The following is a 144,179-nucleotide window of genomic DNA, read 5'->3' on the forward strand; positions in this document are numbered from 1 at the left end:
CCTCTAGAAATGCAGGCAGATGAGCCACTATTCAGTTCTCACAAGCTTTTCGGAGGAAGCCATGCACAACCAGCTCTGCTGCATCACCAATGACCGCTTACAATCAACACTTTATCCACCAGCTACCGATTCCACTGTTGAATCCTCTAATTTTTCATTCCTTTCACTTTCATCTCCTTGCTTGTAAGGACTTTCAATCACCTGTATATCTGCCAAACTCCTTCACCTTCAAAATGTGACCTCCTCCCTTGTTTAGTCCTTGCTGAGCCGGGATGAATGGCTGGTTGAGAAACATAACATTTATTGACCGCTTGATACGTGCAACCATGTATCTACAATCTCCCTTGATCCTCAACAGCTCTGAGAGCACGATATTATTACCCCCACTTTACCAATGAAGAAACAGGATCAAGGGGTTAGGTAACCCCATGGTAACACAGCTCCTGGTCTTAAGACAGTCTTTCTGCCCCTCTTCCCATCTACTGTTCCTGTTCTGGTGTAGACCACCTAGAACCAGCCATGCACCAGCCGCACCCAGGGCCAGATGGTCTCAGGGAATGGTGAAGTCCCATAGAAACTTCTTCGTTGCCTGTATTCAGATATATTGATATTCAAAAGCATTTAATGCCGTCCCTGGGGGAAGACTTACGACCCTGCCCCATTGGCAGCAGCCTTGACAGTGCCACTTGATTTTGCCAGAGAAACACGAGCAAAGGAGATGTGTTCCACTCCCAAGCAGAGACTTTAAGAGCCAGCTGAGAGTTCGCCATATTCTGTTTTTCTTTCACTACAAGCAACACGACTTTCAAGGTAAAGGTTGTTCCATCAGTCTGCGTCATGGACTGCAGCCACCCACAATGGACACGGAGCACGAGTGCAAGATAAACCATTGGTTTGTAGGTCACTGAGATGGTATCATTTGTCACTGCAGCATGCATTAGCCTATTCAGGGCTCTGAAACTCCAAGGGGCAGATCCACTGCCCAACGTGTGTTAGCTTTTTAAATGTATGATAAATAGTCGAGTGGGCCATGGGTCTACACTCAGAGCGAGTTGGGTTTCAATCCTGACTTGCCATTTACAACCTAGCCATGTGCCCTCTTGGTCAGTTGCTTAACCTTTCTGAGCCTTCATTTCCTCACCTGTAAAACTGAGAATAATGGGGACTTCCCTGGCGGTCCAGCAGTTAAGACTCCATGCTTCCACTGCAGAGGGCACAGGTTCGATCCCTGGTTGGGGAACTAAGATCCCACATGCCACGCGGCGCAGCCAAAATATAAAAAAACAATGAGAATAATGCCTGCCACATACACATTTGGAGTGAAATCTAAGAAGTAACAAACATAGAGATCCTCACTCTGCTTCTGGTGCTCTATAAACATCCCTCCAGCCTTCCTCCATCTCTAAGTGCTGCCGCAACACAAAAACCGATGTGTACACATATGCCCAGCACACCTCTGCCAAGTCCTCATTGCATTTCCCCATGGCCTGTGAGCTCTTTCTTCCTGTCCTGTCCCCATGACCAGTGTTCAGACCATCCCCTGCCGTCCCCTACACTTCTGGACTTTCTCTCCTGTTCCCCTTCCCTCTCCCCTGCACCCACACCCAGACACTCATCTTCCTTCTGACACCTTCCCTCCCTCTCTCCCTCCTCCAATAACAACTGTCTTAACTTGAGAGCCTCAACCTCCTTCCCTGCATCTGTAGTCATCACTGAAATGCTGAGCACAGCTTGATTTTCAAAGCCAATGGTTAACTGCAGGGAGCTAAGGGTGACCCAATGGCAGTTTCAAGTATTTAGAGTGTGAAGCAATGAAGATGCTGGTAAGCAGGCAGCCCGAAAATCAGCGTACAATCCCCCTGAATGGTTTCCAAGGGTTCTGATGAAAGTGCCTCTCCCCGGCTGGTGAGGCTTGTGCTTGAGCTGGGACGCAGACAAGAGCCAAAGACCACCCCAGGGAGATGCACGGCGGGGAGGGTGCATCCTCAGACCTACAGGAGGATTTTGATAACTTCCCCAGTTACCATAGCAGCTGGGCTCAGAAAGGATTACACAGGAACTAAGCAGCAAAATCTTTAATGGGGTGATGACCTTGAGGGCCTAAGTCTCCCCTCACCAGACATAGTGGTCCCCTCCACCCCATCACCATTAATGAGTGACCCCATTAACACCCCTCACACAAAGAACAGGCCTACCCTCCCCCATGGATGAAGAGGGAACCTGATCAAATATGTCATATCCCAGCTGAGAGTTCTGAAAACCTTGAGAACAGTCAGTCTGTGCCCCTATCATAACCTTCTTTGCTTAGTCCACAAATATTCAGACCACAATGGGTAGATAATACCCAAGGAGTATTACCATATTACTCAATGGGCCATAGTATGGTCGTATGGGTTTATCCGAATGGAGGGAAGTTTCCTGAAGAGTCTTCCACTTTTAAAATGCAGCAGTTTTTTAAGTATTTACTCTACGTCAGCTCTGGGAACAAAGCAATGAAAAACGTAAGGCCCCTGCACTCAAGGAGTTTATCATCCAAGGAGGAGAAACAGAAACAAACAAGCAATTTTAACAGAGAGGTAGGCCCAGGAAGTGTGGGGAGTGGGGAATGAAGAAAAGTGCTTAACTTGTGACAAGTGTCTGAGAAAAGATTTAATGTGAATGAATTTTTTAACTGTGGAAATAATCAATAACTGGAACAACACACTAGGTACCTTCCTACGACAGGGCATTTGCACCTTCTGTTCCTCTGTTGGCAATACTCTTCCCCCAGTGACTACTGTATGAGTTTCCTGTTGCTGCTGTAACAAACTTCTATAGACTTAGCAGCTTAACACAACATAAATGCATTCTCTTACCATTCTGGTGGCTGGAAATCTAAAATAAAGGAATCAGCGCAGCTTCATTCCTTCTGGAAGATTCAGAAGCGAATCTGTCTCCTTATCTTTACCAGCTCCTAAAGGTCACCTGCATTCCTTCACTCCTGGTACTTCCTCACATCACTCCAACTTCTTAGTTTGGTTGTCATATCTCCTATGACTGACTGTGACCTTTTTGCTTCCCTTTTATAAAAATCCTTGTGATGACCTTGGGTCCACCAAAAAAACTCAAGATAATCTCCCCCATCTCAAATCATTAATGACATCTGCAAAGTCCCTTCCACCAGGTAAGGCAGCATAGTCCCAGGTTCTGGGGATTAGGGTGTGAATATAATTGGGGGGCCATTATTCAGCTTTCTGAAACCCTCATGATTCCTGTTCTTCTTTTTCTGGGGTACGCGGGCCTCTCACTGTTGTGGCCTCTCCCGTTGTGGAGCACAGGCTCCGGACGCGCAGGCTCAGCGGCCATGGCTCACGGACCCAGCCGCTCTGCAGCATGTGGGATCTTCCCGGACCGGGGCACGAACCCGTGTCCCCTGCATCGGCAGGCGGACTCTCAACCACTGCGCCACCAGGGAAGCCCCAAGACTCCTGTTCTTAACTTCTCTGCTTAGACACTACTTATTTCTGAGGTTTTCTTGGCCAATCTAGCATCAAATCAACATACTACCTGTACCTACAGCACTCCCTGTCTTCCTTACCCTGATTGATTTTTCCCCTTTATTTATTCCCATCTGAAATACTATGTCTTTACTCACTTATTATGTATTGCTCCCCCCTGCCAATAGAATGTAAGCTGCATGAAGACAGGAACCTTGTTGATTCTGATGTCACCAGAGCCTAGAACAGTGCCTAGTACTTAATAAATATGTGTCAAATTAATGAAAACCTATAAGCTATAGAGGAGATGGCACTGATGGTGAGAACTTGGCCAGGCAAAGGGCTAGCAAAGAGAAAATGGGGGTAGGGAAAGTTCCAGGCAAAGCGAAATCATGAACAAGGCAAGAAACATCATTAGTTCCAGAAGCATAAAGAGATTAAATATCACTCTAAGGTGGACACTGTTGGTTGCCCAACAGTAATCCATTCTCCCATTTCTCTTCAAATGGAACCCCAGTTCTGAGCGTAAACCCACTACTCATGTACAACACCGCACATACAATGACCTGATGCTTTGTCCTGTATCACACAGCCCCTGGCCCCAATGGGCTGCACTTCCCAGGTTCCCACATCAGCCACTGACTTGGCCCATGGAGGTGCTGGTAGGAGATAGGAAATGTAAACAACTATATTATGTCCCCTCAAAATTCATATGTTAAACCCTTACTCCCAATGTGACTGTACTTGGAGGTGGGGCCTTTAAGGAGGTAATTATGGTGAAATGAGATCGAAAGGGTAGGACCCTAATCTGATAGGACTGGAGTCCTCATAAGAAGGGGAAGGGACACCAGAGCGTGCTCTCTCTCTCTGCACACACAGAGGAAAGACCATGTGAACACACTGCAGGAAGGCAGCAGTTTGCAGGCCAGAAAGAGAGGCCTTGGGCTTCCCTGGTGGCGCAGTAGTTGAGAATCTGCCTGCCAATGCAGGGGACACGGGTTCGAGCCCCGGTCCGGGAAGATCCCACATGCCACAGAGCAACTAGGCCCGTGAGCCACAACTACTGAGCCTGCGCGTCTGGAGCCTGTGCTCCACAACAAGAGAGGCCGCGATAGTGACAGGCCCGCGCACCGCGATGAAGAGTGGCCCCTGCTTGCCACAACTAGAGAAAGCCCTTGCACAGAAATGAAGACCCAACACAGCAAAAATTAATTAATTAATTAATAAAACTCCTACCCCCGACATCTTAAAAAAAAAAAAAAAAAGAGAGGCCTCATCAGGAACCAACCCTGACAGCAGCACCTTGCTCTTGGACTTTCAGCCTCCAGGACTGTGAAAATAAATGTCTGTTGTTTCAGCCACCCAGGCTGTGGTATTTCCATTACGGCAGCCTGAGCAGACTAAGATAGGAAGGAAAGAGAAAGAAAAAGCCAGGATATTTCTCTCCCTTCTTCCCTGACTCAGACAGCTCTGTCCCATCCGTGGCTCCTGCTGGACAGGCCCACGTGGTCCCTGCTTCTGCCAGGTGCCCGAAGCCCCATCTGTGGCCTTTGTCCCTACACCTATGACTCTCTGCTGCCTAATCTCTGGGTGGCCACATCATCCCTTGATGGCTTCTCAGCCCTTTTGTGCCTGTCTGATCAATTCCCTGCATTCAGTCCCCTCTGTTTCAAGAATTCACAAGGGTTCCTCTTTTCCTGGTGGGACCTTGCTTGACATCTCTTATGGCACATAAGGTGTGTGCAAAGGAAGCTGCACCAGAGGATGCTAGAGGGTATTGCGGGGGCTGGTTCACCGAACTCCTGGCCCATCAAATTGCCGGCGGCAACATCAGAGCTCAAGGTGGGGTGTATCCAGGAAGGAATAAAGGCCAACACAGAAGCATTTGTAGCAGGGGGAGGACCATTTTCAGGGCTCCCTTTTAGAAAGATCAGGTCACAAAAGTCATCTACCTGCAGCACCTGGAGGATTATTATTCTCTGGGGCTTACATTTTCCACATGGTTTCTCGAATGCTATATAGACACTACCTAAGATTTCTCTCCCAAAAGGAATGATAGTGGGAAGGAGAGGAGAGACAACACAACGATTAGAAGGCGAGAGCTGGCCCTCCCACTGTCTCTGGACCTAGGCATTCTGACTCATAAATCGTGTCTAACTCCTAAATCTTGACTAAACCACAGCTGACATGGTTGGGCATGCAATGGAAACAACAGTGTCCCCATATCCACGCTTCCTTCCTTTACAAACCCCGAATTCTTGTGCTTAAAAGCCAAGAACAGTAGGGGCTGAAAAATGCGAGCAAGAAAATCCCTGATCAGCACTTTGAATACAGGATTTATCGGTTCCAAGTAAGGGTGTCATATGGGTGATGCAGCAAATACCAGCTGGTAGCTGTAACTCAAAGGGCCAACATTTTGATCTGTACAATCAATCATATGAAGCAAGTAGAGGCCTATTGGTTCTTTGTCATCCTTCAGCAAAAGTTCTCCACTTGATACACTTTTCTCCCTCTTTCCTCAGCTCCTTCTTTCTCATTCTTTTCGTTTGTTTGTTTTTTTAATATTCTTGGAAACGCTTTTCTGCCAATCACTGTCAGCAGCTACTCAGGCCTTGGTAAAGCAACAGCAGATGCACGAGATATACAGACTTGGAAATGAGCTACGGAGGGTGCGTGGGAGGGAGTCTTCCCCACAAAAAAGAGCAGATAAAACACTAGAGGCTAATACAGCCTAAGACAAATTCTAATCTAGTAAGAAACATTCTTCAGGTGCACAGACGGGCAGAAAACGGAATTGAACGCTTCATCATGCAGAACTGATTTCTTTTAATATTAGAAATGTTATTTTCCTCCAAAGGAAAGCTGCTGAGATTTACACGTATTGCTAATATATTTAAGGCAGAAGAGGACAACAGCCTTCAGCAGGATCACGGGAACTAAATGGAAACAAACAACATCAGAGCTCAAGGTGGGTCCTCCTGTCCCGAGAGGCCAGGAATCATCTGAGACGCTCTAATGCCAGGTGCCCTTGATTATCAAGGTCAGAGGGTCCAGCTGGGGTGAACAGATGAAGGGAAACAGGTTTTAAGGACATTAGCCTATTTTAGAAATCAGCTAAGGTTTAAAGAGTTTAAGAAAAGCCATGGATTTCAGAAAAAGGCTCAAAAGAAATCTGGACGATCTCCTGGTCCCTTCTCACTCAACACCGTCCTGCACGAACCTGTTTGTCAGTGTCCACGAGCCACCCACACGCCGAAGACTCAACAGGGCCTGTGGCTAGGAGGTAGCAGGGTTGGGTGGGTGAGATGCCATCGGCCTCATGCTTGGACTCTTGCTGTCAGTCTCCAAACATTAGCGTGTCATAGTGTGTCCCTGAGATACACTCGCAAGACTAATTTTATAACCTGTTTTGGCATTTCATCATTTTTTAATAGAGATCATTGGGACTTCTCCTAACACCGAGAGGCCTTTGGTATCAAGGATTTGATAAAGTCTCATCAATAAGACCTGCATGTCCCAATGCCCCCCTGAGAAGCAGATAAACCCAGACTTCTCTGATACTTTATGTACGAGGTCTGGGTTGGGTCTCCTTAGAATGTATGCTTGGGGTGGGAGTGGGGGTCTTTTTCCTGGGAAAAAAATGGAACCACTGAATCCCAAAGGAGAGAACATGAGGGAATTTTTTAAACCCCCAGAATTTCTATGACAATTTGTCAGACATCATCTCTGCTATCTCTACCCTTCTCTCTTTTCTATTCTCTCCCTCTCTCTCTCCCGTCCCCCTGCCGAAGGTCCATAGCCCCAGCCTCTCACTCTCTCTGGAATACTCTTCTAGCCCCTCTTTACCTGGCCAACTACTGCTCATCTTTCCACCCTCAGCCCCAGGAAATCCCTTCCTCCAGGAAGCCTTCCCGACTTTCATAACACCAGGCTCTCTGTGATACCACCTTGTGGTCTCCGATACTTCTCCTCCGTGGCTCTAATCACAATTGCAAATCACTGATTGCTCACGTGACTATTTGTTTAATGCCCGTCTCCCCCTCCAGACTGTCCATGCCAGGAAAGCGGTGTGGTAGCCCCTCAGGTCTCCTGCTGCAGGGAGGGTGAGTGACTGCTGGCCCCAGCCGCTGTGCTCATCTGCATCCACCATGGTGTTGCACCAAGGCCTCGCTTCCCATGGGCTGTTCCCAGCCACTGATCAAGGTCAGCACAAAATGCAGTTCGTTCCTGCCAGATGTGGGACTCCTCCAGTAGACGACTTCACTTCAAGGGCTCCCTGTTCACCCGGCCAAAACTTTCTCAGAACCGGGCTGCAGTCCGAGACTCTTGCTACCCTGTGCTCCCCCCTGCCCTCTCCCCTTCACAAGCCCATCAGAAGTTTCTCCCCGCCCCTTCAGCTCCCTCCTCTTTCTCTCTCGAAGGGCATCTGCTTCCTAAGGACCTGGAGGACTCGTACTGACACAGGCAGTAATTCCTGCTTATTCCCCACTGTTTCCCCAGGGCCTGGAACAAGGCCTGGTGTATATATAACAGGTGCTCAAATATATGTGTAAAATGAATACATGCTCGCAGACATGGTGAAGATCAGTTGAGAGAGTGTAGATGAATCAGAGCATATCTAATTCATCCTCTGGGAAAACAACAACAGGAATATGCCCTATAGAATCGATACCAGTACCCCATTCCTCAGAGCCTTTGTAGTGTGAGAGTGACCATACCCATGGCTGGAGAAAAAAGCTGTTATCAACATCAGCACCAACACTACATTTTACTGAGCACCTTGTATGTGTTAGGCACTGACCACACAATTTCTAAGCATTCATTTATTGCCTTCTCACAATAGCAGTACAGGGTTGCTCTTACTCCCATTTTACAGATGAGAACACTGAGGCTAATCAGGATAGAGTTTTGCTGTGGTGATAAAAACCCTCAAATCTTGATGGCTTCAAAGTATTGTATTCAATACAGAAATACAAGTTCTGTTCCTGACATCTTGTTCCTCCTTCTAGCCTTTCAAAGAAGGAGCTGATAAACCTTTTGAACCGTGCCAGGGGCTGTCTGACCTCTGCATCCTGAGTTGTTGAGGTCCTGCTTAGCTTGGACCTCGCATCACCAGGGAATATCTGTGACTTACTTGCTGGAGTCGGGCTTCCGGGGCCTGAGGTCATAGTGATAGACATGCTCTTGCACTGACACTCCCGGCTCTCACCAGTTCTGGTAAAACCAAATCAGTTGGCTTTCCATCCACAGTGCAAAGCCCACTTGCTAACCTTTCTTGTCCGTGATAAAAGCTGGCATCAGCCCTTCCAAAGACAAGGCATTTTATTATTTTTAGTCTCCACATCATCGCTGTGACTGTGTCCAGAATCCCCTCACTCTGAGCTTGTTGTTTTAGCCAGGCAACTAGGAAAGAGCCTACTTTTATTTCAGCCTTCCTTTGATAAACATTAAAATCTCCCTATCTCCCAACAACTTTTAGACTGACTAGTTATCCCAAGTGACCAAGAAAATTTGATTGAGCTTCCCTTTTGGCAAGTGCCAAGATGGGCAAGTTACAAAATCAACAGATTCCCTTTTTATTTTAATTTTCCCCAATACAAAATTAAACCATAATATTAAAAAGTGTATTCAAACTAAACCTAACACTCCCACTCCTCCAGCCCTGCTGGGGACACTTCTGGAGGTTCTGCTGTGCCCTCCCAGTTGGTTACTACTGTTCAGTAAGACTGCAAGAGACAAATGATATCACAACCATCTAGATGGGAATCTATTTGGTTCCAGGATACTTCTCCGGAGAGACAACCTCAATACAGGCCACTCAAGGGACGGAAGAAACCAGCTCATGAAAGAAAGAAAAGAGACCCTGTTTCCACATCGCGCCGCTTGTCTTTGACAGACTGCAGCCTTCCGACTCACAGCTCTCATGCTGCCAAACTTCTTTCGCCCTGAAGCAGCATCTGGTTTCCTGATTCAAGTCTCTCCTTTGTGAAAACGGGTTCTCTCCCAGCAGAGTCTCAGGTCCCTCTAATGCTTCTTAAGCCTAATTGGAGTAGGGGGTCTGAGAAGTCTCAGCCACTTTGGAGAGTCAGGTAGTCCCCGGGAGAGAGACCTTGCCCCATTCCTAGGACCCGCCAGTTGTGTTGGCCAGAGTCCTACGTCCGTGATACGAGCCAATCCCATAACCAGTTTCAGTACCTCAGTTTCCCCACTCATAAAACTTAGCTCTGGGACTTGGGAATCTTAATGAGCATTGGCCTTTCCTGGAGAAATTAACCAGGTGCCGGAAACATCTGTGGCTGGAAGAGGAGTCTGCTGTATAAACAGAATATAGTATTCTTATACACAGGACTGTAGCGGAAGCTCAAATACCAGCTAAGCCTGACTTCATCCTAAGTCCTATTTAGTATGTCTCTTGGGAAAAGGCAATCTCTCCTCCTCTGGACTAGGTTATATTTGAAGAACTCACCTCCTCATTTAGCTCACTCTCTTCAACTCAGGACAAAGGGTCTTCTGTAAAAAGTAGAGGAATCAATTTTTTTTTTTTTTTTTTTTGCGGTACGCGGGCCTCTCACTGTTGTGGCCTCTCCCGTTGCGGAGCACAGGCTCCAGACGCGCAGGTTCAGCGGCCATGGCTCACGGGCCCAGCCTCTCCGTGGCATGTAGGATCCTCCCAGACCGGGGCACGATCCCGTGTTCCCTGCATCGGCAGGCGGACTCTCAACCACTGCGCCACCAGGGAAGCCCCAATAATTTTTATATCACCACTTTCCATTGAAATCATGTAACCACACTCCAGGAATAAATACCCCCAAGAGAATGTGTGTTCCATGTGGACATAGACAACATCTGTCTTTCTTACCACGATATCTCCAAAGTGCTGATTCACAGAGGATACTAAAAAAGGATTTTTTGAACAAATGAATAAAGGCACAGATAATCCCCCTAGAAAACGAATACTATATGTTTGCATAGGTTTTAGACTGCCTTTATGGCACCTCCTTCCATGCCGTCCTCAGTTTATGAACTTTACTAGGGCAGAAAATACTTGATCAAGGCTCAACAAAGGCTCAGAGAAGTCAACTTGACACATCCAGTAGCAGATCAAGTCTCCAAATACCCAATTCTGTCTTCTTGCCTTTACAACCCACTGCTTTTCTTTGTCTAAAGTAAGGGTCAGAAAACTACAGCCCTGGAGCGAAATCCTGGCCATTGCCTGATTTTTGTAAATAAAGTTTTATTGGAACACAGCCACACCTATTCCTTTCCATATTGTCTGAGGCTGTTTTCCCACTACAACAGCCCCTGAGTTCAGTAGTTGCCGTAGAGACCACATGGCCCACAAAGCCTAAAGTATCTACTATCTAGCCCTTTACAGACAAAAGCTTGCTGACCTCTGCTCTCTAGCAAACTTCGCCTGGAATCCTGTCAGTCCTGGAGCTCTGTGGTCACACTGATTCAGTCACATAGCTCACACAACCAACTGGCCCTTCAGGAATGCTTGCTCCTAGGAGTGCAAAGAGCTTCACCCATGCTGACCTAAAACAAAGAGACCGCCAGTTATTTGTCCAGCAAAAAAAGGTTTATTTGGGATCAACAGAGAATTGCCATTCTGCAACCATAGTAAGCTGTGTGCAAGTCCCCACATAGCAGAGAGAGAAGAACTCTTTTTAGAAAGGGAAAAGGAAGTTGGGAGGGCAATAGTGAACAGAGTCCACTGGGGCAACTGGGAGTTCAGAGTATAGCGGCTTTTCACTGGCTGAGCTGTGACAGTCTCTTATTGGCTGAGCTCTTGCCAGGCAAGAAGTCGTCTTTCTTGTTGGGCTCTGCTATCGTAGGGCTCGGCTAAGAGCATAGGATGTGAGAGCGCCCTCGTCTGGCCTCCTGACTCTATTTTAAGTGAGGTTTCTACTCACTAATTTTTATACCCACATTATCCTATTTAATTCTCCCAAAAATCCTATGAGGTACGCATTATTGTACAAAGACATATTGTGCTAATAGCACTGGACTAAGCAATAAGAAATTGCTATTTTTTTGTAGGTCAAATACTGGCAATTTCAGGTCGGTCAAGCTAATACTATTATCTCCATTTTGAAAATGAGAACACAGGGGCAACTGGCCCATCCGCACTCAGTTAAGTGAAAGTGCTCAGATACTAACCAGCTCTCTGCCTAGAGCAGCCACTAGCTACACTGCCTCTTCTTAAAACTTTACACTTCACTTTGTGTATTAAGGGTTGTGCTAATACTGAAGTAAAAAACTAGTCTAAGGCTGTTTAAGCAAGCTTTTTTCAAATTTATTTGACCAGAAAAGTTCTGGGGTTCCCCCCCTCCCCCAAGTAGCACCTACGAATAACCCACAAAACCAGTCTTCCTTGGCAAAACACATTTTGGGAAACACCTCCACTCCCTCCATCCCCATCAAAGAGCCTGCAACACTTCACAGGCACTGTCATCCTCAGTCCTCTGGCTGCGGCCACTGCCTGCCTCCCCAGAAGGCCCACACAACTGTTCTGGGCATGCGCAATTTGAGACACACTGCACCTTGCTCCACTGGCAGATGGAAGTCCAATTTCACTAAAATAACCTGAGTAGTTCTTGCTGTTGCTGCTGGCTAATTCCATCTACAGGAATAATGAAGCGCCATCCTTGTGTAGCGTTGGATGTTCATTTAATACACTTTAACCATCCCGTACCTCCCATTTGTAATGCAAATAAACTGCATCTTCCATCAAAACTGCTTGCTCTCCCTCTAAATCCAAATTCTTCATAGAATTTATGTGCCGAATCAGTTTCAAGCTTTTTTCCAATGGCAGTACCCAAAATCTGAGATTGCTTTTTAGTCCAGGTCAATTAAACAACATGGTATATACACGCTTAGCGGGTTTACTTTTTTCCCTCCTTTTTAAAAGAAAATAATGGATGGTATATATAAAGTTTACAGTCAGGGCCTCATTTATTACAAATTTTCTTTAGGAATAACGTAAGTCCATAACTGTCATATGCCTCCTCCCCTGCCCCCTCCTAAAATATTAATTTGGTGGGGAGGTTAGAAATCTATCATAACCAATGACAGACATCAGGGCACAAAAATAGCAAGCCTCGAGTTTAATATTTTATTGCCATATTTTGGAACAACTGGTTAGGCAGATGCTACCGTTATCTTCCAATTACTTCTCATTTTTCCAGAGTTTTAAATGCAAGCTGTGACAAATTAAATCTAAATTTCTATATGCTTTTCTTTGGGGAAAAAAAAGGCAATTTCAGAAAACACTGCAAAAAAAGAATTGAAACAGAGGGGAAGAAAGGGATAATGACAGCAAGCAAGATGAGAACTCTATTCTCAATGCCTCCAATGATTTGTTTCGATGTCCTCAAGAGATGCAGACCTGCCTTCCCCACGCAGGCCACCCAGTCTCCATCCCAAAAAGATTCTTTGCACCCGAGAATATGCGGTTGCTAAAAATGCACTCTCCCTGCCAATTTTATAAAGGCGCTGAAGAAGAAATCCCATCACCGAATGCTGAACCTCTCTCATACTCTGGTGTAACACTCTACCAATGGTGCCCACATATACAAGAAACCTCTCAAAAGATGTAATGGGTCATATTTGGGAGCCATCAGCTCAAACAGAATTGCGCATGATTTGGACTGACCACGGAGACAGCATACAGTATGATTATTTTTTTTCTAACATCAACGTGCTTTTCACCATAAACTTACGGGGACGGTGTTTCAGCAATTACATTTTTTGCTAGAAAAATAATATATATTTGAATCATCTCTGTTTTTTAAAACTCTGACTCCTTAACCCTAATTAGAGGGAGATAGGGGTGAAGGTAGAAGGCAAAATGTCACAACTCCCTCTCCTTTCTGCTGTCGGGATTCAGATTTCAAAACAGAACTCATGTCACTCAGCCTTCGCTCAGTTCAAGGATGTTAAGTGGCACACGCTGGTTTCCTTTCTCTGCAGTGTTAACCCCGCTGCCTCCAGGTGGCCGCTGCCATCAGCAGTCAGGTAAACAAAGCCCTGCTAGAGCTATTGTCTCGGGCTCCCTGCGCACCTGCTTTGAAATGTTGGTGACTCTCACGAGAAGGCTCCCTGGTGCCTGCGTACAGGGCTCTCTGGAGGCGTGGATCCCTCCACCCTTCGCCTTCTCCGTCCCTCTTCCTCTTCCTCCTCCCACTGTCTCCTTCCCCTTCTCTCCCACCTCTTCCTCTGTGCTGGTGTTGGCCAAGTATGCCTGCAGGCCTGGCTTTACACTCTGTCTGGAATCCTTCTCCAGGACTTGACACGACTATTACTCTTAACCTCTAATAGAGGTGACTACTCTAAAATAATTTATTGCATTCTGTCCTCCCAAAATCAGCTTAAAATAAGAAGATTCCCAGGCCTACTTCAGACCTGACTTTCAACTCCCCAGGCAATAATGACACACAGCCAGATTCAGGGGCCACTGTTCCAGAGCAATCTTTCACAAGCCTCTGAAACACCTGGGCACTTGTTAAAGCACTGGTTAGGCTCCACCCTCAAAGCTCCCGATTCTGTAAATCTGGGCGGAGGCCCAAGAATTTGCATTTCTGACAAGCTCACAGGTGATGCTTCTCCAGGGACCACACTTAAGAGAACCGCAGCCCATGGGGAAGTCCCTTAGGGTCAGGACTGCCTGCAATTCCAGTCCCAGGGTTCAGCACCATGTGTGACACATTTGTCTGCTGAATGACCGCCAGAAGGTGCTCCAACATTGATACGTATAGTACGGAGGAAAACACACAACAGTTACCATTTAGAAAGTGTAAGTTTGTGATTCTACTTTCATCCCACAGTGATGCTCCATTTGCAAAGCTAAAACCCACTTGCCAAGTTAGACATAGAGAGAGACTCAGAAGCACTGAACTGACAGAGTAAGCAACACTCAATTCTTTTTAAGGAAAAATGCTGCTCTTAATTGGTTGGTTGGTTGACTTTTCTTCCTAGAAGTAATGAGAGACAAGCATCTACTACATAAGAGCATCAGAAGAAAAATCATCCTGTGGTCCAAGTGTACTTAAAGTGGGAGCAATGATTTACTGCTCACACTAAATATATTCAGAATCCAGGGAGGATTTACATGGCCAGCCTCTAATCACTTTCAGCAGAGCACCCCCCAGTCGCCACCGTCCATCCATACCAGACGGGAGATTGTCATCTGAGATTTGCCACATCAGGGCTTTGTCAAAATGCAAAATCAACACCTCCCCTTTCTCCTTCTCCTACCCCAGATGATTTCTGAATTTCTGTACATTTGTGAATTCACAGAAGCATGAGCAGAATGACATGAACATCACAAATGCAAATGTCTTTGTTCCTAACAAACTGCTCCAGTTCCCCCCTCCCCTAAGTTTGGGAAGGGGAGGGAACGCACTCCACAGGTCATTTCATCCTAAGTTTCAAAGGCAGAGAGGCAAAGGTGAGTCACAGCATTCCAACATGTTTTGTCAGGAGGATCTTTTAAACAGACACATACACACACCCCATCAAGTAGCCTTTTTTTTCCAATGCTGATTTGTACTTTGATAAAACTGACATCTGCATCTCTAAAGAAGTATTTCACTGTCAAAAGAATCTAACTTAACTTTGTTTGCTTGAAATGTTTTCATCTCAGACCAAATTTAGAATACCCCGCCACCTGTTTACACCACCAATCTCCAGCAAAGCAGCAAAAGCTCTCCTCTTCCATCCTCTTTCTAGCTGGAACAGTAAGGGTGACAAGGAGATAAATTACAAAAGGTTTTTAATTAGCCCCTAACATCTTGTTCTTTCTCAAGAGTGTGACCTTTGTGCTCCAAATGCTTCTGAGAACACACCTCAACTCCAGGGGGCATCAGAGAGCATCTCAAAAACAGAAAGGCTGGGCTTCCCAGGTGGCACAGTGGTTGAGAGTCCACCTGCCGATGCACGGGACAAGGGTTCGTGCCCCAGTCCGGAAAGATCCCACATGTCGCGGAGTGGCTGGGCCCATGAGCCATGGCCGCTGAGCCTGCGCGTCTGGAGCCTGTGCTCCACAACGGGAGAGGCCACAACAGTGAGAGGCCCGCATACCACACACACACACAAAAAAACCAGAAAGGTTCAGCATGAAGGGATAACACTTTGAAGAAATGCTGAGACACAGAATAATACAAAAGAAGAGTGAATGATCTAGGCTATTTTGGAAACAATATTTATAGCTCTTGAAGGCTGTTTCCTCATCGGTAAATAAGAGTGTGTGTGGTGCCACTGCTATATTTAACATGGAAAACCAACAAGGACCTACTGTATAGCACAGGGAACTCTGCTCAATATTCTGTAACAACCTAATTGGGTAAAGAATTTGAAAAAGAATAGATACATGTATATGTATAGCTGAATCACTTTGTTGTACACCTGAAACTAACACAACATTGTTAATCAACTGTACTCCAATATAAAATAAAAAGTAAAAAAAAAAATTAAAAAAAAAAGTGTATGTGGTGGCCAACAGCTCAGGCTGGGTTCCCTCCTGCTCTAAAATGTCATTAATGTATTTGCAAAACAACTTTGATTCTTCTATTGCCTTGTAAGGCTGTACCTTCTCCAACCCATTCAGGCCTAATAGCAAATAAGCCTTAGTATATACATGAGTTGGATTAGGCATTTTTGAGGTAAAAAGCAACAGAAACCAACTCAAATTTGAAGGGGAAAAAAGGCAGTGTTATTAAGAAGATTCAAAAGTGTTTTTCTAAGACCCAAGGGCAGGAACACAAACAGGCCTCAGAAAGGGACTGGAAACAGAAAATCCAAGTGTTAAAGGAACTTGGAAGCATTCTTCCACCTTTGTACCTCTCTTGCTTCTTCCCCTAGGTTCTTCTCTGCTACTCAGCCCTATATTACAAAATGGTTAACAAGGTTAGATATTCTCTTGGCAAGAAATGAGCCCAAATGGACACTGGAATCCCTTAATCTCAATTCTTATTTATCAGAAAAGCGTCACTAATTGGGTGAGGTGTACACCCTGCCTAATTACAAACATGGAGGTTGGGGGCTCACCACTGGGATTCTATGAATTTAGGGGGTGGGCTGAATTAGGGGGCAAAACACTTTGCCAAAATTGGTGGGAGGAGGGGAGAGAGTGGCTCACCACAGAAGTGAAGCTTTCATACAAATGGGAAGCCGTGCTGAACTGAGAACTATTTTCCTAGAGTTGTGTTAAGGAGGGAGACTGTGCCGAGTACTCATAAGAGAAATCAAGGCCTGAGCTCCAGTCCTGGTCCTGCCACCTAGCAGTGTGGGAGCTTTAGTTAATCGCACCTTTTTGAAGTTTGGTTTCATCATCCCTGAGCAGGAATTACCAAGTACCAAACACATTGGCTTCATAACACATCCATACTCCTTTCCAATCTCTAATGAGAAAATACACGAGCAAGTACTTGGTGAACTGTAAAACAATGTATTAATGTAGGAAATTGTTCTTCAAAGAGCTGTTTCAAATGCAATGTAATTAGTCTATTCACTTTCCTTTCCAAGTATCTGGGTCTTTCGCCTCCATAACAGGGGTCCCCTTCCACAGGTATGGAATATCAGAGGGACTACAAGCCAAAATAATACTACCCATCAAGACCAGACTAGACATTCAATGTAGGCAGCACATGCATTTTGTATTTCTTTGGCCCACTGCCTCCTGAGAGTGCATTTCTGTTATGGAACGGTGGGCTAGAAGTCATCGACTGTAATTCCTCTCTGTATCTCATCAGAGGTCTAGTTTCCCACCTTTCATTAGCAGTAATGGTGGCTGCATGCATCAAGGAGAAAAACAGACCCTCATCATTTTGATCAGGAGATGAGGTTACTGGGACACTTGCCTGCTTAACTGGACAATTATGACACTCAGAGATGCGTGATTCCATCAGGGAAAAAATTAAAATCTTTGTAACTGTTTAAGAAGAATGAAATGCAATTTAAAAGCCTCAAAATGGAGAAGGGCAAGAATCAAAACTAAAGAATCATAGGCAGACTGAATCTAAGAATGAGTTAAGCAAGTGAAAGCCAAATGACAAGATAAACAAAGGCGGGGAAAGATTACCCAGGGGATCTGACAAAACAAGAACTGTTTCCAATACATACAAAGTAAAACACTGGCAAGAAGAGACTCCAGTCCAAGAAGAAAAGGCAAGGACCATTTACCGTCAGAAGCAGTAAACACTGCTGGAAAGTTCAACAAATCCTTTGCCTCCAGGTCCACAAAGGAAGATGGAAGATGCCAGAAATGTCTGTGCCCTGGAGAAGGGTCAATGAAAAAAAACATTACTGAAGGAAATAGAAATGACACCTGGGTTTATGTCTTGAGGTTGACACAAATGCTAGAAGCAATATTTTCCTACTGCAATCAACTTGACTGTAAATAAGGACACTTGGAAATTGGCCACCCTGCATTAAAGGTCTTACGAAGTGCTAGAGTCCTTCACTTTTGTCCAAATGTAAAAACAGTGATTTTTGGAATAAAAGAAGAGAAAAATCATTTTTACATTTCTTTACAGTACAGCATCTGTCAATTACAATTCTCCTATACTTCTTTTTGGAGTAGGGGAGAATGCACATGGAAACTAAATGTGTATCTGCAACCTACTGAAAAGGACTTCCAACAAGTCCTAGGAGTGAGCATGGATTCAGCACCCCATCTACTATCCACTCAATTCCTGAAAGTTCCACGGAATACTTTTAGTGAGACTCTGAGACTGCATTCAATCTTTGGTAGTCTGCTAGCCATTGATTCAATGAAAGGATTGAAAATGGGCTGCCTAACTCACAGTTTTAAGAAAATGCAACTGACCTCAAAATCAATCCCACCAAATCAAATTGTGATTCTAATAAACTGATCATGTGACAATTCATATGAGAACTTAGTCTCTGAGAACAAGGAGGATACAGGTATTTAAAGAAATATCTAGGACGGACCAAGCCCCTACAGAATGACCCAAACTCCCCAAGCTGGGGGTGGTGGCTCTTGGAAACCATTCCACATCCGGGAACTGTATTCCTAAAAATCACTACTGAGGCTTCAGTATAGCCATTCTGGGTTATGCTGCAGAGCCAAGCAGGCTTAAGGTACATTATAGGGAGTGTGCATCTCTGTAAAAAGGAAGATGAAGGCAACGGGTATTAGGCCACAGCTGTTTGCTCCAGCAAATGTTAATTTCCCAATAGCTCTGGCTCCCCATTCCTCCTTTCCTATCTCAAGTAACCTGGAGTCAGATCAACCCCTGTTCCAATCCATCCAAAGAGGTTCAGACTCCAATTTGGGAGTCATTGCCCAACAAGCAGGTTTGAACTCCTCCACTGCACATTCTTAGGCTGTGGGATGCAGAAACCATCTACTGCTTTTCTCTCATCTTTGTCAATATTAACAGACTCAGATCTTCATCCTTCCCTTCATTACTTATCTACTAACCACTGTCCCCCCCACTTCCATACATGCCAAATAAAGAAAGAATCCTCTGTTGGCAATGACAACTTGATTGTGCTTTCTATAGATGGGCACATGAGTCATTTGCTAAAGTAAGCCTTTATAGGTATTTGGTTTGACCCAATTTGAGTATTATCAGCCCCATCTCTATGACAGAACTATCAAAGAAAAAGATGCCTAATGAAAAGAGAAAACTGATAAATGGTATATTACATATTTAATTTGAATGAGAAATATTTACTATAAGATGGAATTTACAACTTAAATAAAAAATTCTTTCATAACATTCTAATATCCACATCAGAGTTCAATGCCAGCATGGTTTCAAAGTAAAGCTGACATAGGTTTTCCAAAGAATGTTGTAAAAACATACTGTGAACAGTGTAGTAACATTTTAGAAGACACTAAAACTTAAATATTTAGATGCTGCAAATGAGAAGTTACACCGAACTCCATTAATGACATTAACATTAGATAACCACATCTCCATTTCCAAGCTTCAAAAAATGGAGAAAAAAGTTCCTTTAGTTTACCTCCATATTAAAAAAAATAAGGTATTTGGGGGAGGCTAAAGATTCATTCTCAGGTATTTTCAATTAAATATAATGTTACATTATTTAGAAACCTACAAAGTATTATCCATGATTATGAGGTTAAATATCAAATAGGTTTTACTTTTCTTACTTTGTAACATTTAATTTTCCATTAGGTTAATACGCTAGTTTTTTCTGTTCCTCTTGTTCTTGGGTAAGTGAATGATTTATCAGACTTGGTACTCAGTTTACGAGCTTTTCTCATTTCAACTTGAAGAAACTGCAAATATTTATAGAAGATGAACCACATGTATTTGTTCCTGAAGGTTGTCAGAATATAGCACTCAAATCAAATGCCGAACAGAAGCTATTCCCTAACACTACATACTGTGGAGATTTAATTTCCATTGACATGTTTTCCTAAACAGTTTTTCCCACTACAGTAATTCCTAACTCAAAAACTACTTAAATCTTCTTTTAAGTGTGTACTCACACATTACTGAGTTATGAGGACCTAAACAGTCATACAGAATGCAGAAATAGCCGTATCTTTAAAAAATACAATTGAATCCTGTTAAATTAAACATATACCATGAGTAAAAGAGTATATAAGATTATGTTTGAACTGACTTTCCTTCCTTTTTTTTTTTTTTAATTTATTTTATTTATTTTTGCTGTGTTGGGTCTTCGTTTCTGTGCGAGGGCTTTCTCCAGTTGTGGCAAGCGGGGGCCACTCCTCATCGCGGTGCACGGGCCTCTCTTGTTACGGAGCACAGGCTCCAGACGTGCAGGCTCAGCAGTTGTGGCTCATGGGCCGAGCTGCTCCGCGGCATGTGGGATCCTCCCAGACCAGGGCTCGAACCCGTGTCCTCTGCATTAGCAGGCAGATTCTCAACCACAGCGCCACCAGGGAAGTCCCCTTCCTTCTTTTTAGTTTGCTCTTTGATACTTCAAGGGCGCTTTGTTTATCCACAACAAAATTCCAAATCTAGGCAACTAGAATGCAGGGAAATGAACCAAGAATATACCATCCCCAAAGGCAGGGACCATGACCAGCTTTGTTTATCAATATACCCCCTCTGTCTAACACAGTCACACTCAAATGTGTTCACTCTAATAAGGAATCACCATGGGCGGGAGTGCAAATCAGTATAACCTTTCTTGACGGAAATATAGCAACTAAAAGCCTTAGAATTATATATACCCTTTGACCAGTAAGTCCGCTTCTAGGAATTTATCCTAGGAAAATTAATTACATGTGAGCAAGGACTTGAATTCTAGGATGTTCGAGGGCCAGATCTTTTTAAAAGCAAAAACCTGCTAACAACCCCCAACATCCTGAACGAGGGCCCAGGGCGCGCCCTGCGTCACAGCTCACTCTGAGGCTGCTCCACACCGACCACGGCTCCCCGTGGACTCTGTCAGCGCCCACAGCACCCTACACTGGTCTCCTTCTCTCACCTCCTCTGCACGAGGACAGTGAGATACGACGTGTCTCAGGACCCACTAAAGGGAAAAGAGCCAGGGTGCGATCCAGCTGGCTGATCCCAGAGCCCCAGTCTTGCCTCGAAAACAATGTTACTGCAAAAAAAAAAGGATTTCTCAACTCTTCTTACCCACCACCCATTCCTTCGATCATCTTCCCAGGAGCCGTGTCTTCAAAGGGAAAACCATCCATAAGAGTCTCACAGGCACACCTCCGCCGGCTGGTCAATCTCACTGACTTGGGGATTATACAAATGGCAGGATTTTTTTTTTTTCTTTCAAATACAAAATTATTAAAATAGTCTTTTCCCTCCAGTGTAGCACTTGTCTCCCAATTCTTCTTTCCCCACTCATAAAACTTGTTATTAGCATAATTATATTTCACAGTATTAAAAAAATAAACATGAAGCCCTCAATTAAAAAGAAAACACACACACACACAGAATCAATTTCATTTTCATACAAAAACATGGTCCTTTGGTGAAATGATTTTTTTTTTTTTTTAATTCTTGTGCCCGATGAATGGCCTATGAGCATGGGGCCTGGGCAACCATCACCTGAAGAAATGAAAAGGCGGACCCACGGGAAGCACGCCAAGCGATTCTAGGCCTGGGGACCAGGGGTGCCGGGGCAAGCACACAAAGCCTGGGGCTTCAGGGGCGCTCACCTGGGAGCGAAGAAGTACTAGATGCACAGTAGGTACCAGGGCCTCTGGCTCGGGCATCGGGACAAGCAGCACTGGACTCGGTGGCTGAAATGTGGCACCACAGAGGTATAACAAAGGTGATGGAGCCTGTAGGTCTGAGCCTGGTGATGCTTCTGGTCAAGCCTGCTTTATCTTTGGAAATACACAGGTATAAGCTAAATAAAAATAAGAAGATAAATATAATATGTCTAAAACCAAATGAGCAAGCAGTCGAGATTATTTTATTATTATTTTATTATTTGCTAGAAAGACTTTTCAATATGCAAGCGCGTTTCTTCCGAGAATTGCCCCAATGTGATCTCAAGAGTCCACGTTAACTCCTTTTCTGGAAACTTCCTTTTCTTAGCTGTTGTATTCTTGAAGAGCCTGGGCCATGAAGAGTTTGCCTAAGTTTTGAGCAGTGAACTCCTTGATGTTCTGGCAGTAAGTGTTAATCTGGCCTGTGCATTTGGGAAAGTGAGAAAGAGAGTCATAATGTTCCACAAACTGTAAAATGACCCAGAATACTAGTCAAACAAGAAAATCAGCATAACACAGAATCATCAGAATTTTATTTTGTTATGTTTTGAATCAAAAACAAAAACAAAGCAGACACAGATTTAGCGAACAAACTAGTGGTTACCAGTGGGGAGAGGGAAGGGGGGAGGGGCAATATAGGGGTAGGGAATAACAAGACGTACGAACTATTAGGTATAAAATAAGCTACAAGGCTATATTGTACAACACAGGGAATATAGCCAATATTTTGTAATAAATTTAAATGGAGTATAACCTTAAAAAACTGTGATTCACTAAATTGTAAACCTGGAACATATAATATTGTAGGGCAACTATACTTCAATAAAATTTTTTTTAAAAAGAGTTAAGAATTCTATTCGTTCATAAGGGATTAATAAAGAATATAAATTTTTTTTTTAAATAAGCTATCTTCCACTCTTGGTTACATGGATAATGAAGAAAAACGACAACTTTTAAAAAGATTATCAGCAGTCAAGCACATATTCGTTGTCAATCAAAATGTACTGACTGTGCAGACCAGACCAACACTGTAACTAAGACAAGTGAGAAAACAGCAGTAGCTCTTCTTAGCCAGCTAGAAGGGAGACACCAAATCACAGAACTGTAAACTAACCAGACCCACCTGACCCAGATGTTAACTACAGTAGTTTTCAGTCCGTGCTCCGGAAATATTAACAGCCTGCTCCTGCACCCCCAGAGCCCAGACAGAGCATGAGCAAGGAGCCCATGTGAGGAAAGGGCTCCACCACTGCATTAGTCTTAAAACTAATGATCTAATCTGATGCAACAGTTACACATTTCTTGAAAGTATAAGAAATACAATTCTGCTTGAAGTGGCCCTTAAGTAAGTGTCTCAGTTTCCCAAATCTCATTTATACAGGTACCAGAAAGCTTTAAGGAATTTGGAATTTCCCCCACACTAAAAATATATCAACAGAATTGAGAAATTGCAGAAGACCCTCTTTTCTCTGAGTTGGATTTTCACTCTAACAAATCTCTCAGACAACTGGCTGACTGAATCAAACAGTATTCAACAACATTCATACAGAAATAAGGTGATTATAGCTAAATAAGGGCATGAATGTTATATATTCAAAATCAAGTCCTGGCACAGGACACAATGGCTCTACTACCTTAAGGCAGTGTTAAATGTTTATCCCCAGAGAAAGTCCATGGAGAGTTACATTCATGTTGCTACAATACAAGTCAAAGAAAGGGAAATACTTCTTTGAGTCAAAAACTTCAGTTCAATTCAAACACCCACTTACAGACTGGGCTCAAGGCTAGGCTAGAACATCAAAAGTAAGGGGTTTGAACTCAATGGTCTTTTGCATTATGAGATGATAAACACTTTTTCTTGGTTTCCATGAAAGATGACTCACACAAAACCTTCCCATTTTAGAAAGTTTATATAATCCCATCTCAAAAGTGTTTGTTTAGATAAACACAGAGTGAAGCACTGAAAGGACCTCAGAAATAACAAAGACTGACAAATTCTTAAATTTCAGAAATTACAGGTGCTAGATTCAAGTCCATCATTTAACCATTTTAAATACACTAACTTTTAGATGTCTTACCCTGTGAATCTCTCCCTGTCTCCTGCTTCCTAAAGAATAAAGAAAACCAGCCATGCTCTGCACTGGCTAACAATACCTGCAATGAGCAGAGAATCCATCCTGGCAGGGGGCTGATGTGGTTTGAAGAGTTTGGACAGATCCTCCTCAGGGAGCGGGGGTTCTCCTCGACTCTGGCGCTGCATATTCTCCTGCTGGCGACGCTGCTGATACTAAAATTCAGAGAGGAAATGATTGGGTTATTCTTCTCTACCTGGGGAGAAAAAAGACCTCCCTCACTTATGTGATCAGCAAAACTCCACTGCTTTGAACTCCAATCTCGGTTTTATAAATGTAACCCTTCATAACTCTTGCTTCTAAGAGGCTAAATATGGTTAACAGTCAAAGAAAACTTCCTTGTTGTAAACTCTAGTGTCACTCTGAGCTCTAAGATTATATAACTAATGATTTAGAAAAACAAAACTGGTTATGTGAGAAACATGGGGCTTACAGGCAAAGAAGCTCAAGATTCATGAGCGAAAGGGAGTAACTTGACCAATTATGACAATGGGGTAAACAGCACTGCAAGTATGATTCATCTTAACTTGAAGAACTAAGTAATGAAATATCATATTGGGGAATTTTTTCAGCTTTATCCTTATTGACCAAAGTAACAATAATACTGATGATGTTACTATTATAACGTCACCATTCCTGTTATTATTATAACAGTAAATACTATCATTTCCTAACAACAGATAATCAACTGTGCTTTAGCTCTACACCGAAGAAAGAATATTAGCACAGATAATGCTTCAAAAACTTTCAAACTCTGGATTCTTAAGACTCAATGCAGAGAAAGTGGGGTTATATATAAAGGTATATATCAACTATAAACTTATAGTTCAAACTACAATCAAGACGCTAATAGCTGTGGATTGCTTACAACAGCAGAGGAAATAATATCCCACACACAGCCTTAAAAGGTCAGATAATGGGAAACCAGGGTAGGCTAGTAAAAATTTTAAGTCCTTAGATAAGGGAAGTAACTTGCTTTGCAAAAATTTCTACTCATTATGGGGTATGAGAGTAGAAGTGAGACAAATCTAAAAAGGGTTATGAATGGTGCTAAGTAGGAATAAATGTCAAATGCAAAAATTTATATCATACTAGAATTCTAAAAAATATCTCCTAAGATTGGTTTCCAGAATCAACTGTTTCATTGGTGACAGATTTTCAATTTGATCCTCCAGTTGGGTCTTTTACCTACAGGAAGAACCAGCAAGGGAATGGGATCAAGCTGGTTTTATTCTCCCCAGTTTATAAGAGACTTTCACCATCACCATCTTCACCACCATCTTTTCAGTTAAAAAAATGATACTTTATAGATTTATATGTGTTTTAAAAATTCTATGTGTGTAGAAACACAGTATTTTAAATTTCACTAAATATATGAACATTGGTATTAAATTAATTTTTTAAATATGATATTCTCAGAACCACTTAGTTGTGCTTAAAATCCTACAGTTACCAACATCTAATTTAAAGTACATTTTAATGAACAGAGTAATCAAACACTCACATATATGTACATTCTGGAATCAACTTATCTATGAATCAAATGCTAAGAACATTTCAGAGCAATATAGTCCAAAACAGTATTCCAGGAACTGTGAAAATCATGTGGTCTTCAGGCAACACTAATAAAGATTAAGATTAAATGGCCAGAGCAGTGTGGATGTGCATATGAGAATATCCAGGTAATTCCAGATAAATCTGTATTATACTATCTATTTCACAACAGTTGATCTATTATTTCCTATCAAAATTGCTTGCTCTTAATCACAATTGCTCAGTTTTTTAAATGAACTGAAGACCGCTAACTGTACTGCAATGAGCCACTAGCAAACCAATTATAGTTAGTAAAGAAATGAGCTGTGACCCTCTAGAATCTCTCTGCCTCTGATTTTCTCAATAAATATATCTCTTTTTTGCATAACCTTGGCATTACAATCTGAGCTTAATCTACCAGCTCTCTTCAAGATAGGTATTTTTAAGTACAACTTGTAAATACTATATTAAGAATATATATATAAAGAATAATCTTTTAAAACATGATAGAGTTACTAGCTAAGAGTCAATGCTTTATCAAAGATAATTAAGATCGTTTTGAAGATGACTCTTGAAGCACCATACTTCGAAAGAAATTCTATGTTTGCTGAATTTTCCCATAATACCAACCTGATGTTTCTGCTGCTGCTGTTTACTCGTGTTCCTCATGTATGTGTTATATTTAACTATATCTTGGCTCATTTCATCCACTCTGTCCATCAGCAACTGGAGGGTCTTCCCCAAATGACTGCTGAAATATAAAGTAAGTATACTGACGTGTCATACTTTAAAGTTATAGCTCTGTCACTGCTCTAAGTAGTTTTGAGATATTAAACTGATCTTCCATTTGCTAAAAAAAATGAAAGCACACACATACAGGAAAGCAAAGGCAGAGGAGAGAATGAGAGTCGGCTTGTTATTAAACTTTCCATACCGAACCCACAACTATTAACTACAAGGGTATCTGAAATAGCTCAATTTCTTAGTGTCAGAGCATACACATGTCAGAGTAGAAAGAGTTAAACATATCTAGCAGGGTATCTAAAATGGGTACTTTCTGAACAATCAAGTTTAACCTAGGCTCAGTACTCCTGAACCTGTTTCCTGAGCCCCGCCTCTGCTCTCCCCAATTGTGCTCCAGAGCATTCAAATCAGTAGCCACAGAAAGGAAGAACCGGCAACCGGACTGAGACGTCTGGCACATGATTTCTCTACCTAGCAGGTTCTGAAAGAGTAACAATAGCATTTATTCTGCAAGACCAAATGAAGCAAGAGGGCTCCTTCCCCTCTGCCCTTCCTAAAATCTGAAGTACAGTCATTCATCTTTCTTTTCCTCTCCATAAATTTCTACTGCAGCTTACTTACCAAAATCTTCTTACAAAGAGATGCTAATGGTTAGTACAACACCCACCATATTCACTGATTTCTGCCCACAACTATCTCCTACCATGTTAAGGCCCAGTACACGTATATGTACTCTAAAAATCACTAGCTGACAAATAGTACTCATTCATTCATTCCACACAGGTATCTACTAAACACCTATTATGTTCCAGCCTCAGTGATAGCAAATAAGGAGACACTAGTGAATGAGACATTCCTGGTCTCGGTCTTCACTGAGCTTACATTTGATGGGGAGGGGGAGGAGGGAAGAGGGGAGATAAGACACTTAGATAGTGTGGTCACAATATCTCTTTTAAAAGGTGACAGGCTGGCGCTTCCCTGGTGGCGCAGTGGTTGAGTCCGCCTGCCGATGCAGGGGACGCGGGTTCGTGTTCCGGTCCGGGAAGATCCCACATGTCGCGGGGCGGCTGGGCCCGTGAGCCATGGCCGCTGAGCCTGCGCGTCCGGAGCCTGTGCTCCACAACGGGAGAGGCCACAACAGTGAGAGGGCCGTGTACCGCAAAAAAAAAAAAAAAAAAAAAAAAGGTGACAGGCTGGAAGCACAAGGTTAGAAGGAATCAGCCATGCAAAAAGTATTCTAGGTGAAAGAAAGCCCAAGTGCTGAAGGCCTGAGGTGGGTAAGAACTAGACAGGTAAAAAGAGGAGGCCTGGCATGGGAGGAGCACAGAGACAGGCTACGGAGGCCAGACAAGCACACACCAGGAGCCATTAGCTGCCTCGCACAACACCCCAACCACACGGTCACTTAGTGTGAATGAGAACCCGCGACTCTGACATGAATCCCTGGTGACATGTTTTGCCTGAAATTTTAAAATGATTTAGCCTGGCTGCTATGCAGAGAATACACTGGAGGGTAGCAACTAGGAGACAGTTAAGAGTCCACTGTGGAGTGCTGGCAAGAATGTGGAGAAATTAGAATACTCATACGTTGTGGGGAGAATGTAAAATGATGCGGCCACAGTGGAGAACAGTTTGGTGGTTCCTCAAAAAGTTAAACATAGGGTTACCATATAACCCAGCAATTCTACTCCTAGGTATATACTCAAGAGAACTGAAAACTTTTTGCTTACACAAAAACTTGTACATGTATGTTAATAGCTGCGTTATTCAAAACAGACAGAAACTGGGGAAAAAAACCGAAAAGGATGAATGGATAAACAAACTGTGATTTGTACATACAATGAAATACTACTGAGTTATAAAAAGAGCAAAGTACTGATATATGAATGAAACTTAAAGGCATTATACTAAGTGGAAGAAGCCAGACACAAAAGGCCACTTACAGCATGGTTCCATTGATAGGAAACGTCCAGAAGAGGCAAATCCACAGAGACAGAAAGTAACTACTGGCTGCAAGGGGATGAGGGGAGGCAAAGTGACTACTTAGAGGCATGGGGTTTCTGCTTGGGGTGATGAAAATGTTTCAAAATTAGTGGTAATGATTGCACAATACTGCAAATGTATTAAAAACCACTGAACTGTATTCTTTAAAAATGGTTAAAATGTTAGATTTTATTTTACATGAATTTTACTTTAAAACTGCACGCGCGCGCGCGCACACACACACACACACACACACACACACACACACACACACACACACAGACAGAATCTACTGTGGCATTGCAGAGAGAAGTAGTGGCGGCCTGGAACAGCCCAGTGGCAGTGAACATGGAGAAAAGTGGGCAGAACTGAGAGAGGAATCAAGGGAGACTCCCAGTTTCCTGGCTTGAGCAGCTAAACGGTTGGTTACAGCACTTACAGAGAAAGAAAAGGCTGAGGAAGAAACAGACTGGGAATATTGGGAATGACTAAAAGTAAATCCAGTTAAAACATGGATTCCATCTGTAACCTAAAGAAAATAATTAGAAAGCTGAGCATAGGTGTGTGTGTGTGTGTGTGTGTGTGTGTGTGTGTGTGTAGATAAATTTATCTTTTAATCCCAGTCTGGCACTATCTATATTACCTCGATCCAGCAGCTTGGTCTAATGACTTAACTGAAGAATCAAGTGCTTTTTTCAAATTAAATTTTATTTCATATTTATCTTATTCCATTGTAATTTTGTGAATCATTTTTCACTTTTAAATATTTCTTCTTTGGACATCAGATTAAGTATTCACTTTTCTGTTCTTTTCCAATTTCTTAATAATCTGATTTTAATTCATCCATAATTTGAGCTGATGGTGCAAGATCAGGAATTAAAATGATTTTTTTTTCCCCAATAGCTAATCAAATGTCCAGATCCACTGATTATTTAGTCACAATGCTTTCCAAGTAACTTAAGGGCTGAAATTTAACTATACTGTGCCCTCTCACATGCATTCTTTCACACACATTACTGAGTACATACTTACTTTTCGAGTCACTCTGTTGTAAGATACTATATTCAGTCACTCTGTTATAAGATACTATATAAGACATTGTTGCACTCAAAGCACTCTAGTGAGAAGCAAGGAACACAAAAAGAAATGCAACACAGTGGTAGTAGATTCTATAATAGAACAGAAGCATAAAAGACAGTTTGGTGGGATCAGATGAGACTTTCCAGATTATGTGACAGCTGAATTTTGAGTTTTTGAAGGAGCTGAAGATGGGAGTTGGAGACAAGGAAGATGCAGAGGGACACTGCAGATACCGTGTGTAGTTAGCATGGTCAGAGACACTGGCATGAAAAGCATGATACATCTGAAGAACTGCAAGTAACAGTCCATCAGAAGAAGCACGGGAGAAGGGCAAGACTGGGAAAAAAGAGAGCAATGAAACTGAAGAGGCAAACGACCTCACGGTGCAAAGACTCTTGGAAGTTGGGCTATAAGTTTGGATGCTACTCCAAGGACAATGGGGACTCAGCCAAATATTTTAAGCAAAGGAGTAATATGATCATACAATTTGCATTTAGCAAGATCACTGCAATGAAAGAGGAAAAGGTTAGAAGCAGGAAGTTAGGAGACTGTGAAAGTAATCAGGAAAAGAAATAATGAGGCCCTGACCTAAGGTAGCAAAAGACAAGGAATAAGATGAAATCACCCCAGGAATCACACACAGGAAGACAGACCCCAAGGAACACCGATATTTAGGGATGAGCAGAAGAAGGTTGACTGTGGAGAATGAGAAGTAACCCAGAAGTAACCCAGTGGTAGTATCCTAAACTACAAAGAAAGTATTTCAGGAAGAAGGTTTATCAACATATTAAATTTTCAACACTCTATAACATCCAACAATATCGTGATAAAATTACCTTTTGCAACTTCAGCGAGAACTCTAACAACACAGAATAGATGGAATACTAAGTGTTTAGGATAAGTGGAAAATGAGTAAATACAGACAGCGACATATAGAAAATCCTATTAAGAGTTTGACTGTAAAAAAAAAAGGGGGGGAGAAAATGAAGTAAAAGGTTAAAGGAGATGGATATTAATGGCACGAGGTCAAAAGGTGTTTTTTCTGTAACTTTGTTGTTTAAGATGATGGTGACTTTAAACAAGTTTAAATGTCCTTACTTACTCTTAGGAGATGCATGTTCAAGTATTTAGGGGTTAAGTGCCACATCTGCAATTTACTTTCAAATGGTTCAGGAAAGAAAGTACCCATTTGTGTCTAGAGAGAGAAAGAGAACAGGTGCAAATGTAGCAACACATACACCTGGTGAATACAGGTCAATGTTTATGGGTGTTCACTGTATTACTTATTATCCTTTCAATTTTTCTCAACTGTCGAGCATTAAAAAAAAAAAAATTAATGGGAAAATCCAGTCAATAAATGTAACAGAAAAGAACCAGTACAGAGAGGAACTGGAGATACCCAAGGAGAGAGGGTGCAGAAAAAGACAGAGCTGGATGAGGCCTCAGGGGAGACACTGATCCCTCATTTTCACCAGTTAAAGAACTGAGGCCCAAAGAACTATATTAAATACAAGAAATACTGTAATTAACTACATGATTACTTGTTAAATAAGTCACTTATGTTCTTAAGCGCAAAAGAAATTCACAGAAGGGAAAGATCACCACCAATCCTTGACTGGGTGATCGAGGAGAGAGCAATGACACTGGAGAAAGCCATTAAGAAGAGTTAACTGCCATTGCAGAGAAAGATCTATTATTTTTTCCAGACCTTACATCTTGGAGACTGACTACACTGATTTTAGCAATGAAAAAGGTGCTACTAGAAGAGAACTTCCCTCTCTACTAAAAAGCGTCTTTAACGCGAAGTACTAACATTACGTGTTGTAGGTATATGTAATTATAGTGAAAGAGCACAAGCACAAGGAAGATGCAGAGGGACACTGCAGATACCGTGTGTAGTTAGCATGGTCAATAGCAATTCATGTGGACTTTAAACATTTCATAACACTTCTGTTACTATAGTGCTCTTCAGAAATCTAACCAATAAGAAATACGTGAAAATCTGCACAGTACAGGTCTTGAAGGGCAAAAGGAATTAACAATAATACAGAACTATTTCACAGGTAACACTCATAGGAAATCAGGTCCACTACCAAGAGCAATTTTATGGGGATCTTTTCAGTACCAGTTCAACTAGAATCGTGAAACGGAGTTATTGTTGGCAGTTTCAATAATATAGTCTTTTCTTTTATTTCCAAGGAAAGAAAGGACTGAAAACAGATAACTTAAACAGATGTGAATGGAGAGGTGCAGTGATAAGTCTGCTCTGGCTACAGTATCAATTTGTCCTTATTATCCTTCATGTATGATGCCCACCCTTAGTTTACTTTTTTAAAGAGGAAATAAGAACAGAATTGTTTTTTCATGTGTGAAAAGCCAAAGGCTTGATTTTTAAAAATTAATAAAGGCTGTTATGAAATAACCATTACCAGAACTTCCGTCTAATAATATTAAAATTAAGAATTAGAATTTTTTAAATGAAGGGAATGCAATATGTTTTATTCATAGCATAAAGCAAAGTTATCAGGTAAATGAAAGAACTGGAACACGCATATGGGTTGTGATAAGCAAGACCAAGCAAAATGTTTAAGGAGCTACTTCAGAATGATTCTGATGCGGTTTCTTAGAAAAAGTTTTATGGCAAATGATGATTAACAATCATCATGCTACTAATGTTAGAAATTAAAATTTGAGAGGTACAAAGGTTACATTACAGTCTTTTAAATTAGTACTATCAATTTGGGCCAAAGTAACAGTCCATTCGTATAAGCACTGCTTCAAGGTTGCTTCCTTTTTTTTCTCTTCTCCCAATAGGAACACCAATTTACCCTTTTAAATAACTTCACATGGAAAGCAAACATATTCTCTTCCTATTTCATATAAAATACAGAAGATTAAAAACTATAATAAAATATTTGTCCAGATCTTAGTTGCTATGGCGAACTGAGAACATTTTCTTGGCTATTCTAAATGCCGCTTTGGACAAACAGACATTACAGACCAGCTCATTGGTAATGGGAAAGCAGAGAAGGGCTGTATTTGTTTTGTATCCTCAATAAAGGAAGCTCGGAGAAAGGTGAAGACGTAAATAATATGTAAGCAAAAGCTTTCACATAGTAAATTTAAAATTATTATGTAACTATATACTTAATACATCAAATTGCATGCTGAAAAAGGTTCTTAGCTCAATGCTTTAAATACAGGTGTGCCGAGTGTGTTTGTGAAAGCAATGAAGAAAAATATGACCTTCTAAAAGAGACAAATTAAAGGACTATTATGAACATACATTTGCAAACAGTACACTCTTTAGTGCCAAATGACCCTTGCAACCTGGCTGTATTACTGAGCCCTCCGTTTACCATCCAGCTTCCATCTCCTTCCCCTGTTAAGACTTTCTAGTGGCCTCTGTGATGAATTCATGCAATGAAGGTGGCACTTCAACCACAGTGCATGGAGAAGAACATTGGGTATATTGGTCCTTCTGGGTTTACCCCTACTTGTCTTATACTGAAGAAGTACAAAGCCTGCATATTCTTTTGTACTAGCTTCTATCTGGGATAACTAGAAACCTGATAAATAACTGAGCTTCTGTTCCAAACTGGTTGCTTTATGAAAACACACCTTGTTTTTCTAAGCCATTCAGCAAATGCATACTGATAGATTACCTACTTGCTATTAGCCTTCTCCTGCCACAAAACAATCACTAACATCAGGCTTAAAGGGAATTTAAGAGGAGCTATATACATGACTCTGTTCATATTTCTGTTAAAAGCAATCAATGAGGGGAAGTGAAACATTAATTTCATAAAGGAAATAATCTGTTTTAGAACACCTCAGTCAGCATTTTATCAATATAATAAATAATATCTTAGCAACTAGATAGCCAAAGCAGTCACAATGAAGCAAATGATGTCACCACTGTCTAAGAAGCAAAAGCCAGTGTGAGGTTCAGAAAATTCTAATTTTGGCTGAAAATTCAAATGGAAAGCTTACTGCTTATAGAGTCTACATCTGAACAAGGGCAAATGCCACAGTAAAACAAAGAAGCATTTTGGTTTTCTCCCAAGCATTATTAAATATCCAGACCTAATACCACGGCCTCTAAGGATACTGTACAATAAATAAAGCTGAGCCAAATCACAAAACCCCTCCCCTGTGGGCATGGACCATCTCAAAGCAAAAATGACACAGAGAAGGCAGCAGAGCGTTCCTATGATAACAGGAGCTATTAGTATTCAAACACCACCTCACTTTATCAATAACCACGGTGTTTTTCCTTGGATTTTAGTAGAGCTGGACAAGTACTACATGTTGCTACTATGTCTTAAGAACCTCAAAATGTGCTTAAGTAATTTTCTTCTTGTTTCACAGGTTAAAGTCTAAGTAAAAGACTCTTTTGCAGAAAGTGATAAAAAAGGGACTTTTCATTAGACAGGGCTGCTTACCTGCTAGCAAGACTGAGCAATTCATGTTTATCTGCTACAGCTGACTTCTTCTCAAGCTCCCACATTAGGACGTTGATCAGATGTGAATTTTTAATTACAATCGGCACTTCTTCAAACATGTGCTCAAAGGTGATATTTCCCTTTTTCAATCTGTGAAGCATGTTAAAAATACATTAGTCTGATGGTCAGAAGTAAGTGTTAAACTGATTATTTCATACATTTTCCCTAATTACAGGCCCTCTTCAGGATTTTTGTCTCATTAGCACTTTTAAAAAGGGAGAGAAACTAGAGTTTTACAGAGTCAAGCCTAAGTCGAGTGATTTGAACAACTCTGAAAATGATCCGAGTTGGAGCTATAAGACTAGAAAATAAGACTCTTAGCAAAAGAAACTATTGTTTCTTCACAATCAGGTTATCTTCAAAATTTCAGATACTAAAATGTAAATGCCATAGGAAATCATGCTATATAATCTATATCTAAAATATTTAAAATAGCTAGAAAAGAGAAATACTCTAGTTTTTGGAAAGTTCACTTTAAAAGCCAACTGAACTCAAGAGATTAACAAGTAGCAGGGCACTCACACGTTACTCCACACGCGGTGGCTGAGAACACGGCGAGAACGCAACTCCTCAGAGTTTAGTTATAACTACCATGCCCAGGAACTGTTCAAGAGTTAGCTTTTCTTTTTAAATGCTTCGCATCTTAATTTCTTTAGGAGCCAAATGGTAAACTAGTAATGAATTGTCTGTCCTACATGAAGTCAAAAGCACTAACTTTAATAAGAAATAAAAATTCCTATAATTAACAGAAAATGAAAGAATTCTGAATTTTTAAAATTTTAATGTAAATATTCCAATGCCATTATGTAGGATCACAAAACAGCTTTTTCAATTAATTCTTTGCATACCTGTCACCCATAAAATATCCAAAAAAATCCACATTCCTTACTGAACCCCCAAAAATATTTATATCTTTCCACACACCCCCAATGAAACAGGTCAGACAATAAGACAAACAGCTCACGACTGTTCTGATACAGAACTTACAATCTGACAGCCACTGAACACTCACTCATCCCATCTCCCTTTATTTAATCATACATTTCTTCAAATCCAGTAGCTAATTAATCCCCACTCTAACTGAATTCACTCATGCTGAGAACAACAGATGAGACATTCCATAAAGAACAGTTTAAACATGGAAAGGGAGAAATCAAGTGGCACTCAGCCATGCAGAAACTTCTACCGTCCACATGGCAAAAGCATTACCACACCACCACCGAGGATTCAATACATGTGGCAAACTAATATCTTAAAAGAAAAACACCCGATCCTTAACATATGCCTTATAGGCCCCCAAACACTTACGCTTCGGGAGAAAAATCCTTCTCTTTACAAACTTCCATCAGTTTAGGAGTCAGTCTGTATGCCTTTAGTGAGAGAGACCCTTGGGCAGTTTTTATGGGATCTCAAATAAGGAAAAGAAAAAGAAATTACTAAGAATTCTGTCACTACCAGTGCCCAAATGACACTGGTTCTGGGCACATTCTGTTAATTATCATAGTCTTTGCAAAATGAAGATCAAAATAAATAATCAGAACACAATTTGAAGCAGATTCAAACCAGCATAGCAAACAGTAAGTGAAAATGCAGGAACCTATCATCCTACTTATAATAGGCAGAATAACTTCCTCCCGAAAGTATAAACAGAAGATACAAAATACAGTTATTTTCAAATCTATTCCTCAGCTAGAACCAGCAATCTTGACAAAAATTAAATATAGCATATGTTCTATACATCTTGTATAATTAGAAGGAAAGTACTAATGAATATTAAACATGAAAATTCACTGGACACATTGTGTAGTTCTTAGTCCACTAATTTAAATAAACAGTCCTTCCAAAATTTATCCATCCTAACAATCACTGTTCAAATTTTTTAGTTAAAGCAGATTCTAAAAACAAAACCACTAAAGTCAAAGTGCAATCACAAGTGTCTCTTTAGTTTTAGAGAAACTAATTTTATCAAAGCTAACGCTTAAACACTCCGTGAGTAAGGGAGCTTAGCACTTGCTGCATAACGGCTCCGGCATGCCAATATTCGCCTAAAACCTGTGTTAACATTCATGTTGCCTGAAACTTAACACAGTGAAACTTTTAGCAATAGGTGATAAAATGAAAACCAAAATAGATTGAAACAAGTGGAAAATTCATCAAGGTCTGATGATGCAATGTTTCCAGCCAGTATAAGTACACTTTAACAACTTGTTCTTTACTGTAATCCAATTGTTAACATACTGAAACAATTTGGGGGCAGCTCATAAGATTGATCGTATTCATTAGTATTTTTTCTGACAGATACTCAGGACGTTACATTTACTTCTCAGCTGGAAACTATATGCAAGTCTGCCAGATATGGCAAACTGTGAGTGTTTGGGGAGGGGGAAGGCTATAAAGCTGTTAAATTGCCTACAGTTCTGATACAGCACAGAACATCTGGTCTGGAGAGCTTGAGGAAACACCATTAAATAGGCCGAAAAGAAAAAAATCTTTGTGCTAAGAAACAGTCCAGGTTTTGTACGCTGCTGTCAGAGGTATAAAAAAACTTGGCACACTGTGTTATGATTGGTCAGTCACGTACAGAGCCAGACACTCTAGCAATCGGGGTTTGTTAGACATCTGGTCTAGTTCCACCAGCCCCTTCAAATGAGGGAGGGGAGATGGAGGAATAAAAATGAAGCAGCTACTCCAGCATTCCAAAATGTACACATCAGGGCTCTGATAGCAAGAAAAATAAACAGAAAGAAGGAAACCCTGTCTAGACTTAGCTGCTGCTGAGGCTGCTGCAGAAACAGGGTTGGTATTTACTTGAGAAGGCCTGCCAGGCTGCTCTTAGAGGCGAAAAGACAGAAAGCAAAAATAGTAGTAGTAATAATATTAAGGGAAGAAAAGAATAATAAAGGAAACTCCTACTAACCGTAAATGAGAACGACAGATTCTTCAATGGCATGCTGGTAACTGAACTGAGAATCCAGAAGCGCCCGGGTGACGAACGAGCCGTAGTATGTGGACTGGTACCAGCCCACGTGGAGATGGTCGATGTTTACATGGCGAAGGCTCCGCATCATTTCCATCTGATATTGGACTAGATGATGGGGACGAGGGGGACAAAAGAAAAACTATTTAATGACATTACCCATATTAAAAACAAGCCTTTTTGGAAACAAATTTCTACACAACTGTTTATTAGCTAAAGGGAACAGGTTTCCAGATTTTAAATTCATTTGCTTCACATATAAAGAAAACAAATTAAGCTTTCAAATCATTAGGGCATTCCTTTTCTCATTAACAAAAACACATTTTGTAGAAACAGTATTAAAAATCTAATAATAATGCCTTATTCCAAACAAGTAATTATTTATTAAATGTGTCTCCACTTTTAAGGAAAAAATTTGTGTAATTACTAAATTGGATGGTTGTAAGAAGTTATGTTTGAATTAATAAGTTGAGAGTAGTTATCAACGTCTTCAACACAGCTTTAGAACTGAGAAGTTAAAACCATCAAGAAAACCAACAGGAAAACAATTAACTACCACATTATTTAAGTATGAACAGGACACAAGCTGTAGCTGATTAAAAATAGAAGAATTCATTTTTGCCTTCAACTGGTGCCCCCTGCTGCATGTGCTAAATTTAGAAAAGAATTCTTTTTTCTTGTCTGTGTGTTCCTTTGTGTTAAGTAATCAACAGTATTTTTTTTCATTAGAATAGTTATATTTTAATCACCATGTACAGAATGAAACAGTTGGATGACTTTTACATGTCAAATTAATGACTGTAACGTATATTATTAACTCAAAGCTGTATTACTAGAAAAATGGGTGCAGACACTATAATAATGTATTCTGAAAAGCAATATAGCCCAATAATGAGTAGCAAATATGTAAAACAGGAGAAAATTTTATAGTTAACATAATATTCAAGCTATTTCTATTACAATAAAAATGCATGACTGTGTTGAGTAAACATATTTGCTTAACTCAAAATCTAACCATTTCATTTTCAAAACTCTTAATCAGGTTTTAGCAAAAGTAAAGTTAAATATCTGTCATTTCCTTGGTTATAGCACTACAGTTTTACAAAGCAAACAAAATTCAGAATCATAAAGTATAGAAGAACCTTCCCCAGATGGACATGGTCTTTTCAACATTTGTTACTAGGTAAAGAAAGTATAAATCTGCTTATTCCAAGGAAGGTTATATTTCTTATGATAAAAGATGGCAGCCAACTCATCAACTACTCAAGAATTATGTGTTTTTTGAAGTTTTCTTTTCATATACAATATGAAGCCTTCAAGAAGCAGCAGTATAAAATTAACATGGCAATCTTGAATCAATTACCTTTTATCTTAATTTTTTCGCTTCTAGCATATAAGATATCCCCTTTCCTAGCCAGTTTAACAGATTCCTATCAACCACATAAAACTGGGATAGAACCATTGCTATTGTTTCTTTCTGCTTTAAAATTTCATAACTCTTTTAAAGTAAAATCACTGATTTGGCTAGTAAAATTTAATCAAATATAACTTATGAATGAAAAATTCTAATATCACCAGTAAAACAGGAGCCAGAACTAAATTTAATTATTTATTTTAAAAGGATAGGAAAGAGGAGATGGGGAGCAATTACCAAGCAACTGACAGTACAAACACGATTTTATAGGATGAGTTTTTTAAAACTGGTACTTCTAAAACATCTGTCAATGTACAATTTAGCTATAATATAAGCAGAAGACAGATTCTACCAACTGGCAGTAGTAGAAAAGAAGAAAAGACCCGGAGTCTAGTGATCTAGGTTCTCATGTCGGCTCTGAGATTTCTGCCGTGGGGCATCTCGCTGTCCTTCTCTGATGCTCAGTTTTCCCATCTCCAAAAAGATCTGAGAGCTCATCCCAGTCAAAATGCTACGATTCCACACTGTTCACTGGATATGCTAATTACAAGTAATGATTCTTCTATAAACTAAAGCAGGTAGCATGCATTAATAATTAAAATAAAAGTGCTTTCCTATGAAAAATATTCTGTAATCTTACTGTCAAACAGCCTGAATACAACAGATTTTATAATAGCATTTTCAGGATGCATGAAGTAGAAAACTTTACAATCAGTAGCAAACCTCCAGATTCCTTCTTCATCCAGAGTCTTACCTATCTTACAGCCCCTTGGTAACGATAAGGAGGAAAATGAAGTGTTTCTCTCAGCTAGAGAAGAGACTAAAGACTATAAGCCTATGAATGAAGCCTGTCGCCCTCGGAGATACCATTGTAATAAATGCCAATGTATTTATTTCTGGGGATTGAGGGATGAAGAAATAAACCTCTATATTACGGGTGAGGCTGGAGGTGGGGGGAGCACTTCTATTTTCCTCTTCTACAGCTTAGAAAATCATGACATACAAGATTTTACGAGGCTTTAATAAAAATTTATTTTTAAGGTCATAAGAGTTTTCATAGGATGAAAATACAAATCTAAGGGTTAAGACCAATGACAGGTGAGTTAATAAAATTGCTTTTGAAAATCTACAATGAACTGGAATTTCACTATTACACACACAAAAAAATATGTGAAATTTCAGGTCATTCTTCATCTAGGTTTAGACCTACCACCCCAATTTTTTAAATTAAAAAACACAACTTTTTTTTTTTTAAATGCATGTCCTCTTGGAGGTATCAGAGAAAGAAAGGATCTAACTAAAAAGACTACAAGTGATCCTTGAAAAGGTGAGGGTAAGGGTGCTAGAGCTCCAAAGTGAAATTGGGGTGCACTGAGGCCCAGTCCTCGCTGGAACTATACATATAAGGCTCCATTAAATGCACAGTTTAAAGAGGTTACTTCAATTTAATTAAAAAAAATTTTTTTAAGGAAGTCATATTTGTTCTATTATATGCAATCAAGAGACAACTCAGAAACAGCCATGTGAATTTTTACCTCTGCAGTGTTTTAGGTCTATGTCCTTGTTCTAATGTTAACACAGACATGTGACCCTTGTCTCCTTTCACAGTTTTTCCTCCTCCTCCAACCCAAGTTCTCAAAAAGTACAAAATAAAACCCTAAAAAGCTTCCCGGTAAACCTACGTGGGGATAAGAAATGCACAGCAGACTGTCCCACTAAACTGTGCTCCCAACACGCCCATCAATCAACTGAACTGAGCTGCCACACCGGCTGACACCCATTTACCCTCTGACACGGAAAAAAAAGTCGTGATACAGTGACATGCCAGTAAACTTTACACAGGAAATAAGGAACGATCATTCCAGATTCTAATCTCCCAGGCAAATACCACTGCTTTAGTGGCTCTGCTAGTCTAGTCTCTCTCAGGAGTTATGCTGGAGGTGGAGGGGAGGGATACTGGGGGTGGGCAGGTGAGACACAAACAAGAGACCCAGTTTAGCTAGGACACCGGGTAAACAGAAAGGGGAAGGGCTCATGCTATCTGGAAAGGACTGTGAGGACGGACGTGTGTCCCAGCCCGCAGGCTCTGGGGAGTAGGGGCTGGTGCTATTTCCTTCTCATTCCCAGCCATCCTCACGTACCCTCTCCCTGCCACCACCCGCCGCTGGAGTTTTAAAAGAAGGGTAGAAAAGATGTGGCTAGACAGATAAGGTTCACTCCTATCTCTCAGAAGGAAGAGAATTACAGCAACAGAAACAAAAGAGAAAGGAGAAGGAAAAGAAAACCAAAGTTCCTTGATATTAAAGTGCCACACCTCCCTATAGTTGAGTTAATGCAGATCAATGAAATAAGAGACAAGCATTTACTGGCAACTCTGACGAGTTGGCTCAGGGTTAGAGACACTTTCATTTTTGTTCTAAAGTTCTCGTATTTAACAGAAGCCCAAGTGGCAATTTCAACCAACGATATTAACTTCTGAGTTAATGGCTAAATATTTCTGGAGAACTTTCCAAAGATGAATAGCAAGGGAAAACTTTTGGGGAGAGGGGGATTACTTTAAAATATGATAATATTCAATAGAAAGGCTCAGAATTGTGTAGTGAGAAGTTTAGGAAAGAACATTTTAAACGTTGTTAGTTTAAAAAGCAAACCCCCTGCCGACTGACTGAGGAGAAACAGTGAACAGCAAATGAATTTCAAAGACAAATTGGTAGTTACTACCAAGCCAACTCAAATTACTAATACAAAAGCTACACTAGATGCAATTGAGGTGGTGCTACAAAATTTGGAAGGATTATAAAAATGAGGTGAAGTTTTATAAATCTCTTCAACCTCTACAATTACCTTCATTGCTTAAGCCGCTCCCAAGCAAAGGAGAGCCTGGTTTACAACACTGAGGAACTGCCCGCAATCTGGCACCAGTGTATGCACATTCACTTTTTCCAGATACCCTCCTTTGCGAAACAGTCAATTTTAAACTGCCTAGAGCTAAACAGTCTTAACTGAGGCAGGCTGCCCAATAACTATTGCTTTCAAAAATCTACCACATTTGTTGGGCTTTCTCCCGTTTTATCTCCAAATATGAAAACACTGAAAATACTATGCTGCCTTATATTTAAATGCTGTATCTGGACTCACACGCTGGCAAACAATCGAACAAGAGTTTGAGATATGAGTTCTCCTTAAGATCACCGGGAAGGACACTGAATTCGAAGCTTTTCAGTTCAGCACAATAATTAATCAGCATTCTTTTCACCTCCAATTCCTCACCTTCATTTTAAAAACCATCTTTATTTTATTATTTTAAGTGAGTCCTCATGAAATGCAATTTATTGCCAAAAAACAGGAACAAAGAATTACCACAGTTGGCCAGGCTGGGATGAGCTGAAAGTAGAAAACTGAAGCTGAAGCATACTTTAAAACTATCTGTCTGGCAGATTGCACGCGCACGCGCGCACGGTGGGGAGGGGAGGGGGCTGTTAGAGATGTCTTATTGGGGAACAATTAAAGGACCAAGTAATAAACTAATTTAAATTTTAAAAATTAAAAACAATTCAATGGATCTATTGTCTTATTTGACTACTTTGATATTGTATCAAACAAATCCAAATCATTTAAAAATATATTATAATAAAATCTTATTAAGAATATACATAGATATAGTCTGGAGGAAAAGGACAAGACTAAGCACCAGGAAAGAAACCAGCACTTAGTGAGTACTTATATGTCACACTGCCTGCTATGTGGTCTGCATATGTTATCTGACTTTATTCCTCACAATAACTCTAATGAGCTAATCACCGAAATCCTTTTAGAAAAGCTGTTTACCACAGCTTGTAAAGTGGCAGGACTCAATTGGACTTTAGACTTTCTGACTCCGAAGCCCAGGCAACCATCCATTTACAGAATCTCATCTCTTCTTTATTAGTAAAGTGTAGAGTGAATTATTTCTGAATCAATAAAGCATAACAGAGATAGAGCAGAAATACACAATTTCTAGGTTTTCAGAAACCACAGCTTGTGCATGTTTGATCACTAAATTAACTAGTAATTTAGCACTACCAGTAAGATTTTAAGTGATAAAACCACCTTCAAAGATTTTTAAATGTCAAAGTTGAAACTATCACAAACATGTAATCAAACTCCTAAAACACTGCATTCTATGTTACTATTTGAAACTAAGCACTGGACCAGATCAAAGATGACCTGCACAAACAGATCAAGAAAAGGAACAAAGAGAGACCAGATGTACTTGTACATGCTCTTTGAAACAAAGAAACAAACTAAGCTCAACCAAGAGATGCAAAGGGCTTTAAAAGCAAACAAACAAACAAAACCCCACAATTCTGAAACAAATTAATGATAACAACAAACATGACAGGAAACTGGAATACATCAAAATATATCTGTTCTAGCATTAGGGCTAACCTAAGGAGGGCTTTTAAGAAACTTATCACAACCCTCCTTCCCAGCAGCGCCATGAGACACGGCGAGCGCGGACAGGCTATCAACTGTGAAGGCTCTGCCACATTATTTAATAAGACAAACTATTCTGTGCTTTCCTCTTCATATCATATTTTCTGCCAAGCCACACATACGTTTCAGGCAATGCTCAAAGCTAGGAGCAGATGTAGATTTAAGCAAACAGAATGTGCATTTGAAAAAAGAATTAAATAAGAGTCTACTTCGGGTAGAGAGAACTATAGAGTACATATTTCTTAAAACTTTCATATTCTCTTCACTCAGTCTGCATTACGTATTCATCCTTTTTTTGATCCCCCAATTAATACACCTGTTATTAAGGCCACGCTGGGACTGTTTAAGAACTATGGTAAGAGTTCAATTTCTCACAATATAGAGAAATATACAGTCTAATATAAATTCTACTCTACCTAGATATTAACCTGTTCTATTTAAAAAGAAATCACAAAAAATACTGCCTTTCTTAATCTTACTGGAAATATTTTTTAAAGTGTTCATTTGTCCTGGGTGGTTTAATTTCTTCTTTAAAGTGTTTATGAATTCTGACAAGTAATTTCTTCTGTATGCTAAGCTGGGAATAAGGGAAGAGGATGTGTGTGCTACTGTATCTTTTAAAACTAGTAAGAGCTTTGAAAATTATTGGAAATCAGGGTTTTTTAGAGGTTTTAATGTATCCCAAGAAGTCTCCTATGAAATAAACTGGATTCTTCACAGAAAATACTGTGTATATCCTGCAACAAATTCATACTGTATCTTCTTAATCAGATCATGAAACACAGCCAAGAAATCCTATTTCTTTGAGGTTACGAGAATTTTTAAAATATATATATACATTTATGTCCTTGGTCATGAAAACAGATGCACGTAAGTGAATGACAGAGAACAGCAACTAAGTTAATTGTATGTCATTTGAGATCCATTTACACAAAGTAAATTCACTTTGATGGGAGCAAGGGGTTATAGACCCCCTTTCCTTACCTATCACCATGAAGAATTCTCACTTAAAGAATAACCTACTGACTACTGCTACCACTTGCTACAATTAGGAGCACAGTATGTTAGAAGACCAAATGAGAATCTTTGGGTTTAGAAAAATATATACATTTCATGCTCTTTCATGAGGACAGGTAACGCCCCTGTCATATTTACAGCTATATTTCAAGTACTTGTTTAATGCTGGCACAAAGTTAGGTACTATAAGAAATATTTCAGAAACCTAATTGTTGTTAATGTACTAGAGGATGGTCACAATTATTAGGAAATTATAGATCGATAAATCAATCCATCTCCATCTTACCATGTTCACAAAGGACATGAAGTAGCTTGCATTAAAAAGCATAACCAGTAAAATCACATCTAGGGAAAGTATAAATTAGATTAAAGAAGGTGGAAACTGAAGGTGAGGCAGAGACCTGAACAAAGTGAAGCAAGCCATAGATATTTTGGTTAAAACACATAAATTTAGTTCTGCGCTCTGGCAATCAAATCAAAAAGGGAAACATGGTAATTTATATTATCCAAAGGGAGAAAAACATAAGATCCCAAAGTAGGTAAGGCTTTTATCTAGTTCTTAAGCCTAAAATGAAATTTTCATGTGGGGTCTCAAAGGAAAACTATTGTACAGTTTTTTGAGAACAAAAGCATTTCTCTAATAGAACAATCACAACTTATTTACCTTTTTTATAAATCTAGGTTTTTAAAGGAAAACAAGGAGAGAATGGCTCATGTCATGAGTCTTAAAACAGAAAACAGTTTGTACAAGTTACAAGCAGCAGAAGCAGCAGCAGCAGGGGAATAAAAGAAGAAAGGGCTACCAAAATGAATTAATAGTTTCATCCCGTAAGAAACTACCTATCAGATTCAGGCTGTTCAAAACATAGAATGGGATGCATCAGTAGTGAGCACTAAATACTCAAAATAGAGAACAAATGATCACTTTTTGGAAGAACTGTTTGCAGCATACAAGCAATACTGTCCATTCTGAAACCGTTTACTGAGTATCACCTGTGCTGGGAGCCTGATAAAAGTTATAGTGACATGAGCTTTAAAGGTACCCCCTCTTCAATAGGAGCTGGTGGTCAATTAACACATCTATCTCTCTGAACCTTAACTTCCCCACCTAGAATATGGTGGTTTCAACTTCCAACCATATAATGATGGCAATTTTTAAAACTTACCTCCAGTCCAGATGGCTGTTTGCTTAACGAGCATTTTTCGGCGGGAGTTCCATAGGTAATGCACTCGGTAAAAGTATACACTGACTTTATCAATCCCACCCTCCATGCCTACTAACTCTGTTTTCTCCCTCAGTGAGAGGCCCTGAGTCATCAATCTTGTCCACCTTTTCCCACACTCAGCTCATATAGTCCTCTACTTTCTTAGTAGCTCTCAAATCTGTTTTCTCCAAGGCAAAAATCATTTAGAATGTTTCTAAAAATTTGAACTGGGAAAATGCTCGTGAGATGCCAAGAGGAGGAAAAAAAGCAGAATATGTGAGTAACCTAGGTTGCTCCCTCCTCCGAAAGAGAAAAACTAGAAAGGAATATGCTAAAATGGTAATGGCAACAGTTCTCCAGGGAGTGGGATCATAGATGATTTTTGTTTTCTTATTTATTCTTACCCTTATTTTCCATGGTTTTCGGCAAAAGAAGTGTGCAATACATACGATATTATAGGAGTACGTACACAAGTATCAACAGCATTTTCTTTTGCTGGCCAACTTATTACATTTAACATGGTCACCAAATAATCTGGATACCAGAGCTCCTAAACTGTGGGAGCAGAGAACAGAATATGGTACCAGACTATACAGAAGAATCTGAAGTAGCCAACCTGGTCTGAATACCATCTGCTATGGACTGAACTGTGACCCACCCCAAATTCTTAGGTTAAAAGCTTGACCCCCAATGTGATGATATCTGGGGATAGGGTCTTTGGGAAGTAATTAGTTTTAGTTGAGGTCATGAGAGTAGGGCCCTCACAATGGAGTATGTGCCTTTATAAGTAGAGACACCTCAGAGCTTGCTTCCTCTCTCCATCCATAGGCAGTACTGAGTAATCAGGCTGTGTGAAGACACAGTGAGAAGGTAGCCACAACCCAAGGAGACAGCCTTCACTAGACATCAACCCTGCTGGCACCTTGATGTTGAACTTCCAGTCTCCAAAACTGAAAAATAAATTCCTGTTGTTTAAACCATCCAATTGTTTAAACCATCCAGTCTATGGTATTTTGTTACAGCAGCCCAAGCTGACTAAGACACCATCTTTAACACATATTAGTTGTGTGACCTATGACAAACTGTCTCAGCCTAGGTGTCTGCCATTGTAAGATGGGAATAAAAACAGTATCGACTTCATGAAGTAGTAAAGAGGATAAAGGAAAGCCTTAGCAACAAGAGCTTGGTGCACTAAATAACCTCAAGAAGAGCTCAGTGGGCTTTCACCATCACCTATCATTCAGAAATGCTATTTATAATCTAGAGGTTATGGTGTTTATCTGAGTCAAAGGAAAGTTTATGTACAAATATGAATATGATCAAAAAACAGTCTACAGTGAAAAAGGATTACAAAAGGAAAATATACTTCTTAGACACTAAAACTATAAGCTAATTATTTTCAGTACAATAAAGAACAGAGTCAATAAAGAAAGAGACAAGCTACAGAAATTAGATTTCGAGAAAAGGTAATCTTGGGTGTTCTATTATTACTGGGTATATAACAATATAGTTGCATTGTGCTATATAAGTTTCTATCTCCTGATTGCATTTGTAACTCTCCAAATAAAGGAAATAAGCTCCCTGCCCCCTCCCCAACAGGTGACTTTAGAAACCGTACTGAGAATACGGGTGGAAATGGGAAGGAAGAGTGAGCAGCAGTGCCACCTTACACAAGGCACTGACTGAGTAAAGGTTACTGGAAATACTGCCCACCCAAGTGACGGAGCTAAACTCAGTTCAATATAGCAAACAGCTTTCTAATGTGCCACCTATCACTTAGTAGGGTGATCCACTCCTGCAGCCTCAACTGTCCAAAGATAGTGCCCTTTACCTTCAAACATCAGGACAATTTGGATTAGAAAATCAGTATTAAAGATGCTGTAAGAAGAAAGCTTGAAGGACACGAGTCTTTTAAGAGTATCCTTAACTGCAACGCAAAGGGAAAGCTGGCAAGAATGGAAAGTGACAGGAGTTAAAGAAAAGAAAAGGCTAGGAAAAGCAAATAATTTCCTATGGATTATTTATATCATAGAAACAAAAGGACTTGTAACCACTCTCTCCATCCAACCCTTTCTTACCCCCATCTCTTCCCCTACACACTCAGCTTCATGCAAACTTATTTTTATGGGGTAAGGAATAAAGAGGTCTATGCTGAGAAAAAGAACAAGCAGAAACCCACACAGCCACCACAATAAATCTGAGGCTTGATCCTTGTGGCTTGTTTTTAATGAGGCCATGTTACTTTTCCTGTTACAATCTCCTTTTCCCAAAACCATACAAATATGCACTTTGTGGAGAGACGGTGTGAAGCTTTCACTCAATTCTCAAAAGGGCTAAGATCCAAAAAAGAGTAACAAGCACTGCGGTGCAATAGAGAACAAGCCAAATGTGGTCTTGGCTCTCAGGGAACTTCCACTCCTCTGTGCACATGTAGGGGGAAGGTGGGAAGGAGGCAAGATGTGAAGCAGTAATCAATTCAGTTCAGGGGCAGCCAAACAGTAGCACAGACAGCACTGAGATCACCAAAGACACACCATTCAGGGAGAGTAAAAATGACAGGCCAAAGGTCCCAAGGAAACCCCAGCAGGACACCCAACAGACTGTCACTTTTACCCTTGTCCTACCAAGACCAGGAAGTCCATCATGTGGGAAGCTGGATGGAGGCTTCATCTAAACAACTCTGTGATTTAGATTAGTAATTCCCAAGAGAAAATACACTCCTTGACCGACCGGGTGATATGACCGGAGCTAGTAAGCTAAGACTGTTCTAAAGGCAAGGAGTGGTGATCCCAACAGAGAGGTAACCTTTCTCCATTTGAGAAGAATACACATTTTGGGGGAAAGCTGGTCTCTAGCAAAAATGTTATGTTATAAAAATACACTTAGCACAAACTGTATCCTGCTATGTTACAAACGTACCTTGAAATACAGTTCTACAGTCACACACTAAAAACCATCTTCAAGCAACTCAGTAATCCTGTTATCTTTTGGAGTTTTTACACAGCGATCTCTAGAAGCCATTACTGAGACTTGTCTAATCAGTTGTCATTATGTAATCTGAGGTTCCTAAAGATGCTTTTCTACAGCGGACCTCTTGGATTAGAGAGGAAGATGAAATAGAGCATACAGGCGAGAAATAAAAATCATTGAAAGGCAAGAAGAGTATTACAGAAAGATGCTGGAAGGCTACAAAACAGACCAAATAATTCTCTTCCGCAATTGGCAGGCAGGATCCTGCCAGATGTTTGAAATAGAATTAACCTCTATGGGCTGCACTGACAGAAATACACTGCACAACTATAAATAAATAAATAAATATCTAGGGAAGCATAAATAACTATCTACGAAAAGGCTATCTTTGTTTTACTTTCCCTGAACTTGTTTCAGATTGTTCACCCCCCCACTCAAACCGCCAAAAAAAACTGTCCCTCACTGCAGTGTCCAGATACAGAGCGAGCTGGGTATGCCGAGACTTGAAAAAAGGTGCCATTTGCAATCTTTCAAAGCATTTTCAAACCAGGTAATATCACCTTAACAACAAAAAAAACCCTCTTTTATCCCCAAAGATATATATCTCTTCCTTGCAGAATAGATTTTGATGGTCAGATAAAGGCAATACAAACAGCTTACAGAGGCTTCCTCCTTATATTCTGGGGAAGAAAAATCTTGAACAGCAAATTCATACATTCATCCCTTCATACATTCACACAGCAAGTATTTATTTCAAGCTATAATGTGCTGGACTCTTAGGTGCTGTCCAGCAAGAGGGCAAAGACAGAAAAGGTTCCTGCAGCTGACATTCTAGTAGAGAGGAGCCAGCATTCCTGGGTCTACTCAAATGCTTAATGTTCCCTAAAGAAAATATCTGGATAATCACATATAGTTCTCTGGGCCTTTAAAATGAACAAACTCTCTCTGTTAATAATAACCAGGAAATCAAGCTTGGGAATCAAAGGCCTGGCTTCTTACTTTGCAAAATAATACAGCACAGAAGACTAGTTGCAGGCTGAGAAAACAGCAGACCTGAATGGCATGTTTGGCTTTGCCATTAAATACAATAAAATAAAGCAGAGGAAAAGCTCCAAATAACCAAACTGCCCTTAAAAATACAGTTTTAAAATCATCTAATTTTTAATGTATCTCAAATGAAAAAATGATTTAGATTAATGCTTATCACACGGTAACGGTGATCAAATAAACAAGTAGTAAAGTGGCAATGATTACCCCTGTGAGAAAACTGACATTTTTTAAAAGAGTTAAGGCAGGGACCAGATAAAAATCCCCCATGAATAAAACTTCATGTGTTTCTTTGCTAGGTTTTGAAATTGGAATCAACTGTCTCTATTGTGCCTTCAGGTGCTAATATTCCAGAGATAAATAGGGGACAAAGTCAGTTTCACTAAAAACTATGATCTAGAAACCCTAACAATAAGAATGGTCAAAAGAAGGAGAGAAGTATAACAAGGATCACAGTTTAAGAAGTGACTAGAGTTCTAGACTACAGAGCATAAGTGGGTTCCTCACACAGAAAACAGGCCTGAGGCTAATCCCTGAAGGAAGAGGCAGAGGTTCAAAAAACATCATTAGATTTTCCTCCCAACACAATTTTAGTTCAGACAAACAAGCACTGGAACAACCTCTCTCACACGTGAATCATCTGCAGAACATTTAATGGACCTCTGCACTCATGAAAACCACTGATTTCAAGTTTTTTAAATGTTATCCTAATTTTAATTATATAAATAAAAGTTTTAATGAAATTAAAAACGAAACAAAACTGCTGTATATCAGTGACAGAGATGATTTGCATTTACCTCCAGGGTTTAAATATACAGCCTGATGGATGACTTGAATTACAGGTTATACATCTAAGAAGGTTCTTTTCTCATTCTATTTCTACTAAATTAGCAGCTCCTTACTCAGACTTGTAGCTCTCATCAGGAAAAGCAGCCAGCATTTCGTTACTGTCAGATGATGCTACATATATGAATGAAATAGACTAGATTCTAATCCTTGACTTCATTAAACTCTGGAGCTATTCATATCCTGTTGCACTATTTAGATGTAGTTTAATATGTCTAGCAATCTCATCAATTTCTTCCTCTAATAAATTAAAATTATCAAGGCTTAGTAAAGTGGGAACACTTTCCTCATCCCAGTATCATAATCTCAATGTTAAAAACGGTGGTATTTTTACTCAAAATTAATACTATAAAACTACTCAAGATACTACATGTTTAGCTAAAACATGCCACTTTAGCAAATTATTTGAAGGAAGGAATGAAAATAGCTTTTACTGTCACTGTTATAAAGAAGGTATAAAAATGTAACCTCTACTCTCATGTCAAAGATTCATACAGGTATCTTTACACCTCATAGGCAGGTTAGAAAAGCAGGGTCAGATTTAATCTCTTCCCACACATTTTTCATTGAACATATTCTAAAGATAAGTATTGAAAGATTGAAATTTCAATTTTATTATCTTCACTATTTTCTTCCATACTAAATTAAGATTGAAAAGCATAATAGCATTATTTCATCAAGTCTAAAACTCCAGTAAAGCATAAGAAAGGAAAGAGAGCTAGCAACTTTAATTATAAAACACCATGGATTAAAAAGTACATCTCAATTTCATAGATGTTCAGGTGCAAAAACAAGGAGAGGAGGGGAGGAGAATTCTAGAGCCACTGAAGCTATTCCCTGTAAATAAAGTCGTGTGTGGGCAGGCACTGTGGCAACAATGCTTTTTTCTTGCCAGAAATACAATGGTACTCTATCAGTACTCTAACACACTTTTTCTAGTCCATATAACTCACAAAATAGTTGTTAAATAAAAACTCTTCTCTTGAATCATGGATTTTCCATAATGAACAAAAAATCACCTGGCACTTCTCCTTCATACAAGAATCACATATATGCTAAGGATGAATGCTTTTGTGCACATCAACAGTGAAGCTGAGTATCTAGTAACATGCACATTTAATAGGAAGTGCTTTTGCATGTTCTATGTGATTGAAACTACGAAATATTAACTAACAGTAGTTTTGTAAAGGAAAGGATATAGGTACTCTGCCTTCTCTCCAAACACAGCATTTTGACATTAACTTTACAGCTGCTTTTACAAGGTTATCTGCAATAGTGCAACTTCTACTTGTGTTATTATTATTTTTTAATTTACTTATATTTATTTGTTTATTTATTTATTTTTGCGGTACGCGGGCCTCTCACTGTTGTGGCCCCTCCCGTTGCGGAGCATAGGCTCCGGACGCGCAGGCTCAGCGGCCATGGCTCACAGGCCCAGCCGCTCTGCGGCATGTGGGATCCCCCCGGACCGAGGCATGAACGTACCCCCGTCCCCTGCATCGGCAGGCGGACTCTCAACCACTGCGCCACCAGGGAAGCCCCTCTACTTGTGCTATTTTAAAAAAAAAAAAAAAGTGCTACTTTGAATGATGCTCTGGTAGTTGGGACTCTGGTCCATCTTTAGCGACAAGATTCATTATTTTTGGAAATAGTTCTTTGGAAAGTATTACATTTGTCCTGGAAAAACTTTATTGATTTATAAAAATTGTCATTGGAGTTTTAAATCACACGTTTTGGTGGCAGTGTGCCACCACTTGACAAAGTTTCTTAAATAACCAAAAACTTTGGGGACTAGGGGCAAATTATTGAAGAAGTCCATAAAACCTACTTTTGAGGTATGTGCCACATAAGTGATTCTTAAGTGATTCTTATTCACTTTCCTTTTATTGCTTGTATAAATCACCACATTCTTAGATTCTCATTCCTAGCATATACAGATCCACATTCCACTGAGGCCAGAGTTTTCTGCGGACATTCTGGGCCAGATAGTTCTTTGTCATGGTGGCTATCCTGTGCGTTGTAGCATACTGCACAGCACCTCTGCTTCCCACACACTGGATACCAGCAGCGCTCCCCAAAGTGATAACAGAAAGAATGTCTCCAAACACTGCCAATGTTCCCTGAGGAGCAAACCCCAACTCTCCTCAGAACACTGATGCAGGCACTGGAACCCTGTTCGATTATCACATATTATTCTGAGACACAGTGATTTTGTTACTATTTTTACGACTGAATGAACCATTCCGCCCCCCATTTTTGAGATGGAATTTCAATACAATAATAAGAATGAAAAAATTCAAATTCGACAAACAAAAATATGTAAATGATGTACAAGTGGTAACCAAAACAAACTACCATATTAACTATCATCTGAGACACACTGACCAACTCACTATCCTTTAGAGCACACAAGCTTTAAGAACAATTATTAGGAATGTAGAGAAGTCTTCTAGGAAAGTCATAATCAACCTTACACTTCAATATGTAAAATGTATATGACCACAATTGTTTCAATGCCTTTTCCTCTGAAAACACCAAAATTTGAAGGCAGAAAGTGAAGGATAAATTTTTTTAATGTTCATATTTTAAGTGTTTTAATATAAAATTCACTACTATCAAACTGTGATATAGGCCAGGGACATGAAGGACTTTCAACTGGTTTAGAAAAACTATTAACAAATACATGTGCAGTTGAGATCTGCAAGTTGGGGGCCAATTATGGCGATCATGCTTTCTTATAACTTGTCTCTTGATACAATACTATTTACTAACACTAATTATAGAAAGACCGGAGGGTGGGTAGACCACAAGCCTGAATTAATACAACAGTACTAATATACATGGCAGACAAGGGAAAGGCTAGACATATATTACTCACCTTTCAGGTCTTAGCTCAGAAACCCCTTCTTTCTGGAAACTTTCCAGGTTCCCTAGTCCAGGCTAAGTGCCCTTACTTTGTGTACCGTGCTCCTGCTTTTATAACATTATTCCACTACGCTATAATCACCTTGTTGTGTTTACATTTTCACAATAAAACCACTGTGTCCTCAGCACCAAGTACACTGCCTGGTACAAGTGGTGCTTTAGTAAGTCCTTCTTAAAAGAAAAAACTCAGATGAATCCTATGATAGCTTTCCTTATGATATACAAAAGGAATAATAATAAATGCAAGTTTATCCAGAGTAATTAATATCAAGGAAAGAGAAAAAAAAATCCTGAAAGCAATCTGGAACACTGCAAACACTGGATTAGAAACCTCAATGAGCACTGCAGAAGACTGTCTATATTCAGAAAGAATGAACCGACGTTACGTAGCTAATTTACTTATGTCTTTTTCAGAAGAACATATTGTGGGAAAATGAAGATAATATTTAAGATTATGTTGTTTTTTGTTTGTTTGTTTTTGCAGTACGCGGGCCTCTCACTGCTGTGGCCTCTCCCGTTGCGGACGTGCAGGCTCAGCGGCCATGGCTCACAGGCCCAGCCGCTCCGCGGCATGTGGGATCTTCCCGGACTGGGGCACGAGCCCGTGTCCCCTGCATCAGCAGGCAGACTCTCAACCACTGCGCCACTAGGGAAGCCCTAAGATTATGTTTAAATGGAGAATTTTACTCCATTGGGCAGACTATAATTCAACATTATTTGTAATCAAATAAATTTGAACCAAAATATGTCACTTTTCACCTGAAAAATATGTAACTTTAAAAAAATATGCACAATGATGGTGAAGATGTGGTTTAATTGCAGGGTGACATATGTTCCAAGTGTGGCTGGGCTCCAGTTTATATTTGTCCAAAGCCCACATTACTTGGTATAGGTTTGGAACTAAAGTTTCCCAATTTGTGTGTTAAAGTATATGGTCACACTTAAATGATACTCTCATATACTACTGAGAGCAACAACCTTTAAGGAAAAATGCTGGGTCTAAGAAAATCTTCTACTTACTGAGCACCTGTATTTCAATCAATAAATCAGATACTCCCTATACTTTATATGTAAGGAAGATATTACTTTTTCCATTTGTTACATGAGTAAATTGCCCATATAATAGGTAAGTGACCACCATGGCTCAAAGCTAGATGTTCCCAGCTACCAAGCCCACATTCTTTTCAATATACCATAAAAATATTTATGTCCTTTAACTCTTGATTCCTCTGCTGGAAATCAGCAAAAAGGTTATAATTCATAACTGGAAGGAGGGGTATGTTTTTAAGTGATCATCAAAAACTTTATAACAAAAAATTAGAAATTGACTAATATGTCTGACAATAGGAAGAAGTTGTGATACATTTATGCCTTCAAAACTTCACAATACAGGGGTTTCCCCAGTGGCGCAGTGGTTGAGAGTCCGCCTGCCGATGCAGGGGACACGGGTTCGTGCCCCGGTCCGGGAAGATCCCACATGCCACGGAGCGGCTAGGCCCGTGAGCCATGGCCGCTGTGCCTGCGCGTCCGGAGCCTGTGCTCCGCAACGGGAGGGGCCACAACAGTGAGAGGCCCGCGTACCGCAAAAAAAAAAAAAAAAAAAAAAGTTCACAATACAGCTTTAACAATGGTGAAAAGCATTCAAAAACACAATAATATGCAACATAATATGAAACAGATACAAAAGGTAAAAGCACTCTAAAATTTAAAATGTTAAAGCATACTTAGAAGTAAATATACCAAATTATTAACCATCATGACGTTAAAGATAAAAGATGGATAATTTTTCCTCTTTTCCATATTCTCTGAAATATTGTTCTATTAATTTTTTATAATTCAAAAAGCTTATTTAAAAAAGAAAAACTTAGCAGGGGCTAAAAGTTCAAACAGAGTACATTCTGTTCTCTAATTCATAACAAAATTCACATGCTCACAAAAATGATAGTTAAGTTTAAAGATATAGATAAGATAGGAAGAGAAAAAGCAAAAAAGAGATGCAAGAATTTGAGAAGTTCAGTAACAGAAGCATTTCAAGAGGTAAACCAGATGCTCCTATGGAACTGCAGCAGAAGGTCCAGGAGACAAATTCATAACGTCAAAGGTTATATCAGATCAAAGAGCATAAAAGTAGGGTCCATTTGCTACAGAACTGTCCGTTACACTGAAGAGATCAAGCCACACTAAGCTCTCAGCAAAACTCACAATTAAAATCAGTTGAAAGCTGTTGAGTAAGAAAGCAATGGCAAGATGAGAAGACTGCTTCCTCAAGCATTTCACTGGGAAAAGGACGCTTGGGAATCGGGTCAAAACAAAGCGGTCAAAAGCATAAGTTAAGTGAACAGTGTCTCATGTGAGGCCATAAAAAGTTACCAACAGTAATTAGCAAATATCCATGATATTTGCTTTCAGTGCCACAATGCCTCTCTCTCTAAGCATCTCTCTTCTGTTTTACTTTTCTTTAGATTAGGCAATGTTACTGTCCTTTCTCCAGGACTTCTCAAAACCAAATGAAAAACTCTTTAAAAAGATATTGCTGTCTTCAGAGGCAGCATGGTTCAAATGCCCTCACAAAACATTTTACAGGTCACATTTCAAGAGGGTAGAAGATGCATACTCTGGTGAAATTATTCACAATAGGTAAAAAGTAAAAATTATTCTAAGTGTTTGGTCTGTACCTAATAAATTTACCTTTCCTACAAAATTAAAATGGAATTTTATTGAGGACATGCAGGATGGTATGAAGCCAATTGAGCAGGAAATACTTGATTTCTTGGGGGTAAAAGTCTTAGCTTCCAACTGCCTGTTACTTCTATTCAACAACCTAATCAAGAGAATATATAAAAATGAAATGTTGTGATATGTTGTTTGCTATGGTTGTGGTACATGAACTTTTCCTGAGACCTCTGCTTAGATGATAATCATCTGATGCTGAATTATGACTACTATATTAAGTGCCTGTCCAGAGAAAATCAACTAAACTCACATGATTGTTTAAGGTCAAAACATCTCAGAATACCTACCATCCACAAACAATAACGTTTTACACATGGTGTCATAAAACAAAAATTTCAATAGACATCTGCTGTATCAGGAATAAGAACAGACAGAGCCATACCCCAGACATTAAACAGAATGCCTTTTCATTGTCACAATGCCCTATATGATGAATGTATCCCTTTAGTATGAGAGAGATCAGCTTCCTTCCTACCTAACTACTCCAATTTTGAGCTTCCCTTGGGCTGCCATAACAAAATACCAGAGAAGTTTACTTCCTCATAGTTCTGAAGGCTGGGAAGTCCAAGATCAAAGTGCTGGCTCATTCGGTTCCTGGTGAGAGCTCTCTTCTTGGCTTGCCAGCCTTCTCCCTGATGCCTTCACATAGTGAAGAAAGAAGGCGAGCAAGCTCTTGGTATCTCTTCCTAGAAGAACTCTAATCCTACCAGACCAAAGCCCCATCCTCACGGTTTCATCTAACTCTAGTTACCTCCCAAAGGCCCCATCTCTAAGTACCATCACATTGGGGGTTAGGGTTTCAACATATGGACTTTGGAGGGACACAAACGTTCAGTCTATAACAACTTCTATTTAAATTTCTCAATTTGGCAATGGGGTGTATGCATAGGGATGATGACATAAGTTAAAACTGTTTATTTAAATCATAACGATTTTTGAATACAAAAGGTTGATATTAATATTCATAAAAAGGACTACAAGAAAACAATATCAAAATTGGGCAGAAGCAAAAAATAAAAAATCTGGTTATCATGAAGATGCTGTTTTGTAAATGCTCTGGTCACAGCATATTCAGTGATTTATATAACCCTGGCAGGCTATATACGCTGAATTCTTTTTAATTTTAGCCAGCTTTATTTTTTTAAGCCACAAGATGAATAATAATAGTCTACATTGTTTATTAGCCTACACACCTCACATGTATTTATGATAATCCTCCCAACGGTTCTATTGTGTAGGTACTATTATCCCCATTTTACAGACAAGGAAAGTGTAAGAACTGTCCATTATAGTAGTACAATTTTAGAATACAGAGTTTAAAAGAAGAAAATAAGACCTGTCTCTAATAATTCTCTATCTGGAAAAAGGACTATTCACAAATCTGCAGCCTTTCATTTGACTATTAATAAAAAGAGCCTGTCTTTGTTCTGTGTTTTAATCTCAAAGAGAAGCTATTATGCTATAACCACTGGAGAGAGCCAAGATGAAACTGGGCAGAAAGGATCAAGTTCTCACCAGATGGAAGTCTTGCAGACATGAGAGCTTTTACCAAAATATTTGATTGAAAGTAGGAAGAAGGGAGAGTGTATCTTCTGAAATGCACTATAAAACTGTTCTTGCTGGATCCACCCCCCTACAGTGAAGATGTAGAATGAACACGAAAAAAGCAAAGTTTCCAAAAGAAAAGATGCCAGGATTCCTCCCTTTCTCCAATTAATACACATTTTTCAATTACATTGCAGCTATTATATTCATATTATTCAAAAGAAACAAGATGATGCATTCCTCGATGCTGCTACTTTTACAAAGTAATGCTTCTAATGTTACATAAAACTGCTAAACCATTATTGATGGGAAGGAAAAACACAGAAATTTGGAATATCGTGAAATCTTTTCCAGACTCAGAATTATGACTAGTGCTAAAATTCAAAGATTGAAGGAAACAGATAAGAAAATAATTCTTTTGAACTGTAAGCATACACTACAGGAAGTATGCATAGCATGAAAACATTTTATTGTTTTTATAAATCAACATCCTGCAGATGTTATGATTAAGAATATCCACAATTTGTTCAATTATAAAATGTTTTAAATTGTCAAATTAGCAAGAAACTCATATCTGCTTCAAACGCTTTTTTGGAAGGAGTATGTAAATCATAAATAGTTGTTGCACAATCAACAAAGAATACTACTTGACTGTTTATTTCATAAGAAATAAGTATACTGTTGAAATACATATTTCGCAAACCTTTTCAAACAGAATATACAGGCAATATCAATTACAAAATGTAAAATGTAGCTGCAGCACAATTTATTTGATATTATGCAAATCACTCAGTCTTTCAGGTTATAAAAGACCGTGCCTTTTCTCTTATTTATAAACAACCACAGTCTGCCTAAAATAAACTTCAAATTCTGATTTCTTATAGCGTTTGATACAAGAAACTAACCAGAAGTTTGCCCTAAAGAGAAATGGAACATCTGGTGAAATGAGTAACATGCTTCAGGATCACATCTGTTGCTAAGGTTAGTATTCCAATGTGATGGCTGTAATCTCCATGCTAAGTGGTAAAAGCCTAACGGAGAATAAAAAGGTACTAAAGAGGCATCTTCTCCAACCCCAGAGTGCTTTCTTTTTCTCAGCAATGTTCTAACAACTGGGCCTCACAGAGTACTTGGAGAACTATTTCTGTAATAAGTAAATCCTTCAGTTCAAAACACGGACCTATTCAGTAGACTGCTTCTACCATGGGATGGCTGATTGCGTCCCTTCCCCCAAGTATATTAATCTAGGACATTAATCAAGACAAAATGTGCGCTATTTCTTGTCTGTGATTCATCAATCTATTCTGCTTTCATTTTTCATTTCACCAATAAGAGAATCTGGAGTAGAAGAAATAGGAGAGAAAAACTGAGAGAAAGCCCAGGTGACCAGGAGAGATGGCATTATTAATTCAAAAAAGGCTGCTTTCACAAGCACACCATGCTCAGCAATCTTTCTCCTCCATTTACTTTTAACTTTCAATTTTATGCCATAAACAGCAACAATAAAATTCTATGCTTACTACAGTATAAATTGCCTTACATTTGCGACACTTTTAAAAGCCCCTACCGTGCCATCAAAGGTTGCCAAACAAGGAAAGATCTGTACAGCAGGAGAGGAACCCACTTACATTTTCTAACAGCTGTGAAGGATCAGTCCCCTCGAGTAACAGAAATCAAATGCAAACTGAAAAGTGTTTAGAAATCAAATGTTTCCATCACCTCACACTATCAGCTACTTCCATTAGTAGCCATGAAAGAGACATGGATTTTATACAGCATTTCAATACAATAAACTTTACTGACAGTAGAAAAGAGAACACAATTACAGACTAATCCTACTATTAAACACAGGAAGTCATCAATGAAGAAAATGAATACTCAACTTCCCATTTCTGCCGCTTCTCTACTGGACTAAACAACTAATCACAAATGCCTTAGGGAAGAGTTTACAAGTGTTATTTATGAAGCTTATCTGGGGTTCCATATTCTGAATTAAAACCATATTACTTAAAATATAAAACATTTAGCATCACATCAGGAATTGATTTTACAACAAGTTCAAAGTCAATGATAAGCCCTATGGAGGGAATTTTATATAATTTGTGATGGTTCTGTAAATATCTTGACTACCTACTCATCAGAAAGGATAATACAGTCTACATATCCTGGAAAATAAAAGATGAGTGACCAAATGGGCTCAAATCATCCATATTATGCTAAAAATAGGAGGATGTGAAAAGATTTTCAAATGTCATTACAGAGTGAGTCTCAACTCCAGTTCCAGATGACTTCTGCCAGCATTTCCTGAGCACCTATCTCTTTTTCTAGGCACTAAGGTAAAAGCGACAGCCAGCCTTGAATCAAGACATAATCTTTGCCTTCAAGCAATTCAGAGTAGGTAAGAAAGCCACATTAGCAATACCATGTGATAAATTCAAGGTATATGGGTTGCAGAGTTGACACAAAGGGAACTATGGGGATAGGGGCATTAGGAAAGGCTTTGCAGAGGTTCAAAACCTGTGCTAAGTTTTGAAGGATGGGTAAGAGCTTGCCAGACAGAAAAAGTAAGAGCTGGAGTCAAGCCTGAGGAAACCACCATGCAAGGCACAGAAGTGTAAGAGACTCCAAATTTTTAGGGAACTCTGTAAAACAATCTCATACTATATAAAAAGAGGAAAAAGAGTAAGAAAGAAGGTGGAAACCATGTGCCTGAGCCAAATCTCAAAGCGTCATAGGCCAGGGAGACACGGACTTTACTGTGCAGATACAGGGGTGCCAGAGAAGGGTTTTAAGTAGGAAAGTGACACTCTGAGACTTCTGGGTTTTTTTAAGGCATCACTTTAGAGGGGAGAATGGACTAAAAAGGAAAAGACTTGGGCAAGGAAACCTGTTAAAAGGCTACCACAATAATTCAGGCAAGAGATGATGATGAAAGCCTGAAGTCAGGTAATGTAGACAGACTAAGCAGTTAACATGAAAAATGGAATATGCTCAGCAACTTTACACGGTAACTTTAAAACTAGCTCGTGCAAAAAGTTTAAATGAGCCACCAAGAAAACATCAAAATTCCAAAAGGCATTTTAGGTTGTGTGCCACATTAAAGGAATACTGCAAAACAATTTCAATTAGTAGGAATCAACAAAGTTCACACATTCAAGAAAAGGACTAGAAATCCACATCGTGCCTGCTCCAACCTTGGTGCTCCAGCAAAAGAAACACAAATCACAAAGTGGTGTCACAAAATTCACAAATCAAAAGTGCAACCTGAAAGTTTCCAAATAAATAACTGCGATAATTTATGATTACATAATTTGTTACTATATTATCTAAAGAAAAATACATGTAGGACTTCAAGAGAAACTGATGCAGCCATTTGATAGGCTTATGAAGTATTTTCTACTTGGCTCTTAAGTTTTTCTTTTTTTTCCTTTTAAGAGAAGGGCCAAGAGACATTTGTTTAATCTGGGGGCATTTTTACGGGCTTTTAAAAAACAGCATCACTTCCAAACTGCTTTTCCCATGACTGCTTTCATTTCTGGAATAATTTTCAAATATACTGAAAACCACCTAAATTTACAAAAACCTCTAACAATGAGGGTTGCTAAGTTATTTATATACTTCATGATTCCTTTTAAAGATACTTGTAATAAAAACTTGGTCACAAAAGCAATCATTCATTCAAGTAAGAAACCTAAAATGCCCAAGACACTAAGCTAGAATGAATCAGGTCTGACTACTGCCTACGTATACTTATAAAATACAAGCTAAGGTTAGTTAAAAATATAGTACTTCAGAAGGTCAAGAGACACATTCCGACCACAGCTTAAATGCAACACGACAAAATGCTACTGTCAACGCAAAGCAATAAAAAATAAAGATAAATACCATATTTAGTCAGCCCAATTTAACTCATAATTTCCCTCACTTTTATCTATATATTCATATAACGCAGAAAAACTAAAGAAACATTTGAATACCAAGGGAAAAGTTCCAAAAACTTTGCAACAAGCCCCTACTGTCAAACTCACCACAAATATATTAGACAGTAGTGAAATGCCTTCTTCTGAATATACTCAAGTACGAGCGCTAAACACAGAATGCTGTCTAATCTCTCTGGTATTCATACCTTAAGGAGGAGTCATAAATGGTCAACTTTAGCATACAAAATGTTTTGACATATACAGTGCTTTTAAAAACCTAGAAATTTCACATAAAAATTGGAAACAATTCAAATGCCCACTGAGGACAGAATGAATGAATAAAATGTGATATATTCAAATAGAATACAGCAAGAAAATAATGAATGCACTGCAGAGGATGAACCTCAGAAATATAATGCTGAGTAAAACAAGCAAGACATAAGGAAAACATATACTGTCATTACACTTATAAAGTTCAAAAACAGATAAAATTAAATTCATAATGCATTAAAAACATACCTGGTAAAACTATAAAAAGTAAAGCTTCAGAAAAGTCAGAATACTAGTTACTTCTAGGGGGAATGCAAGGGAGTTATGATCAGGGAGATTCTGTGGTGCTATCCATGTTCTATTTCTTGACTAAAGTAGCGGTTATGTGGATGCTTGCTTTATAATTATTCAACAAATTGTGTTTGTTTTATGTACTTCTCCTGTAAACAGACGTAGGAATTTAAGAGAAACTGACTCAGCCATTTGATAAGCTTTATGAAGTATTTTCTACTTGGCCCTTAATTTTTTTTTTTTCAAGTTAGAAGGGCCAGGAGACATTTGTTTAATCTGGGGCATTTTTACAGGGTTTTAAAACTGTATATGTTCTTAAAAACTCAAATGTAGTCAGAGGCCCTATCACATTGAAAAGTCAGATCTTCTGCATTTTAATTAAACTATTACAGGTGAAATGAATCTCACCAATAGGAAAGTGTATATATTCCCTGGTGATGCAGTGGTTAAGAATCTGCCTGCCAATGCAGGGGACACGGGTTCGAGCCCTGGTCAGGGAAGATCCCACATGCCACAGAGCAACTAAGCCCGTGCACCACAACTACTGAGCCTGCGAGCCAGGACTACTGAAGCCTGCATGCCACAACTACTGAAGCCCGTGTGCCTAGAGCCTGTGCTCCACAACAAGAGAAGTCACCACAATGAGAAGCCCGCACACTGCAGCAAAGAGTGGCTCCTGCTCGCCGCAACTAGAGAAAGCCTGCGCACAGCAAAAAGGACCCAAAACAGCCAAAAATAAATAAATAAATAAATAAATAAATAAAATTTATTTTAAAAAAAAACATGAACATATCCCAGAAAATCGAAGGGGTCTGATATCTTAATGCCATATCTACTCCTCCCACAAATGAGAATATATTTCTACCCAAAATAATCACTATCACTTTAATAACTGCTGAAAATCACTTCTACTTTCACAATTATTACTAAAAGTCAGTCATACTTGTTCTTAGAAGATACCAAGCCCAGGATCCTCATCTCACTGGCCCTGCTTCTTTATGGGTTTTTTTCCTACTATTTGGCCTTAAGCAAAAAGCAAAGAGCTGGCCTACGACTTGGAGCTGACAGTTCTCTGATGGACCACTAACACTAACTACCGAAGTCACTAGTCTATTTCTGAAAATACAGCAACCTGAAACAATCAGATGGAGGGCAATAAAATTAAAAAGAAAAATAGCTCCTCTCCTCCTTTATCTCTCAACCCCAGCACAATAGCACTTGTTGGAAATGCGGGGCGGGGGGAGTGGTGGTGGGGGCTAAGAAATTTGAAAGTAAGTTCTAGCTGAGCTAAGGCAACTTACTGAAAGGGTGCAGACACTGAAGCCCAGAAAAGGGTATACTGGATTTATTAATCCTTCAGACTGCTGTTAACATTACTTTTTGATCCCAACTACCACTTCTAGGTTGACTTACACTGGGATCTAATTATAACCTACTTTGCTTATCATTCTCAGCGTGTAAAAGAAAAATGTCTAATACAACTGATACAGCAAACATTCAAAGATTAGTTCTGCTCTGTGTATTCATTTTAAATAAAGAGAAAATTTAAAACACAGGTAGAAAATGCTTTAGGTATATGTGCTAAATTAAGCAAGTGACTAAGAAGAAGGCCATTATACTCAACATATGAAAGGCTCTGACAATCAAAAAAAATGTGAGAGCAATATGAACAGGTATCATGGCTAATCCATAGAATTTTCACCAAAATTAGTGACAGTGTTGTATCTCTGAGAATGCACTCAACCCCAATGCTCACTGTTCAGGTAAACATTATTTCCTAGTGTTCTTAGATCAAAGGTGCATTTAATAAACAGCCTTAGTGCAAACACAGTTTATTCCATTACTAAGCCTGATGGCAGCTCCTAATGACAGCAAACACTGCTTAAACTATTAAGAAATGCAAGAAAAATCTTCATTTTCCATTTATAAATAACAACCCATTTGTAAACTGCATCCATGATACACATACATACTACACTTTGAAAAAAATGCTGCTAACAGTGCTAAGAGCAGACTCCAGTTCAAGACCAAATCCCACCTTTTGGGTTTGACCATCACTCCCCCACCCCCTACAAACCTAGCATTGGGGGGGGGGGTGCGCTTATAAAGCCCCAAGGATACTCCAAATAATGTACTCAAGTGTTCTTTGTTTTGGTTGTTTAACATGTATTAAATAATCTTGCAATTCTTGCCTGTCACTCTATATGTACTCTTCAGTCATTTTAATTTTGTTTCAAAACACCACCATAGGAACCTCTATTAAAAAGAAATAAATTTTTTAAAGCCTACAAAAGAAATGCCCTTCTATTTAAAAAAAAATGAGGAGGGGGATGTACAAAGTCCCTATTTTCAATTTTAAGGTTTGGTAGATTAGACAAAATTACTTTTTATATTATTCCTCTTGGAACAGAGGTTCTTCTCATAGCTAGTGAAATCACAAATATGAAATTGCCTCTTCCCAATGCTCACTTTTTTACACTGGCAGATAAGGTCTTGTGTTCTACATTAACAACCTCCTAAGAAATACTCCCTAGCATCCCACTGTGGCACAACCCTCTTTACTTACTGGACTGAACTAAATCTAATAGACTACAGGGATAAGCATAGAAGGATATACACATAATTCTGCAAGCACTCTGAAAGGCTCTCAAAATCCAATAAAAGTTTACCATGACGTGAATAATATGAAACAAACTGAAAGAAACTAGAGGAAAGAACCACTCCCTTTATAAAACTCACCCAAGAATCCTCTTAATGGCAAATTCTCAGTGCACTTGAAAAGACTGTTAGATTTACAAACATATAAACTATGCATTTTTTCAGGACCTCGATTATACAAAAAAAAATCATCAATGCAGTAAAGGCCAATTAAATTTTGGTTTACAGAAAAGACCACCTTGCTTATTATCTTCTACTAAAAGTAAGTACTGCCTTAAAATCAAACCTAAGTGGAACTTAGGCAAACATTTAGAGAATGTATTGGCGTAATAAATGACTAAGAATCAAGACAGGATTCCACACCACAATTAAGGAAGACTCAGGAAAATATTATCTGTCTTTCAAAAAAGAAATCCGTTTCCTGCTACCCTCACTGTATATTCATCTTATATAGTGGCACTGAGATGTTTATTTACAAACACTCTTCATAATAATATGCTTAATGAGTTGAAACGTAGGTCTCCCTCTCACTCCTATGCCCTCTGACATCACCACGCTTTCTGGTTTATAGATGTATCCTTAAAGAGGGAGTCTTAGCATATACACGTCTGTTACACATAAAGATACATAAATTCACATATTTTCAACAAAATAGTAGCACGCTCAAAAAACAAACAACCGAAAAACGTACTCCCTTAAAAATATATCTGAGGGGTTCTCCACACTTGCTCATAAAGCTTTTCATATTTTTGTACAAACGTGTGGCATCCCACTGAATGGATGCACCGTATTTTAATCATTCCCTTACTGGCAGGCATTAAGTTATTTCAATCTTTTGATATTAAACATCCTGTAATAAATATCTTTGTACATACATCACTTCACATACGTGGTAAGGAGATGTGCAAATCAAATTCCTGTAAGTGAAACTGCAAGGTAAAGAACTGTGAGCAAACATTTCCATTTTTGATACCGCCAAACTTCTCTTCATACAGTTTGTGCCAGGTTAAACTCTCGTCGGTAATATATGAGTGTATCTGCTTCCCTACACGGTGTCTATCAAATTCAGTGCAGTGTGCTATAAAATTTTTTAATCTTTCCAAATCTGAAGGGTGAAAACTAGTATTTTCTTAAACACTTTAAATTGCATTTCTTTCATTATGAAAGGTTGATTTGTTTATCTTTTCCTATGAACTGCCTGGCACCTTTGGTCCACTTTTTCTAGTGGTCTGTTTGTTTTCTTTTCTCCCCCCATTCGATTTGTAAAAACAATTTTTATATAATTAAGAAATTAGCCTTTTGTCAGTGCTGAATTGCAAATACTTTCTTTCGCTTTGCCATATATGTTTGTATTTTTATTCTCTGAATTATCAACCATTCATTTTATGCCTTCTGGGTTCTGTAACATACACAGAAAGGTCTTACCTAATCTAAGAATGAATATTAAATAATTCACTTACATTTTCTTTTAGTTCTTTCATGATTTCATTTTTTTGTTTTGTTGAAATCTTTGACCTATATATAAATTATTCTTGAGAAGTAGTTCTACCACCTCTCCTTAAAAGTTCCCCTAAAACTAAATCATGTTCAGATCAGATAGAAATACTATGTGATGCTAATAGTTTAACCCTTCAAAGAAGGAAGCATGAGCTAAAACTGACTCATGAAGGGGTATTGCAACACAGTAACAGGGAATAAGAAAACAAAAGTTTCTCTTCATGCATCCTCTATTTATCCCATATCCATGCCCATACTGTCTTTAAAAACAAAACAGCAATAAGAAAATCCCATCTAATGCAAAGGTCTTAAAAACTAGGGTCAAAAAAAAAAGAAAGAAAAACTAGGGGCAACCTCCTAAATTCTTGTGCCTTACTGTGCACAGGTAATTAATTTAAAAAGTTCATAGCCTGGGCGTGGGGGGGGGGGGGGGCCGGGGGCAGGGCGGAGATGCAACAGTCCAGAGCAGAGTGTCAGAGCCCAAGCAGGTGAGCGGGTTGTCCAATACTAAACAGAGTAAGAAAGGCGGCCTCACAAGGCAGTAGGTGACATGGGGAGTCAGAGACTCAGTAAAGTTGGGGGCGCAGGGAGCAAAGCAAAGAGGGTCAGCATCTAAGCAGGGTGAGGAATGCAGGGCAACCGAGGGACAGGTGGTCTGGCATAGGGTATCAGAGCCCAAGTGGGGTGAAGAAGGTCACATGGGAGAAGGGGATGGAAGGTGGAGTCAGAGCCTGAGCAAGGTAAGGAGGACATAGGCATGGGAAAAGGTGTGACAGCAGAGACAGCTGAGTTACATGAGGAAGAAATTAACCAAATAAGTAAACATATTAAGAATAGCAAAGGCCAGTGTGTTCACTGTCAGAGAAGGGAGTTATAAATATGGAAAGGGAGAAACCTAAAATAAACTGTTGCAGTACACTGGAGTTGGCCATTTCAGTGTGAACTCATGGTTTTCAATACAGATAAATAAAGAAGTACAGATGTGAATGTGTTTTCTGTGTGTTATTTGTGTACTTAAATACATACATTCCCTAGATCTGTCAGCCTCAAAAGGCCCACTGCTATACTCCAATAGCAATGAGTACGCTCAATGCCCAGTTCTCTCTCCTAGATACCATTCTTGTCTACGAGGATATGGGGATCCTTTGAGAAATGACTGATTCCAGAGCTGTGACAGGGAAAGTACAAAATGAGCCTGGAACATCATATTATGCCACAAAGCAATAAAATGCTCAACTAATTGATGGAGACATTGCTGAAGGACACAGCCACCTTGAATGATAACCCACTGATCAAATAGGATAAAATGAACAACAAAATAAAGTGACAGTAACATATAGTAACCCACTGAATGAAATAGGAAACCATGGAGTATATATACATATAAGGATATATGAATAAACTGAAAAATTTTTCAAATAGCATACTTTCAAAGTATCCCTAAATACTTGGAAAATCCCCCAAAATACTTGGAAATAAGATTTTTCCTCATACTACTCAAATTTTTCTAGCCCTATAATTAATAATCATGAATAATAATTAAGGCTTGATAAAAGATAAGCATATTTCATGACTACATCAAGAATCAGATCCCAAAGCACTACACAAATTGTTTCTGAAATAATTTGTTATTTCTGCCTAAAATACAGGGTTCAATGACTAGGGCTTCAGAATACTTACAATACGGGTGAGGGGGGAGGTGCTGTTAGCATGATATTGAGTTTCCACTACATACTCATATATTTAATCCTTGTATCATGCTTAGTCTCCTTGAGAAAAAAAAATCAAAATAATTTGAGGGTAAAATTGATGAAGTGTAAATCTGACTACAAAATATGTAAGGCAGAACACCCTTGCTCCAAAAACAGAATGAAAAGCACAAAAACCAAAAAAAAAAGTTTTTTAAGAAAACAAAATAAAATGAAAACAGTTAAGGCAGTACATGCAGTCAAATAAAAAAGGCTAGGACACCAAGCCTGCCTGTATTACAATACGATCATTACAATAAGGGCACAGACATAATAGTCTCACTGTGGCTTTTCCAAGGGGTTCCAGATCACCCCTAAGGAAATACTGGGCCCGGATGAAATTTTTTTAAAAGAAAAAATTTAAAAAGGATAGAGTTTTAGGATTTTAGAAAAGCCTTTTTTTTTTTTTTAAATGCATGCCTATTTGCATACATATGGACACTGAAGACCTATTGTTGCCTTCACCAACCCAAAGGCTGGCAAATTTGCTCACTTTCCTCCTCTGTTCTGCTACAGACTGGGAACAAAGCGGAGTTCACTCCACCAGTGAGCTTGTGAATTAAAATGGAATTAGGATGACCACAGCCCTCTGAGTCTGTACTCCAACCACTTTCCCTATTGCTCAAAGCCACTACCAAGAGGTGAGGCTCCCTCTGCATTATGTTACAACATTTTTTTACCCACTTTACCAGGAGCCTCTAGCTGAGCCTGTCCTTCTCACACTGAATTAGTACTAAAGGTTTATGTTTCTTCCCTCAGGGCCTAAACCTTTATTTGTTCCTATTACATGTCACACTGTTTAAAAATCTTCTAAATTTCAACTTGCCCTGATTAGTTTGAATTATACAATGCAAATTAGACTACTCAATAAGGCTTGATCTTGAAATGTGATAAACATAATCTCAACTGATTAAGTTAAATTATGCTCCAGTAGAAGGCAGACCCTACATATTTCATATGCCTCCAAGTTATAATGAACTCAAAATTTTACCCCAAATGTACCCAAAGTTATGCTTTTGTGAAAAATAACAATACCTAACACTCATTAAGTGTTTACCGTGAGTCACGTACTGTTTTAATGTTTTACATGCATTCTTACTTAATCCCCAGAACAACCCTACAGGTAGATGGTATCATCATGGTACAGATCAGATCACATTCAAACACAGCAAGAGCCTACCCCTGGACCATTACACTAGAGAGCTATTATCATGGCTTGGCTATTAGGTAGCTATTGTTCCACATGCAAAATAATTATAACTGCAGTAATTTTTACCTTTAGCTTTTAACAAGTTGATCAATGTGATATAAAATAAATTTGACATGGCTGATTATTCAAAAAAGTAAACCTATACATTTCTCACACATTTAATTCAAAACAGAATTTAAGCTGCAATTTTCTAGATCATCATATTAAGTCTAGTCTACAAGTCAAGTTAGCTGTCGCTCATTAATGCAAATCACTCCTTTACTCAGAAGTCATCAAATCTCTCGTATCTACCCCTTCTCTCATTCCCACCACCAGTGCTCAGAATGGTCTTAAAACAGATCTGAACTGTCATAATACAAAAAGCTTTCATAGTTGCCCACTGTCAATGGTACAAAGGTCAAACTCTTGAACAAAATGATCAAAACTAATATAAATCTATGTTGTAGGTATCGACTGTCTCCATTTTACAGATGAGGAAAGTGAAGCTAAAGGACTTTTACCATACTCCGCATCTGTCTATCAGTACCTTGGTCATGTAACAGCCTCTATTTTAAAACCTCTCCCCGCAATCAACCTCTTTCCCCATTCTTAGAAATCCTAATCTGTCATGTGAACGCCAATTCTTTAATGCTGCCAACCCCTAAATTTCATTGTTTATGATTTTTTTCTACTGAGATGCAAGACACTGTTAATATCAATGGCTCATCTTAACAAGGGACAGCAGTGGGGCTGTTAGGAATTTATACATATAAATTTTACACACAGACATATATACATTTATTTGCGTGTGTATGCCAAAACTCACTGAGTTATAGGTCCCATTTTATTAACTAAAATTGATTTGATAACATTTGCTTACATTTCCATCCATTTCATAATTCAATTTCCCAACAATTTTCGTCATCAATAGAACACTTGACATTTGACTCCTCTAAGCTCAACAAACTTTTTCCTTAACAGTTTATTTAAATGAACACATAGGTGCTCTGATTATTCTCTTCGAATGGCAAGGGCCCTTAAGATCAATGGCAAATGAGAGTGTAGTTTTTTTTAAATGGAAAGAATGAAATAGAAGACAGTATTTTAACAGTCTCAACGATAATCTGGCATTGGAGCAAGACTGCTTAACCATCTAGGGAAAAAAGCAGGTAACAAAACTCATCCTTAGTGGGATGGTGGCAACTGCAGCTGAAACAAAAGATTATCCAATTGATCAACCCATTTCAATCTCCTGAAGTCTTCAACATCTTAAACAAAACTCCTCTTCACTTCTTAGTCACTACTTAGCAAAAACACCAATGGTCAAATGCAAGTATGGTTTATTGTTCCTGTTTTTAGTGGATCAACCGACACTCTTTAAAAAAAAAAAAAGATTTATACAGTTTGAAGGGAAGCCAGAAGCATCCATAAGTAAAACCGGCATCCAATATGGAAGTTAAATTTAGCATGCTTGGTGTTCAGAGAGTCCATTTATATTGCAAAAGCTAGGCTAAACATAACATTTGTAACTTTTAAACACCTTTTTTGAGAAATGGGATGGGATTTTTCTATCACTGCTAATTTACTTAGAAATTATATGCTTTCCCAAGTTAAATCCACCCTTCTAAATATAGAGCATGCTCAAAACATTCAACCAGCTATCATATAATAAGACTTCTGGCCTAAATTTATTTTGTTAAATTTCTTTATTCTAATCAGTTCTCCTTCAAAGCTAAGGAAAAAAAATACTTTTTCTATATATGTTAAAATTAGGGAAGAATGTATTCTTCAATCACAAACAAAATTAAAACAAAGGAAACTAAAACAGTAAAATTTTTTGTCACATTATTCAAACACTGTTAATACTATTCTGCTACCTAAAGGATCAAGTTTAACTAATTTAGCTTTGTGTGCAATTTACAATCTCCTTTTTTTGGTTCTAGCCATTCAACAAATATTTTATTGAGCATTTACCATGTGCCACTGTTCTACATACAAGGGAAACAATACATCAGTCTTAGTTCCTGAGCTCAATAAACATCCAGTCTAATAAAAGTGAATAACTGAAAAAGATAATTAAGATTAATCCTGATAGTCCTCATAATATTTATTAATTACTGGGGTGTTTTTCACTTACCTCCAAAAATTCTTTGCTACTTGTCCCACCAGGAGATGGAACTTAACTCCCCTCCTCTTGAGTAGTAACTCACTTCTAGGGAAAAATAGTAAATATTCAGTGGAGAAACCTGGCAGTCACCCCCTAAACTGAGCGGCCAAGGTTAGTATCACCAGTACTAAAACATGTTGAGATGATGTACCCCCTGATATGATGTGATGAGAAACGCACTTCTTTTGTATTCTTCCCCAAATTCTACAACCTCAATCTAACCACGAGAAAGCATCAGACGAACCCAAACTGACAGACAGTGGACAAAAGACCGGATACTAGTACTTTTCAAAATGTTAAGGTCAGGAAAAACAAGGAAAAGGCACAGATTGCAGGAGACTAAAGAAACATGACAACTAAATACAACATGGTATCCTGCATTGAACCTTGGAACAGAAAAAGAACATAAGTAGGAAAACTGGAGAAATCTAGATAAAATCTGTACTTTAGTTAATGGTCCCAATTCTTAGTTTTGACAACACCACAGTTATGTAAGATGTTATGGTTATATAAGATGTTAACAGTAAGGGAAACCTCTGCAATTTCTGTAAATCTAAAATTATTTCAAATTAAGAGAACAGAATAATCCACTAACCAGGAACAAGACAGATCTTGGTTTGGGCAGAAAACAAGTAGTTTAGCACAGCTGGCATATTAGGGGGAAAATTGAGGGTAATGTCGAAGGATATGTCAGAGAGAGAAGCAGGAACCACACATCTTCAAGATCTAGTGCAAATTCCACTAGTTCCAACCTAGTGCTGAAGTGACTTCCTCTTCTGAAATCATTTCCTATACAAGCCATTTGTATATAACCAAGTATTTGCCTGGGAATAGTACAGTACTTACTTCATAAAGTAGCCATAGGGATTATATTTAATGCATACCAAATGCTCAACACAATTTTTGGCACTTGATAAGGGATCAATAAATGTTAGCCATTACAACTGAGGTTGTAATGTTATCATTACCAATACAATAATTAATGATGATGGTGATGATGATGACAACATTCAAAGATTACTGCCTCCCCATGGCTAACTTTCAAGATTTTTACTTTTTAGTGATCTTTCCCAGTTAAAAAGAGAAAAAAGACAATTTCTTCCTACTAATAGCTAGGGAAAATACCTATTTTACTAATAATAGTAAAATCTTGATGTACAATTGCTTTTTTCCCCATACAAAGAAGAGTAATAAGGTTAGTCAACAAATATGAAGAGATACTTGGAGTCAATAATCAAAAGTTTAAGAACTGCATAAAACGGAAATCAAAGGAATGTCCCTAAAATTTGAATACAGGCAGCTTCCATATCCCCCGTGTTCCACACCTGTGGATTCGATCAACTACAAATTGACAGTATTCAGGGAAGGGGGAAAAAATTCCAGAAGGTTCCAAAATAAGAATATATAAGATAAAAAACTTGAGCATGCGTGGATTTTGGTATTCACTGTGGAGGCCCTAGCACCAATCCCCCGTGGATACCAAGGGATGGCTGTACATCCTTTCTTATTTTCTTAACTGGAAAACTCAAAATTTGTAGTTTAAAAGCTGAAATGTTTCAAACATCCCAAAGAAAACACAAGCTATTTAAGGCTGGTTTTTAATTATTTCAAGCCTTTTTTCTTCACCTCTCAAACAATTTCATAGACTGTATAACACTGTGTAGCTCTCACAGTGGTAGTATATGCTATGTCAGTGGGCAAAGTTGTATTCACACCAAATGTAAAAGTCTGGCGAGTTCCTTTGTACAAAAGGCATTTTGCAGTGGATACAAACTACTGCCAATAACACTGCGTAGGATCACACATGGGAAATGATAATTTCTGCATCAAATATTCTTGATATTGAAGTGCTGATGAGCTACAATGAATGTTCTCCAACATCTAATTCATATTCTGTCAGAGACAGATCCCAACTGGCCTGAATGAATTTAGATACCCAATAGTATGTCTAAGATGGTATAGCATAAAAGTAAAAAAAAAAGTTCATCTAAACTGTGAAAAGTTACATATTAAGGCACATAATACATAACTCTACCCATGTTGTTTAGCTATTAAACTATTAGGAATAGACAGTATAAGGAGAAAAGTTGTTTCTTCCAAGAGAGAAACTCTAATTTTTCAGCCAAAACATCAATGTCCTAAGGTTTCCGTAAATTATAAAGACTTCCAAGACAGAGTGATGATTCAAAAAGGATATCAGACACCACCTTACCCATGTGACCAAACTTAGCATCACTAGTGATGTCATGTGGATAACATTCTACCCTCCAACAGGATGTAATAAGAAGAGCACTCACCGTTGTGGGTTTACCCTTCAAAACTCCAGTCTAATCATGAAAAAATATCTGACAAACTCAAACTGAGGGACATTCTACAAAACACTTAATCAGTACTCCTCAAAATTACCCATATCATGAAAAACAAGGAAAGACAGAAATGGCCACAGACCAGAGGGGACTAGGGGGACACAACAACTAAAAGCAATGTGATGTGGTATCCTGGACTGGATCCCAGAAAAGCAAAGGACATTAATGGAAAAACTGGTGAAATCTGGATAAAGTCTGGAGTTTAGTTAACAGTAATGTGCCAAAGTTGGTTTCTTAGTTACACTTATGTACCACAGGAATGTAAGATGATAACATTAGAGGAAACCGGGCTGAGGGCTATAGGAAAACTCTGAACTATCTTTGCAACTTTTCAGTACACCCCAAATTTTTCCAAAATAAAAAAGTTAATAAAAAATAAAAACTTCAGACAAATTTGTTTACAAAAGTTATCTAGTAGCCACAGATAAACTTTCTTGGAATAAACACTATCACCAATGCATTCAATCACCAAGCTGAGTTTTCATGAATATTTCAAATACACGACCAAGAAGAAAAATAAGTCTTAGATTAAGTCACAGAATTATAAAGAACATGATAGTCATTAACTCAACCATTTAACTTAAAACCCTTCAGTTCAGTGGCCTCTTGCTGCTTACAAACAAAACCTAAATTCCTATAAGGCTCTGAATGACACAGCCCCTTATTTCTAACTCAGAAGGATTTATTCAGACGGCCTAGATTTCTAAAAGTTGCTAAACAATGGCAAGCTCATTCCCACCTCAAGGAGGGCCTTCACACTTCAGTATCAGGGACTCTGAAGGGACCCATTTAAGGTGGGGCACCACCCACTAAATCATCTGTTTATTTCTTCCACACTACATAACACAATTTGTAATTATTTTATCTGGTTAACTGTCTTACGTCTCTCTCCTCAACGTGTTCATTATGTTATCCCTCAACATCTGCCAAAGTTCCTGCGGTAGCTGGCACTCAGTAAATATCTTTTAAATGAATGAATGAATCCACCAACTTGTAAAAACTATTCTCAAGACAGGACACAACTGTCTAAAGAATTCCATCCCATGAATGGACAGTGCTGTTGGAAGAGTGAAGTAAATCTACTTTACTCTTTATTTCTATTTTTAGAAGATCTTAGTTCTGCCCTTTGGAGCTTTATAATAAAGATCAATCCTCTCTCCTTAAGACAGCCCTAAAAATATCAATCCACATCTATACCATATTGACTATTCCAAACAATGCACGTACTTTTCAAAATGGCCCCGAAAGCTCCCTTAATTGAAAAATCTTAAATATTTAATATTTTAGTAAAGCTCGTATTGCCCTGCTGGTTATCAACAGCTTACATTTACTGTACCCACCTGCTCTGTCACACATACCATTATCACAGAATGGGTGCTGTTTACAAATTATTCAAGAGGAAAAGGGATGACAAACAGGATTTAATTCTCCTAGAATATGTCAGATATTAAAGCTATTTGATACATGAAGTCAAGCCCTCAAAATATGTGTATAACCTTGAGCTCAACCTTTTACAATTTCTTCCGTCTCTCTAGTATTCACCTTTTCATTCTTAATGCTACTGCTCACATTTCATTCAAACTTTCATTATCCATCTGTTTTTCCTGCCTCTAGACAAAAAAAATATTGATTTTATACCCTTACACCTCTGCTGGGGAACCCAGAATGACACACAACATTTCAAGTCTAAGCCTCTTTTTCAAGCATTCTGCCTTCCATAATCTGACCCTATCTATCATAATTTCAGACCATTTCCCCAAACTAAGTCTTTGCTGTAAGTGACAGACCTCACTTTCCCATGTTTGTATCACATGCTTGTTCCTAAATCTATGCCTCTTCATTTTGTATGAGTTCACCTTTCCTCAATGAGTCACAAACCTCTAAAACTTAAAAGTACTACCCTACTTTCTAAAAACAGAAAGCTACAAACTCTTGGTAAGCAATCTTTCCAATGCTCAAATCTCTTCCTATTTTTAACACTCTTCTCCTTTGTCTTATCAGGGAAAACAAAAAGGCTGTTGATTATCACTTCCATACGTCTTTCAGTACCAAGGGCAAATCAGGTATATTAAAAGAAGTCCATTACATTTTTAAGTGCCCTTCACCAGGCTTAAAAGTTACACTGGGACATGGAAACTTCAAGCCAAACTACAATAATTGTAAAAGTACTCAAAAATCAAGACGGGGCGGGGGGGGGATCAAGACAGTGAAAATTAATCAGCACATCAATAAATGTACAAAGCATTTTACATGTAAATTTTCAAGAGAGCGCTTTTAATAATGATTATTATTACTATCATGCTAAGGACAACAATATCTTAAGTTATTAAATCTTCCCTGTCCTCCATTTACTAGTCCAAATGAATATTTATTTTCCTAAGCCGAAACATTTGCTTAACTATACAACAAAGATACTATTAAATACCTGTGAAAGACTATTTCTAAAATTAGTGGAAGGAAAGTCTGTTGATTTTGATGACTAAAAATTTCATTGATCTATATTAATAGGCTAGCTAAAGTTTAAAATTTCAAGTTCAAAGACAAAGCAAGACAATTTATCAAACAAATTAAATTCTGTGATTAGTATAATTCATTCATTATGGGCGAAGTAGTTAAAAATCTTTCCATAAATTCTCAAAGATGCTCATCAAAACCATTTAATACCAGCTGAAGGGAAACCGATAGCAGTTAGTTACTACATTCTCAAGACATGAAATATATATTTAAATGGATGTATTTATATCAAACAATAATTAATTGAATTACACCAAACAGCATTATAGTGCTCCACTACCACAGGATAAACAAAAGTGTAATTATGATCCAAGCAAAAAACTAAAGAGAAGCAAGGTCGGATGAACTTGATACTCAACTGCTGCACTTTCAAGCTTTTAATTTTGTTTAAAAGGTTTTCTCGTTCTAAGGTTCGCTTAGCTGTTGAACTTGCACCTCCCCAGAATCTCAGCTTGGCCAGAGCCTTTCTTTTAAAAAAATCTCTTTGCAGTGAAAGAAATTATGGTCTAAATCACAAAGATGACAAGAAACCTTAGCAATTTAAATAGACAAGCCTTGAAATAATATTGTGATCAAAGTATCAAGCAGCCTAATAAAACCCAGGTGGCTCAAGCTTATCATATACGGTACTCATTACCACAATTGCACTATTTAATCTACTTCCTGGTGTCAACAAAAACTTTCTGTTATTAATTCCCTCCAGTTATGGATCTGCTTAAGTTACTGCAGTTTTCTGATAAGACATCTCTTTGTCCAAAAAAATTTTTAAAGAGGGAGCAAGTCTCATTTTAAATGTTTTAGAACTAGAGCCATGGTTGGTAAAACCACAGAAACCACAGTGGCTTTGTATTATTAGTCATCTATATAAGGTTATGTTAATTCCTAAGGAGGTACCAGATGACTCATGATTAACAGTTTCATAAGAGCTCATATGTTTACATCAAAAAGGTAACCATATGCACACACAAAGAACTGTTTTACAAGTTATAAGCCTCAAAGCCAAATAAGAGATTTACTCACTGACAAAGGTATACAGGATAGATTCTGCCAGTCAACTCCTCTTACCCATACACAACTTCTCCATCATTCATATGGTTGGTCCCCTGTTGGTTACAACTTGTAAGATTTTGAAGCAATTTTCCCATCTATAGGTCTTACTGACCCTTTTTAAAGTACTTAATTGTTTCTCAGGAAACTTGTTGTATGGCATAATTTGTTTCCAAAAAGATTCCATTTATGCAACATAAAAATGCTAGCTAGCATTATTAAATCTACCTCAACAATGGTGTCAAACACTGAAGCAGCAAAAAGATTTTATATTAAAAAAATAATAGAGAAAAATAAGGCTGGCATGATCATGGTTACCATCCCTGGATTTTCTAGTTGGTCTCAAGCACAGGTACCACAACATCCAAAAGGGGAAGTTGAGAGCTGAATGTATCGCAAGCCTCCAGTTTACAGACAGCTGGGTGTACTGGTGACAAAGGAAAATCACTCACTGCTTCGTGCTTCATGAGTGGCACCCAGTGTTCACACAGATTCCTTACAACTTACTAACTGATCCATTTCCTTTCCATGTTCTCTTCTCTCTCACTCTGCTTGCGCAGATGGCAGTCACAGCAGATTGGAAGCATTGCACAACATATCACTTAAGCATACTGTGTACTCAGTAAAGAAGGAAATTCACATGACAAGCTTTATCAGTATTGTCTGTTTAAGTCATCTGCAAAGCAATGTATTCTAGAAAGTCTTCCTGTGTCATCAGTCAGAGGCTGATCTCCTAAGTCAAATTAAACCATCTATTCAACCTATTGTTTGTAACTGCATTCAACAGCATTTAATGAGAATGTGTTTTTCCTCCCTTAACCCACCCAGACCAATTTATACTTTCAATTAGCTTCTCCATTCTTTCAGCATTGAAATGATCTTAGAGTGCTGGAGGTGACTGTATATATTCAACTACCACTAATTTTCTGTTGACCTAAAGGTCAGAATTGCCCTTCATTTTAATTTAATACCTAGTATACAGGCAGAAACTTAAGAAACTTTCTGAATCTAGTGTTAAATTCAACAAACATTTGATTCCAGCTGTGCTGAGAGTAAATGATAACACCAAGAAGTCACTTTTAAGTAAATACATTCATGCCTACAAGTCACAACTGCATGCATCTATAGCACTCACAGTGCTTTCAACAAAATACTGGCATTACTGACAACCCTCCTAAATTGTGTGAATTACATATTAGATGGGCACGTTGGAATTTCTAGTTCTGGATTAGCCACTCATTTTAAACTTGGGCCTCTCTGGGCTTCAGTTTCCCACGTGCAAAAAGAATCACAAAAGTTCCTACTGTGATCCACTCTGCAAATGTGAAAATTGAGGCTAGAGACAAATGCTTACAATCAGTAATAAACCAGAACTTTACCAGAACTCAGTCTAAATTCCCTTCCTTTTATGCCTTTCAGAAAGTTTGCAAGAGCTGTGTAAAAATGATTTAAAATTTTTCCTCAACTAACAGCTATAATGGTAAATGTGTACACACACCATTTCCATATATATGGAATTGGCTACTACTTATTTTTTATCAGGCTGCCCATAGGATGAGGAGACAAAAACGAAATACAAATCTGGCTTATAGCAATACATCATTCTCACGGTTAATCATGTCAAACATCTCCTAAAGGAGCAGGGAAGTAACCCAGACATGCTTACCGTGATTTTAACATTTCACAATACGTAACGTTTCACAGTATGTCTATACCATCCCATTCCTCATTCATTCACCAGAGAAAATGGCTAATACCCATAAAGGTGTTATATCACCACTCTTCATACAACCCTTCACTCTCTTCCAGTAATGAATCTTTTTAATGTTTTGCTTTATCTGTGTTTTCAAGGTAGGAGTGGTGATAAGAGTGTTATGAGGAGGAAAAGAAGAAATGAAGAAATAATTCACCTCACCAAAAAAGTCTTGCTAATAGACTCTTAAAACTGAGTACATTTGATTATAGATTAAATTACTGACAAAGAAATTTTCGTCTAAAATTTTGGGAGTCCCTACCAAGTGAGATCAAAAATAAAAATAAAATATTTCTAATATGAAAATGAAAAACATGATGAGTTTACAAATCTTTAGGAAACAAATTAAGTTACAAAATAATGGAATCACTCTGAATCCCAAACCTGGAGATGTGTAGGCTTGCAGACACATCTTTATAAACCCAAGTCATTCTCCAACTACACAAAAGTTTTTCTAGACACTTGCACCTGAACAGCAACATAATCTTCACTTTATGCCATAATCTGGTTTCACTAACGTAATGTGCTAACAAATCTCCCCGTGCTTCAAGTCAAACACATTTTTTAGAACAGCTAAGTTCTTCAACGAACACTTCAGGAAATATCCTTAGCAGATACAGGCACGAAATGGCCAGTGGAAATGCCTGGCACATAGTTCCCGCTGAAATACTGACTTGATGAATGAGTAACAATGGAATAAAGAAAGAAAAGAACAGGAGAAGGTAAAGTGAGAACAGAGGAGCCTGGAAGCTACAGGAGCGTGAGGACAACTGTTATTTGTGGAGTGACTGCTGCCTTTGCTGCCTGCTGGGGTCGCTGACACATGCCCCAAATCCAAAGTTCCCTAACTAGGACTCTGCTGCCTGACTCTTCTGACCACTGCTGCTGCTTGTGGGACTAATAGCCTGCCACCAAAACCCATGTCCACAAGGTCCTCACCTTTCCAATTCTACAAAACAGCAACAAGACAGATAAATTTCTGCAAAGACCACTGGAGTAATTTTGTGATCCTCTCACTGATCAAGGAGGGAAGAAAGGTTGTCTGTATATTAAAATGTCTGTAGTTACATATTAGAGAAAACAAAGGGTGAAGATGTATGGGGTGAAGAAGGGGGGAGATGTAGGGCTGCATTATAAACCTATGCCATCATATTGTTACTTAAGTCAAAATAAATATTGTCTTTGTTCTCAAATGTATCAGAAAGCACCAAAAATGTACTGAGGAAAAATTACCAATTTTAAAAAAGGGCAGCAAATAATCCTCATGTTGAAAAGGGATAAAGGTATGAAAACACCAGTCTGAAACTGATAATAGGTAAGCCTTGAAGAGTAACCTCAAACAGATAAAAGTTTCAAGAGCTATGAAAATTTCACCTAGAGAGATGAAAACAAAACAAACAGAACACTTCACTGGCATGACTAAGATATCACTCTATATTAAAAGGCAGTTTGCAAAACTCAGTATTAGCACCCAAACGTCAAATCTAACTATAAGTAATCTATCAATCTATAAAACTTGCAGATCAGGTAATGTATTTAATTGGGGGGGGTGAAGCCAGGTAGCACTTCTCCAGGGCAAGACAGGAAGCTTGAACTGTGATGGGTAGGACAATTTTTGGAAAAACAGAAATAGCAAAGGTCTTTGATTACACACTGTAGCTGTGGCTTTTTGACACTTTAATTAGTGCCAAAACAGTTCATTTCTAATGGTTATTACCTTAAAGTTTAGTAATAAATTCAAATATCTATACCTAATGTCATTGTGATTCAAAAGTAAGGCAATTTTTATTTAATTAAAATTTAAACCACTGGGAATAGTAATTTAAGGATTACATTTTTAGACTTGGGAAACTTAGGAATTTTAAATACTATTTAAGTATTGTATCCACCTGTAATTTTCAAATCTTAAAGTATTACTTTAAGTCTGGACAAAATTTGAACAGGTTTTACTTGGCTTCTTTCCAAACCATAGCACTTACGCTTTAGGGACTGAGGGAGGGTACACTGTAAAGCACTTTAATTTCTTAAAGCAGAAAAACCTTTTACCTTGACCACATTTTCAATAGTATATCCTTCCATGCACAGGAGTTTCTCATTTAAAAAGGGGAAAAAACCCTAAATTTTAAAACATGCAATAAAAGCAAAAATATTTTTCAAGCTTTTAAAATGAAGTCAGACCTTGTTCCTACTCTTGTATTTAAAATCTTGAGACGCCCAAACCGAGAACAAAAAAGGCATAAAAATAATCAGGACTGATGCTTTATATTTGGATTCTACTTCTCATATTCTAATCACCCTAATAAGCCAAAAACTAAACATATAAAGTAAGGTTAAGGTTTTTAAGTCAGTTTCAAATCACAAACTATAGCTTTCTGAGTGAGCAAAATAATTTAAGTAAGCAATAATCTAAAGTTCATTACCCTGAATATTCAGTGATAAATCACTCAATGTGAATGGTTTAACGTTTTCAAAATACTACCATGAATAACAACAAAGACATCAGTACCCTGGAGAACTGTGCCATAATTCAGTGTACAGATTCTCTCTAGTTACCTGACTATATACAATGTTTCTTTTAAAATGAAATATATATGAAACAGGTTATTAAATATTTAAAATTTATTAAGTATCCTATTTAAATATTTATTAAATATTTTAAATAGAGCTAACTGCAGCATGGGTCCTGAGTTTCCATAAACAAGGCACTCAATTATTATTGTCAAGCATCTTTTTATGTATCAAAAGAGCCTAGATGTCAAAAACAACTTCTCCACCTAATACAAAATCAGCAACAAAATCTGATATTATCAAGGAACATAATTAGCTCTGAACAATAAAGATGCCAAAATGAATATATATTAAATTCTAGAGATGCTTGTGTTATTCATGAGGGCCCAGAAATGTGAATAATTGGAACAAACTCACAAGACATAACTTCCTTAAAAATTACTTAAAATGCAACTAATAACCACCTACAAAATCAAACTGTACCTCCCCTGTGAAGTCATCCTCCAAAAGGAATTAGTAGCTCATATCTGAGTGTTGCCATCATTTTTCCCCTTCCTCACACTAGACTTAGATTAATTCTGTTTCACAATTCTTTATTTACACACTTGTCGCTCCCACTTAAAATCTTTCAAAGCAGTAACTAGGATTTTATATCTGTATCTTTTTCACCACCCACCCAATGCAATTTTTTTCATCACCTACTCAATGCAATTTGCTGGATAAAAGCTGAAAAGGAAATTTTTTTCTGATATCTGAAACATTATCATACCTCCACTTGATGATCTGAGATCACAAAGTAAACATGCTCCTACTTCTCCAGTAAGTTTCAAAACACACTTCAAAACTATCTATATATAATATTTCCAATATTTCCACCAAGAAAAGCTCTTTGGGGGGGAAAAAGCAATAAAACAGTATTTTTTAAAAAACGATATCTGTCGAACAGACCACAGTGATCAATGACTGTTCATACAGATGGAAGATAATACAAAATAGTTAAGTAAACATCATGTCTTTTTACAAAATGTCCCCATCTGTCTGAAAAAACATGAAAAGCTTTCTCCATTCTGACTCAACCCTTCCCTGAACTCCAAAGCAATACAAAGCCGAAATAGTGATCATCAGCTAGGGTTAAAGCAGTTTTGCACTCAGTGTGGGCTGCAAGCAAACTAAGGAGAAGGAAGGCGAGACTTCAGGAAGCAAGTAATTAAGCAGAGACTTTCTCCAGTGTAAAATATAGCTTACCTATGTAGAAAGTATTGCAAGTAATATAACTATACAAACCCACTCTCTCCGAACCCAGTGATAGAAAAATAACACCTATGCCATGAAAAATTACTGTGATTACATTTTATTTGAATTACATTTTTGCCAATTCTTATTTTAGCCTTTGAAGAGTCTGTTTAAGACGATACTACTTACTGCTCTTCTGTTGGTAGCTTAATGATAAATGATAGCATATAACACAGTCTCTAGTAGTGTTTCCTGGTCTAACACTAAACTTGAGTTTAAGAAAATAATTTTCAAGTACCTGAAAATAAACAGAAAGGTTAAGAGCTATGTGCATGTACATATCACTTCACTGTGTGGAATTACTTCAGTAATTACACATGCTGCACACGTCAATACTGTCTCAGTTAGGCATCACTTCATTCCCCTAACTGCATTTTAATAGCACAATACAGTCTTCATGCTTCATTTCTGAAAGAAACTTATTTGAAGGCCAAGGATCATCCTTTGTGACGGACTTAAAAAGAGCAAAATTTAAAAAATTGTCTATTCCAAGTATGAAAATTATGGATTTGGCTCTGATGCAGAATAAAGTAAGCTTCTTGTATCACCTGCAATATTATATTGATTTAGTCTGCTGAAAAACAAGACAGTGAGTTATTGGATCTGTGTTTAATTCACTGCACTTTATAACATATTTAAGGAATTCAGTTGTATAAAACAGTATCTGAATCTTATCAGATGAAAATATTTTTCCTTTTTAGCAAGCCTCGGGTTGCATGTCTAAGAAAACAAATGAGTCTCCAGTTCTCCTAAGCTTGATAATAGTGCCCCCTAATGGGAATTTTAATATGAGTTTTTCTACTTAATTTTTAAAAAACCATATATTCTCTAATATGAGCATATTATCTCTCTAGAAAGTAAATTCTGTAACATAAAAGTTTATCGAGATTTAAACCACTCAAAGGAGAAGTTATCACATATGTAAAAAAAAAAATGTGAATTCATGGAGAAAACAAGAGAAACTTCATGCCACAACTGTTTCTCGTTTTCTGTATCAGCTTATTGTAACATCATCCATGGTAGCACTACCCAGAAAGTTAATCTCGTAAGGAAATTATCCTTCAGTTATGTTCCCAATGTTCAGTATATAAGCAATTAATACATGCTTGATGAAAAACATTAGTCAGTCAGATAAAAATAGGTTCAGAAGTGAATTATTCGGCGTCACACAGATCCTAAGTATAGAGCTGAAATTTCCACCCGGGTTTTCAGGCCTCATACCACTACCTTTCCACACCACCTGGTCACAAGTCTACAACCATTAATTGAAAGCCTTTCTTCCCTGTTATCCACAGACAGTTCCCACATACATCAATAATATGTGGGATTTTTTTGAAAAGAAAAATGCATTAAAATTAAAGTAAATACCATTCTGATACTTTCCAGGTGCACCACAGAAACAAACACCTGATAATACCAGCATTTTCATTACAGTGCCCATAATACATTCTGGATGAGAGTCAATGTCAAGGGCAACATCTAGAAGAAATAAGTAACAAACAAAAAGCCATCAATTTATGATGAAAGAAGGAACTACCTTTAACTTTTCAGAGCAGGAAAATAACAAGAAAAAATTATATATAAAAAAGAAGTGGTCAAACTTTCTTAAAGAACCAGACAGTAAAAAAAAAAAAAAAATTCAGGCTCGGTGCCCATACGGTCTCTGTCACAACTACTCAACTAAGCCACTGTAGAAGGAACACAGCCACAGAAAATACATAAGTGAATGGGCATGACAGTGTTTCAATAAAACTTTATATGCAAAAGCAGGCCCACAGATCATAATTTGCTAGGCCCTAATTTAAAACATCTCTCTTTTGGACCACAGATTAGAAATCTCAACTTTACACGAGGCACAAAAACACACAAACCAAAAAAACCCAACCTAACACAACTCGAAATACATAATCACTAAACTTATTAATGTTTGATGATTTTTACTTCCATAGGGTGAAAAGCAGAGGAAAAGATCTTTCCCTGAATAAATATTAGTTTTAGCAAGCATATAGTACCAGAATAGCAGTAAGCAAAACAAAAGGCCTTTACTTTAGCATGATTTAAAATAATCAACATGCAGGACTACAATGGGAAAATTTAGCTTTTATCAAGGTTTGATAAACATCTAATGGTGACTGCATACCAATGCCCATTAAGATAAATAAATGGGGACTTCCCTGGTGGTCCAGAGGTTAAGACTTCGGCTTCCAATACAGTGGGTGCAAGTTCAATCCCTGGTCGCAGAGCTAAGATCCCACATGCCTCTCCACCAAAAAACCGAAACGTAAAACAGAAGCAATATTGTAACAAATTCAATAAAGACTTTAAAAAATGGTTCACATCGAAAAAACTTAAATAAATGGATTAAGTGAGAGAACCTAAAATTTAAGACTACTACAGGAGGCTATGAAGAAATACAGAGCATTGTCTTAGATTATTCACATATATAAGAAAAATGGCAAAACCTACTAGCTTCCAAAGGCAAACCAAGAAAATCGAATTCAAATTCAGTTGTTTTTTCCCAAAAACAAATTTAAGATATAGAATAATGATGCTCTGCACTCAACACCCTTTAATCACTGGCTTCTACTTCATTAAATTTCTAAAATCAACACCATTTAGGTGGGAAAAATCATGGGATTTGGGACCAGGGACCCAAAGATCTCAACCCCTATTCTACCAACTGCCAGTTAAATGATTTTGGACAAGTTGGCCTCAGTTTCCTAATCTGGAAAATGGGATTGATAAAACCTTCAACTATGTAGAGTAAATGATTATAGGAAATGCACATATAATACACAGCGAACAATGCCCTGTAATTTTTTATTATTATTTAACATTAAATTGAAGTCTGTTCTAATCTCAGTGTTATTAAAGCATTTTTTAATGAGCTTCTTAAAGCACATGTTAATGAAAAGGTACAAAGGCCAATTATCTCAAGTCCATAAAAGAAGCCAGGTTCCATGGAGAACAGTATGAAGGTTCCTTAAAAAACTAAAAATAGAATCACCATATGACCCAGCAATCCCACTACTGGGCATATACCCAGAGAAAACCGTAATTCAAAAAGACACATGCACCCCAATGTTCACTGCAGCACTATTTACAATAGCCAGGTCATGGAAGCAACCTAAATGCCCATCGACAGACGAATGGATAAAGAAGATGTGGTACATATACACAATGGAATATTACTCAGCCATAAAAAGGAACGAAGCTGGGTCATTTGTAGAGACGTGGATGGATCTAGAGACTATCAAACAGAGTGAACTAAGTCAGAAAGAGAAAAATAAGTATCGTTTATTAACGCATATATGTGGAACCTAGAAAAATGGTACAGATGAACTGGTTTGCAGGGCAGAAATTGAGACACAGATGTGGAGAACAAACAAATGGACAACAAGGGGGGAAAGCGGCAGGGGGTGGGGATGGGGGTGGGATGAACTGGGAGATTGGGATTGACATGTATACACTGATGTGTATAAAATGGATGATTAATAAAAAAATTTTTTTTTAAAAAGCAGGAAAAAAAAATTAGCTTCCAATGATCAAGATCTAAAATTAGTCAGACATTTTGCTTTGTTTATCTACCATATTTGCACTGAACAGCTATTTCTTGCTAATATTCTAAATTGAAAATTTTATAAAACAAAATTAATTACCCGAGAAAGCCACGTGACAATGTAAACTGTTCAGGAATGGATTCTGCTCCCAACTGTGCCACTAACAAGGAAACTGAGTAAGTCACTTCAAATGAACCTCTCAGGCTCCTAACTTGTAAATCAAAGAAATTGTGCTAACAATCCCTGGTCTTCTCCCTTGTCTTCCATATCTAAAATAGTTATTACTGAATTATAATTAAGTATCTCCAGATAGGTTGGTGAATATGGGAATAGAGATAACTTAATACTGCCAAAATGGTCTAAAGAGAAATCCCAACCATAATCCTATGTGAGTATTACACACATTTAATATTACAGTAGTTCAAATGAAACGAGGAGATCCTGACTGGTTTAAAATAAAACAAAATAAAATGCATATTGCACGGAAGTTTTTTAATAATGCTAATACTTAAGTGCCTAGAATAAAACAGCCTTGGTTAGTTTCTAGAAGTATTATCTTAATGAAAAAAAGATGTGTAGACCAAACTGCAATATCAAGGTTATATTAACCTCAGTAAGAATATACTTTGTGTTATTAAATGTTCAAGGTACTATGAGGATGTGAAGTCAAATGAGATAACATTTTATCAAAGTTAAAGTTGATCAATTAAACGTTATATAGAAAATGAATGATAAAAAGAAATTTAAAAGACAATCTCATTTATAATAGCACCAAAAAGAATGAAATACTTAGGAACAAACTCAACCAATGCGGCACAACACTTGTATACTGAAAACTACAAAACACTGCTGAAAGAAAGTAAAGACGACACAAATAAATGGAAAGACATCCAGCCTGTATTCATGGACTAGAAGATTTAATGTTGTTAAAATGCCCATACTACCCAGTGTGATCTACAGATTCAATGAAATCCCTATCAAAATCCCAATGGCATTTTTTTTTTTGCAGAAATAGGAAAAAAACATCTAAAATTCACATGGCATCCCAAAGGACTCTAAATAGCCAAAATAATCTTGAGAAAGAAAAACAAAGCTGGAGACCTCACACTTCTTGATTCCAAAACATATTACAAAGCAACAATAATCAAAGGAGTATGGCACTGGCATAAAATTCCTAGAAGAAAATACAGGGAAGAACCTTCATAACACTGGTCTTGGCAATGGTTTCTTAGATGTTACACCAAAAGCAAAGGCAACAAAACCAAAAATAGATAAGTCAAATTATATTAAAGCTTCTGTGCAACAAAGGAAACAAAAGAGTGAAAGGAACAAAACATCTATAAACCATATATACGAGGAGTTAATATCCAGAATATATAAAGAACTCCTTCAACTGAGCAACAACAACCAAAAAAAATCCTAAAAAATTAACAAAGGACTTGAATAGATATTTCTCCTTCTAAAGAAAACATAAAAATGGCCAACAAGCATATGAAGAGATGCTCAACATCACTAATATCAAGGAAATGTAAATCAAAACCACAATGAAAGATCGCCTCACACCTGTCAGAATGGCTATCATCAATAAGACAACAAATAACAAGTGTTGGCAAGAAGATCGAGAAAAGGGACCCCTCACACACTGTTGGTGGGAATGTCAACTGGTGTAGTCACTGTGGAAAACACTATGAAAGTTCTACAAAAAAAATTACATATAGAATTATCACAGGATCCAGCAAATCCCACTTCTGACAAGATTATATATCCAAGAGAACTGAAAATAAGATCTTGAAGAGACATTTGCAGCATTATTCACAGTAGCCAAGAGGTAAAAAACCATCTAAATATCCATCAATGAATGAATGGAAAAAGAAAGTATAGTATATACATACAAGGGAGTATTATTCAGCCTTAAAAATGAAGGAAATCCTGCTGTATGCTACAACATGAATGAGCTTTAAGGACCTTAAGCTAAGTAAAATAAGCCAGTCACAAAAAGAGAAATACTGCACAATTCCACTTATAAGTGGTATCTAAAGCAGTCAACCTCTTAGAAACAGAAAGTAGAACGGTGGCTGCCACAGGTTTGGGGAGGGCAAAAAGGGGAGGAGTTGGTCAATGGATATGGAGTTTCAGTTTTTGCAAAACGGAAGTTCTAGATATCTGCTCCACAACAAGTGGCATAAAGTTAACACTATTGTACACTTAAAGATAATTAAGCTGATAGATGTTATTTGTCTTAACTGCCATTAAAAAAAAAAGGTATCCGGCTTCCCTGCTGGCGCACTGGTTGGGAGTCCGCCTGCCGATGCAGGGGACGTGGGTTCGTGCCCTGGTCCGGGAGGATTCCACATGCTGCGGAGCGGCTGGGCCCGTGGGCCATGGCCGCTGGGCCTGCGCGTCCAGAGCCCGTGCTCCGCAACGGGAGAGGCCACAACAGTGAGAGGCCCGTGTACCGCCAAAAAAAAAAAAAAAAAAAAAAAAAAAGGTATGTACAAAATGCGTTCTGAGAGTTCAGACAAGTGAGAAATTATTTTCAACTAGTTTTTTTTTTTAATCCTTTAGGATACTGACCTTAGCCTTTGGTATGAGCTTTTAACTACTATTAGCCTGTGCTAACAAAGCAACTATACCTGTAGCACAAAAATAAAATGCTCCTGAAATACTTAAGGAGTGTCGTCTTTCTGAAGTAGATAGCTCAACTCATCTTTTCTTAAACAGTAAGCCAAATGCTATAGTAGGAAATGGGTGTTGGACACAATGACAATCCCTGTCCTTCACAATGTATTTGGCAAGCTGATTTCATAATGGGAAAGTTAACTTCAGCACAGCTCCTATCCAAATTATGAGAATCACAAATTCCAAATAAGTAAAGTCCAGACTAATGAAGTGTTTTATAATAAATCTTCATTTCAGAGAATTTGTATAATTTTTTTTCAAGAAACTCAGAACTAGGCTACCCTGATAGACTCCCAATAACAGAACATCAAAGGTTATGGTGAACATTGGATTAATAACCATTTGTGTGCACTGCAAAGACACAGTAAGACGAGTACCCTTACCTTCATCAAAGTCAGCATCATCTTCAGTGTGCTGGGGGAAAGGAAAGCAGTTGGTAATTTCAAGCCGATCTTCAACAACAAGGCCCAAAAGCACTCCTTGAACCACCTCAGTTCCCTGTCCTTCTTCTTGGTAATGTTTGATAATCTTTAATACCACCTAAAAGAAAACAAACAGAAGCTTAAATACCATCTTACAGTTTACACTTCCTTTATTTCAAAGAAAAAATAAAACTTGCCTAACCAGGGCTTCCCTGGTGGCGCAGTGGTTGAGAGTCCGCCTGCCGATGCAGGGGACACGGGTTCATGCCCCGGTCCAGGAAGATCCCACATGCCGCGGAGCAGCTGGGCCCGTGAGCCATGGCCGCTGAGCCTGTGCGTCCGGAGCCTGTGCTCCGCAACGGGAGAGGCCACAACAGTGAGAGGCCCGCGTACCGCAAAAAAAAAGAAAAAAAAAAAGTGTCTATGTATAGCACTCACAACCTTCAAGTCAAGGGTCCCTAAAGGTCTGGCATCCAAGAGTTCCTTCACTCAAAACAAACAACATCACTTCAACCTGAGATCATTATAAAGTGATCCCGTTAACCTTTGTTAATAGTAAGATAATTTCCTGCCACAGATGATAAAAGTATCAATAAAACACAGAGATAAAGACCTCAATTATCTGAATACCTAAAAGCAGAACCCTCTGACAAATTCTCAACACCTCAAGATGGTTCCTGAACAGAGCATCTAATTAATCAGAGGAAGCAACAATGGGAACATGTATCTAAGAAGAATCTGCTTGGTAACAGAGAACAAAAAGAGAACCCAGTCTCCAGCACTACCTAATTTTTCTCAACCAGAAGGATACACCAAATAATCTCTAATGGATTAGTCAGCTCTTACTATTACTCTGTCCTTTAATATTTCCATGAAGATAAAGAGGTAACATGATTGAACAGGTAATTAATTTAAAAGTTCACAGTAACAGTAATGATTAATAATAATTCCTACAATATGAGATTGGTAATATATTAATGGGCTTTGAATAGTGCTTGGCACGTAGTATTTATTAATAGTAGTCTATTATTCAGTACAAGCCCATGGCCTGAAGACTAAAGGGCAATACAGTCTACAATATAATGGAAAGTCCTCAGAGGGAAAAAATAAGTCTAACAACAAAATGATAATTAGTATCTTACTGATTAGCATTTAATTTAAAACAAGTATATTATTGACAGAAATAAATCATTGGTAACCAGTCAGTAACACAGGTTACAATTATTGAACACCATGTGCCAGGCAGTATTCTAATTATTTTACATGTATTATCAATCATGTAATTCTCACAACTACCTTAGGGAAAAGGCATTATTATACTCATTTTACAAATAAGAAAACTGAAGCAGAGAGAAGTAAATGACTAAAGATCACACATCCAGGAAATGGTAGAACCAAGATTTAAACCAAGTCAAACTCCAAAGCTCGTGTACATACTTTAACAAGGACATGACTTTCATATCAGTAACTTAATAATTAAAACCATGAGTTAGGAACAGATATGAAGCAAAGACTCTGTGATGAACAGACCCAAAAAGACTTTACACCAGTGTAAGATCCAGACCTCCTAAGAACAGCAAGCTGTCAGCAGGGAAGAGCTTCATGCAGAAGGACTGGCAGTACTAGTTGGTGTACTACTTCAATATTGTGAAGTGGGGAAAGTGTACAAACCTTACATATTCCTGTATAAAAGACCTCTCCACTTCTTGAAAGGCACAAAATGGGCTTAAGGGGTCATGCAGGAATAGGAATGATTTACAGCTCTAGCATTTATTAGCTGTGACCTTGGGAAAGCTATTTAATCCTCCTAAGTCTTAGACTTCTGACTTGCAAAATGGAGCTACTTCATATCATTATTGACACTGTTAAAAATGAGAAAATGTACAGTAAATACTTCACACAGGGTCTGCCATGTAATAAATGCTCAATAAATCATCAATATTACTGACTTTATCAATAAAAAGAAAACAGAACTGTTTAATTCCTATTCAACTTGACTCTCTGCCAAGAACAATCATTTCACACACTTAAAGAACAGAAGAAACATGAATGGCTAAGAAGGGATAAACAAAACTGATAGAGTTATCACAGACACACCTACCAACTTGTGTAGTTCACCTAGTTTCCTGGATACTTAACCCTATTAATGAGATCATTGAACCACAGTTGAAATCAAAGTAAATGAGAGATGCTAGAGGATACCTGAGCTTAATGTAGATCTTTGCACAAATCCTAGAACTGATTCCTAACAGCTGGTTCCTGTGTGTGCAAAAAACAGTATTGATGACTAGGGCCCAGCATACTTTCACAAAAAGTCCGGCCAAAATAACCTTATTTCCTTTTACAAAGAAAATAGAGATAAGAAAAAATAATTATTATGTTTAAAAACAAATTAGCATAGTTTAAAAATATCTTATGGGCTTCCCTGGTGGCGCAGTGGTTGAGAGTCCGCCTGCCGATGCAGGGGACACGGGTTCGTGTCCCGGTCTGGGAGGGTTCCGCATGCCGTGGAGCAGCTGGGCCCGTAAGCCATGGTCGCTGAGTCTGCGTGTCTGGAGCCCTGTGCTCCGCAGCAGGAGGGGCCATGACAGTGAGAGGCCCGCGTACCACAAAAATATATATATATATATCTTATACTGAAACACTGTCTTCACTCTTACAAAGTGAACTGTAAAGGGGTTGGGAGCAATGTAACCAAACAGCATAGCCGCCTGATATGCTTGCCCCAAGAATCAATACAATTTATACAGCATCCACAGAAGTACAGTGCTCCAAGTAGAAGAAATTATTATCTCACTCTTTCTAGCATCACTGACCTGTTACAGCCAGTTCTCTACAACAATCAAGAGAAAATTTACCAGTAACAGTATTCAACTGAGCAACGGGAAAAGCACAGTGGTTTAACCATCAGCTAAACACAATCAACATGAATAAGTATACCCCAAAAGGGCTAATTGTAAGAGAGAAAGTTTAAAACTCTGTGATGAGAACCAGTTCAATGAATTCAAATCTCTCTCCAGGCTACGGACACTCATAAAGAGCACTTTCCACAGGCTTCCCTGGTGGCGCAGTGGTTGAGAGTCCACCTGCCGATACAGGGGACACGGGTTCGTGCCCCGGTCCACGAAGATCCCACATGCCGCAGAGTGGCTGGGCCCGTGAGCCATGGCCGCTGAACCTGCGTGTCCGGAGCGTGTCCTCCGCAACGGGAGAGGCCACAGTGGTGAGAGGCCCGCGTACAGCAAAAAAAAAAAGCACTTTCCAAATAGTGAAGCACTAGAGGATGTGTCTTACTTTGAAAGACAAACTAAGGACCACAGGTGACAGTTTCAGAAAAGAGTATTTCAATTTTAAAGATGAATTCTCTCTAGCATTTATGGCTGCCCAAAACAGAAGCCTTTAGGAAAGGCCTGGTGATCACTAAAATGATTTTGCCAATTTAATAAAATCTGATGAAATAAAACATTCAGAAAGAAAACAACTTTATCAAAACTAAGCAAACTCATTCTTAATTTTGACATTTTAGAGCCTTCCTATTTCCTATATACACATTAAAATCTCAATTCTTTAGTTCAAAAAATAATGTACTGGAATTGCATTACAAACTTCAGAGTAGGCTCATTTAGATGTCAAAAGGAAATTCCTGAGCAGGAGGAAACTACTGACATACAGGCTTCTGAAATTCTACACAAATAACCAAGAACTTACTGTATATAGAAAAATATTCCATATATTATTGGTATTTATAAGAACCCATGTACTGCTCATGGTCTCCCCTCTTAAATGTTCTCGTAAAAATGAAGGGATGTTTTTACTCACTGCATCTTCAACACCCAACACAGGTACTAGCACATAAAAAATACTCAAAATATACTTGCTAAAGGAATGAATGGTAAACATTTATCAGTCACTTATGCCAAACACTCCACCAAGTGCCTCACATGCAATTACTCATTTAATCCTCAAAATCACTATACAAAGTCAGTAATATTATTTTCCCATTTTACAGAAGATGAAACAGATAATCTGACATAGATTTATTAAATCAGGAAAGTGAGATCTGACTTCTGACACCAAGGTACATTTAATTACTTACTTCACAGTTAACTGAGTAACTTTAGGCTCCAAATATGTTTTTCATAACAAGACTGAAACAGAATGCAGTGGCGACAGCTCTGGAAGAAGTCTCTGTAACTAAGTTGTAGACGCAGGGTTTCTGCATGGAGTAAGAAAAGTTCAGTGAAAGATTTACAGGGACCTGCAGCAAAAAGACTGAGGGAGGGCTTCCCTGGTGGCGCAGTGGTTGGGGGTCTGCCTGCCGATGCGGGGGGCGCGGGTTCGTGCCCCGGTCCGGGAGGATCCCACGTGCCACGGAGTGGCTGGGCCCGTGAGCCATGGCCACTGGGCCTGCGCGTCCGGAGCCTGTGCTCCGCGGCGGGAGAGGCCACAGCGGTGAGAGGCCCGCGTACCCCAAAAAAAAAAAAAAAAAAGACTGAGGGAATGGTACTGGTGGTCACATTTTTTGTGCCCTGATAAGAAGTATCATGAACAGGAAACTGCCACTGAGTGTAAGAATGCGATTCAGCTCTTTATCTTTAGCAGCACTATCCTCACAAGCCACAAGATGGGAACGTTCCACCACACATGTCCTGTTTCAGTCATGCTTACTAGCCTTTCATTTTTCTCTCCCTCCAACCAATCATATGCTTCTGTCCATAAAACAGTGCTGATATACTTTTAATTAATCCTGTTTATTGATGTCATGCTACCTGTTCTTACTCTTAAAAGCAAGATACATGAAAAACTTAATAGCTCCCCAAAACAAAAACATACTCCTCTATTATACTTTGTTTATAAGCATCACAAATGTTCTTAGCTTATCAAAATGACCTGGGGAGGAGCTTTTTTAAATAAATGAAGAGAGGTCTTCACCCTGGCTACATATGACAGCCATCAGTATTTTTAAAATACTGATGCCTGAAACCCAATCCCTAAAAATCAGAGTTAGTTAACCTGGGTTGGGGTTCCTATACAGTTTTTTGGGTTTGGGGTTTTGTGGGCTTTTTTTTTTTTTTTTTTAGTTTTGGTTTCTATTTTTGTTTTTAGATTCTCCAGGTGATTCTAACATCCTACTTCATTCTAACTTTTAATGAGGTAGTATGGACCAGCCTTCCTTTTTTGTTCTGTTTTTTGTTGTTTTTTTTTAATGAGGTGAGTTTTTTTGGTTTTGTTTTTTTGGCTGTGTTGGGTCTTCGTTGCTGTGCGCAGGCTTTCTCTAGTTGTGGTGAGCGGACTTCTCACTGTGGTGGCTTCTCTTGTCGCAAAGCACGGGCTCTAGGCGCACGGGCTCAGTAGTTGTGGCATACGGGCTCAGTGGTTGTGACACATGGGCTTAGTTGCTCCGTGGCATGTGGGACCTTCCCAGACCAGGGCTTGAACCCATGTCCCCTGCACTGGCAGGCGGTTTCTCAACCACTGTACCACCAGGGAAGTCCTTTTGTTCTGTTATAACTTCTCAGGTGATTGCAATGCACTCAACTGGTTAAACCACAAGTTTTCTTTCCTGTTTTAAGACTCCCTGTGTTGCTAAAAAGTGAGTACACTGAGAAACACAGACCCAAGAATGAACCTTTTATTTATAAAAGCATAAAGAGAAACTCAAGCCCTACTTGGAAGGATCCCTACAATAAAAAAATGAGAGGAAAGGTAATGTGAGCAGTTCATCTGAAAAGTATTCACGTGTCTAGAGCAGAGTAAAACTTACTCTTTATAGCTTGACCCCATATTTATGACTACTTATGAACTACTACTACTTATGAACCAACCAGGTTCCTTTATCCTATAAATTAGCAGGTAAATGAAGATTCTTCTACAAATTATGCCTTACGGGACAGAAACAAACTGGCCAGCAGAATGTGAAATTACCAAATTCTTCTACACCTCCCCAACACTGTCATATTCGGAGTCTAAATGCTTATTAACCTCCTTGATATGCCCTGCATAGTAAGTACTGTTCTTGGAATAGGTCAGCAGTCTCTGGAACCATCTCCTAGCTTTCTGAAGTTCGCATGTTCTCAGGATGGGCAAATCTTGCCAAAGAATCCCAACTTGCAAGACAGTAAACAGACTTCCTGTCTGCTGAAAGTACCCTAGCGGAACCATTTTTTCCTACTATTGTTTACTATTCAGTGCAGACAATTTGAAAAAGCAAAGCAGACTATTTCTAATCTCCAATGAACAAAATACTATTTCTTTAAGTGTTTGGCATTTTAAAAAAAAAATGAAAACCTAACTTTGCCCAAAAGGCTAAAAGCAACAAAGAATTTAACTTCCAAGACAAAAAGTATTCTCAATACTATAGGACAAAATATAAATAATAATCTAAAATATCCAAATAAATTAATTATACCAGAAGTCAATCAACCTAAACTTAGAGTTAATTAATAAGCATGATGGGTTAAATCTTCCATCCTTCCTGGAAAGGAACACTTAGCAGAATCTCTAATCAAAAGCACATCAGAAACTTTCAGTTCCATACCAGGGAACAATTTAAATCTTACCAAATTAAAGATTATGTTTTCTGATGAATTGGAGTAATTTTCTATCAAATATGATGTCTACAAAGACCCATTACTACAGAAAAACTTGGAAGCCCTGCATAGAATCACCAGAATTCTGTTATTTTCAGTTTCTTTCATTCACTCATTAATCCATTCACCCAGATATTTGCTGAGTGACTTCTACAGGCCAGTTATAGCAATGCCAGGCCCTGTGAATATGAAACTAAATCAAATACATAAGGCCTTTATTTTCATGGGACTTATATTTTAGAACATCAATTCTCACATATTTTGATCAAAGGACCCTTTTAACACTCTTAAAAACTACTGTGGACCTCAAAGAACTTTTATATTGATATTTACATATGAAAATTCAAACCAAAAATGTTCAAAATACCTTATTCACTTAAAACAATAAATGCCTCACAAACTAACTTAAATTACATTTTTATGAAAAATAACTACTTTCCAAAACAAAAAACTTAAAATCAGGATACAAAAATGACATTGTTTCACATTTCTGTAAAACATTTACCTTTTCAAAAATAAATTTTAACCAGGATAGGAGAATGACACTGTTTTAGTTTCGTAAATCCTATTAATGTCTAGCTTAATAAAAGACAACTGGATTCTCCTATCTGCTTCTGCATTCAGTCTTTTACATAACACATCATGTAACATCTGAAAACCTCCATTAAACACTCATGAACGAATGAGAGTAAAAGTGACAAATAATGTTTATAGTTATTATTATGAAAATAGTTTAGATCTCAGACACCCTCTAAAAAGAGTGTTGGGGTTTCTCACAGTTTAAGAACACTATTCTAGAATGACAATTAAGAAAATTAACGTGCGTATACATTGTTAAAAGCACTATGAAGAAAACAGAGAAATGTGCTGTTAGCTAGGTTGATCTGGAAAAGGCCTCTCTCTGAGATGACCCCTGAGCAGAGAGCTGAAGAACAAGCAGCCAGCCCTACGAAGAGCTGGGTGAAGTGAATATTTGCCAACTATGGGTTTTAAACACTAGTTCAAAAAAATACTAATATTTGTTTTTCATAAAATATACAAGTTGTATTTTAAGGGAACAAAAAGGCCTAAAGAGGGATGAACAGTAGGGTGGGAGTAGTACACTTTCATGTTTTTACCAAAAGCTCTGGTATATAAATAATAAACCCAATGTCCTAGCAGACTCAGTTACATCCTAAGATACTACTACATAATTCAAAACTAACAATTTCATATCATTTTTGTTGATGAATTATGAAACAATATATTAATAAAATCCTTTCAGGAAAGGTTTGCCATGGCTTTTATAATCAGCAATATTTCTAATACCACTGTCAAGGTTAATCTTTACCTGGTAAACATAGGTCTAAGAAGTTACCACCCAAAATTCTTCTAATCAAGGTAGCAACTCTAATGAAGTTCAAAGTTAAAAAGTAATTTAAGAACTGAATCTGGAACTTTCTGGCCTTGCAATATATGAATACGAAGTACCTCAACCCCCTCTACTCCTGTGTGCATGCAGAAATGATGAATAAGCTGCATTTCTGAAAAGCTTACGAGACAGTCAACCAAGCTAGAAGAGAAAACTCACAGACCAGAGCATTAGCCCTGTGAGTTAACACAGCAGTATCCAAAGGTACATCAGACCTAGATACAATCCCCAAGGGCAAGGAAATGGGCTGCAGCCCAATCTCTGTCCTGGGTCAGCAGATGGGGTCTTGACTTGTTTGACTCAAGGAAGTGGAAACTAAGACCTTTCCAAAAAGCTAGAGCTCCATGAAAATTGTTGGTGGAAAGATAGAAAACAGTAATTGCAGTATCGTATAGTTAAATATAAACTTACTACATGATCCAAATTCCTACTCCTCAGAATTTACCCAAGAAGAATAAAAACATATTCACACAAAGATATGTTCACAAATGTTCACAGTAGCACTATTCATAATAGCCAAAACCTGGAAGCAACCCAAAAGCCTACCAAACACAGGTGGATAAACAACTGCAATAGGCTATCCATTCTATGGAATACTACTCAGCACTAAAAAGGAACAGAGTTGGCTTCCCTGGTGGTGCAGTGGTTGAGAGTCCGCCTGCCGATGCAGGGGACACGGGTTTGTGCCCTGGTCCTGGAGGATCCCACATGCCGTGGAGCGGCTGGGCCCGTGAGCCATGGCCGCTGAGCCTGCGCGGCCGGAGCCTGTGCTCCGCAATGGGAGAGGCCACAACAGTGAGAGGCCAGCATACCGCAAAAAAAAAAAAAAAAAAAAAGGAACAAAGTATCAATACAACAACAGAGAATCTCAAAAACATTATACTGAGTGAAAGAAGTCAACAAAATGCTATGTACTATATGACTTCCTTTATATGGAATTCTAGAAAAGGCAAAACCACAGCTGATAAGTGGTTGCCTTGGGGCCAAGGTGAGGGGGAGGATACTGAGGGCCGAAGGTCACAAATAATTGTATAATTGTGGTTCCCATTATATAATTACTTACAACTACTAAAGTTCATCAAATTGAACATTTAAAATGAGTGGGTTTTATTGTGTATAAATAATACCTTAACTTTAAAAAACTGTATGTACTTTTAAAATGTCTATATGATGAAGAAACAATTTATATGTGCCCACTCCAAATTTTATCCCCAATTTCAAAGATCCCCTGAAATGCTATAAGGAACTAGATTAAGAACCACTGCTATATTCTGACATTATTTATATTTTATATGTGTATATATAAACTCAAGTTTAAAATAACTCAAGTTTATAATAAGCCTAAGTAATCAAAAATAAATCTGTATTATTTTAGAAGTCAAAGTGTAACATTCAGAATTTTTCTTTTGAAGTATTTTAGAATTTAATGAGATTAATTAAGTAATTAATAGACAATTTCAGTTACCTAGAAAAATCTGTTTATATAAAAATAATTCACCAGAAATTGGATGTCTACATGTTTACAAACAAACACACACACCCCCAAAAAAAAGACATGGCTAAAAAATATCCTCACTACCCAAACTTCTACATTAACAAGTATACTTCTCCACGTCTATAAACCCTAAAAGCAAACATTCAAACCTGAAGGTCACAAAGGAACTGAAGGAGATCTAAGAACCTCTTAAAATCAAATGCAATATTTTGTGTCTACATACTTAAGGGCATTTTCTTGGAAAAAACGTCCATGGCATTTGCCAGATTCTCAGAGGCCCATGACATACAAAGGGTTAGAAAGAGTTTTAAAAAGTAGTAAAAAAAAATGTATTATATATGTGCAGTTATGCATTTATGTTTGTATGAACAAGAATGGTGTGGAAGGACATACTTTTCTTCTATGAATTTTTGTATTATTTACTTAGTCCTAATAAGCATGTATGTTTTTAATTCAAAAAACATCAAATAAAAAAAATTAAGGGAAATGATTTTAAAATACAGCAATCACTGCAATTTACTGTATGGAGTTGCACAAAGAAGAGCAAACTAATTTAATTTCCTTTTTTGACAGTGCTCCTGAGTTGACAGAATGGTGTGGACATAATGTATCTTGATTTTAGCATGTTCTTTGGGGTACATTAAAAAAAATATATGGACTGAATGAAGCATGGTTAAGTGGCTCTGAAAGGAAAAGGAAAAGAAAAAGAAAAAATCCACACACTATAAGCCTGAGCACCTGCTGACTTTAAATTCTAATCTCTTGTTGATACGGTTACTCTTCAACTCAATTCACAGATGTCGCTGCACACATACAAAAATTACCAGAAAATATGCATATGTACACACCATCAAGGTGAAAGAGGTAACTTCCAGATACATAGACTGGTTTTCAACAAGCAGACAGATCTGTTTAAGAGAAGCCTAACCTAAGCCAATTATAAATCAGCAAAATATCAATTCAAACTTATGGCAATAAATCTTCACCAGGAAAAGCAGCAGGTTTCCCACTGTCTCTGTACTACACATAAAAAGGATCTGTTGAAAGCCCAGTTTAAATGATTTGGGACCTAAGTAGTTCCAAATTGTTAGAACTATACCATCTATCATTTTTAACCTTCTTTTATAAACCTGAGCTCATAAGGACTGTTCTGAGGTTGCAACCTGTACTGTGCACCTAGGGTAAACAAACACTGAATCTATTTGTTCATCTTGTTAGAGTTCACAGATAAGAAATGTTGACATTATTAAAATGTTTTACCATTAAACCTGATAATAAAAAAAGTAAAAGTAGTGGTATTTAGTGATCACAATATTATTTTAGGTAGGTTCTACTAAATATTATTAGTTATAGGAAGTGGCCTTCCTCTGGTTATAGGAAGATGCTATTATCTAAAATAGGCATAAAAATCATTTATAACAGTGCTTCTCAAACTACAAGCAGCAAAGAACTCATTTTCCTCCCGTCTACCACAGACCAGTATTTTAGTCAAAGAATAAAAATTACTTACTAGACAGTGAAAACATGTTTTTAAAGACATAGAGAATACAAGCCCAGGGGTCACAAGCTTGGCTACAAAGCAGTATTAAACTGCTGTCAAAGTTTCTAAAGACTTAGTCTGAATCCCGTGCTTGTCTCAGGCAGACCAGTAACAGTTCACACTTAATCAGCACTGGTTTTTAGAACCTGTAACGTTAGGCAGGTACAGTTCTCTCCCAACTCCAGGAGTGGAACATTGAGAGTTTATAATCAAACACTTCCTAATTTATGTCACTGATAACGAAGTCTCTCAAAATATAACATTATCTCAATAGATGTGAACTCTAAACTGTGTAGCTATCAAACCCATAGCTTCCCCCCAACCCCCGCTTGCTACAGGAGAGGACAGGTGCTTGCTGGGCTCAGACCACGATTCTCTTAGTTTTGATTCTATTCTGAACTCTGTATTTTTAAGAAGGGTAAAAACAAACTCATTTCAGCAGCAGAACTTCACTTTGAATCACATGCTCTGTAAGACAGAAGTAAGACAGTAAATCATTTATCAAGTGAGCAAGCCCAGCTAAAGCCCCAACATGCAAACCTTGATTTGCTGTCTTCCATTTGTTGTCTAGTACACAGTAACTCTAGAATTAATCTTTATTTTTGTGGAAAAAAAATAATGTTCAAGTGAGAGAGAAAACTTTAGTAAAAGCTTAAAATTAATTCTTACAAGTACACACAAATGTGAACCTCTGGTCTGTACAAACAGGAAAACCATATAGCATAGTTTAGTCTGGGCACTAGAATTCAAAATTAAGCTTGATCCGTGGCCTTAAGCAGGTTACCTTACCACCTATCTCCTATGGAGATAAATCAGTCAGTACCTATTCTCACAGCATAGTTACAAGGATTAAAAAATAACCCACCCAAAGTACCTATCACACTGTGCCTAGTAAAGCCTCAATAAATGTTAGCGACTATTACAACCACTAGTTTACAATAAATATTTTACCTAATCTCTTTCATTCATCCACCCATCTATCTATCCCACAAATATTTAGTGAGTGACTAGAATATGCCAGATACCCTCATGGCACTTACCCTTGTCTCCTCAGAATGTTCACAGTCTATTCCTCAGAGATTTTTTTCAGTCTTATAAGATATAAATATGACTTATTAAAAATCAGCCACTTAACGCCAAATTTCCATTTTTGTTTAGACTTACCAGGCATCTGTACCTAGAGCTATCTCTTATAACAACCAATACCACAGGGTTTCAGGGCAAGATTTTTTTAATCTGCATTAAAAAGTCAAGAGTGTGAGTAAATTGATTAATTGATTTATTCAAAATATTGTGTATGGATAGATGGATGTAAGTTTCCTTAAAAACATCATTATCCTTGCTAAAAATAAAGACTAGATCCACCACAAGAGTTTCTTAAAAGTCTGAAATAAAAAGGTAAAGCCCAAACTGCACCAGTTGCTAGCCAGACAGAAGAGGTCAGACAGGATGCATGATTCCTAGCTGGCTTTATTCCAGTTTTGTAGATTCTGGGAAGTAAGGTCCACAGCCTGAATTTCTCACATCAATCACCGTCAAAGAACAGCTATTACTGTAGAAGAATTTTAGTCTCAAAGAATCTGTAATGCCACAGAATCTCCCCTTAGCATATTCTGTAAAGTCAATATCTAGACTTTCATTTAATTCTGGCTTCTCTCACTGACTGATCTGTGAACTTGGCAGTTTTCTTATTTGGTTAAGCCTGGATCATTTTTTCTAACACTGAACAAAGAAGGTAGTTACTGCCAAAATGTAAATTCAAAAAACAGAAAGCAGCATTAGTCTTAAATTTAACACATTTTATGGCTCAAGTGGGATGGGGTTCCATTTCATAACTGGCTGAGTCAAATAATAAATAGGATTTAAATCACTGATGTTAAGTTTTGATGTGAAAGAAATTCAAGTAACTTCAATAAGAAGAAGAAGAAAAAAAAAAAGATATTTTGCTCCTGACACATATGGGATCAGTTACAATGTTCCAATACACTTAACCAATATCGCTTCTATAATATTGCAGTTGAAAGACTGTATTTCATAATTATTCTCTTGGATCTAATGCTCATTGATGGTCCACAGTTTTAAAGTTAAATCAACTATTAATTGTTGGGAAAAGGGGAAGAAGGACAACGCAGTCTCAAGAAATTCAACAGAATAGCTCTGCTCTCATCATAAAAATTAGTCATCAGAAAGTACAATGATGCAATCAAACATACAAATGTAGGGCTTCCCTGGTGGCGCAGTGGTTGGGAGTCCGCCTGCCGATGCAGGGGACACGGGTTCGTGCCCCGGTCCGTGAAGATCCCACGTGCCGCAGAGCGGCTGGGCCTGTGAGCCATGGCTGTTGAGCCTGCGCGTCCGGAGCCTGTGCTCCGCAGCGGGAGAGGCCACAACAGTGAGAAGCCCGCGTACCGCAAAAAAAAAAAAAAAAAAAAAAAAAAAAAACATACAAATGTATAATTTCAATTAAATGTTAACTGAGAAGGATATTTAACTTATAATATTAAATGTTTACTTTACCAACTCAATATACATAACCAAGAAGCAAATTTTCCCACATATAGCTAGAAGATAATTTTCCTAAAGTAAGAGGCTTAGCTGGAACAAAATTCATTTCCCCTCTCACACAAAACAAACAAAATTTCAAAGCTGTTATGAGCTGTCTGCTTCCCAACACAGTTTAAGCTTATTATATTCAGGAGCGTGAACCACTGCTTAATTAGAAGGCCTTAAGGTGATTTTTAGGTGCTTCGATTACAGTTTGTTTCTGCTTCCTTAACAGGAGGCAATACTTGCCAAAATAGGTCCAGAAGGAAACATTCAAAAAGAGTAACTGCGACTCTGCCCCTGAGAAGAGGGTGGGTGAAGATAGGAATGAAAGTGACAGTTTCTTTTCACTACCTACTCTTTTTTGCATTTTGATTTGTGTACCATGTGTACCCAGAGAAATGGCTGTGTTTAATTAAACAGGTTTAATAAATTAAAAGCACTTCAACTTTCCAGCATAAAAAGTATACCACAATAATCCCAGGGGAAGGTGATTATTCACCTTATTTATCCTCAAGAGGTCCTTCAGAACAAAACTGAAGGTTATGCATTTCTGAACAAAATCTAAAATGGGTTTTCTTCTACCCAAAAGAAAAAGATGTTGGTTTTGTTTTAAAGGCTACCCTTAAACCAAACTTGAAAACAGTATATCTACAAGCTCTCATTTGGAGGCTATAAACAAAAGGTAAAGAGGATCTTAAAAGTCAGGCTGTAAAGTTTGATTTTATTTTGTGTAATGAGGATTTTTCCAAGGAGTTTCTGCATTCTAGGACCACAGCTACTAAGTAAGTGACTTTAAGAGAATCCAAGGGAAACCCTAAGGAACAATCAAAGATAATACCAGAAGACTGGGTGACTTGGGCAGATCTGTGAGTGTTACCACTATCAGACAAGAAATATTTACTGAATTGATCAATCACTGCAACTAACATGCATACTTAATTTTAAAAATAAAGACTAAGATTTTTAGAAACCATAACTTTCAGGTGGCAATGGTGTCAAGAAACAGCACTCTATACTCTGTAAGTGGGAAAGCACACTGAACTATACAACTATTCTGGAGAACAGTTTGGCAACGTGCTTAATATGCTTAAAAATGTGCACAACCACCTTTAACCCATTAACTTCAACTATAGATATTTATTAAAGCATTGAAGAAACGCTAGAAAAGAAAATTCTGAACTCTTAATAGTGTACCCACCCTCAAGTTATGAGCGTATAAATTAATTTCCTTTATGTTTTTTCTATTTCTCCAAATTTTTCTTACTATGAACGTATACCATTTTTTGTTTTCTAAAACATCCAATTTTAGCCCATTACTGCTATCCCATAGATAAACAAACAGTTGCTACTTATATCAAATGAAACTAGTTGGGGACAGGGATAGAAGGTAAAGGTATTGAGAAAAAAAAATGTTTCATATTAATCATCAAGATACAATGAATACCTGTGGCTTTTGGTACTATTTGGGAGGAAAATAAATCCTTAAAATTTTATGCTAAAATACAGTTGATATTCAGACTCAAAGAGCAAAAAAGTTTTATATTTTGAGTAAGTTAATACTGAGTTACCACTATTTTGCTAAATCCATTTTTTTTTTCCTTGTATGCTTGGGCTTGGTACCAACATCAGTAAAACTCCAGAATACGGCTCTGGTATATACCAGTACGCACTTCAGCCCTTCGGTTTTGATGAAACAAGTACAGTTTGTCATCAAATAGATGGATATGTAAATTACACTATACTTTGCTATCAAGTCTAATCTTTACAGGAGATAACCATTTTATAGAACAATCTTCTACAAACAGTAGTTTGCAGGGGGAAAAGATAAAGCTACTTTCTCTTTAAGTATATTTTCCCATATCCTGCCAAATGAAATAATATCCAAGTACTGTAATTTAAATATTTTACAAAAACAAAATTATGAACTAATTTCCCAGAGAAAAGCAAATGCAACCAAGTTTTCATGTAGTGCTGAAATCAGGAACTTTTATCTAAAAAGCTCTAAAGGAGACTTGGTAAAGTAAAAGTTAGAGTATCTGACCACAAAAATAAGACCTGGCAAACACCCTCTTCAAAGCCTAATGATTTATAGAGGCTTTTCTCCCCAATATCGGTGCTAAAGGCCCAGAAAAAGGTTGCCAAGGCTTAAAATATCTGGATAAACTTATGGAATCCTGGATAATAAGATCAGAACTTCTAGTTATACAGGAGCTAGCTGAAGCCAAAGGTGACAAGAAAGCAAAAGATAAAAAACCAGTAGTCTGATGTAAAAGACTTACTGTGCCCACACCTTTTAATGTCGAAGCAGGCATTTGGGAAGTGATATATGCCATTTCATCTGGACTGCAACAACTATAGTTTAAATTTCTCATTACATTCCATTTACTTGGTCAGGCATCCAGTTTGGATTCCCATTGTAACTAATACCAACTATTAAAATCAATCCCAGCTACTAAAACTGTTATTGACAATGATTAAACATCAGTAGGAAATTTTATATGTTAAGCTTTTATTTATTACAGTAGGAAGGCCATGCCTTATCCTCACATTAAAGCAGAACAAACTAAGGTCCAGAAATGCTATTTATTAAATCATCTCCATGTGAAGTACCACGTATGCTAAGCTCCTTCAATCATCCCCACAAAGCTACAAGGAACAACACTAATATAGCTCGTCACCAATGGTGTACATGCCATAAACACAGGAAGCAAGCACTGTCATGAAGTTTTTTTAAAAAAGGAAATGGATTTCAACAAGCTTTCTCGCCTTAAGGGAAAGAAACAATGTCCAGGATGTCTGCAGGGTTATCCAAACCTTGGAAGCAACCAGAGATGAAAAAGTCAGATGGACTTAGGTTTGCCTACCTAAGGCAGGTAAACTACCTTACTTACAGATACCTACTAGTACTCTGCCTGACTCTCCTTAATATACAGTAAACCTTTCATTAACAGCATATGATTACACGCCAAGATAAGCAACACAAGCTGTCACCACAAAAAGTTCAGAGAAAGGAAGAGATCGACGTGGCCCAGGGCAGTACTACTCAAACATTAATATGCTATAAATTACCTGAAACAGTAGATCAGGAAAAATTCTGAAATACTGTATTTCTGCATTTCTAACAAGCTACCAGGCGAGGCCAATTCTGCTTGTCTTGCTGGTCTTTGGACCATACTTTGAGTATCAAAAGTATAATGTACATAAGTAAGGTAAGATTCAGCCTGGTTTGGGGGGAACAAGGTGGGTTTTACATGAAAAGTCCAATAGGAAGAATTAGCTTGATCTTCTCTAGGAACAATGAGACCACTTGACTACAATGAAGACTCACTCATCCGTTCTACAAGGATATACTGAGCACTGACTCTGCACAATGTACAACAAAAGACACACTGACAAGCCTACTGAAATGCACAATTAAGATTATTGAGAGATATCATTTCACACAACGAAAACAAGCCATCTAACTGTCCATTAACATTTAGATGAGGAAAATTATGTTCTAGTCATACAATGAAATGCTATATAGTAATGAAAATGAATGAATTATAGCTCCTCACTCTAGAACAGAATAATCTCAAAATCATGGCATGAGATACGCATATATATGATTCAAGACACAGGCGAGGGCTTCCCTGGTGGCGCAGTGGTTGAGAGTCCGCCTGCCGATGCAGGGGACACAGGTTCGTGCCCTGGTCCGGGAAGATCCCACATGCCGCGGAGCGGCTAGGCCCGTGAGCCATGGCCGCTGAGCCTGCGCGTCCAAAGCCTGTGCTCCGCAACAGGAGAGGCCACAACAGTGAGAGGCCCGCGTACCGCAAAAAAAAAAAAAAAAGAGAGACACAGGCGAACATATGCTATGATTTAATTAATATTTCATTTTTTGTTAATATAAACAGAACAAACTAAACAAATTGGGAATACTCTGTGTGGTGAAGCTATAGAGAAAACTAAGAAATCACTGAAACAAAGCTCACAGGAGTGATTATAGGTTTCGAAGAAGGGATGGGAGAAAAGGATGAAACAGGGGAAGGGGCTTCAAAGGTACTCAATGTTCTATTTCTCAAGTTAAATGCCAGGTAAGTGGATGTTTACTTTGTGATTATTTAAATTATGTACTACAGACACTATTTTGCATGTATAATATATCTTGATTTTTTTTTTTTTTTACAGTTTTTTGATAATGTTATCAATGACCTTTTTAAAAACTAAGTCAGGGACTTGGTGATGGCAGATTCTAGTAGCAGTGAGTTAAAAAAAGAATGGAAGACCACAAATATAGACAAATTCTTTAACCACTGACTTCAAGGAAAAAAGTGGGGACTAAGAATGCACACAAAGTACTAAGTAAAAAGAGACAGGGCTGAACATTTTAATATGGGAAAGTCTGACAGTGGTCACATGTTAAGAGAAAGGTAACATTAAAGATACAGAAAAAAACTGATGAAACAGGACTAAAGCTTAGAAAGGAAAGGCTCAAGAAAATAAGAAGAAAAATTGGCCCTGGCCATTACCAAGACACTGGAAACAAATGTGATTAAACATGAGGCTAACCAAATTAGTCCTGTGTGGCTGGAATGAACCGTTCCTACGTAGAAGCTTGGAAATAGTAGCAAATAAATGTGAACACAAAAGCAAGGACAACATCTTGGTGGGCCTTGAATTCATTGCAAAGTCACTAAAAACATTTCAAGGGACTTCCCTGGCAGTCCAGTGGTTAAGACTCTGAGCTCCCACTGCAGGGGGCACAGGTTCAATCTCTGGTCGGGGGAAACTAAGATGCCACATGCTGTGCAAGGCAGCCAGGAGGGAAAAAAAAAAAACCATTTCAAGAGGAAAGTTAACAAGGTCTGAACGTTCACATTAAGTGAATGTTTTAATAAAAGTATGCAGGCTAAGAAAACAAGTCAAGATGCCATTAAAATAATCTTTATAAAAGAAGATATCGGGACATGAAACAGGAGTACAAAATTCATCAGTTTATCCTATCTATGTCAATTAACCTGTTCAGTTTTGGGAACAGAATAGGTGAAAAACCATAATCCCTGCCTGCCCTCAGTAGCTTACATTCTAGTGGGGGAGACAAACAAGAAAGCAAACAAGACAATTACAGGCAGTAGAAAATACTACAAAGGAAATAAAGGTGATGTATGAAGAGTGATGGGGATGGGGCTATTTTTTACCGGGTTGTTAGGCAAGGCCTTTCTTGAGATGCTGACATTTAAGCCAATACCGAAAGGCTCAAAAGAAGCCACGGAGAAGGAAAAATATTTGAGAGAGTATTTCAGGCCAAGAAAACAAAACTCTGAAAGCTCACTGTGACTGACGCCTAGAAGAAAGTATGAGGTGAGTTTGAAGAAAGAGACGAGAGTAGCAGGACCCTCCAGTCTGTATAAGAAGTGGTTGGTGGCATAGAGATGAGAAGCAGATGAATTTGATATATTTTGAAGGTGAAACAAACAGAATTTGCTGAGGGTAAAAAAAAAAAGAACATGCATACATTAATCCCTAGGTTTTGACTTTTTCAAGTGGAGAGATAGTAGTTCCATTTGACTTTTTCAAATGGAGAGATAGTAGTTCCACTTATTAAGATGGGAGAGACTGAGGTAAGATTAATGCATGGGAGAGAAGAAGGAGAGGGAGAGTCAATAATTTTATTTTGGACATGTTAAATTTGAAGTACCTATGAGATATCCAAACAGTGATAGCAAGCAGGCAGCTAGATATATAAGAGTGGCATTCAAGAACCAAGTCTGGCAAGAAATATAAATCTAGGAGTTATCAAAATACAAATATTTAAAGCTTTGAAAAGGGGCCTTAAAGAAAGTCTACCACTGTAACTTCTACAAATACTAACAGCAGCTAAAATTAAATGGTAACACGTTTTACCATTTAATTTACCAAGCACAAAGAGATTAAGTAACATGCCCAATGTCATTCAGCTAATTTTAGAGCTGGATTCCAACCTAAGCAGTCTGACTCCAGAGTTGTGCTTTCATCTACTTTGTCAAGCAGAGACCAGGTGGAAGGAAGCTTAATCGCAAATCCTGAGGCACTCCAATGTTCACAGATAAGGAAGGCATAAAAGATATTTATTCCAATTACGCGGTTTCAGGTAAGCGCTGAACCACAGGTTCAAAAGTGGCTACAAAGTAAATCCCCACTTGTGAAGTTACAGATGTCAGATGCCAGCAGTGAAGCAATAAAGTTTACTCTCCCCTTCCAAAAGCCCTAGAGTCCTAGGTCCCTCTCGACACCTCCGTCACCTACTTCTCTCCCAGAAGAGTCATTCTCCAAATAGCCTCTCCCAGGCATCTCAAAACAAGACCCCAAGAATCTGTCACACACACACCCTAGCCTAGGTCCCCTTTCTCAGCCCTCACCTCCCCCACCAGATGGCAGAGAAGGCGGCCGCGTCTCCCGAGCAGAAAGTGAAGATAAAGAAAGGTTTTAGGGAAAACCCTTGTCGCAGCCTCAGCAAGCCCAGTGGGGAGGCTGCCGGGAAGCACGTCTGGCGGAACCGGGCTGGGAACTGAGCTCCCCACGTGGGCCTGGGGAGACGGAACCCCACTCACCAAGCCATCTATCTGCACTTGCTTCACGGCTGAATCTCCGGACCCCGCTTTGCCTTTGCCTTTCCCTGCAGCGCCAGTGGTGGAGCTGGAAGAGGTGGCAGCAGAGCCGGTGCCTTCCTTGCGGGACGCCATCTTTTCTGCCGGACAGGAAAAGAGAAAAACGTGCGTAACCGGAAGCGGAAGTACAAGCTTCACGTGACCTCAGACGCAGTCTGTCGTTCGAAAGGCGGAGCTCTTAGGAAAGGCCCGGGGAGGCCCCACCTCCTTTCTCACTTCAGTCACCTTCTTCGGCAACGGAATCCTCTGCACATGCGCGTTGTGCGTTAGCGGCTTTCAGAAAGCTTTACGAAAGGAAAAATGGACTTTTTAAAATGTTTTGCACTTTATGTTTAGTCGGTCTCCACTAGGCAGTTGATCATAACTGCATTATAGCTCACATTTATGTAGCGTCCTATTCGTAAAAAATGCTTTTACTTCTAATTTTTTAAATTAATCCCCATTTCCAATCTTGGGAACTATGAAGAGCTATACAAACTCCCATGTTAGGAAATTGAGACGTGATTTGTCTAACGTCATTCTGTTCATTAGTGGTGAGCCATATTGCAGTTTGTTTAAAATTTCTTTGCAATTTTTGTCCTTTTAAATATCCCACTAAGATTTTCCAGTCATGTATGCTAAACACACTACATGGGTTCTTGTAATCTGAACAAAGACAGTGTATGTGGGCCCTCTGCATGAAATAGCCCAGAGCCAAAAGATACAAATACAGAGAGAGAGAAAGAGAGAGAGTGAGAATGAAATAGAATTTTAAACAGGAAATCAATATGATCATCACCCTAACTAGAAAGGGTCTAGAAGCAATGACATTCCTTCACTTGGATTCCTAGTTTCCTTCCTATCTCACTGACTGATCCTTTCTTCTCAGTCACCATTGCTGATTTCTTTACCCTTCCCTATTTTAAAATTAAAATTTAATTTATTTTAATTAAATTAATTTAATTTAAGAACAGCAGTAGTGTTCAGTCCTTGTACATCTTCATTCCCTTATCTTTACTCCCTGTCTCAAGGGTCATCATGCAATGCTGATGATTCCCAAATTTATATTTCCCCAGACCTCTCCACTGAACTCCACACCAGCATATCCATCTGTCTATTAAACATCTCCACTTAAATGTCCCACAAGCACCTCCAACTTAACCTTTCAAAAATTGAGCTCCAAATACCACCTCCCTCGAAAAAAATGTTCTTCCCACAGTCTTCCCCCTGTCATTTGATGACAGTGTTATTCTTCTAGTTGATAAGAACAAAGCCCTTGGGGCCATCTTTGACTCCTCTGTTTCCTTCACACCCTACCCCTGCTCCATTGGAAACTTCTGTAGGCTCCACATTAAAAATGTATTCAAAATCCAGACTTCTTTTGGGAAGATGAAGCAGAAATATTTTTTCCTATTCCTCCCTATAAGTACAACAAAATCCCAGGGTATTATATATAAAAGAAACATAAGAAGACTCTGCAAGGTGAAGAGAAGGAGAAAGACTGGTTAGGGACATGGAGACCCAAGGAGCAACACAGTGGTGATTTCCCAGTTTCTATTTGCCGCATATATCCCAGACTTGGAGCTGAAGTCCAGTCACCTGAAAATATCAACAGGCACAGATTTAAAAACTCCAACAAAAGTCTGTTCTCTGCACACTGCCAGTAGAGACCATGTGGGGAGCTTGAACTTTCACCCCCACCAGACAGTAATAGGCACCCACTCCATCCCCCAATGGAGTGATGTCAAAGACGGCCTAGTGGAGACTAAAGATTTCACCACAGCTGGTAATGAGGCCACCCACTCCTAATGCCAGTGAAGGAAACAAGAAGAGCAGTAATGAAGCATTACTACCCCTCCCATCCAGGAGATATAAGTTTACGGGTAGTGGGAGCTGGAACTCCCATCCTCCAGCAATAACAAAGAACTAGTCCTACCCCCAAGGGAATCAATGAAGGCTGAACGTGAAACTTCTATTTGTACCCTCCTAGGGCAGTGATAAGAAGGACTCCCTCCTCCTTCCATTGCCAGAGCTGTGTCAGAGGAAACCAGCTAAAACATATGTCTCAAGATCCAGTGTTCTGCACAAATAACAAATGTTAGCGAGAATGTGGAGAAAAGGGAACCCACATACACTGTTGGTGGGAATGTAAATTGGTGCAGCCACTGTGGAAAACAGTATGAAGACTTCTTAAAAAACTAAAAATAGAGCTACCATATGACGCAGCAATTCCACTCCTGGGTATATACCCGAGAAAAACAAAAACACTAATTCAAAAAGATGCATGCAACCCAATGTTCATAGCAGCATTATTTACAACTGCCAAGATATGGAATCAGCCTAAGTGTCCAATAACAGATGAATGGATAAGGAAGAGTGGTATGTATGTATAATGGAGTACTACTTGGCCATAAAAAAGAGTGAAGTTTTGCCATTTGCAGCAAAATGGATGGACTTGGAGGGCAAGTGGTTACCAGTGTGGAGAGGGAAGGGGAAAGGAGCAATAGGGGTGTGGGAATTAGAGGTACAAACTATTAGTTATTAAATAAGCTACAAAGATATATTGTACAACATGGGGAATATAGCTAATATCCTATAATACTATATATGGAGTATAGCCTTTAAAAATTGTGAATCACTATATACCTGTAACCTATATAATATTCTACAGCAACTATACCTCAACTTTTTTAAAGTTTAAAAAATAAAAAAAGAAGATCCAGAGTTCTGTAACAGAATACCCAAAAGTCTATGTCTCAATTTTAAAAAATCACTCATCATCGCATCAAGAACCAGGAAGATCTCAAACTGAATGGAAAAAGACAAATAGATGCCAGCACTGGAATTACAGAGACATTAGAATTATCCAGCAAGGATTTTAAAGCAGTCACCATATAATGTTTCAACAAACAATTACAAACACACTTGAAACAAATGAAAAGAGTGTCAGAAAAGAAGTTCAAAGTCTCAGCCAAGATATAAATAAAAATGAAATATAAATTTAGAACTTAAAAAATACAATAACCAAAAATAAAAAAACTCAATGGATGGGCTTAACAGCAGAAAAGAAAGGACAATGGAAAAAAATCAGAGGATTGGAGATAGAATGATAAAAATCACCCAGTCTGTACATAAATTAACAGAATATAAAATGGTACAGCCACTGTGAGAAAGAGTATGGCAGTTCCTCAAAAAATTATCGTAGAATTACCAATCTCACTTCTAGGAATATAGCCAAAAGTATTGAAAGCAAGGACTCAGACAGATATTTGTACACCAGTATCATAGCAGCATTATTCATAATAGCCAAAAGGTGGAAGCAACTCAAATGTTCTTCAACAGATGAATTAATAAATAAAATGTGGTATTTACATACAAAGGTATATAATTCAGCCTTAAAAAGAAATGAAAGTCAGAGACATGCTGAACCTTTTCAACGAGGATGAACCCTGAAAACAGTATGCTAAATGAAATAAGCCAGACACAAAAAAACAAATATTGTATGATTCCATTTATATCAGGCACCTAGAATAGTGAAATCTGTAGAGAAGAAACAGTAGAATAGCAATTACCAGGACTTGGAAAGACGGAGGGGTAGGGAGTTATTGTTTAATGGATGCAGGTTTCAATTTGGGATAATGGAACAGTTCTGCAGATGAACAGTGGTAATTGTTGCACAACAATGTGAACATACTTAACGGCACTGAATTGTTCACTCAAAAAAGGATTTTAAATATAAGTTTTTATGTTATGTATATTTTAAAAACAACTTAAAAAAGGGAGACTGGAACAAAAAATGAACAGAGACTCAGAGGTCTTTGGAACTATGAAAAATACATATCTAACAATCCTGTCATTGACGTCTCACAAAGACAAAAGAAAGAGAGCAGGGGTTAAAAGGTATTCGAAGAAATAATGAATAAAAACTTCCCAAATAGGGGAAAAGTCATAACCTACAGTTTCAAGAAGCTTGAGTGAATGCCAAACACGATACATCCAAAGAACTTCACACCAAGACATATTACAGTCAAACTTCTGAAAACCAAAGAAAAAATCTTGAAAGCAAAAAAAAAAAAAAAAAAAAACCTTATATATATTTTTTTTTTAATTTTTTTTTTTTTTGCGGAGCACAGGCTCCAGACGCGCATGCTCAGCGGCCATGGCTCACGGGCCCAGCCGCTCCAAGGCATGTGGGATTTTCCCGGACCGGGGCACAAACCCGTGTCCCCTGCATTGGCAGGCGGACTCTCAACCACTGCGCCAACAGGGAAGCCCCAAAACACCTTATATTGATATAAGAGAAAAACAATTAGATTAGAGTGGATTTCTCAACAGAAACCACAGAGACCAGAGGAAGTTGCATAATATTTTCAAACTGGTAAAAGAAAGAATTACCAACCCAGAAACCTATATCCAGCCAAAATATCCTTCAGGAATAAAAAGGAAATCAAAACATTCTTGGATGAAGGGAAACTAAAACAATTTGTTACCAGTAGACCTACCCTAAAAGAATGACTGAAAGAAGTTCTCTAAAAAGAAAAGACACAATAAAAGAATAAACCTTGGAACATCATAAGGAAGAAAGAACACAGTAAACAAAAATATGAGTAATTACAATAGACTTTCCTTCTCCTCTTGAATTTTCTACATTATTTTTGAGAGTTAAAGCAAAAATTATAGCATTACCTAGTGTGGCTCTAAATATACGTAGAAGAAACACTTAAAGCAAATAAGGGCTGGTTAAGGGACATATAGGAAGGTCAGGTTTCTACAAGTCACTTGAACTGGTTAAATGACTTAACAGTAAACTGTGATGTTATTTTTATCTAATATAATACATAGAGGAACCACTAAAAATGCTTTACAAAGGGAGACACTCAAAAACACCATAAATAAATCAATATGAAACTCTAAAGAATGTTCAAATAACCCACAAGAATGCAATAAAAAGAAAACAGAAATAAAAACAGAGAATTATAGGGGGAAAAAATGAAATGGCAGTCTTAAGCCTAAACATATCAATAACTAGATTAATATAAATGTTCTAAATACACCTATTAAAATACAACTATTGGAAGAATGGATAAAAACCACCTAACCATAGGCTGTCTAAAAGAAACTGATTTCAAATATAACGATATAGGCACGTTGACATAAAATGATGGAAAAATCTATCATGCAAACATCAATCAAAAGAAGAAGGACTGGCTGTATTAATATCAGATAAAAGAGAATTCAGAGCTAAGATAATCACCAGAGACAGTGGGAAATATATAATGATAAAATGGCCAATCACCAAAAGCACACAGCAATTCTAAATGTGTGTGTCCTAGCAACAAAGCTGAACTTACGTTGAGAAAATACTCCTAGAGCTCAAAGGACAAATAGACACACCCACAGTCATAGTTAGAGATGTCAACTCTCCTCTCTTAACAGTTGATAGAACAACTAGAGAGAAAATCAGCAAGGATATAAAGGAATTTAGCAATGCCATCAATCAACAGGATCTAATCAGTATTTATAAAACATTCCACCCAACAGCAACAAAATACACATTCTTGTCCAATCCCCATGGAACATAGAGATCATATCCTGAGTCATAAACCAACCTTGACAAATTTAAAGTAACTGAAATCATTCAGAGTATGTTCAGCAACCACAATGGATTCAAACTAGAAATCAAAATATAAAAGTAACAGAAAATTTTCCAAATACTTGGAAACTATACAACATGCTTCCAATAGCCCGTGGATCAAACAGGAAGTCTTAAGAGAAATTTTAAAACACACAGTAAACTGAATGAATATGAAAATATAAAATGTTAAAATTTGTGGGACACAGCTGCGTCAGTACTGAGAGTTTATAGCTAAATGTATACATTATAAAAGAGGATGTATCTCAAATCAATAAACTAAACTTCCTCTTCACGATCCTAGAGCAAAGTAAGCCTGCAAACATGCAGAAGAAATTAAATAACAGAATACTGAATATATTTGATCACCCAAAGAAGATTGCTCACAACCATTAAATTGTACTTTAGCCGCCCTCCAAAAGGCAGTTTTGATGTTGTGGTTATTAATTTCACTGTGGATATTCATATACCAGATAAAATAAATTTATCCTGTATTCCCAATAATATGTTCTTCATTCTCTCTGTCACTGGAGCTAAAGTTTTTAGCATACTTCTATATGTGCTGGAAATATTTCAAATTTAGTCAGAGGCAAAAAGAGAGAGGATGGTAGAGGCCTTCCAAAGCAAGCTGTGGGCCCTGCCCACGGTGATTACCACATGAGGACAGGAAGCAAAGGATAGCCTGCCATGCCTGAGCGAAAAAATGAAAAAATAAACAGTCTGACTAGTTCTGCTTTTGTGGCATAGTAACTCAACCCATTCGGAAAACACAGCCCAGTGAATGTCAGACTGTGACCAGTCCATGCCTTAGACCCAGCCAGTACTAGAGCTGTTTTCTTTCACTTGGCTAAGATTTACCTAAATCCCTCTCAAGGCAATAAAATAGAAGAGTCAAGACACCAAAGATGAGCCAAAGGATTTTTTAAAATGTCACTTTATTCCTATTCAGTATTCAGATGAGCCAAAGGATTTTTTTTTTTTAATGTCAGTTTATTCCTATTCAGTTGTTGCCTTCTTCCAGACCTCTATGGAAGGCAAGGTTCCTTTGGACATCTTGACAGTCTGAGTTGAGCTCAGGGTTGGCAGGCAACCTCTATAGGACCAACATAGCATTGGTTCTAGCCTTGGTGTGAAGGAAGAGGGTAGAAAGTCATCTGACCTTTCTATTTACTGTCTCTCTGGAAAGTAACCACATGTTCGTGACATACAACCGAGGAATTGTTCTGCTTTAGTACCCGTTAGAAAGAAAGGAGTCAAGGAAGCGCCATTTTCAATCAAATTTTCAATGAAAGCCTGTAAGGGGTGTATGTTCTTATCTCTTCTTTGTAGATTATTTTCTAGGAAAGGAACACAAAGATCTTTTTTTCCCCTTGAGAAGGAGATACCATTATGGCATGGTGACAGGATCTCCCCAAACATCAGATTAGTCACTCCATTGTTAGGGAGTCATAAGTAACCAGGTATAGAGAGAAACAGGAAGCCTACCTTCCAATAACATTCACTCATAAGGAGGGGATCAGAAACTCCCTACTCCATAGAAATGGGAGGAAAGGGCAAGAGCCGTCCTATCTCCTCCTCTCCAAAAGAATATGCCGTGCCATCACAATTCATGAACAAGGCCTGGGACACAAAAATTGGACATAAGCAAAGCCAGAAGAAACAACATATAAACAGGGCAAAACTGAAGCTCTGAATTAAGTTCATAAACTCTTTAGAAGTCCACAAATATTCATTTGGCCAAAAGAAATCATTTGGCTTAAAACACTAACTGCTTTCCTTAATATTTAACTAGAATGGAAAAAATGCCTTTGAGAGATAGTTGAAAGCAGCTAATAGCAACACTTAACTTTGCATCCCAGCCTCTTCACAATGGTGTCCAGGACAAAACAAGAACATATGCAGAACATCTTAAACTTCTTTAAGGTAAAATATTATACAGGTAATATTATCATTTTCCCTTTAAAAGTACATTTTCTTGCATAGATTTAACAAATATTCCATCAGGATGCTTTGGGCTACAAGCAACCAAAAAAAAAGTAAACAAAAAACAATTTAAATTATTTTAAACAAGAAGGAAATGTATTCTATCACATAACTAAATGTATAGAAGGGGGCAGACTCCAAATGAAGCAGCATAAAGACTCCAGTTCTTGGCGATACGCGGGCCTCTCACCATTATGGCCTCTCCCGCTGCGGAGCACGGGCTCCGGACGCGCAAGCTCAGCGGCCATGGCTCAGGGGCCCAGCCGCTCCGCGGCATGTGGGATCTTCTCGTACCGGGGCACGAATCCATGTCCCCTGCATTGGCAGGCGGACTTTCAACCACTGCACCACCAGGGAAGCCCCTTGACTCTGTCTTTTACCGTGTTTTGGTTCTGTCCACAAACTGACTGGCTACCCCTATAACCTCAAAATACCTGCCAGTAGCAAAGAACACAATGTGCTTCTTTTTTAATGTTTATTGTAAGAAAAAGAAAACCTCTTCTCCTAACCATGGGGAAAAAGTCTTTCGCTTTAGTCTGGGATCAATTTAAGTCATATGTCTTCTTCTGTGTACATACACACTATGTGAGGTTATACTTTGAAGAACTAAGTGATTTGTTCAAAATTATGAAAATTCACAATAGAGAGGGTAAAGAGAGAGCCAATAAAAAGAAAATAATATTCATTATTCTTATGACTCAGCATGTGGGTATTTTCTATATGTTTGCTAAAATAATAATTTTAAAATGATGTTTGATCTTCTCATCCCAGTATTTTGATGTATGACTTATCAACTAATTAAAAGAAAGTGATCTCACACTGAAAACATTTGCACAGATTCTAAGAGCGACTTTTATTTGGTATAATATCATGTAACTAATACCTTGTATTGGTGTAATTCAATTATAAATATAAGACTTTGAAATAATATTCTACTGAATTATTGAAAGCCTTGCCACCAGAAGTTCAGTTTCTGCCCTGAAGTCCTCCTGCTGCTTAAAAATATATACGAAACCATGAGTGAAAGGGTTGTCTTCAACATTTTGTTCAATATAAATAAATAGTGTTTTTAGGAACTCGTTTAATGTCATAATCTGACATAATTCTCAATCTTTAAACTCCTTTAAGTAACAGTAATAATATTTGCTTACTTAGAGTAATTTTATAAGGATTCATTAATCTTCTAAAAATGCTTTGATAGGTTAAAAATGAATGACCCCATACAGTATGAACTTCTCTACCAGTTTCAGTTATGATTTAATTAAATTTCAAAGGGCAGTTTGTTATGTATGTATCAAAGTAAAACATTTTGCACATTGCTACCACTTCTTAACTTTTCTTTTTTCTCTACCATTGTATGTTTTTACTACTTCAATTAATGCCACTGAACATTTTGTAGTAAAATCCCAATGGAGAGCACTATGCAGATCTATTGTGTAATAGTAAATTCCTTTCAACTTACCTCACATGGCAGTATTTGTTCTCTGTATAATTTCATTCAAATAAACTATTTAGCAAGCAAATTTGCTAGTCTAATTTTGCAGCCATCTGACAACAGTCATCTGATAACCAATGGTGAACTACTTCCTGATCACTGTCTTGCTTAGAAATATCCTTGACAAAGAGCAATCCCTTGAATTTTTTTTCCAAGATACAGTTTCTCCTTTGTCATTTAAGGAAGAGCCCACTGGTACTAGCTGGGCCAACAGACAGAAATTCTGCCCGCTTTCTTTGATTGACAACTGGGTGACACTAACATTTCCTTGATGTTTCTTGCCCAAGCAGCTGGGGTTCTTCATATTTAACTAACTTTTCCAAACAGGAGATATATCCCACTGACATTCTCAGTTCAAATCAAATTGTTTATACGTTCAAAAGAAACAAATGTCAAGATAACTTCTATAGTATGTAAAATGGATTTAGTTTATTTTACTTTGAAAAAGTTTTTTACCTTTCACAAAACTTATAAACTAGGATTTTGAACCTGTTCAAAGAAAGGGTAATTGTATTGGCAAACACTAACCAACATCAAACTTTTATTGAAAACATCTGCCAATATAAAATTCTCTAATTCTGGCAAGTAGTTTTAACATACTCTGTCAATTAAGATTGGGTTTGGCTGCATATAAAAGAAACAATTTATCAATGTAGGTTCCTTCTTGGTTGAAAAAAATGTACCATTCTGGTGAGTGATTTTTTTTAATGAATTATTTATTTATGGCTGTATTGGGTCTTCGTTGCTGCACACAGGCTTTCTTTAGTTGCAGAGAGCAGGGGCTATGCGCAGAGTTCTCTTGTTGCAGAGCACGGGCTTCAATAGTTGTGGCATGTGGGCTCAGTAGCTCCACAGCATATGGGATCTTCCCGGACCGGGGCTCGAACCCATGTCCCCTGGATTGGCAGGCAGATTCTTAACCACTGTACTACCAGCAAAGTCCTGAGTAATGCTGATAATGGGGGAGGCTATGCATGTGTGGAGGCAGGGGCTACATGGGGAGTCTCTATATCTTCTTTTCAATTTCGTTGTAAACCTAATACTGCTCTAAAAACTATAGTCTCAAAAAATAAAAAGAAAATAATTTTTTAAAACTGAAATAGAAGTTTATTTTTCTTCTCATGTAAAACAAGGCCAGAGGTAGAAAGTCTAGATTTGGAAAGGTAGTTTCGTAGTCATTGATGGCCAGGCTCCTTCTGTTATCTACTTTGCTGTCTTAGCACATGGCCTCCATCCTCAAGTTTACTTCTTGGTCTAAAATACACTGCTAGGGTTCCCTTCGTCACATCCAAATTCCAGGGAGTGGTTAGAAAGGCAATGGAAAAAAAAAAAGTGCTCATCACCAAGTTAAGTTCCTTTAAGCAGCTTTCCCAGAAGTCCCTTGTCACACTTATACTTACATACCCTTGGCTAAAACTTAATCGTTTGACTGTACTTGACTGCACAGAAGGCTGGGAAATGGATTCTCTTTTCTGGGCACACTATTGTCCAGAATAAAATTAGGATCCTATTACTAAAGAGAAGAGATATTGAGCATCAATTTACAGTCTGTGTCACAGTCATTATGTTAAATGTGGTGATTTTGTGGGAAATTTCAAGCAGCCATTAAAAATAATGAATAAGAACTATGCCAACTGACTTGGAGTATGTGTGGAGAGGATTTCCACAAGGATTGTTGGGTAAGAAAAGCAAAATGTACAGAAGTGATAAAATACGATTCTATCTTTGAATAACATAGAGTGACAAAAATCTCTACATATGTATGCATATATGTAGGCAAATAAGTATATGAATATTAAAAAATTACAGAAGTTACACAGTAGGTTAACATGTGTTATTTGGGCAAGGAAGAGTAGATGAATGTCCTGTGTTGTTCCATTGTTCCTCTCGTTATAACAGGCATGTGTTATTTTTCTAATTTGAAAACTGTAAGGATGACTTTTAAAAACGTGGCAGCCTCCAGAACCAACCTTCATAACACCTTCCCCTATATATAAAAACTCACAGTAAGCAAGTCCCAGATGGAGTTTATCCTAGGGGATCTTAGTGAAGGACTAATAAGTCCTCAATACAAACCAGTTTACCTAAGTTGTTTTACATTATTTATTTCAGGAAAATATTTATTTAAAGAATATGTTAGCTGGATAACGTTAGGGAAAATGTTGTATTCCTTTGGAGCTAACAGATGTTAACAAATATTTAAATATGAATATAAGGCAGAATAATATCACAATAGATATCTTTGCTGAATTATTTGGTATACTAGTATTTATGAAATTAAACAAAATAACCTTTATGAATTGTATTTAATATTTACCTATTTAATTCCATTTAGGACATGAATCTTTCATGAAAATTCTTGTTTGGGAATTAGTCATACCTTGCAGGAATAAATCATTTTCAGGTCAACTTGGCTTCCTCAAAATTTCATGAAGGAAGAACTTCAAAATCATGTACAACAACATCATATTATAAATTATATTTGATCCAGATGTAATAAAGAATATGAAGAGTATGAAAAAATAAAGAAAAATAAATGAATCTCCTACCTCAACTGAATGTCTATTTGGCCTGGAAAATATCCAGTGTACTGACCTGAGGAAAAAAATAGCAGCTAGCAATGCTGAGACATTACTGTTCCTGCACTCTAAGGTCAAAAAAATTTTCAATGACTATTAAAAATTTTTAATTAAAAATTTTTAATAATATTATAATAATTTTCAAAGTAAAATTTCAGATTTAAACTTATAACCAAATAGTTTCTCCAATAATGGCAATATTTGGCTTCTGCCTTTTGTTGTGGCCAAATATTGATTTTCCAATACCGGGTCATTTGGCATCAGGCCAAAACGTATTCAGTGGACCATTTAATGAAAATGTCCCATTGGGTAAACAGTGATGCTTTACTGCAGACAGTCCTTCTGGAACACCAATATGCATAATAAATGACTTGGGGATATTGTAATAAATGTCACTTCCTCTCTGATTAGTATCCCTCTCCCTCAGTACTTGTTTTGAATCAGAAATGGGCATATTAAACAAGCACACTAAGAACTTTTCTGCAGGTCCCAGGATCATGTTTTGAGAAACACTGCTGTAACAGAAAATTCTGTTTTAGATTTGATAATCAGCAGTATAGACTGTCTTCTTATTTGTGAAATAAGGGTCAGTTGTGTAAATAGCACTGTCATATACATAGAGCTTGAAAAAAATGCTACAGTCTAGTAAATTAAAAAAAAAAACACAAAAAAACTAGAGTATGACTCAAATCCCTAGTCCTGAACCTCATTTTTCTTAGTAGTGAAACGTGGCTAACAGGATGGAGCTGGTAGATAAATCTGTGAGCCTGTTTTTAAAACTGTTTTAACTGTTTTGCAAGGCTGGGATAGTATATTTTCTGTCTTTGGCGGGATTATAGTCAGAGTGGGGTGTTGGCACACAGGGATAAAGAGAGTATTCAGATTGGAAGGTCATGAGCAATTATACTCAAGAACCATAAATCCAATCCTACAATAACTCTTCATGTCTTCCAATTCCTAAATTTATTCTCAGTTAAATGAAAGCAGTCATCTAAGGGGTGTTGTGCTGTGAATCAAGACAGGGTTAACATTATAGAAGATTTTGGTTCCAATTTCATAAATCTATATCTTCAAATAAAACCCCAAATGCAAATAACACATCTCGATCACTTTGTAAGTTATTTTTCTGCATTGGTTCTTTCTCTCAATCTTTAGCTAAAACGAGATTTGGGACAGATTCCAGGCCAGAAGAAAAAATGCAAAATTCCATACTCCCCATTCTTTGGTTATTTTGCCTAGAATTGAAGTGGATATGTGGCAGTTAGCCACGGGGGAACTCAAAATTTTCAGATTTACTCTCTTCATTAATCAAGTTGAGCAAGTAATTTCTAAACTTTCGGTCAGCTTTGTACCTCCCTGTTAGTAGCCCAGTATGTCGTTCTCCTACCTCAGAGACTATAGACATAAAAAGCGTTCTTAAAACTCATCTAGTCCTGCCAACCTATTTGACAGTGAGGAAGCTGAACCCGTTTCTTGGGGAGTTGCTCAAGGTCAAATGGCTTGGGTGAGGGGCAGAATTAGCACTCTAGTTTAGGGACACTGACTCTTGGAAAACGAAGTTCTTGAATAAGTCTTCCGGAAACACTCCATGCGAGTGATTTAGGATGGTCTCCAGGAGAAGAGGAAATGCAAAACGATGAGGACTTTTTGCCCTGACATTTGGCTCTTCAGTGGGAGTGGTCCTATGGCGGGAATGTGTGCGGGAGGTGAGGGGGAGTGCAAGAATATTTGAACATCAGGCAGGCAACCTGAGTTCCGGTGATAGTTCTGACACTAAAGAACCACGTGCCCTTAGTAAACGTGCTTAACTTCTTTATAGGAAGGCAATCACTACAAACCTGCCCAATCATAGTCGCCCAATATACTTTGGTCGCTTTCTTCCCTCATTTGAGAATTATTAACATTAAAGGGAAAAATATAAGGTATATTACCTAGAACAGTGCCTAGGACATATTAAGGCTCAATATTTTCACTGATTATTATTATACCGTGGATTTTTCAGACGCCGTGCCAGGTAACGCGCAAGAGGCAGTGTGTATTTTTTTTAACCTGGACCATGACTGCGCATGTGCGCCTCTAATCGAGCACTTAGTCGTTTTCCCACTTACAGACAAGCTCCGCCCCCGAGGGCGTGTCCCTTAAAGCGCGGGCACCGGGTAAAGCGCGCTCTCGTTTGGGAGTGACGTAAACCAGGCCCACAGATGGGGCGTTTGCTTCCGGGGCCAAGGGTTCTTCATTTCCGGGAGAAGCCCGTCTTGCCGATAGCGGGCTGTGTGGGGGGAGTTCGCTGCTGCTTTCTGGTCCGGTGGCTCGCTCCGGGAAAGCCAGGCATGAAGATCACGAGGCAGAAACACGCCAAGAAGCATCTTGGCTTCTTCCGCAACAATTTTGGGGTCCGCGAGCCGTACCAGATCCTGCTGGACGGCACCTTCTGTCAGGCGGCTTTGCGGGGCCGCATCCAGCTGCGGGAGCAGCTGCCCCGCTACCTCATGGGGGAGATTCAGCTGTGCACCACCAGGTGGGCCTGGCTGGTCCGGGTGGAGGCGCGGGGGCCCCGCGGGTGCGGTAGAGGCGAGGCCGCTGCTCGCAGGCATCCATTGGGAGCCCTCGAGGGGCAAAGCGCGCCGCCCACGCGGAGCTGACAGTTCAGCGGGACCGCTAAGGAGGGTGGGCGAGTATCTACCAAGTAGATAGACAGTATAAGGTCCGGCGAGTATTCATCTTAACCTGGAGGCTAAGAACACGTGCTTTGCCGTTCGACCTGGTTTCCAATATTGGGCCCAGTTCTACCAGCTTTGTGATTTCGGACAAGTTACTTAACCTCTCTGAGCCTTGGATTACTCATTTGTAGAAAAAAGCTCGTAACTACTTAACACACTTCCTATAAGTCGGACGAGGTGTAGAGCGTTTATTGGTATCTCAGACCTGTATCCTCTAAGTGATTGCTTGTTGTTTGCATAGCTTTTCCCAGTTTAAGAATTTTTCAAGCTTCACAACTGCCCCATGATGTAATATCTTCGATTCCCAGAAAGATAAGTCATGACTCGATGTTTCCTAACTTTGTGCAAGGTCATTTGTTTATTCAGCTGTGTTTATTGAGCACCAGCCATACGCCAAGCACTGCTCTAGCAGAGGATAACTTGGTGAACAGGACGATCTCCCAGCCCGTATGGCCAACGAAGTGCATAAATCAACCTCTAATTGGTGTGTTTTGACCCCTAGTTTCCTCACTTCTTCAAACACCTAAGATGGAATCTTGGGGGGTTGACTGGAGGAAAGATGGAATCAAGGAAGGTTCCACAGAGGAGATAACTTTTGAGCCCAGTCACGGTTCAGTTCTGAGGGGAAGGACATTTTTTGAGTGAAAGAAAAGAGAAGTGACTTGTAGGGACCTCTTGAACAAAGGAGTGGAGTGGAGTTGTGAAATGCCAGGGAAAGAGATTAGAGCACAGCGTATATTTGGGAAAGAAGCTGATAAGAAGATAAGTTGAGTCTGCATAATGAAGAACTACTATTCATAAACTTAGTTTTGTTTTTTTTTTCCTTTGTAGAATATTTCCTTTAAAAAGTGAACAGAGAAAATTTAAATGACCTATAATACCACACCAGTGACTGACCACTGTTAGCATGTGGTGTATCATCCAGTTCTTTACACACACACACACACACACACACACACACACACACACACACGAATGGGCTCTTACTCTGCATGTGATATTAATGGCCTGCTTTTCTCACATAACACTACTCCATGAACAGCTTTCTATATTCAGAACTTCATGTGGGTTTCATTCAAGCAGAGCCTCAAATGGGTCATAGTTACCCCCTAAGTTTTGATCCCCATCTCCTTCAGAGCTCCCAGACAAGTTCTCAGATGGTGTGTGCCCCAGAGTTGATTGCTTCTGGCTACAAGCCTCGTCCACTTACCCCTGTCTGCCATAGAAATATTAACATTTTTAATACAGGGCTGTAATATAAAAAAGGTTGAGAAGTACTGCATGAAATTATATTCTGCAGCATTTTTCCCCCTAAAGAATTTATTTTAACTTATGGGATATTTTATACATACACAAAAATAGAATAGTATAACGAAACGTCTGTCACCCAGTTATTGCAATTATTTACATGGCCATTCTTTTTTTTTGGCTACCTCGGGTGGGTCTTAGTTGCAGCATGTGGGATCTTTCGTTGAGGTGTGCAGGCTTCTCTCTAGTTGTGGCTCGTGGGCTTAGTTGCCCCGCAGCATGTGGGATCTTAGTTCCCTGACCAGGGATGGAACCTGCGTCCCCTGCATTGGAAGGCGGATTCTTAACCACTGGACCGCCAGGGAAGTCCCAACATGGTCATTCTTATTCATTTAAGAATAAGTTACTGCTAGTTTATTTTAAAGCATATTATTGTCAATTCTTGGTGTGTATCAAGAGATAAATGCTATCAGACCTGATAAGTATCTTCTAGAAAAGATAACTGCAGCTATGTGAGGGGTAAGTTGGAGAAGCAAGAGAATGAAGAGCAAGAAGAAGAAGAAGAAGCAAGAGAATGAAGACATGCACGTTTTGTTTGTGGTTGTCTAGTCAAGAAATAATGGGAGCCTGAACCTGAGAGAGGAGAGGTGGGAATTTCACAAGGAGACGTTACAGAGGTAGATTCCAACAGCTGAGATAGGACTACCACTGATGGGGTAGGGGCAGGGGTAGGAGTGAGGAAGCAAAGGTTAAATAGGATTTCTGATTTCGAAACAGTATCTGAGAAGATAATAAATTCAAAGAGGTAGCAAGCCCTGGAGAAGTCTGGAGGCAGGAAAGTAGTTTGATTTTAGACATCGTGAATTTGACAAAGAGCTGATGGTGGGCCATCCACAAGAAATATTCAATAAGTAGTTGGCAATTTAGGCCTGAAACTCAAAATGGATGACTTTAGAAGCAAAATCTCTTAAAAAAATCAAAAACTAATGGTGTGATAAAGCAGATGAGGCAAGGTAGAATCAGGCAAGGGCTGGCTAAGGTTGAGAAATCTTTGACTCAGTAGTTCTCGTCGTAATGTTTAAGAGGAAGTACCTGGGGAGCTTATTAAGATGCTAATGTTTGACTCCACAAGGAGTTCAGATTTGGGGATGAGAAAGGACCTAGAAATTAATATCACTGTGTCATTCCGATAGGGGTAGTTTATAGATGACACTTTGAAAAACATTGCCTGATATTAATATGAAAATGCAAAGTGAAAGAAAGTTGTGATTGTTTTTAAACACGCCAGTGACTTGAGAATGTTTACTTTTCTAAGCTGAAAATATTCTGAAGGTGCACCGATTTGCACTTGAAGGAGAAACCTGTAGCACTGTGGTTGGTCCAAAGCATCTATCGTCAATCTACTTAGATTCACATTTCAACTCTACCTCTTATTAGTTGTTTGAATTTGGGCATGTTACTTGAAATCTCTCAGAATGAGGTGTTCTAAAATAAGGATAATTTTACAGTAAGCTGCCCTCATACTGTATAGCACAGGGATCTCTACCTTATGCACTGTGCTAATCTGAATGGGAGGGAAGTCCAGAAGGGAGGGGATATCTGTATGTGTGTGGCTGATTCATTTTTTGCAGTGGGAGCTAACACAACATTGTAAAGCAACCATACTCCAAGAAAAATTAATAGAAATAAATAAATAGAATAAAAGTAGAAAAAAATAAAGTAAGCTGCCCAACTTTGTAGGGCTGTTTTGAGATAAGCGAGAATTTACGTAAAGGCAGTTAGCATGCTGCCTGCACATAAGTGCTCAGTACATGTTAACTGTTTATTATGTTCCTTCTACTTGGTGTATGCATTTTTTGGGTCTTTTAAGAGTGAAATGCTTAATGTATGGTTTGTAGTTTAAAAAGAAGAATTGGGTATTTTTTTTTTATAATTTATGTGAACAACAGATATACGTCTGTTATAATTGTGAGCTGCTAATAACTTTTTTTTTTCAGGTGTGTGTTAAAAGAGTTGGAAACATTGGGAAAGGACTTATATGGGGCAAAGCTGATTGCACAAAAATGCCAGGTTCGAAACTGTCCCCATTTCAAGAATTCAGTGAGTGGATCAGAATGTCTGCTTTCCATGGTGGAAGATGGGAATCCTCACCATTACTTTGTGGCAACACAGGTGATACCACTTTTAAAACCAGAGTCAATCTTAATCATTTCTATTTATACTCCATATGGAGCTATTTATCGTTAGAAAAAATTAGGTGAAAGTGGTTTACGTGTTTCAACTTTTTCAAATGCACGCTTTCAAGTTTATTTGTAGTCAACAAAAGCAATCGTCATTTCAGAATTTGAGGAGAGAACATTAAGCATAATGATTTTCTTCTAAATTACTGAAGTTTCCTTTTGTAAAATGAAAATTATTGACAGATGTGATGATATGTTTTGGGGCTCTTGAAGGGAAGGGAAGTAGAGCAAAGATTTTACATTTTATGTTTATGCATGTTTTTTCACGTTCCCGTGTTTCATATTGTTTCTTAGAAAGTCGTGTTTCATATTGTTTGAGACTATACCACCAGTATGGAACTGTTTCAGGCTTTTAAAGACTGGGAAGCAGGGGAGGAGAGACTCTCAGGGTCAATATTAATGAATAAGCTCACACACATACAGATTTCCTTAAATTTGCTTGTAGGATTATAAAATTACACAATTAGAAGCAGAGCTGAGTCTAGAATCTGAATTAGCTAATTCCAACTTTATTTCTATTCTTTCAATCTCTGTGAGCATTCTTTTTTTTTTTTTTGTGGTATGCGGCCCTCTCACTGTTGTGGCCTCTCCCGTTGCGGAGCACAGGCTCCGGATGCGCAGGCTCAGCGGCCATGGCTCACGGGCCCAGCTGCTCCGCGGCATGTGGGATCTTCCCGGACCGGGGCACGAACCCGTGTCCCCTGCATCGGCAGGCGGACTCTTAACCACTGCGCCACCAGGGAAGCCCTCTGTGAGCATTCTTGACCCTTTCTGAAACATATCTCAGAGTAGAAATGAGGAACATCACCTAGTATATTTACCTTTGCATTAGTTTGTAATTCGAGGTCCTAGAAAATTTATGGTCTTAGAATATTGATCAATATAAAATATTGATAAATCCCATTCACATTGTTGCCACTTAACTGTGCTCAGTTTTTATGTTTTTCTTCCTTTCTTTATTGTAAAATATACTCCCATTAGTAAGACATAACTGATTTGAAAAGTAAAACCTGGGATCTCTTTTATTTTCAGTATAGCCCACTTTAAGTTCTTAGAAATCTCTTTAAGGCATCTGATTTAATTGATATATTTGAAGTAAATAGTTCTATTTTTGTTTTTAATAGGATCAGAATTTGTCTATGAAAGTAAAGAAAAAGCCTGGAATTCCTCTCATGTTCATTATTCAGAACACTATAGTCTTGGACAAACCTTCTCCAAAAACAATTGCATTTGCTAAAGCAGTAGAGTCAGGTCAGCTTGTCTCAGGGCAAGAGAAACAAAGTATCAAGCAACTCAAAGAGGAACAGGGTTTAGTAAAAGACCCTGAACAGAGAAGAAAAAAAAAGCGCAAGAAAATAAGTGGCCCTAATCCTCTTAGCTGTTTGAAGAAAAAGAAAAAAACACAGGATACAAACTCATCTGCCTCTGAAAAGAAAAGAAAAAGAAAAAGAATCCGAAACAGATCTACCTCAAAAGTACTTTCTGAAAAGCAGAATGCAGAAGGGTAATGAGTCCTTTGGATACTTTTAAAGACATGCAAATATGAAAATGAATTTCTTTTTGAAACTGTGGAAGTACTTATGTTAAAAGACTAAACGTATTTTTGTAAATGAATATTGACCCACAAGCCTTTGTATAAAATTATTTGTTAAAAAAAAAACAAACCCAAAATGGATGGATTTAGGTGTGATCATGTTCACTTTTCTTAGAGAATTTGGAGGTTGTTTTTTAATGTAAAACTGTTGTCTCTTTCTGTCTTACTGCTGCCCACCACCCTCCAACATTATATGCAGATAGTTTAAAAAAATCATATAGTACCAAAACACTTGTGACAAAAAAGAGGTAATCCCTTTTTCACATTCACAAAGGAAACTTTCTCTTTCAACTCATGTAGTGGTTTTAGAATTTACATGTACATTTCCAAATAAAATGGATCTGACTTCCTACTAGAAAGAGTGGAAATTTTGCTTACTTATTTTACTCCACCATTTTTCTAATATATTAATATTTCAATCTTTATACATCCCAAATTCAGTATTTTCATTTTGATGACTATAAACTCTGTTTACCGCTAAACCAAGTAGTCTGCTATGGTTGAATTTATTTTTTATGTTACTTTTTTGTTATTCCAGAAGTTAATAATGGTCTCATTTTCTTCTAGCTTCTGACTTGATCTTACTATATTCTCCAGTAACTCTGGAAAGGATCTCATAATTTTCAATATAATATCAGGTCATTTCTTACCCCTGGAATACTTCTGGAGACAGCCCTCTGTCCTCCAAGGTGGAAAGGTTTTCTGCCAAGCATGTTGCTCAGCTATCACCCAGACATTTCCTGTCCTTATCCAGAGAATCTACTTTGTCACTTCTGTAGCCTAGATTCTTCATTCTACTCATTCTTGATTTCCTCTTCTGCTGTGGTGGAACATAGAGTGTGTAGGAGGTACATTTTTTGAGGCTTAACCAGTGTGTCTAAACCTGTATTTGTTGCACTGATAATCTAGCAAGATAAAGAATTCTTTGTTGAAAAATCATTTCTCTCAATTTTTCTTGAGAACTTAATTGTTTATAAGGTCCTAGGGGGAAAAAAATCCCTTTTTTTGAGTTCTGGAGGACGATTTTCTTTTAGATGTAAATGTTATCTTAAATGGCAAAAATTCCAAAATAATACTCTTTCAGGTTGGCTTTAAATGTTACTTTAAAAATGTCTAAAGGTGGGGCTTCCCTGGTGGCACAGTGGTTAAGAATCCGCCTGCCAATGTAGGGGACATGAGTTCGGTCCCTGGTGAGGGAAGATCCCACATGCTGTGGAGCAACTATGCACCACAACTACTGAGCCTGCACTCTAGCGCTCGCGAGCAACACCTACTGAGCCCGTGTGCCACAACTACTAAGCCTGCGCGCCTCGAGCCCATGCTCCACAATGAGAGAAGCCACTGCAATGAGAAGCCCACGCACCGCAATGAAGAGTAGCCCCCCTCGCCGCAACTAGAGAAAGCCTGCATGCAGCAGCGAAGACCCAACGCAGCCAAAAATAAATAAATTTTAACAAAACTGTCTAAAGGGTTAATTCAATTAGGAATTGAATAATCAAGCTTTTCTTTTTCGGCCCCCTCCCCAATTGTTTTAATCATCCTTCAGGCCAAAATTAAAGTAACCCTGTAAGTTTGAAGTGTAAAGTTGTCAGATTGTTCAGTAGCTCCTTTCAGCTGCCTGTGATACCTTCAAATAGTGTTTCTAATCTGTATCCTTAGAATATCATGATCATGTATGAAGTACGTCATGAATAAGTTCTTATTTATGGCTAAAATAAATAACTTCTTAAATATGAGAAAATTCAGATTTATTCCTGTAGAAATGTCATTCTCAGTTGAATTCAAGAGGTGCTTTTTTGGTGGAAGGTGGAATTTTAGCTTTACACCAGGAGGACCACACAGGCTATATTACCTGTCAAGCCAGATGAGTGTTTTCTATTGTCATTTCATGATTCTGGTTTAAATTCTTAATGGTAGGAACATTTTTTTCAAAGGAAAGCAAAGGTACTGGAAAAAAGTGAATATAGTTCTGTAGTTCTTGTGAGGAGAAATAACTTTTCAATCATGACAAGAGTTAAGATTAGCAAATCAAGTGTAGATGAAGTGATAAAGCAAGTGAAATGTACACTGATGATACTTGTTTCAATATCAAATGCATAAATTTTAGGTATTTTTAACAAGGTTTATATTTATTCAGTGCTATTTGATTGCCTATTATTAGAGTCCAAACTGGAGAGCTGGAAAAGTCAACTCACTTTTATAAAATAGTAATTTTTAAGTTAAAATATAAAAAATAAAATGCAGGGACTTCTGTGGTGGCGCAGTGGTTAAGAATGCAGGGGACATGGGTTTGAGCCCTAGTCCAGGAAGATCCCACATGCTGCGGAGCAACTAGGCCTGTGAACCACAACTACTAAGCCTGCGCTCTAGAGCCCGCGAGCCACAACTACTGAAGTCTGCGTGAAGCCTTCCCCAAAGGGACCTGTGGCCATTTTCTAGAGTGAATGTGCTTTGGGGAATAGAAATATCTAGAACTTTTGGAGATTACTACACCCTGACTCTGAATTGATGCTGATTGCTAGGGTTTCAAAATGCAACTGGTCCAACATTCAAAATGGAGTTTTATGGTGGTCAGGTGATAAATTGAGTTACATGCCAAGTTTGAATCACAGTAGGTCCGTGAGCCCACCCTGTGTTTTTTCTCCAGTTCCAGAATGTGCAACTTAAAGACATACTAGGCAACTGATTGTGTCCCTGTATTAGCTCTCTCATTTATGAAGGGTCATTAGAGTATGAAGGGTCAAAGGGAAGCTATTGGAATTTCTCTTCCCTACCAGGATAGTAAACCAAAAGAATAAGACATCTTTGGAGGGATTGCAGGGATTACTACCATCACCAAATACTTGAATGATGCAGAAATGTTGACTCTTATTTCATCTCCATTTAACACATCTATTTGGTCTGTGCAGAAGGCAGATGGGTCTTGAAGCATGACTAGATTATTTTAATGTTAATCAGAGGGTAACTCATTTGCAGGACCTCTTCCAGATGTAACATCTTCGCTGGAACAAATCAACACAGCTCCTGGCACCTCATGTGGAAAATCCTTTTTTTTTTTTCTCTCCTTCTATTTTTAACAATTTGCTAGGACCACCACCAAAAATCCGTTTGTTTTTCCTTGACAGGGTCAATAGTATACCTTTACAGTCTTGTTTCATGCTAAGTCAGCTCATTTGCCTTCAGCCATAGTATAGTCTGTGGAGATCATGAGCATCTTGATATTCCACACAATGTCACACTGACCCACTACATTGATGGGATTACGCAGATTGACTCTGATGAGCAGGAAGGTGCAAGTACTACAAACATGTTAGTCAAGTTAGGGACTTGGAAAGAATAGGACTGGAAGGTTTGTGAGAAAGATGTGTGGTGAAAAAGTATATAGATGGATCTTTTAGAATGGGCACAAAGTATGAAGATAATTGTGTCGCATGTGAAAATCCATCAATAGGCATTCACTGCAGAGGAGGCTCTCAAAAATCAGGTGGACAGAATGGCACTTTCTATAGATGTCAGTTAGATGTCTTTTCCCGCCGCTGAGTGCTTGTTCACTGGGCCCATGAAAAAAGTGGCTATGGTGACAAAATGGGGACTATGCATGGGCTTCAACAACATCCCTGACCTAGTTATCACTACTGCTGAGAACAACACAGCCCACAGTATGGCACCATTCTGGTGGGGAGGGGAAAGGAACCCGTCAGCCACCTGCTGGCAGGTTGATTACACTGGATTCTTTCCATCATGGAGGGAATAGAAATTTATCCTTAATGGAACAGAGTCTGTTCTGTATATGAATTTTCTTTTCTTTCCCATAATGCTTCTGTCAGTATCACTTAACAAAATGCCTGTTTGCCATCATGGTATTCTGCCAACACTGCTTCTAATCAAGGAATTTGTGGTATTAAATGGTCTTGCTATAATACATCATTATGTAAGTAATGCCAGTTTGGAGACAACACCTTGAAAGGATGGATATTCTCTTACAAGATGCAGTATAAACTTTGAACCAGAGGTCAATATATGGTGTGTCTCTTCCATACCTAGAATACATGGGTCCAGGATAGAAATGGGAGGAGATCCTTTCACTATTACATTTTATAACCCACTCAGAGAATTTTTGCTTCCTCCCGTCACAACTTTGAGCTCTGCTGGCTTGGACGTCTTGTTTCTAAGGGTGAAATGCTCCTACCAAGGATGCAACAATAATTCCATTCATTTGGAAGATGAGACTGCCACCAAGTCATTTGGGGGTTTCTTTCTTATGCCTCTGAACCAACAGGCAGAGAAGAGAGTTACTCTACTGGCTGGGATAGTTGATCCCAATTTCAAAGAGCAAATTAGATTCCTGCTACAGGCTGAGAGTAGAGAGGACTATTTCTGGAACTGAGGAGAGTCTCTAAGATGCCTCTTATTACTTCTATATCTGATAGTAAATGTTAATAAAAAACTACTACAAACAAAGAGAGGCAGAACCACAGTGTATTCAAACACTTCAGGAATGAAGGTTTGTGTTGCTTCACCAATTAAAGAACAAATTGAGGTTCTGGCTGATATCAAAAGAAACATGGAACACATGGTTGCAATAGCCAGCCTCCAAGATGGTGCCCCCAAATTCTCACCTCCTGGTATTCATAAGCTTGTGTGTCCTCTTCCACACTGGAGAGAGCTGACCCATGTAACAAATAGATACTAATACTATGGAAATGATGGCATGTACCTTCTGAAGCTAGGTCCCCAAAAAAAGTAGCTTCCATCTTGCTCTTTTTTTTTTTTTTTTTTTGAGGTACGCGGGCCTCTCACTGTTGTGGTCTCTCCCGTTGCGGAGCACAGGCTCCGGACGTGCAGGCTCAGCGGCCATGGCTCACGAGCCCAGCCGCTCCACGGCATGTGGGAACTTCCTGGACCGGGGGAGGAACCCGCGTCCCCTGCATTGGCAGGCGGACTCTCAACCACTGTGCCACCAGGGAAGCCCCAGGTGTTTTTTTAATTTTTATTTTTGAAGTATAGTTCATTTACAATGTTGTGTTAATTCCTACTGTATAGCAAAGTGACTCTGTTATACACACATATACATTCTTTTTTATACTCTTTTCCATTATGGTTTATCCCAGTATATTGAATATAGTTCCCTGTGCTATGCAGTAGGGCCTTGTGTATCCGTTCTATACATAAATAGTTTGCATCTACTAATCCCAAACGCCCAGTCCATCCCTCCCCCACCCCCTACAAGTGTTTTTTATTTGCAGTTAACTTTACCATTTGGTCTTCAGAAACAGAATTTCATCTGGGACTGAGATTGAAATTGAGGGGGTAATTAACATAACCTAAAGACAGATACAGTGACCATTAGGATTTTGCCTCTTCTCATTTTGTGAAGAGTGTGAGGATACCTTCATTTGTATGAAGGACTGTTGCATCATGTTAGGTGAAACAGGGAGTTAATTGTTTGAAAGTTTACATGTGTAAAGAAGGGTGCATACGGATGCTGAGTAGCCAAAGGGGTGGCCTGTGCCAGCTCCAAGCCCACCTTTCTATGCTCTACATTGTGGCACTGGAACTGGAGCTCTGCAAACCACAATTCTCTGGTGGCAGCTTTTTTGTAGCTTCTGCCACTGAGGGGCGCTGAGGCAGGACCTGGAAGGAGGATGGAAGAAGAAAGGACATGCTGCTTCCTGTGAGCTTCCTGTAGACTCCCTGACTGCTTGGGGCTCTTGCGAGGGTCACTTCTTCACTCTAGCAGCTGCAGTTTCTTACTAACACGGTCCCTGAATCCAATTTGCAACACTTGCAGAAACAGCTTTATTGCATCCACCCCTCTCCCCCCACCAGAGAGCCAGACATCAGCACTAAGGGGCTGGAGCCCATTCTGCTGAGATGTGTGTGGGTACCAGACCCATGGGGCCCCTCCTCGGAGCTGAGAGACGTCTGCACCGATGGGTTGGAGTTTGCCTTCTCCGAGGTTTCAACTCCAAGGGCTGCTTCTCCACACTTCTGTTTTAGTAATTCTCACCTCTTCCGTTTTATCCCCTTGCTTTAAGGGCAGAAGCTGCTTCCTGCAGTTGCTGTACGTCCAGGAGCTTTAGGGTTCTCTTTCTACCTATTTAGGGTCCTGGTCAACAACTTGATACTTAATACATGCTTATATTACATTATCTCTTTCACATGACTGGTGTGGTTTTCCTCTGCGACTAGGCCCTGTTCTAATACAACGTTTCCAATTAGCCAGGCCTGATTCAGGTGTTTATTCCGGCGCTAGGGGGGAGGAGGTCAGCTCTACTCAAATTATATAGACTGAGAGTGGATGAGGGATAGTCCTCATGAAAGAAAAAAATGGGGTACTATTATAAAGAGAGGTGAGAAGGGATCAGGCAAAAAAATCACATCTAAGCATTAACATCATCTTTAAAGATTATAAAAGAAGAAGTTTTCACAACCTTTTTCTCCCCTACGAAAACCGCCCAAATAAAATTATTGTGAAGGTGAAAAGACAAATGGAAATTACATGTCATTTCATACCCAGTAGGATGGGTTATAATTAAATAGACAAGAAATAACAAGTGTTGTCAAGGATGCGGAGAAATGGGATCCCACATTCATTGCTGGTGGGAGTGTAAAATAGTGCAGCTGCTTTGGTAAACAGGCTGGCAGTTCCTCCAATGCTTAAACATAAAATTACTGTATTATCAGCAATTCCTTTCCCAGGTATATACCAAGAGAAATGAAAGTATATGTCCACACAAAATCTGAACACAAAATTCATAGCAGCATTATTTATAATAGCAAAACGTGGAGACAATACAAATATCCATTAACTGACGAATGGCTAAATAAAATGTGCTATATCCATATAATTTACTTGTCAATAAAAGGAAGTGAAATAGCAATACATCCTACAACATGAGTGAATCTCGGAAATATGCTAAGTGAAAGAAACCAGTCACAAAATATCATATATTGTGTGATTCCATTTATATGAAATGTTTAAAATGGGCAAATCTATAGAGACAGAAAGTGGATACCTAGCGGCTGGAAGAGATGACAGGCGGATAGGGGATAAAGGGTGCAAGGTTTCTTTTCAGAGTAATGAAATATTCTGCAGTTGACTCTGGTGATTAGGTGTACAATAATGTGAATATATTAAACGATTGAATCTGTACACTTTAAAAGGGTGAATTGTGTTATGTAAATTATGTCTCAATAAAGCTGTTAAAAAAGTATATATACACAGTAGGTATACAATACATACTTATTCATGAATTAGTCATACAGCCAAGTGGATGGAACAAAATATGCTTCTGCACTCTAGATGTTTTTAAGGGGCAGCTAAAGAGAAAAAGAAAACGTATGAATTGTTTCCAGTTTCTTTCAAGGAAAAGCAAATTACTGACCAGCTCTCTGGGTGCTAAGATTTCATTTCTTTTTCTCCCGTGAATTAATCCCTAGTGGCTCTCTGCCAGCTTGCTGTTGTTCCCTGTCCACTCCCTGATGTTTTCAGAAAGATGCCATCGTTCCCTTTAGTGGCCAAGATGTTACAAATTATCTAAACCTTTCCACAGGTAGTAAACGCTGAAAAGGGACATCTTCCAAATGCTCATCACTTTGCACACTACTGTACAAAGATATATAGTTCAACTTGATGTGAAAATGACAATCCTCATGTAATGAAATATTTGTAATCTCCAAAACTGAATTAGCAAATGTCAGTATTTTACATGGTGAGCAACCTGACCATGGTGCTGTTTAGCTGTATTAATGTTCATAGTGGCACTTAGAGAGTTTTCTACATTCAGAAAGAGTAGGGCATGAGAGGAAACTGTCCAGGAGTGGCATGGACTTTTACAAGAGCCATGCTTGTTGTTAGCATGTACTGTCCACATTGGTGGCCCTTAAAATGGTGGTGAGCCCAAACAACTGGGCAGGTAGGTAGCATCCCTGATCTTGAAGAATTCTGGGGTTTTATGTCTCAGCATCATTCCCTCAAACAATACATTTAGACATGTAGAGCCATCACTAGGCTTTTCTTTGGTTGAAGTTCGAAGAAAATGATCTTACTTTACTCTTGTTTTCTAGTAGTGCTTGATGTCATTTCTGGCACCTAGGTGCTTACTAAATGTTGAATGAGTGAGTGAGTGAATGAATGAATGAATCAAATTGGATGAAATGAATTCTATTATTATCACCTGTATTCCAGGGTCTCTCGCCTTCTTGACTCGTGACTGTCAGTATCACGCTGTTTCTTTTACATGTGAGAAAATAGGGGCCATCTACCTTTACTTGCCAATATAGCACATACAGTGCTCCACTGAGCCCTTTAGCGTTTGGAAATAACCAGCAGTTAGAATAAAGAATCTAACATTTTGGTGGAAAAGAAGAAATATTTAGAAGTATGTTTGGCAAAATATCGTGTATCCTAACCTAAATATTGTTAATTTCATATACCTCTAAAAGTTATTGACTACTCTCCCCATCACTCTGTTATGAATTATTCTAAAGTGACAATGTACGTGTATGGGGGGCATTGAGTGTGTGCACTTTGATTCAGTGTCCTTCCTACTCTGTCATTATCCTTTGCACTGAAACACACTCTGCTCTGACATCCTGAAAAGACAATTTTGTACCATCCCTCATTATTTCTCACTGCAGTGAGAAAGTACTTTAGTCTCTTTGGATGTAATGTCCTTTCATCATGTATTGTTACATGGTCCCTACCATGTTCTGGCTAATACACTCTGGACCATCTGAGATTTTGGGGGTGACTTTGGAGAAGTAACAAAAGGAGCAGAAGAAAGTGACTTCACTAAAAATGGAAAAGGAAATTCAGAAATATGTATATACACAATCAGTACGAGAAGCAGAATGCTGTGGGACAGTGGTTCTTAGCTCCGTGCATCAGAATCATGGGGAATAGTAAAAACAATGAAAGATGTCCAACTCCCACCCGAGAGATTTAGATTCCTTTAAACCTGGTGAGAGATCCAAGCATTTGTGTAAATTAAATGTTCTTCACGTGTTTCTAATGTGCAGCCAGATTGAGAACTTCTGGCGTAAAAAAGAACTTGGGTTTGGGAGTCAGGCAATTCTAGGCTTCTCTCAGCCTCAGTTGTTTTAATGGGTAAAACGGTAAATATGGATTGTAAATAAGATAGTGTCTGGCCTTTAGTATATGTTCGATAAATAGTGCACAGCTTATAATGGAATACCAATGCAGCCAATAAAACTTGTATTTTCGAAGGCTACTTAATGATCCAAGAAAACAAATGTTTGTTCCCTTGCCCCCATTCTCTCTCTTTCCCTGCACTGCCAACTTCTGCACGTACGTGCCTGGGTCCTACCTTCCTTCCTAAGGACAACACAGTTCAGAGCAGTCTTTCTCATCTCTTGGTTGCAAATTTTTTTCTCATGAGACCTTTCAGAAAATCAAATGAGAATCTCTAAGGGAGGTGCCTGGGCTTCTGAATGTTTTAAAAGCTCCCCAAGTGATTCTAATGTGAAATCAGCATTCAAAAGCACTTAATGGAAAGTGGATCTCAAACTCTGGCGTGCCTAAGACTCATTTGGAGATTTTACTAGAACTCAGATTTCTGGGTCTTAATCTCAGAGAGTCTGATTCAGTAGGTCTGGGGTAGGGCTCAGAATCTGCATTTTTAACGAACTCTCAGCTCCTAAAACCAGGAGCATCAGCTGGGAGCTTGTTAGAAATGAAAGTTGAAGAGGCCTACCCCAGAACTACCAATCAGAATCTCTGGGGGTGGGGTCTAAGAATCTCTATAACAAGCTCTCCAGGTGATCGTAACCCCTGGTAAACTTTAGGAGGCACGCATTAGATGAGAAGAGAACGCCAAAGCAAGACGCAGGGCGCCACCAGGAATCTGGGAAGGTCACCGAGACTTCAAATGTGCAACCTGGGACCTGGAGTCTGAGGCTAGAGCCAGAGAAAACACAAGGAGTAAGTATAAGGGAGAAGTGGGTCTTCTAAGGAAACTCTGGTGACATTGCCAAACCAAGAGGAACAAAGGTTAGATAAAAACATAGCTCTCCCCTACAAATATGGAGGGCAATATGGAATTATGGCATTTGTTTTTGAGGATGAAACAAAATGATGCAGGCAAAAGCGTTCAGTGAGTGTCTGGCACATAAGTACTTAGTTATAGGAATGATTTTTTATTAAAGTAGCATTGGGGGCAATCAGTTTAATTATATTAGGAAATACAGCCTTTGTGCTTTATGTTTCTGGTGTTAAAAGTTTAAAGAAAATAATTTAGGTAATACAAACTTTAACACCTCGTGAAGGGGACAGTCCCCTTTTGGAGAACTGCAAAATGGGGTGAAAGGCAGAAAACGTTAATAGGATAAAGAATAAGGAACAAGGAAGGGAAAAATAGAAAACATCTGATTGGCTGGGGCCAGTTAGTCGACCTTGTTGGGGGTGAGAAGGAACAAGGAAATACGTATAGAGCCCAGAGTTGGCTTGGAGTTGGGGGTTGGCTGACTGGATATACTGCGTTTCTGCTCAAGCAGAGCATTTACAGGGACACAAAAATGATCTAAGCTTTGGTTTGCTGACGTGGCAGCCTGGGGAGGAGCCACTCGATCTTGGGCCTAGAAATTTATTTCAACACTGGGTTTTACGGTTAGGTATGTTACTGACCAGGGTTCTTTGCCTCCTCAGTCAATAAAAATTGATCAGAGGCCAGACAGGAAATTCAGGCAAGGCTTTATTGGGACCCCTGCTGCAGCAGCGGGGAGCGAGATCAAACAATAGGTTCCCTTGTTTGCTTGCTCCCCGAGGGGTTGGCGGGGGACAAGCTTGTTACTTTTTTTTTTTTCTTTCTTTTTTTTTTTGCGGTACGCCGGCCTCTCCCGTTGCGGAGCATAGGCTCCGGACGCGCAGGCTCAGCGGCCATGGCTCACGGGCCCAGCCGCTCCGCGGCATGTGGGAATCTTCCCAGACCGGGGAACGAACCCGCGTCCCCTGCATTGGCAGGCGGACTCTCAATCACTGCGCCACCAGGGAAGCCCAAGCTTGATCTTTGTACGCGGTGAGGGTAGGGGTGTGTCCAGGGGTTTGCCCACCCCTTAGGTGGTGGTGTGTGCTGGGGGCATGCGCAGTGCCGTGCTTTTGCTGCTGACCCCGTGTTGTGCTCCGAGCTCTTGAAAAGTAGCAGTTGGGTTTTTTGGTCTCTTTCTATCTTTTGTCCAGAATTTGCCCTAACTGCGCAGGCGTGCAGTTATTTTTAGTCCCACGTAATTTCCTTGTATTTTGTTGCTCGACGTGTACCCAGGTGCAAGCACTGCAGCAAAGGGGCCCAGGTCCCAGCCTGTCTCAGGCATACTGGCCATCGCAAGTTAATTTTTGTGTATGGAATGACTTATGGATCAAATGTTATTTTTTTTCTATATAGGTATATGTAGTTGTTAAAGCAGCCTTTAAAAAAAAGACTTTCCTCATTAACTTGATTGCTATTTTCCCTTTTTTTTTAGTAAGCAGTTTTTCCTTTTATTGAGGTATAGTTGAATTACCATTATTATATTAGTTTCAGGTATATAACATAGTGATTCAAAGCTTTTATAGATTATATTCCGTTTAAAATTATTATAAAATGTTTGCTATATTCCCTGTGCTGTACAATATTTCCTTGTATCTTATTTATTTTATACCTAGTAGTTTGTACCTCTTAATCTCCTACCCCTATTTTACCCCTCCTCCCTTCCCTCTCCCCACCAGTAACCACTAGCTTGTTCTCTGTATCTGTGAATCTGTATGTTTTGTTATTAAATTCACTAGTTTGTACTTTTTAGATTCCACATATAAATGTTAATATAGAGTATTTGTCTTTCTCTGACTTATTTCACTTAATAGCCATCCATGTTGTTGCAAACGGCAAAATTTCATCGTTTTTTATGGCTGAGTGCTGTATATATATGCACCACATCTTCTTTATGCGTTCATCTGTTGATGGACAGTTAGGTTTCTTCCATGTCTTAGCTGTTGTAAATAATGCTGTATGTATCCTTTTGGGGTGCATGTATCTTTTTGAATAAGTATTTTCATTTTCTTTGGCTATATATAACCAGGACTGGAATTACTGGATCACGTGGTAGTTCTATGTTTAATTTTTTGAGCATATCCATACTGTTTTCCTTAATGGCTGCACCAGTTTACACTCCCGCCAACAGTGTACAAAGGTTCCCTTTTCTTCATATCCTCACCAAGGTTTTGTTATTTGTGGTCTTTTTGAGGATAGGCATTCTGACAGGTGTGAGGTGATAGCTCCTTGTGGTTTCAATTTGCATTACCCTGATGATTAGCCATGTTGAGTATCTTTTCATGTGTCTGTTGGCCATCTGTATGTCTTCTTTGGAAAAAATGTCTATTTGGGTCTTCTGCCGATTTTAAAGTCAGGTTGTTTGGGTTTTTTTTTTTTTTTTGTATGCAAATGTTCATAGCAACTTTATTCAAAATAGCCCCAAACTGGAAAAAACCCAAATGTCCATCAACTGGTGAATAGATAAATAAATCGATGGGATACCCATACCATGGAATGCTACTCAGCAGTAAAAAGGAATAACTAATGATACAGGCAGCAACATGGACTCATCTCAAAAGCATCTGCTAAGTGGAATAAGCCAGACACTAAAGGCTATGTACTGCATGATTCTATTGGTGTGACAGTCTGGAAAAGGCAAAGGGGACAGAAATCGGATCAATGGTTAACCGAGGGCTTGAGGATAGGGAAAGGGAACTGATTCCAAAGAGGAGGAAAAATTGGGGGTTTATGGAACTCTTCTGTATCTTAATTGCAGTTGTAATAACACAACTATATACATCTGTCAAAATACAGTAATCTGTATACTTTCAAGGAGTGAATTTTACTGTATCTAAACTATACCTCAGTATGAAGATGCTATGCTTTGCTTTCATTACCACCCAGGCTTACTAAGTATGAGAACCAAAGATTTTCCTGAGGGAGGGCTGAGGACACCGTGGTGTGAAGAAATAGATCCACCTGAGTGGAGATAAGAGGTGTTAAGGATGGGCTGAGGGGATGAAGGAGGTAAAGGAAGAAAGTTCGTCTCAGGGAGGGGCATATCCTCAAAAGGCTGAGGTCTAACTCTAGAGAAAGACACACTGACAAGTAAGGCAATGAAGTGTAACTAGTGAACAGACATCTTTTTTTTATTATTTATTTTTGGCTGCGTTGGGTCTTTGTTGCTGTCTGTGGGCTTTCTCTAGTTGTGGTGAGCGAGGGCTAGTCTTTGTTGTGGTGCATGGGCTTCTTGAGGTGGCTTCTCTTGTGGAGCGTGGGCTCTAGGCACGTGGGCTTCAGTAGTTGCAGCATGCGGGCTCAGTAGTTGTGGCGCATGGGCTTAGTTGCTCCACGGCATGTGGGATCTTTCTGGGCCAGGGCTCGAACCTGTGTCCCCTGCGTTGGCAGGCGGATTCTTAACCACTGAATCACCAGGGAAGTCCCGGACAGACATCTCAAATTCCATGTCAGGGGGCCTTGGAGGTCACATGGCTTATGTGAAGAGGCAATTCTAAAACTGAGGCAAGAAATAGAGGAGTGAGTGTTCCATGTAGCTGAAGTTGTTGAGCAGGGTAGGGAAGTAGGGAAGGCTCCAGGGTAGACAGTTGTGTGGGGTTGAGGTTTGGAGAACAAATGGGGTGTGGCTATAGAAGGGGTTGGTGTCTTTGGGGAGATGGGCAGGAGGCAGCTCTGTGAGTCCCTGTAGATTTTCACCTCCACTTGCTCCTATAGGCAATGGAGAGCCAGTGTGGAAAGTGATATATACAGATGGCCCCCAACTTACGATGGCTCAACCTAATGATTTTTAGACTCTGTAATAGTGCAAAGGCAATACACATTCCATAGAAACCGTCCTTTGAATTTTGATCTTTTCCCAAGCAAGCAGTATGCATTCTGATAGTCTGCTGTGATGCTGGGCAGTGGCATTGAGCAGAGGCCCCCAGTCATCCATGTGATCACAGGGGTAAACAACCCATGCACTTACAGCCATTCTGTTCGCAGATAATCATTCTGGACCCGTACGACCATTCTGTTTTTCACTTTCAGTACGGTATTCAATAAATTACACGAGATATTCAGCATTTTATTATAAAATAGGGTTTGTGTTAGATGATTTTGTCCAACTGTTGGCTAATATAAGTATTCTGAGCATGTTAAGGTAGGCTGGGCTAAGCTATGATGTTTGGAAGGTTAGGTGTATTAAATGCATTTTTAATTAATTTATTTTTTTATTGAAGTATAGTTGATTTACAATATTGTGTTTCAGCTGTACAGTACAGTGATTCACTTATACATACATATATTTTCGGATTATTTCCTTTATAGGTTATTACAAAATATTGAGTATAGTTTCCTATTAAATGCACTTTTTTAAACTTTATTTTTTAAATTTATTTATTTTTAAAATAAATTTATTTATTTTTGGCTGCATTGGGTCTTTGTTGCTGTATGCGGGCTTTCTCTTGTTGGAGTGCACTGGGTTCTCATGCGATGGCTTCTCTTGTTGCGGAGCACAGGCTCTAGGCTCGTGGGCTTCAGTACTTGTGGCACATGGGCTCAGTAGTTGCGGCACGTGGGCCCTAGAGTGCATGGACTTCAGTAGTTGTGGCGCATGGGCTCAGTAGTTGTGGCACACGGGCTTAGTTGTTCCGCAGCATGTGGGATCTTCCTGGACCAGGGATAGAACGTGTGTCCCCTGCATTGGCAGGCAGATTCTTAACCACTGTTCCCCCAGGGAAGTCCCTAAATCCATTTTTGACAATGATATTTTCAATTTATGAGGCATTTAGTGGGATGTAACTCTCTCATAAGTGAAGGAAGATCTGTATCTGGATTTTGAGTAAATCACTTTGGTTACTCTGAGGGGGGTGGGGGCATGTAGGGTAAGAGGTAGCAGGTGGACAGTGGGGATGGGCAGACCGTTTAGGAAACTGTTGCAAAAGTCTGGTTGAGATATGATGGTGGCCTGGAATGAGAGGCAGTAGCCATGGGGATGCGAGGGACAATTATGAGAGCTATGTAGTAATTTCCTCAGGATAAAATTCTGAGGAGGATGTAGAACCTTGGATAAGGCTCATTTTTTTTTTTTTTTTTTTTGCCGTACGCGGGCCTCTCACTGTTGCGTTATCTCCTGTTGCGGAGCACAGGCTCCGGATGCGCAGGCTCAGCGGCCATGGCTCACGGGCCCAGCGGCTCCGCGGCATGTGGGATCTTCTTGGACAGGGGCATGAACCCATGTCCCCTGCATTGGCAAGCGGATTCATAACCTCTGTGCCACCAGGGAAGCCCCAAGTGTTTTTTTAATTTTTTTTTTAAGTATAGTTCATTTACAATGTTGTGTTAATTCCTGCTGTATAGCAAAGTGACTCTGTTATACACACATATACATTCTTTTTTATAGTCTTTTCCATTATGGTTTATCCCAGTATATTGAACATAGTTCCCTGTGCTATGCAGTAGGACCTTGTGTATCCATTCTATACATAAATAGTTTGCATCTACTAATCCCAAACGCCCAGTCCATCCCTCCCCCACCCCCTACAAGTGTTTTTTATTTGCAGTTAACTGTACCATTTGGTCTTCAGAAACAGAATTTCATCTGGGACTGAGGTTGAAATTGAGGGGGTAATTAACATAACCTAAAGACAGATACAGTGACCATTAGGATTTTGCCTCTTCTCATTTTGTGAAGAGTGTGAGGATACCTTCATTTGTATGAAGGACTGTTGCATCATGTTAGGTGAAACAGGGAGTTAATTGTTTGAAAGTTTACATGT

At 38.7% G+C, this 144,179-nt stretch overlaps 2 protein-coding genes across 3 annotated transcripts; one reads left to right on the forward strand and one right to left on the reverse strand.

The window, feature by feature from the left end:
* Positions 1–21,876: 21,876 nt before the first annotated feature.
* On the reverse strand, positions 21,877–108,985 carry EIF3H (eukaryotic translation initiation factor 3 subunit H). Of its 2 annotated transcripts, none has more exons than XM_059995086.1 (8): positions 108,848–108,985; positions 88,654–88,810; positions 36,573–36,740; positions 34,964–35,063; positions 33,596–33,745; positions 25,974–26,091; positions 23,833–23,965; positions 21,877–22,100 (listed from the first exon to the last, which is right to left on the reverse strand). In XM_059995086.1, the coding sequence occupies exons 1-8, from the start codon at positions 108,977–108,979 to the stop codon at positions 22,003–22,005; spliced, it is 1,056 nt and encodes a 351-aa protein (XP_059851069.1). In that variant the 5' UTR covers positions 108,980–108,985; the 3' UTR covers positions 21,877–22,002. The 2 variants fall into 2 exon arrangements, with proteins under 2 accessions (XP_059851069.1, XP_059851067.1); XM_059995084.1 differs by having other exon boundaries at positions 25,974–26,094.
* A 13,840-nt stretch (positions 108,986–122,825) lies between these two features.
* On the forward strand, positions 122,826–130,105 carry UTP23 (UTP23 small subunit processome component). The gene is made up of 3 exons (XM_059995087.1): positions 122,826–123,090; positions 126,538–126,712; positions 127,905–130,105. The coding sequence occupies exons 1-3, from the start codon at positions 122,903–122,905 to the stop codon at positions 128,286–128,288; spliced, it is 747 nt and encodes a 248-aa protein (XP_059851070.1). The 5' UTR covers positions 122,826–122,902; the 3' UTR covers positions 128,289–130,105.
* Positions 130,106–144,179: the final 14,074 nt, after the last annotated feature.

This window comes from Delphinus delphis, chromosome 17, assembly GCF_949987515.2.
Source record: "Delphinus delphis chromosome 17, mDelDel1.2, whole genome shotgun sequence".
NCBI lineage: Eukaryota > Metazoa > Chordata > Mammalia > Artiodactyla > Delphinidae > Delphinus > Delphinus delphis.

Excerpts from the sequence above, each read along its gene's own strand:
- EIF3H (XM_059995084.1), bottom strand. The coding sequence starts at position 108,979 with ATGGCGTCCCGCAAGGAAGGCACCGGCTCTGCTGCCACCTCTTCCAGC. Across the intron at positions 35,064-36,572 it reads ATCTGTCGTTCTCATTTACG|ATCCCATAAAAACTGCCCAA; the intron begins GTTAGTAGGAGT and ends TCCTTATTTGAG. Across the intron at positions 23,966-25,973 it reads AGCAGCAGCAGAAACATCAG|TATCAGCAGCGTCGCCAGCA; the intron begins GTTGGTATTATG and ends TCTGAATTTTAG.
- UTP23 (XM_059995087.1), top strand. The coding sequence starts at position 122,903 with ATGAAGATCACGAGGCAGAAACACGCCAAGAAGCATCTTGGCTTCTTC. Across the intron at positions 123,091-126,537 it reads ATTCAGCTGTGCACCACCAG|GTGTGTGTTAAAAGAGTTGG; the intron begins GTGGGCCTGGCT and ends TTTTTTTTTCAG. Across the intron at positions 126,713-127,904 it reads ATTACTTTGTGGCAACACAG|GATCAGAATTTGTCTATGAA; the intron begins GTGATACCACTT and ends TGTTTTTAATAG.